Source organism: Myripristis murdjan, chromosome 23, assembly GCF_902150065.1.
Source record: "Myripristis murdjan chromosome 23, fMyrMur1.1, whole genome shotgun sequence".
Taxonomy (NCBI): domain Eukaryota; kingdom Metazoa; phylum Chordata; class Actinopteri; order Holocentriformes; family Holocentridae; genus Myripristis; species Myripristis murdjan.
In genome coordinates, this window is record NC_044002.1 from 482,647 (window position 1) to 626,825 (window position 144,179).

Consider the following 144,179-nt stretch of genomic DNA (forward strand, 5'->3'; position numbering starts at 1 on the left):
TCTTGTGAATTATGAAGCTGTTGGTGATGGCGACATCATCAACAGCTCGAGGAGGTGTTGTAACACAGTCACGGTCCACTGCCAGGTTTTGCATTGCACTAAGTTTGTCCCCAGCATGTTGTCGGACGTGTCCACCCCTCCCCCTTCACTTATTGTGCCCTGCGATGGTGGGTGGTCGGGGAATGGCGACCCTCTCGCATCGTCCGTCAGCCAAATAGATGGAGAGAGAGAGAGACTGCACAAGGGTACGTGTTTCCTAGGCAACAGTTCCACTATTTTTTTCTTCTTGGCAAGTATTAGAATGTGGGCTGAAGCGCAACTTCTTAGCTTTCAGGAACAGTTGGAATTTTTTTGATAGCTCAAACTTTACGGCAATTATGGTACTTACAGTATGACGTGCGCAGCTGTGTCTGCGACGAGACATTCAGATTTAAAGAGTTAAAGATCTTCAACAGGAGTCCTCCCAGGAGCATTCCCTAGAGAACTAACTCGAATCCACCCTGACAACATTTTTATACTGTTTAGAAGGTCCTCCCAGCTTTGACAACGGAGCTGAGGGACAACCCTCTATCTACCCTTTTTGGGATATTTTCCGGACCTAAAACAATGTCATCGGAACTTTCCCCTGGATACCACCACGTCTTTCCAGACCTGTTCTAACTTGTTCTAAACTGGTCTGAACAAGTTCAGAGAAAGTTCAGACTGGCCTTGACACGGTTATATTCAAGCCCGATCTTAACTTTATCTTTTAAGTTTATGTCATCCATACAAACCTTATTTTTGGTTAAATCACATAACAGTCTTGATTATTTAGCTTGGCTGCCTTTTGACTAAAATAGCTTCCACACTGCTTATGGCAGAGAGAAGACTATACTAATGTTTGGTGTTTCCAGTCTGTGGATAACTGCACCACGTGTTGACTGAATATCAGTATTACCTTGGTGATGCTTGTGGCTAGGTGGAAAGCCCCCAGGATAGTATCCTCTGAGATTAAATCCACCTTGAGGAGTTCAGGGGTGCAGCCAATTCACGTATTTTGCATCCAGGACTCCTTCATTGATATCCTGTGATTTTAAACCTTCATCTGAAATTCACATGAAATGCAACAGGTGACAAAAATGAGAAGTGAGGGTGCACTCATGTTTTCTCGCTCAAGACTCCTCCAGAACCTTTTAATTGAAGTCTTTAAAGATGGCAGGCAGAAAACTCTTTCACAAACTGGAGGAAGAGCAAGGAGACTAAAAATAAGGCACTGAAAGCCACCTAAGATTCTCAAGCACATACGAGAAATAATTTCCTTTTTGTGTTGTGCTTTGTTGTGTTTGATGTGGCAAACATATATTAAACACGAACAAGGCATTAAAAAAACACACGTATGGAGCTCTTTTACTCAATGAAAAAAAAAAGACTTAACAAGAGAAAACCAATTTTTAACACACATATTGACAGTGTGTATGACTGAACAATGAACAGTATCTTCCAGATCCTTTGGCAACAATATACAACAAATAAAAACAGAGCTGCTTCATATCTCTTTGATTATATAAATGAAAAATCTTACAGATGTCAGAAGTAAACTTACAATAAGGAAATAATTGTTCATGCTTATTTTGTAATAAATGAGCATGTCTTATTTTGCAAATAAAAACAGTCCAAGCCAGAGGAACCTTCCAGTACTACCAGAAATCTAAAAGAGAAAATGTTTTGAGGTAACATTAACAAAAAGCATATTTACCTTCAGTGGGAATTTTAAATTTCAGTACAATAAAGGTTAGGTAACACTTTTACTATTCTACTGAACTTTTGTTGATATGTAAGTTATATAACAATTGACATTTTGCTGAATATCTCTGGACTATCCACAAGAAAGTGCAACCAGCATTTGCAATAGCAGAGGACTTTGACCCAGTGTACTTGTTCCGGAACTGCAGCCCATTATAATTTAAGAGAACATTACTCTCCTCGTGGATTTCTCATCCTACCTGGATCTTTAATGCATTTACAAACACAAAGACAGCCAAAATTAAACTATGAAACAGCCTAAACTACAAGATAGTTACTTAGAGGGTAGAGTCTCTACCATAAATAATTAAGAAATTATACAGTTGTCAATCACTGTTCAATAACTGTATGATCCAAATTCTTTTAAACCAAGTTCAAAAGTAAATTGTAGATCTGTGTGAAATTGTTCAATGATTTTTTAATTCAGGAGCATCTGTCTATGAAAGGTAGATACATTTTACCAACTAAAAGTAATACTATGAAGGCCAGCCATTTCTCCTTCTGCTTTGTCAACTCTTGCTTCAGATGCTGCACATTCCTGTAAAACACACACAGCACAGCTGTGTGTGTTTCTTTCATGTAAATTGACTGACTCCATCTTCTTATCATCCTGAAGAGTCTTCACTTTTTCTAAATCTCTGATGTTTAACCCTCACTGCTGTAAGACAATGACACTGGTGCCTGAAAGTCTGAATGACTCTGGATCACACCAACTAGAGGGGTCTAGGTTTTGTCCTGAATGATGGACTATCATGAAGTATCTCTAGTTAATTGTCCTGTTACTGCTGAACAGTTAATTTCAACTAGCAGCTCTGCAGCTTCACCTGCTGCTGTTGCTGTCTCCAGCACACTTATGTCTTCTGAGTTGTTCCAGTTGAGGAAAACCTCTCCTACAAACACAACAGCTGTAGGGTTTCTCTCCTGTGTGAAGTCTCTCATGTCTCCTCATATTGGATACATAACGAAATCTTTTGTCGCAAAAACTACAACCAAATGGTTTCTCTCCAGTGTGAAGTCTCATGTGTGTCTTCAAATTAGACAGCTGGCCAAACCTTTTACCACAGGCACTGCAACTATGTGGTTTCTCTCCAGTGTGTGTTCTCATGTGTGTGACCAGTGACTCCTGTCTGTTAAAACTTTTGCTGCATACTGAACAACTGAAAGGTCTCTCCCATGTGTGAACTCTCATGTGCATCTTCATGTTACGTTTCTTATGAAAAGCTTTACCACAAACTGAGCAACTCAAGGGTTTCCCTTCAATACCAGCTCTCTTATAACTTACAAGGAGTTCATTCAGTGGCTTGAAGCCTGACTGGGGTTCTCTGGTCTCTTCCCAGTCATCGCTGTCTTCAGTCTCAGATTCAGAGGAGTGTGAAGAGAAGAGCTGGGCATCACTTGCTGGTTGTAAAGCACCAGCTGGATCTAAGCTCCTGGCTGGTGATCCTCCACAGTCCTCTCCATCAGCCTCACTTTCCATCTGTTCAGTTGAGCAGCTGGATAGAGGCTCTGTCTCTCTGTTCTCAGTTTGACTTGGATGAAGCTGTGAGGACTCAGCTTTCTCTTGATCTTCATGCTTCACAGGGAAAGGAGTGAAAGGGAACTCCTCCTGTTCCTCTTTAATGTGTGGCTGTCTGCTCTCTTTTTTCTTGACAAACAACTGCTGGGTGTCTGGAGGTGAGACTGAAATACAGACACAAAAAAACAATAACTCTGTAAAGAAGTCCACACACTTGGGCTGTATTAGAGTGGCAAGTAAACTGGCAAGTTAAGTGTGTTTTTAATGCAAACGAATGTGTACAACAAGTCACAAATGGATTATCTATGCGTAACTAACAAGTTTATGTGACTGGGACACAGCAGTTTTTTGTGTCTTTTCAGCACAGTTAGGACTGAACTGAAAAACAAGCTAGTGGAGACCTAATGTAACCTAACATTATACAGTAGCTGACAGCAAAATTATGAAAAATGGCAGCCGTCAGGTCGAGCACCGGCACCGGTAGATCAGGGGCATTAGCAGCACTTTTTATGTTCAGTGTTATCTCACATTTTATGAATACTCGCCCGACTTTCTCTTTTGATAAGAAGCGTGACCAAGTTTTATGCGACCCGATTGAACCTAATTTGATCAACAACGACAGCGAATGTGGCAAACATTTCGGCCACGCTAAACAAACATTGTATGACACCTTCGTCTACCAGTGGCAGGACCGATCCAAACTTGTTTCCACTGTCAAACGCAGCCGTAATCCACTAAACCCGGCAATTTAAAATGATAATAAGTGGACATTTTTTCAGTCTGTTAATAATGTTAGAATTTTATGGGACCCTCGCGCCAAGCCCAAGGGTCTTTTTGGGGGGTCACTTAAACATCCGTAGTGTTACCCCTAAAAGTGACCAGATTAAACACCTACTCCTTGAATCCAACGTTGACTACCTTTTCCTTTCTGAAACGTGGGTACACAGCAATTCTCCTACTGCTGCTCTGACTGTACCAGGGTACAATATATTTAGGAAAGACAGATCTGAAGGAAAGGGGGGCGGTGTGATGTTCTATGTTAAAGACCACTTACACTGCACCCAGATTAACTGGTCACTAGAAAACAAACTAGAATGCATCAGTCTGAAAATCACTCTTTCTCCCCAAATGTCCTTCACCATCATAGGGATATATCGACCACCTACCTCAAAAAACACATTCTTCTACCAACTTAAAACTAGGGATGGTCCGATCCAGGCCAAAATGACTGGATCGGGTATCGGATTTTTTTTATTAGAACCCGTCCGATCCGATCCATAAGCCCAAGCTATCGCATATATCCTCAACTTCAATTTGCGCGACATGCCGTAACACAGACGAGCTGTCGCCATGGTTGCCATGTGCCTGTGTTTTCGTCACGTAAGCAGAAGCCTGCAGAGCTGTACGTTAACGGAGGACAAAAGCGCAACGTTTGCAATATGAGTGTCTCAAGGGTTGGTAGCGTTTTAACACAACGAACTTAATAAAGCATCTGAAGAAGCATCATGGAAAGGAGTACGGAGACTTTTTACAGGCGAGTGCAAAGAAAAACGAAACGTTTTTGTTTTGGTACAGCAAATCTTGGGTCTGTTTCCCAAGCATGTTTAGTGAAAACTCTGAGTCTGTTAACCCTGAAATGAGGGAAACTCTGAGTTTTCCGTTTCACAAAGGGAGGTAACTCAAAGCAGAGACAGAGGGGTAACTCTAGCCTGTTTCACAGAGGGAGGTAACTTAAGCTCTCGGTCAGTTACGGCAGTAACAGACTCCATGAAACTAACCTGGTCGGGACCAGGTTTTTCTCATGAAACCTTGAGTTTCTCTCTTACTGTGTCTCTCTGTGTCTGCCGTCTTTCAGCCACACACGGTAGTTAACTTCCTCGTTCATTCAGTCAGCAGGCGAGTTTTGGCGTGGTGTATTAGTTCTAATTAGTATTAGAAGTCCATTAGTAGTTAGATGGTGTCTTTTTTTCACGAACATGGCATGTCCTTTCAACAACGATCCCGTGGATGAAGGTGCAGTGTTACTGTGCAGAGAATTAAATATTCGTCGGGAGATGGGTATAAGACCGCGCATAGATGTTTTAGCATTTCCAGACAATTATCTTTTTGAGCGTTGCCGTCCCACGTCACCTAACTGAAATTAATTAATAGGCCAGCAGTAATTCAAGCAGTTTTCCCCTGTAATATTATTGATTGCAACGGACTACATTTAAACCTACGCACTGACCTGAGCAGCAATGTTCTCCCACGCCGTCTCCCTCTCCTTTGTTGCTGCAGCAGTCTTGCAATTTAAAAAAACAAAAAAAAACAAAAACATTTTCTAACTCGCTGTATGAATGCATTAAGATTTCTGGGGTGAAAAACGTTTAGATGTCAGGACCAAGCAAATTACATCCACGTATTATTAACAACTTTTAGAGTGACAAAAAGAATCGGATCGGTATCGGTATCGGCCGATCCTCAAGGCTGCAGTATCGGTATTGGTATCGGATGTGAAAAAGTGGTATCGAGCCATCCCTACTTAAAACTATGCTCAATGAGTGTGACCTTGATAAGGAAGCTATCTTAATGGGCGACCTCAATATAAACTGGGAAGCCAAACGTGCCATAAAGACCCTAAAGCAAACAATGGCAAAACTTGATTTTGTGCAGCTAGTTAGAGGGCCAACAAAAATAACACCCACAACTAAGACCCAAATCGATCTAGTGTTCAGTAAAAGACCAGAGAGGATCACAAAGTCCTTCAACTTTGTTACTGGTCTATCAGATCACAATCTCACACTCAGTTCCAGAAAACTGTCAAGGAAACGATTTAATCTGTCATTAACAAAAAAAAAAAAACACAGCTACTTCAGAATCCCTAGGGTTGACCAAGACAACTTTGATACTACAATAAGTTAAATCAAGTGGAGTGACTTATTATCAGGGATGGATGTGGAAACTGATAGCCACCAGTTCCTCTTCAAAATCAAGTCCACAATAAACAGCTTCCTCAAAGAAACAAAGTCCAAACGTAGTCAAAAGAGCACTCTCCCTTGGTTGAACGAAGACATACGGAAACTGATGAAAGAAAGAGATTGTGCCCTAAAAACAGCTCTAAAATCAAAAACGGAACATGACAAGCGTAGGTTTACAACCCTGAGAAATAAGGTAACCAAGGAACTAAGACAGGCCAAGGCATCCTTTTTCATTAACATTATAAATGAGGCAAAGGGCAATTGCAAACTGATCTGGGAGAACATAAAGAAACTGACAGGAAAATACAGTGGAAACTCAGGGAAAAGATTAGAACTTAATGTAAATGGTGATTTAATACAAGACCCACTGCAAGTCGCAACAGCCTTCAACAAGTATTTTGTAGACTCTGTTAAGGCCCTAACCGCCAGTCAGTTAACTAATGTTTCACATGCAGTACCGGTTAATGAGACATGCCCTGTTTTTACCATTAAAGAAGTTCCAGAATCCAAAGTGATGGAGATACTAAGCTCACTCAAAAACTCTAAAGCAAAGGATGCCTACGGTATGGATTCCTCCTTTGTGAAGAAGCATAGGGAGGCATTTTTAGAGCCCATAACCAGTATCGTAAATGCCTCTATTAGAGAGGCTGTGTTCCCAGAGGGTTGGAAGACAGCAATTGTCACTCCAATTTTTAAGTCAGGGAGTTTAAATGAGGTCAGTAACTACAGACCCATCAGCAATGTCCCCATAGTTTCAAAGATCCCCAAGAAGAACGTCACGGAACAACTAGTCGACCATCTGAACAACAGCCCCTACTCACTTCACCCCATGCAGTTTGGCTTTAGAGCCAATCACTCCAGTGAAACCGCCTGCTGCTTCTTCCTGGAGTCTGTCAAAGCAAAGATGGACAAGGGGGAAGTGATTGGTGCTGTGTTCTTAGATCTGAAGAAGGCTTTTGATATCATCAGCCACGAGGTGCTTATCATTAAACTGTCCAAATTCAATTTTTCTCCTCATGCCATAAAATGGATGAGATCCTATCTTGAGGGTAGGACACAATGTGTTAGAATAGACGGTAAACTATCTCCTCCCCTGGTCTACAATGTGGGTGTGCCACAGGGTTCCAATCTGGCCCCGCTCCTGTTCAGTATGTACATAAATGACCTGCCTTCTGCCTGCTCTGGCGCCCTAGTCCAGATGTACGTTCTTTGAAAAAAGGCCATCCAATACACCCGACCCAGATGTCTATGCTGATGGTGAGAGGCTACAGGTAGTCACCAAATGCAAATACCTTGGAATTACCCTGGATTGCAACTTGACATTCAAAAAACATGTCAAAAAGGTCACACAAAAGGTCAAATACAATCTCTCAAACTTCCGATATATCAGAAACAGCTTGAACGTTGAAGCTTCAACACTGTATTTCCATACCATTATCATGTCACATCTCACCTATTGTCTCACAAGCTGGTCTCAAGCCTGCAAAACAACCCTAGCACCAATGCATTCAGTGTACAAACAGGCTCTGAAGGACCTGGACCAGAAACCTGTCCATCACCATCGCTGTAGCATTCTAACTAAGCACAAACTACTAAGCTTTGACAACATAATAAAGCTAATGGTTGCCAGTCTGGTCTACAAAATACAAAATGGCCTTGCCCCACCACCACTCTGATTTTTTCACCCAGAGCAGCAGACTCACTAGATCTGCCATAGCGGGTGATTTTGCCATTCCCTTAAGGAAAAGCACATTTAGCCAGTCAGACTTCTCGGTGAGAGCCAAAAAAACATGGAATTCCATACCACCACTCACAATATCAGAACTCTCAGGTCATTCAAACACACTCTCAAAACATGGATAAGAAACAACTACACATGCGACCATAACAGCCCTACTTAGTCCAACCGTACCCGTCTGTTTGCCTGCATGTCTGTATATGCTTATGCTGTACATATCCGCAATTGTCTGTGCCCATGCCTCTGTCAATGTTTGCGCTGTCATGCTACTCCAGTGTTTGTTGTCTGCATACATGTTGTACATATGTTGTGTCCGCAAATGTCTGTGCCCCTACATCAGTCTGTGCATGCTGCCACCCTTACCTGATATTTGTCTGTCTGCACACGTTGCTCATGTTCATATGGTCAATGTGCTTGTCGTGTTAATGTGCTGCTATGTTTTATGTACCTTTTCTTTCATTTTTTTAAACCTTGTTTTTAACTAATTAACTTATCTGCATGCTTTTGTGCTTTTTAACTTGGCTTCTCTTCTTCTGGCTCTTGCCTATTTAACATCACAGCCCAGGGACTACAGTTGAAAATTAGCTTTGGCTAACACTGACACATTTACAGCTGTTGCAGATGTTAATTAATGTGTACTGTCCCTGTTCAAATAAAGTCTAAAATAAAATAAAATAAAATAAATATCTGTTTGTGCCCTTATTACGATGAGGCTCAGACTACAATGTCTGTGTGTTCAGTTTGGTTACTGGTTGGTTACTGGTGTGTTTAGTTTGGTTAAGGATCAATGCAGCATTCATTTACGACCATGGAGGGAACCAGAGACCAAATCAGCGAACAACGCATTTTGTTGTACAGACCAAGATGAACTGAAACTTCCAAATCAACCACCAAAGCGAAAGTAGCCAAACAGATTGGAATTCTGACTCAGGGACAACCCTTGACTATTTTGTCCTGATAGTAGGATATCATTTTGTGAATGAGGTTCTCAGATTTGGGATTTTATTTGTTTAATTTTTAGATACATATTCAGCACATAAATGACTATAATGATAACTATAACCATATAACATCAAACATGAGTTAAATGCAAAAAAAAATATTGGGGAAACATAATTTTCCTACATTAGTTTCATGATGATAATAAATTATTTTTATATCAGTACATGAAAGAACTGACCTTGGGTAAACGATGGATGAAAGGTGCATAGAGGACTGACCACAAAAACACAGAAAAAACAGCTGCACACTGTCTGTACTTGCACATCAAGTAATGTATTTGTAAAGCTGCAATGTTTTGGTTGGGGTGCTTCATCATCCATCAATGCCTGATGGTGTATCAATAACAACAAAATGTATCAACATCTGCTAACATTTGCAAAAATCACGTCACCAATCATAGAAACAGTCATAGAAATGTGTTATAATTAGGGCTGTCAAGAAGATATTTATTTTTTCAAAATTGTGTTATTTGCAAGGTGGTCATTAATTAATCATGCTTAATCACATCATTAACATGAAAAAAAAAATACTTGCTTGTTCACATTTTCACTGTTTTGTAGTGTAGTTTGGAAACAACTGCTCTTCAAAGGAGTTTATATGATAAATACCCTGTGGCAATCAGCTGTGGGTATTGAGCTAGCACAGTTCTGGTCATTCACTCCCCTCTGGTGCCCCTCTGGCGGGGTGCCTTGTAATTAATTTTGTCTATCATCAGTTTTCAATAACTCTGTGCTGGCACCATGTGCTGCATCGAGTGACACTGAATTGTGGAACATTGCATTGTTTAGTAATGCATTAAGGTCCTCAAATTAACATTCATTCAACATGCATTAATACATGAACTTTGACAGCCCTGGTTACAGTCTAACATATGCCGTCTGTTTGAGAACCACACCAACATTAACTGACATGTTAACAAATAATTAAACTGACATGGGAATGTAAACCAGAATTTGAGCCAATGGCAAGAGTACAAAAGGCAGGGAAAGAAGTAAAGGCGGTCCACACAGCCAGTCAGTCTTTTCAGGAGTACCACTCCATTTGAAAAGAGCAAGCTTTCTTCTGTCCTGTGGTTTGAAGCAAACCTTTCAGCTCCAGTGTTGGTCTTCCATTATTTAAATGGTAAATGGACTGCATTTCTATAGTGCTTTTCTAGTCTACTGACCACTCAACTCGCTTTGTAATGTTTGCTTCACATTCACCCATACACTCACACATTCAGACACTGATGGCAGAGGCTTCCATGCAAGGTGCCTAGCTGTTCATCAGGAACCATGAGGGGTTCAGTATCTTGCTCAAGGACACTTTGACACACTCTGGAGGAGCTGGGGATCGAGCCGGGAACTGTTCAATTACCAGACAACCGCTCTACCTCCTGAGCCATGCCGCCCCAACAGGAACAGCAGCAGCAGGACTGCAACCAGATGATGGACTCTCATCGTGTCTCTAGTATTTTGTCCTGTTGCTGCTGAACAGTTGAGCTTAAGCAGCAGCTCTGCAGATTCACCTGCTGCCTCTCTCTCACAACAAACTCATGTCTCCTAATACACAAATGCCTGCTGAAAGAGGCTGCTCCCACCTGGTTATAACAACCATCTGGAGAAATCCGAATACAAGCTGAGATCCGAACAAAAGTGGGCAGGTGAGATGCATTTTGAGACTCATGTTAATTCCAGTTGTGTACAGACGGACAGCTGTCATCTTGTTTTTGGATTTCTCAGGGCAGTTGTTAATGGGAATAGCCTCAAACTTCTCCCAAACACACTCCAACTTAAGAGTTCCTCACCTGTGTAAACTTTCATGTTTTTGTTGGTTTTGTTATTTCAAATTCTTGCATCAGTAAAACACTTATCACACTGAGCAATGAAATGGTTTCTCTCTTGTGTGGATTCTCATGTGTTTAACCACTGTTCGGCTGTACTTGAATGCTTCACCACAAACTTTGCAGCTAAATGGTTTTTCATTGGTATGAAGTCGCATATGGATCTGTAAATTTCCACGGAGGCTAAATTTTTTGTTGCAGACGGAGCAACTAAATGGTTTCTCACCTCTGTGGATTCTGGTGTGTCTGTTAAAGTCACCTTTCTGTGTGAAACCTTTACCACAGATTGAGCAACTAAATGGTTTCTCTCCTGTATGGGTTCTCATGTGTTTTTTCAAAGATCCTTTTTCACTGAAACTTTTGCCACACATCGAACAACTATATGGCCTCTCTCCTGTGTGGATTCTTGTGTGTTTGCTCAGGGATCCTTTTTCAGTGAAACTTTTGCCACAAAATGAGCAGCTAAATGGTCTAGCTCCTGTGTGGGTTGCCATGTGTGCCTGCATGTTTCCTTTGCAAACAAATGATTTAGTACACACTGAGCAACTAAATGGTTTCTCCCCTGTGTGAAGTCTCATGTGTGTAACCACTGTGTATCTGTGTTTGAATCTTTGGCCACAAACTTTGCAGCTAAATGGTTTTTCATTTGTATGACTTCGCATGTGGATCTGTACTTTTCCATTCTGGCTAAACCTTTTGTTGCAGACTGAGCAGCTAAATGGTTTCTCTCCTGTGTGTATCATCATGTGTCTGCTGAAGTCACCCTTTTGTTTAAAGATTTTACCACAAACTGAACAACTCCAAAGTTTCTTTCCTGTGTGGTTTGTCACAGAGCAGGTAGATGAATTCTCCCCAGTATTAGAGTTGTTCTGACTGAAAAAGAGTTTGTTTGGTGGCTCTAAACCTGGCTGAGGTTTTCTTGTTTCTTCCCAACCATCGTCAAGGTCTTCCGTCTCAGGTTCAGAAGAGTGTGAAGAGAGGAGCTGGCCACCTCTAGCTGGTTGTAAACCACCAGTTGGATCCAAGTTTCTGACTGGTTCTGATCCCACACAGTCCTCTCCATCAGGTTTTGTTTCCATCTGTTCAGCTGAGCTGCTGGCTAGAGGCTCTGCCTGTTTGTTCTCCTCAGTTTGGCTTGGATGAAGCTGTGAGGACTGAGCTTTTGCTTCATCATCTTCACTCTTCACAGGGACAGGAGTGATATTAGTCTCCTGCAGCCCTCGATGCTGCTCTCCCTCCTGACTGGTTGGGAGTTCCTCCTGTTCCTCTTTAATGTGAGGAGGCTCTGGCTCCTCCTGGTCCAGAATGTTCTCTTCTTTCTTGACAAACTGCTGCTGGACACCTGGAGGTAAGACTGAAATACAGACATAAAAAATATCAGAAATCTATGAGGAAGGAAAAGTCGAAGACTGCTTCCCAAGGCCTAAGCTGCAGCTGTGTTAGCTTGCAGAGTTTCTGCTGCTACAGGGACGTGCAGTCAAGGGAGGCAGGTGAGGCAGAGTAAAAGTAAGTGCTATAAATTTATTTTCTGTATGATTCCAATAATTTCAATTATTTTTATAGTCAAAATTGCTGAATTTGTGCATTTCCTGTTAAAATGCAGGGAAGAGACACAAGGTGCAGCTGTGACGAGCCTCACCTCACCTCACCTCAGATTGTGCAATCCCTCACAAACTGGGCTGTGGCATGCAACTGGCACGTGCCTGTTGCTGTCTCTCTGTATGTCGCTAATAATGTAATAATGTTTGCAGACACTTTTATTATACGCCCTGACTTTCCATAGTCTGGCTAAAGTACTTAATGTATGGGTGTAACGTATTTAGTCTATCTGATCAGACATAAAACTGCAGTGCAAAAAGCACAAAGTGAGGCAGACAGTGCTCTGCCACACTGAAGGGGGTGTACATGAGCCCACAGGTTCTTGTTGCTGCTGTTCTTCTACGCAGAGACTGTAGGCGCCAAAAAGCTAGCTAAAATCAGAAAATCAAGTGCACTACAGCTGTGAATTTTTTTTAATTCTTGCTCCGACTGACTGCCAAAATGGAAGATTATATACCTAAGCTTAAAAATTTCTGAAAACTGGACTTTCAGTCACAACAGGATGTGATAAATGAGGGGCGGCGTGACTCAGGAGGTAGAGCAGTCGCCTGATAACTGGAGGTTTCCTGGCTCGATGCCCAGCTCCTCCATAGTGTGTCGAAGTGTCCTTGAGCAAGATACTGAACCCCTCACCACTCTGGATGGACAGGTAGGCGCCCTGCATGGCAGCCTCTGCCATCAGTGTGTGAATGTGTGTGTGAATGGGTGAATGTGAGGAAAACATTGTAAAGTGTTTGAGTGGTCAGTAGACTAGAAAAGCGTGATAGAAATGCAGTCCATTTACCATGTGGGAAGTATGATTGATTGATTGATTGATTTAAATAACGGAAGACCAACACTGGAGCTGAAAGGTTTGCTTCAAACCACAGGACAGAAGAAAGCTTGCTCTTTTCAAATGGAGTGGTACTCCTGAAAAGATTGACTGGCTGTGTGGACCGCCTTTACTGCTTTCCTTGCCTTTTGTACTCAACATGCGTCTGGACTAAAATGGGATATTGTGGCATGAAAAATTTACCAAGAAAGGAAAACCAAGAGATTTTAAAAGAGCTCATAAATGCAACCTGCTTCCTAGCCAAACAGGAGCTGGCATTTTGTGTAAACAAGAGGACAAGCTCTTCTAATCGTGGCAACTATGGAGAACTACAGGGTGTCCTCAAAGTCTCTTTACAATTTCAAAAATCTATTACAAAAGCAATTGATGAGATATGTTAATCAGATTTGTTTTATTAGTGGGGTGGCATAGCTAAACTATCGTTCATATTGTGATAAAAGCACCAAATTTGGTACACTCATAGCTGAATATATGTTGAATGAATCTGGATATTGGGCCACTGCAAATTTTTATTCTGATGACTGTGGCAGCCATTTTTAAAAATGGCCGCCAGTGGTTACTGGCATGGAATGCTTTGCCTACCCTACAGCTGCTGTTTCATGTTTTCAGCACCACAAATATAATTTAGAAATTTTATTATTTTAAAGTGGGAAAAAGCTTTATTACAATGTAACAGAACAGAACATAGCTACATACAACATAGCTACAGCTTTGCTACATACTTGCTACATTCCAAGCTAGCTACATGTTCCAAGCTAACTACCTAGCTTAATTACCTAGTTTTGCTAGCTTGAAAAGTTACCTCTCCACTGTTCCCCCACAATAATTCTTTCTTTTTAGCCTTTATCTATGATGTTCAAAATGTATATATCCAAAAACTAGCATATTTTATTCATAATTATTACAGTTGAAATAAAATGTTTAGGCCTACCTTGATGGACTGTCCACTGCAATGCTTGTCGCAGGAAGCATATTAGTCAGGACCGAAAATTGAAAAAGCCCCTTAGAAAACAACATGGTAGGCATTTTTGAGGAAAAGCACTTTATCTGTTGTTTCTGTATGATTATTTAATGCTCATAATTATTGATTAATTAGCATAATTATTGATTAGTCGCCCAAAGTTAGAAATGGCTGTCAGTTTCCTATTTGTCAATATTCTATATATGATTGTTTGGTATCATTGTAAAGGGGACCTTCTCAGCTTTCATTTAAGCCCATGGGTGTCTCTTTCTGACAAACACAGAGGTCACATGACCTCCTTAAACCATAAATTACACACATTTTCCCACATTTTTCGCCTAAACTATATAGTTTCTTTTATCCCTGTGGGATCAAGGGATATCAAGGACCTAAAAGACAACAACCACAATACCTAATGGACTTTGAGGATTCAGGAAATGTATGATATACCCATACTATTTCTTTGTGAGAGGTTATTGTGAGCCTTAAAATAGCAGTAATCGACTCAGGCCCATTCACCTCCATTCATTCTCCAGCATTACGTAAAAACGACCTCACCAATTGTTTACTGTAGATATAATGATATTATTACTAATACAAATGTAATAATAATCAAAGGCAAGGTAGGCATTTTTCATCAGTTTAATTAATTAGTAAAAATTAACTGAACGTGGCCACTAATTATTACAAATATGGATGATAATGATTGGATCAAAACAGCAGTGCATTACAATTTTTTTGTGATCACATTTTTTCTTTTTCAGTGCATTACATATTCATGCAAAGGCCACTTGACTTTCGGCACTGACAAGATGCAGTGCATGGGTTTGGCATCCAGTTGTGCAGCCACAGGTCACTAGCTCCTCACAGGCATCTGGAACTGCAGGCAGTGACATGAGTTCAGGAACAAGTGCATTGTCCTCCATCTTCCATCCCATATTTTCAGGGGGTGGGAGCACCGGGTACTGCAAGTGGGCCTGCCGCCAGACCAAAGTCTGGAAGTGAACATGCTGGATGTGAAAGTTCAGAGCATCTCTGGTGGGTGGCAGTCTCTCTATGGTCATGCTCTTGACAAACATGCCCAAACGGACTTCAGTGATGTTGTTTGTGTTGACTGCACCATATAATTTGCAGAAGAACACTTCTGCATCCATAATGGTGGAGTCATTAACCTCCGGACCTTCACCAAGCCCATTGAGTAGATCGCTGTGCTGCCTAAACACATTCCAGTAGATCTTGTCAGTGCCGAAAGTCAAGTGACCTTTGCATGAAAATATAATGCACTGAAGAAGAAAAAATGTGATCACAAAAAAATTGTAATGCACTGCTGTTTTGATCCAATCATTATCATCCATATTTGTAATAATTAGTGGCCACGTTCAGTTAATTTTTACTAATTAATTAAATTGATGAAAAATGTCTACCTTGCCTTTGATTATTACATTTGTATTAGTAATAATATCATTATATCTACAGTAAACAATTGGTGAGGTCGTTTTTACGTAATGCTGGAGAATGAATGGAGGTGAATGGGCCTGAGCCAGTTACTGCGATGTTAAGGTTCACAATAACCTCTCACAAAGAAATAGTATGGGTATATCATACTCCTCAAAGTCCATTAGATATTGTGGTTGTTGTCTTTTAGGTCCTTGATATCCCTTGATCCCACAGGGATAAAAGAAACTATATAGTTTAGGCGAAAAATGTGGGATAATGTGTGTAATTTATGGTTTAAGGAGGTCATGTGACCTCTGTGTTTGTCAGAAAGAGACATCCATGGGCTTAAATGAAAGCTGAGAAGGTCCCCTTTACAATGATACCAAACATCATATATAGAATATTGACAAATAGGAAACTGATAGCCATTTCTAACTTTGGGCGACTAATCAATAGCTATGCTAATTAATCAATAATTATGACTAAACGGTAACTTTTACAGCTTCGCATATGGCAGAAATGCATTCTGCATTAAATAATCATACAGAAACAACAGATAAAGTGCTTTTCCTCAAAAATGCCTACCATGTTGTTTCCTAAGGGGCTTTTTCAATTTTCGGTCCTGACTATATGCTAGCTAGCTTGTTGGCTAGCTGGCTTGCAGTGGTGGTTGTGGTGGTGGGGCAGAAAGTGTTTGAGATACTGAGTGTGTATAACTGTATTTTTTCTTAATTTAATGTGTATTTACATTTTTTAAATATTTTAATGAATCATTTTAATATTTTTATTCATTTTAACAAATCAAATGCCTGCTATGGCCACTCAGGGGCGATTTTGTGATGGCCCAATATCCAGATTTGTTTGAAATATATCCACCAACACATCCACCAAATTTTATGCTTTTATCACAAAATTAACGATTGTTGTGATATATTGAGCTAAGCCGCCCCACTATATGTACTCAGTGGTTATCAAAGTTTTTAATCATATTGCATTTGTGTATTTCAGGTACCCTGTTGATGAAATAGGTTCTGTTAAATAAACCCCTAAAAAATGGCTACTCCTCAAGAAAAGGCACAACGTGTATCATGGTTTATTGAAACAAAATCAGATGTACGCAGACTCAGCGAAACTACAGGGTTATGTTAAAGATATTGTGTATCGAACAAAGATACGGGACATCAATGACCTGAAGCAAAAGATCACTGATGCCATTGCCACCATTGATGAGGCTATGCTACAGCGAACATGGCAAGAAATCGATTACTGTCTTGATGTGCTTCGTGCAACTAATGGTGCCCATATAGAGGTGTATTAAATGAGGCAAAAAAAACTTCATTATCTACTCCTCATTTTGTAATAATTTCCACAGATTTGTCAATTAATTTTTACATGCTTTTGCTGAGAAAGATGAAAAGATAATGACTCTCTAATGATGGCTGCTGGATATGATCAGTGGCTGTCAAAAGCATAAACATGCTTTTAAATTATGACCTATGAGGGCATTTTCAATGGAACCGGTGCACTTTTTAGAGTGCTGCAAAACAATGTAATGGACATTGGATATTGTTGTGCGTGAATCCACGACACAACTGGAGTTGTCAAGTACATGAGAGAGGAGTTTGATGCTTTCTATGAGCAATTTGTGGAAGTAAACAAACAGTCAGAGATGAGAGGAAACAAATGTTCTATAACAATCTGGACAATATCAGTGTTCAAATGAAAGCTAGATTTGATCTAATCATTTTGGTGAGCTAGATTTCCTTGGTTTGTTCGATTTGTACAAAATTTAATGAAATGTCACAATATTTTGACGACACCAAACTGCAGAGCCTGTCAAAATATGCTAGGTTCTTTGACTCTGTTAGACTAAAGGATGATCTCATCGGACTGTATAGCTCACAAACGGTGAAAGAATGTAAATCTCCTGAACAGCCTCTTCGCTTTTTGGCCCAGAAGGATCTGATGCAGACTCAGGCGACAAAGTTACTCCAGCTGGTGCTCACTGTACCAGCTACAACAGTGTCCATGGGAAGGTCATTCTCAGCATTGAAAAGACACGAAACATACAGTTGGAATAGGACGACTTTCTTCCCTGGCGAAAAACTCCACTGAGACGGAGATACTTTTAAAAGTAAAAGAAGATACAGAGGACTTACAACAGAGATTTTCGTCCAAGGATAGGCACATGGACTTCATTTACAAGTAAACGTTAGACCATAAAAAACGTTTTTCAATTTTATCAAAAGTGGGAAATTGTTTTTTTTTTTTTTGGACATCAGTCTATACTTTCATTTGTATTGAATGAGTATGAATTGTGGAATTGCCAACAAAATTTAGAACACAGGGAGGGTGCAGAGCAAATACGCTCTCTCTGTGCCACTATAGATGTAACATTCTTTCTTGGCCAAGAATGTTACCTGTGTGTGTGTAAAGAATGCTAATATGAAACATAACCAGTAGTCAATGAGCATGCTGCCGACTGGATGGTGAATAAGCTACTCTGTTGGGTTCATATATTTGTAAATCTGACTCTGAAAGAGTCAGTGCCTCACCAGCCATGAACCTCGCTGCACATCACTGCTTCAAACATGATTAACAGAGCACAGGTCTCTCACACCATTTCTTTTGGTATTCCACAACAAAAGCCCTGAGCCATGAAATATAATTTTAATGCAAAACATTTGCTCTTTCACATGACAATTTGCATAAAATGGACACTCCAACACGGGAAAACTACATGCTTTGTGCCCTGCGCAGTTACATGCACAAAACATTCTAACAATTAGCAAGGTACATCTAATGTTAAAAATACAGACTTACAATTATGTTCACAAGTATTTGGACAGTGACACAATGTTCATAATTTTGCCCTTGTACACCACCACAGTGGACTTGAAATGCAGTAATGAAGAGTAAAGAGGTGACTGAAGTGCAGAATTTCAGCTTTAACTTAAGAGGATGAACAAAAATATGGCAATAAACTTTTAGGAATTACAGCCAGTTAAACATTGTCACCCCGTTTTCAGCGTCTCAAAAGTAATTGGACACTTGACTAAAAGCAGTTTCATGGTGTGGTGGTGTGGCCTTTTCCCTTGTTATTCCATGACAAATTAAGAAAATAAAAGGTCTGGAGTTCCTTCCAAGTGTTTGCATTTGCATTTGGTAGCCGTTTATCTGAACCTTCAACATGCCATCCAAAGAGGTGTCTATGCAGATGATTTTCATTACCTATGTTGTCATTGAATTTTAAATATATTTTCAAGTCAAATTTTTTATTCACAAATTTCAAAGCCTCAATTTTCCTTTGAATTCTAGTTTGAATTTTTTTTCTTTTGTTTTTGGCTTTTGTATTACATTTTTAGGGTTTTCAATTTTGAAATCAAACATTAGAATGCCCTGATATTTCTTGAGTGACACTGTGGTCTATAAGTGTCACAGTATGAAGTGAAATTGGTCTGTGGAAACTGAATGTTTCCTTTAAATTCCAGTCTAAAACAAGTTTTGAATATTTTGAATATTTTATAAAAATTAAATATTTTATTTATGATATTTATTGACATTTTCAAAAAATGCCCTGATATTGCCTGAGTAACAGTGTGGGGTGGTCTGCTGTCTGAAGTGAAATTGTTCTCTGGAAACAGGAAATTTCTCAATGACATTTGACAGACTCAATTTTCTCTGAAATACACAGTAGTTAGTTTTTACAAGTTACATTTCAAATTTACTTTTGGTAAATGCTTTTATCCAAAGCAACATATATGCGACATTTTTATACAATAACAAGCAAAGATCTATTCAGAGAGGACAACGACATCAAGTGCCATAAAGCTCTGGTTCTGGTCCAAAGGACAAAGGATTCACAAGGTAGTGCAAAGAGCAAATGCAAAGATTGCATGAACAGCATAGATAGAGGCAGATTTTTTTTTTCTTTTTCTTGGGACTACACCATCCGTTTAAACAATGGTTGCTGTTTGACTAACATGAATCCAGTATCCATGATTGGGACAGAAACATCTAACCACAACCTTACTGCTAGCTATGGAAGGAGAGATTAACTCATCTCCTGGCTGTAGCCCTTTGTCACAGTCTATTATTAAAGTTTTTGAAAACTCAAATCACAGTCAAATATGTCTACAGATTGTCCAATTGAAAAAAATTGCTGCAAGATGTGTTTTCTATGTTTCATTTTTAGCATTTACTAAATGCATATTCCTTTATTACTTCCACTGATGCAAGTGGGTCCCTAATAAAATTTGTATTGTGTAGTAATTTGTGTAGTGTTGAACATAAATAATCTGATTCCGCAGTGCGGGAATGAACTGTTCTGGGATCCTGTAGCTCTTCTGCCAGACTGTGGCATCTTTTGCCAGGTGAATCTTGTGTTGGACCAGAGATGTGAAACATGGTGCCTCTCTGAAGAGCTCTGGATCAAGTAGGGGTTTGATCTCTGCCTGCTGGGCAGCAGACAGATGTGACAGGTCCACTGTTGATGGGCTCTGATGTAGTGGTGGTCAGAAAGAACTTCTCATTTGTGTCCTCATCCTGGACAGCACGCACCTATCAGCTACTAGCACACTCTCTGGACGAACCTGGAACTCTTTGAGCAAACTGACATGAAAAGTCTGGTACCTTTCAGTTTGTCTGGCATATATAGTTCATATGTAACCGTACACACTCATTTAGTGACTTCGTAAGGTTCCTGCCATTTTGCAAGCAACTTACTGTTACTGGTTGGTTGCAGTAAGAGTACTTTTCGGCCTGGATTGAAGACTCTCTCTCTGGCCTTCCAATCATACCAGGCTTTCTGGTTTTGTTGAGCAGACCTCATGTTTTCATGTGCAAGCGCTGTCATCTCCTCCAGTCTTTCCCTCATTTTGACCAAATAGATCACTACATTTTCTCCTCCTAGTTTTGGACTTTCCTGGTAGTCTTTCAAAGATCCAATGGCCCTCTCACCTGGCAACCACACAACAGTTCAAAGGGCAAAAACCCAGTTGATGCAGGTATGACAGTCACTGGTCCCAGTCAGCACCTGTATGGGAGACAAACTTACGCAGCATGTTTTTCAGTGTCTGGTTGTAGCACTCCACCAGCCAGTCCGCCTGGGGGTGGTAAGGGGTGGTCTTAATGACCTTCACTCCTAACACTTGGTATACCTGCACTTTTTTCCAGTGGCCCTACAATGTCCATGCCTATTCTCTCAAAAGATGTATCTATGATTGACAAAGACAGCAGTTGTGCACATGCTACTCCCTTTGCGGAGGTAAGTTGACATGTTTCACAAGACTTGGGTATACATTCCTGGCCGAACAAACCGACTTGGAATCCAGCTTATTCTGGATCCATCCTCACACCACTTTTTCCTTTGTGACCAAACTAGACAAAATTACCACCTGAAAGCATTCTCATGGTGACCATTGAGATAAGGATTGGTACTGTTCGGCCTGCCTCACTCGCTGTGTCTACCCTGGTTGGTCTTGGAACTGAATACAGAAGAGAAGACTTGGTGTGGTTAAGGGCTGGGCAAAACTGTTTGGTGTGGCCTAAACCTTTGCAATGGCAGCACCAGACTTCCTGCTTGGAGGATCTAGGTTGAGGCTTTTTAGCATGGCTTGGAGCTTGGGGAGTCAACTGCCTATTGGTGGAAAAACCTCTATCCTGTGGCTGACCAGTTCACCCCCGTGGACTTACTTGAGTGGGCTTGGTGCTTTCCCCCATCCAAAGTTGATGTTTCGGCTCCCGGTCCTTGCTGATGTGAAGACCTCTGCCAGGCGAGCTGCTTCCTCTGCTGTCTTGGGGTCATGCTTTCTGATCCAGATTTCCAGCTCTGGATGGACCATCCTCAGGAACTGCTAAAGGATAATAGTCTCTGATATTTCTGCCACAGTTGTGCCTTTTCTTGAAAGCCGAGCTTTCCAGAAACCAAATGAATAGCCCATCCATTTTGGGGGCCAGCGACATACATGGGACATTCTCTCAAATGGTCAGGAAATGTTTGATGTCACCCTCAAGCCTTGACTCATCTGGCTGGTCATCTTATCTCATTATCATCATTATCGTTGTCATCATGGTCACCATCATCACCATCCCTTTCCTGGGGCTGGCCTTCCTCCTGTGTCTCAAATGCTTGTCTGTATTAATCTCTCATTGTGTTTACTTGCTGTTGTATTTGTAAAAACTGATGCTGCATACTTTTTCATTGCTGCTCTTGACAAGAGGACTCTTTCTCCATCTGTGGATCTCTCACTGCTTAAGATCAAATGAGGGATTTTACACGATCTGCCAGCTCCTCCAGCGTCTCCTCTGCTTTATGCTCTGCAGTGGCGCTTTGGTCAGCTGATGAGCAAGCTCCCTCATCTGGCTCCTCTTGTACATTTTTCTTTCCACCTAACATTAACCAGTACAGTTGATACATTATTTCATGCTAAGTTATCATAGATAAGTAAGATAGAATATAATTTCACAGCTACTATTTACAATTATTTATATACACTATTATCCTCCAAAAAATAAACAAATGAAACAAATGAACTTGTACCACACAAGATTCTTTGGCAAAACAACTTGGAACCGACACAGGACAGGTAAGTGTTCAAACAGACAGCTCACAATGTTTTTACTCAGTAATGCACTTACAAATTTCTTCTATGATACTGCTGAACTTAAGAGTCTGCACATAGTGTAGAATTTAGCAACTTACTTGTAACACTGTTCGACAATTATGAACAAACATCCCCACAAGTGCGGTGTTGGAGACTAATTCAATTTCACTTCTTTCAAGCGGAGCCAAGCACTGACTGGTTTTACACTGTTAAATACACACGCTATAAATTATTCAATAAATAGAAACAATAAATTGTCTGTATAAAATGTGCAAATATTCTGTGCAAACAACAAAGTGCAAATATCACCACTCAAGTGCAAAGTACCATTATTAAAGTGCATAGTTGTTTGTTTAAAGTGCAATTTATACAAAACCAAGTTGTGTAAGTAATGGACAACTGGTAAGTATTGTATAGAACACAAGTGTATTCAGGTTGCTCCCTTTCAGCCTAGTTCTAGTTTGTGTTATTCATGTATGCAAGAAATAAAACAGATGACGACGCAGATGACCATGCACCCAGAGCCGAGTTCTGCTCAAGGTTTCTATTTTTCTTGCCACTGCCGCTTGGTGCTTGTACTTGAGGGAGATTTTAATCCATGGATTTGGCCAATATCTGTTAGGTTTCTGAAAAAGACCTTGACATAACTTTTGTTATTATTTGACATACAAATAAAATTGAATTGAACTGAGCTGAATAATTACATGAGAGAAGCACAAACTAGAGTTACTTTCACACTAAGTTAAGAGCCAATTTAGAAAACGAAGATAGACAGATAATCTGAAGCAAAAGTGTAATTATATTATGCAGCATTTGTATTAATAATTAAAGCACTAATAAGAAAAGAAATAAGGAGCTGTAAGACAACTGGCTGCATAAACCCTGTTTATTTTTTTAATATTCATCATTTGTATCATTTGTTTACCTAGGCTGAGCATAGACGTAGGGCAGAGGATGACACCCATTCCAGCTCAAGCTTGAATTATATTCAGTGCCAAGTCAGTGCCAAATACATTCTCACCATCCTCAGAAGACAAAATATTTAACAGTACAAATTTTTTTTGAACACACAGATGGCACAGATAGAAAAAGGCTCACATACTGTGAAGAACCATGTACTATATTGGGCAGTATGTTTAGCATTTGAAAGGATAGCACATGAAAGGAGAAACATGCATAGAGTTTATGCTGAGGCATACTTTCTGAGGGCTTTTAAACCAAATATAGCCAGTGGTGTTGTGTGCTCTCAGGTTACTGTTTTCCACTGTCCAGGCAGCAAGACATCTGTGGTGTGTCCTCCATCTCTGTGAGTATTGCAGCTAAACTAGACTCCTATGCTGTCCAGGGCTGTTTTTCAGTCCCAGTCCGCAATGGTGGTTCTACCTATGTTGGCGCCCTAGGTGAAATTACTCCCTTGCGCCCTTCCATGATACTACTCCTACCCTGTATTTGAATTTTAAAGTATTTGCAGCAAATTCTTCACTGACAGAATGTTGGATCAGGCTGGTAATTTGTTGAAAATTTCTATAGGTCATACATATGTAAATTTTGCACTGCACAAAGATCAAATTTTCAGACTAAAGTTATAAGTGGAGTCTTTACTATGAGAACCAAAAACATTCACACAGATCATCGAAGAATCCTTGAAAACAAATTTCCCATTAATTAAGGTATGACATCAAAGTATACTTTGTATTTTGCCTCTCATATTTTGAAGTTACCACTACCATTCCTCCAGATATTGCACACAATCTTTTTGAAGGAACTGTTCCTTTTGACCTTGCTCGAGCAGTGTATTAATCAAAGAAGTATTTCAAATTATTTACACTGAATAAAGTATTGTCATCTTTCAAGTTTAAGTAGGCTGACAAAACTAATTAACTTCATCCTGTGGCTCTGTTTTGGATTAAAAAAAACTTCCTGCCAGAAACACCCATGAGAACTGGAGTCTAATCAGTCATTTTGCCTTTGTTGATTGGACAGAGAGTCCAGCTTGGCCAACCTGAAGGACATTATTGATCTTGTTGTCAGCCCCATTCACATGGAGGACTCCATTGCATATGTTGATTTTAAGATCTCTGAGCAAAGAATTAGATTTTAGGATTTTTTCCAGACTGTGACTTTAAACCAAAAAACACTTCTTGGAACACACTTGATCCATCATTTTGGTCCATTAGTTGTCCTATTAGGTGGCTGCATTTATGAAAAAAAGCACCTAACCCTAAAAAAATTACAACAAAGGGTTTTTCAACTGATTTTTGTAGTATTAGGTGACCTTAATGACATACTAAAAGTCTACCAAAATCTGACCACTAGAAAGGCCTAATTTTCGAGATGGCGTCCAAAATGGTCAAAAATTCCGTAAAATACCACAACTCCTTCATTATTTATCCTAGATAAGAATTTTTTGTGTCTAACCCTATGTTTTGGGGGTCAAGAAATCCATTTAACTTGTCCAAATTGCAATAATATAATGACATTATTGTGAAATGTAATATTTCTCATGAGATGCTATTAAAACCCTCTGAAATGGTCACCCATTTCAAGTCAAACAAGTTAATTGATAAATATAAATACCATCTAGTTATTTTTTTGGTGGAACAAGGCTTCATGATATCCTCAAAAACAGCTAAACACAAAAAAATTGTCAACATTTTTAGCAGCTCAGAAGGTGGCAACTCAAATTTGGCTCAAACAAGTCACCCCAGTACCTCATGGTACTGATGAATTTAATGCTTACTGGTATCAAAAGAAATCTCCTGAAAGCTTCCACAGGATGTGAATTGTAAGTAAAATCACCAATACTGGACATTAAAGCACATGGAAAGAAGAAAAATGCCCAGTTACGTTGTAAGTTTTTCTTCACTTTTAACATAAATATCCTTATAAACAATTGTTTTAATTTATAATTGCACGAGTAATCATTTCACTATGCCCATTGGATACCTAGATCATCAAAAGAATAGAATAGAATAGAATAAGACTTTATTAATCCCCCAGAGGGTAAATTCAAGTTGTCACAGCGGCAAAAGTAACAGATACATACAAGACACACCATATACAGACCGGACACACAATCACAGTAGCGCTGTGCATGATAATAAATCATGGGGTTAGGCACCAAAATTACTTGTGTACGATGAATAATGAAAGAGTAATGGTAATTTTAATGAACTGGCGGCGGCCATCTTGAAATTAGGCCTTTCTCATGGTCAGATTTTGGTAGACTTTTAGTATGTCATTAAGGTCACCTAATACCACAATAATCAGCTGAAAAACCTTTTGTTGTAATTTTTTTAGGGTCAAACCATATTTGCAGCCGTCTATACGGACGATGCCATGTTGAGGCAAAGCATGGATTTTTTTAAAGAGTTGTAAGGAATATCATATGCTCCTTTCCTTTTCAGAGAGACAGTGTCAGACTGCACATCATTTGCATGCATGTAGCTTTACCAGACCTCCAATGAAAGTGACAAATGTTTCCACTGTTCATAACAGTTTTCATAACAAAAAATCTCAAAGATCTGAGACAGAAGGGTCATTACATGTCATTTCACCAAATTTTCAGGACATCCCACACACTTGGGTCTCAAAAAATACTGAAAAATTCACCAGTTGTTCCTTATTTATCCAATAGAGACACTGTAAATTTTTAGTTTGCTCGGATGGATACTTTTTGAGATATGGCCAATTTAGTGAGGGGCGTGTGTGTCGATTTTGGTGAGATTTTTGCGTGTCCTTATTTTTCCTCCATTTTCAGGTGTCAATATCTCAGGAACTACACCACATAGGAAACTGAAATTTGGTACAATATGACACCTCAACCTACTCTCTCAGAATATACAAAATATATACAGAATATAGACCATTTTGGTGTGATTATCTTCAAAATTGAAAAAATAAAGAATGGGCACTTTACTGCACGGTAAAGTGCCCATTCTGTGTGACATTTTACAATTTTTCAATTTTGAAGATAATCACACCAAAATGGTTTCAATTTGTAAAGTAGTCAGTTTTATGCATATTTTATGTATGGTGAAATTCAGAGTGGGTACTTTACTGTGGAAATTTGGAAGCGAAAACCCAAACTGTATGAATGTGCAGCTTAAGAGATTTGGTAAAAAGTTCATGAAAATGTTGATGTTTTGACAAATAAATGCATTTCTGGTGCAATGGTCATTGTATTTTAGGTTAATAATGACCAAATAACAAACTCTAAATGAATATAAGACACAAACGCAAGCTACAATGGTCTGATATTGAGGAATTTCAATATTTGCGAGAGGTGAAATAGCCCCATGTTTGAGATAACAAAAAAAAAAAAACAACTTACATAAAGGAAAAAATGTTTTATATCCCAAGAAAGAGCAAGCTTTGAACTTTAAATTAAAACAGAGATCAGATTTTTTAAGATATTCCCACATGCAGTTATGGGCCAATGAAAATCTGACATGAAAATTTTTTGGGGATTTGGAGAAGCTGCCATCCAGAAACCGATGCATATATCTGACTAACCATTAATACTTTGAACAGGCCATGTATGTATCTCAAAGCTCTGAAAAAAAAGAAAAAAAAAGAAAATCAAGAAGCTGGGGCATATACAAAGTTGTTTTCTGAAGGCCCAAACATGGTCAATCACAAAACCCATGTAATTTTTTTTTCCATTTTTGAGGTGCTGGCATGCCTAAAAGTTATGATGTATGACAGATGTTGTTGTATATTCTGAGAGAGTTGGTAGAGATGTATTATCGTACCAAATTTCAGTTTCCTATGTGGTGTAGTTTCTGAGATATTGACACCTGAAAATGGAGGAAAAAATAAGGACGCGCGAAAATCGCACCAAAATCGACACATATGCCCCTCAATAAATTGGCCGTAGCTCAAAAAGTATCCATCCGAGCAAACTAAAATTTTACAGTGTGCATATTGGATAAATAAGGAACAACTGTCATTTTTCAGAATTTTTTGAGACCCAAGTGTGTGGGCCATTCGGTGAAATGACGTGGAATGACCCAGAAGTCTTAACATATGGACTCAGTGTGCTTAGCCAAAAGTGTGGCATATAATGGACTAAACTACAAATGTGGGAAGTTCACTGGGGGACTGCCAGAGTTTAGTGAAATCATCCAAATAGTGATATTACAGGGCAAGTTAATCTGCATTGTAAAGAAGCTCAATGGTTGGTATATCGAACACTGTAGTGCTTATGATCTTAATATATCGAGAGGGGTCTAGCTGCAGACCTCCAGCGTGAGGCATCTTCCGGTGCAGGCTCTCGTCTCAGGCCAACCTCCAGCGTGAGAGCAGGAAATAACACACTTTTTTCACACCTCCTGAGGGAGTCCAGCATTGTGGCCAACCACCGAGAAGAAGGAGACTCCGATATTGTCGTGCACGACCGACAGTTGTGACAGTAAGTGAAAGTCCAAAACATGACGATAGACAAGTTATGTTTGCAGCTGAACTAGCGGCCATCTGCACTCAAACTACCCAATACATTACATACATTTTATTGCATGTTTACAGTTAAACATGTTAACTGTGTTAACTTAGGGTCGGAAGTTGGGCGGTAGCGACAATTTGTTTGAAATAATTTATTTGAGACATAGCCTAACGTTGGGCGGCACGGTGGTGCAGTGGTTAGCACTGTCACCTCACAGTGAGAAGGTCCTGGGTTCGATTCCCACCCAAGGTCCTTTCTGTGTGGAGTTTGCATGTTCTCCCTGTATCTGCGTGGGTTTCCTCCCACCATCCAAAGACATGCAGGTCAGGTGAATTGGAGAAGCTAAATTGCCCCTAGGTATGACTGTGTGTGTGAATGTCAGTGTTTGTCTGTCTGCCCTGCGATGGACTGGCGACCTGTCCAGGGTGTTTCCTTGCCTTCGCCCTATGAGCGCTGGGATAGGCTCCAGCACCCCCCGCAACCCTAGTGAGGATAAGCAGTTTAGAAGATGAATGAATGAATAGCCTAATGTTGATCAAAACACGACTTTCATTGATTTGAAGGCTAAATTACATCTAGCATCAACAAGTCCCGGGTCAGTTCTCCGCTGTTTTGCGTACATTATAGCTAACCATTGATAAATCAAATAGTGGGTCGATGGATTATCCTATGACTGTTACGATGTTTGTATTTGTGTAGTGTTATCTGTCCTAAACGAGGTAATGGCCTACGTTTTACGAGGCGTGTTTGTGCCGCGGTGATACTGAGACGTCACTTTTCACTCTCCAAAGTTAACGTCACATGCAGTATCTAACATCACAATTAGTCCACAGCTGTTTATATTAACCCTCCTGTCGTGTTCACCTCTTGCCCCTTACTTTAGTGTCTCCGTTCAAATTTGACCGGTCTGTTAAACTTCTCTTAAAATTAACACAAAAACCATTAATCACCCCCAAGTTTTTATTTAACACTTTTTTTCTCTGTCTTTTTCATAGGACAAAGTGGGGGCCAGGGTACTTCATCACTGCAAAAAGGCCGCAGAGTCGGACAAAACAAACCAACACTTGTTGGCACCCTCTTATCTGTCTGAGCTCCTCCATCTCCACACCCCCTCCAGAGCCCTGCGGTCAGCTGACCAACTGCTCTTGGTGGTACCTAGGTCCCGACAAAAGACCCGAGGAGATAGCGCGTTCTCGGTTGCAGTCCCCAGGCTCTGGAACTGCCTCCCCATCCACATCAGAGCAGCCCAGAGCCTGGAAATGTTTAAATCCCTGCTCAAAACCCACCTCTTCTCACTTGCATTTCCTTCCGCATAGATCTGCCCCAAGTTTATTCCCTTAACTTTCTCTGTATTTTATTCTGGTTCTTTCAATGCACTTTTTTTTTCTTTGTTGTTGTTTTACCTATGCCTGCACTTTTGTTTTTACTGTGAAGCACTTATCCGTGCCTGTACACCTGTTTTTTAATGTGCACTTATTTTTACTGTGAAGCACTTTGGTTCAGCTTAGCTGTTGTAAATGTGCTATAGAAATAAACATGACTTGACTTGACTTGACTTGACTTGTTTTTGGCCAAGGTTTCCCTGTGTCATCACTGTGGGAGAGGAAGAACTGGAAGAGGTTGTGAGGCAGTACAGAGGGCTTTGGGATGAAAAAGAACGTTGCTACCTCGATGACCAGGAGACAGAAGCAATCCTTGACCATTTCAAATTTAAATTAGAAAAAAACTGAAGATATAGGTCGTTTGTGAGGAGATTGCTGGCAACATGACCTACACTGAATGTGAAATGAAGGAGTAGGCTAATAAGGATGGGTTGTGATAATGGATTTAAGGCTAACAATGTTTAATAAAAGGCTGAATAGAACCAAGTGATTTGGTGTCCCTGTATCCTGTTTTCCTTATTGCTTTAATTGTATTATATTTCCATTTTGTATATAAAGTATGTAGTTATTACATATTAATTTATTTACTTTAATTATACCATGAAGATCACAGGTGACTTAGTGCATTTCAAGAAAATGACTGCAGTTTTATCTTTTCCTCTCTCTAAATGCTGACAATTTTATATTTAAGCATAGTTGAAAATCTGATTGGTGCCAATATTCTTAAGATCTTCAGGTGTACAGTGTATCATTGAAGACATTTAATACAATAGAAATTTGAAAAAATAAGGCACTCACCTTAAATAAATGTTATACATGAGCAGTTAAGTTGCTGAACAAATGTGCATAGATTTCTGTTTTCATGTAACTAGTCTTCAGAGGGACTCCAGGTTGACTGTATGTGGTATCTGTTATGCCTTTATGCTATGGCATCTGAATACATGTTGTTTCTTCGATTAAAGGTTAGGTTTTTCTTAGGATAAAAGTTTACAAATAGATGCAGCAGGTTAAAGGTTTATTTGAAATTTCTTGTACGTGCACCTGCAGTTTACCCCATTGGAGGACTAATATTTGATGTTACTGGTATAATTGTGGTAAATGCCACAAATAGAAGGTAGACAACATCAAAAGTGCTTTATATTTAAGAAACTGATGTCTTTCACGTCTCAAAGTTTACTAATATAAATCAGTGACGAAGTTTTCTCTTACAAAATCGATAACTTGGTTTTATTTTGGAGTTTATTGAGCTCACTTCCGGTCCCAACCGGCCTCACGCTGGAGGTTGGCTTGAGACGGGAGCCTGCACCGGAAGACGCCTCACACTGGAGGTCTGCAGCTAGATCGTCTTGGAGAGGAATATATCACTAGACAAGGAAGTGAAACTTATTGACTAAACTTACTGAGTCACAAGAACTAGCCTACATGATACATACCCACTAGCAGACTACAAAATTGTAGGGATGCGTCTTGTCACACTGAAAAGATATATCCATGTTTAAAGGGTCAAGCCTCTGAATGTGATAAGTTATTTTATTAACAGTTTTTTTTTTTTACCTTTGTTTTTATTTATATGTACATACATGTATGTGTAGGTTCTATACATGTGTATATATGAAGAGTTCATTTGCAAAAACAGATATCTCCATTTCAATTTATTAAACCTTTTTAAACTTTTTTGATTTTTTTTTTAAATTTACTTTATATTTATTTCTATTTTTTATATGTTTATTTAGTCTCGCATAATGTTTATTATCTTAAATCATGCTTTGTGTGTGTGTATGTGTGTGTGTGTGTGTGTGTACTCCAAGCAGTATCAGTGAAAAAGGTGTATTCATTTTAAGAATGGCTTTTATCTGTTTTTGCAAATGAACTCTTCATATATTTTATATTGTAAATTGTACTAATGTACTGTCTCTTCTATTTTCTGCTCTTTGTACACATGGCGTCCATGTGAAAAAGATTAACATTGTATAAATGTTAAACAATGTTATACCTGTATAAATTAAGATTAAATAGAAAGAAAAATGGAAATAAATAAATAATAATAATAACAACTTGCCCGTGGTATTTTGTAAGCCTCTACGGTGCAAAAAAAAAAAAAACCTCATAGGGGAGTATGATACAAAAGCCCATTTTAATAACCACCTCAGAGGACATTGCGGACTGACTAACCTGCCCTGTGCAGCTTGACTTCGGGGTTCAGAACGATGTTGAGCAGGTTCCTCTGGCGGCACATCTCTTTCTCTGACTGGTGAACTTTGTCCTCATATTCCGCTACGGTTTTCTCAAACAGCCCTAAAATCTCCTCCGCAGCCGCAGTTAGCCGCTGGTTGAGCAGCGTTCTGAGGTCCGGGATTTCAGCTATTTCTTTTCTGGTTTCCAGAAACAGCAGAAAGTCTTCAGCAGCAGCGGTGATCCGCTCATGTACCGACACCCTGAGCAGCTGCACGGCACACATTTTCCTGCTTTCTGCGCACTTTCGACTGCCCTCGGACTAAAACAAAAAGCGACCGGGAAAGTAAACACTTCAACGCCACACACAGCATGAAACACAGCCACCGACTTCCGGGTCGACGTGGCTCATGTTTGAGTGAAGCGGAAAATGCAGAGTGCGCCTCCTACCGTATTGGAGCGGGGAAGACAAGAGAAACAGACAAACCACAGACTGTGTCAAAAGCTTGGTATAAAAGAGTTCGTCTTCAAGTTCAAGTTCATTTTTTTGTCATTCAACCATACATGGATACACACATAAAGGTGAACCATATCGCTCCCCAGAGTCAGAGGCAGAAAATCATTTAATGAATAAATAAATGAATGTAGTCATTCCAGTGCCTATTAAGATGATGGTTAAAGAGTTATTGCACCCAAAAACAATAGGCCACCATACAGGAGATGTCTTTCGCGGGATGAAATTCAGTTGTTTGATGAATGTTGTAATAGTAATTTTATGTAAAATCTTTTAGATAGATAAATAGCTAGATAACTAGATAGATGGATAGATAGATAAATAGAAAGAAAAATGCCCTCCCTATGTCCCAACACATACACTACTCACAAAAAGTTAGGGATATTCGGCTTTCGGGTGAAATTTCAGGATGAACCTAAAATGCATTATAACCTTTACAGGTGAACTTAATGTGACCTTCTGTAAACTTTTGAATGCACATGTCCAACTGTTCAATGTTTCAGTACTTTTTGCACAAGCTGCTGTTCTCTAACAAGGAGTTTAACGGCAAAATTCACAACAGGTGTTTGATCCATGAATCGACCAATAAATTTCCTGGTTCAATTAGAATTGGTATTTAAACAGTCCTCCTCATTATGCTGTTCACATTTTGACATCATGAGACCACGACGACGCCTAACAATTGATCAGCAGCACCTCGCCATTGTGAGGCTTCAAACAGGATGTTCTCAGACGGAAGTGGCCACTGAGCTTAGAGTGTCACAGAGTGTCATCAGCAGGTTGCAACAGAGATACAGAGAGACTGGAAGAGTCACAGAAAGGCATAGAAATGGACGTCCTTTGGCCACATCCCACACTGATGACCGCTTCATTGTGAACAGTGCCCTGCGGAACCGGATGATGAATGCCACTCAACTCCAGGTACGTTTAAGGAAGGTGAGAGACACCCAAGTGTCACATCAGACCATTCGAAACCGTTTACATCAGCATGGTCTGCGTGCTAGATGACCTGCAAGGGTACCTGACCACACCACCAGGCACAGGTGTCATCGTCTTGCATGGGCCAGGGAGCATTTACGCTGGACGAGGGACCAGTGGGCCTCAGTGCTGTTCTCTGATGAAAGCCGATTCATGTTGAGTAGAAATGATGGCCGCCAACGATGTTGGAGACGTCAAGGAGAGCACTATGCATCAGCCACTGTTGTCAACAGATGAGCCTTTGGTGGTGGTGGTGTTACTGTGTGGGCAGGTGTGTCTAGTCAATACAGAACTGCCCTAATGGTACAGTGACAAGCCCATACTACCTGAATAACATCATTAATCCAGTCATTGTGCCCCTGCATGAACAACACAGGCCTAATTTCATCCTCATGGACGACAATGCTCCAGCTCATCGAGGTCGTATCATTAGGGAACGGTTGCTGGAGACTGGGTTACCTCAGATGGAGTGGCCTGCACTTTCTCCAGACCTGAATCCCATAGAAAACCTATGGGATCAGCTGAGTCGCCGTGTAGAGGCTCGGAGCTCTGTACCCCAGAACCTCAATGTCCTGAGGGCCGCCCTTCAAGAAGAGTGGGATGCCATGCCTCAGCAGACAATAACTCGACTTGTGAACAGCATGAGACGTCGTTGTCAAGCTGTAATTGATGCTCAAGGGCACATGACAAGTTATTGAGACATTGACATTTTTTGTTGTGGTATATCCACCACTGTTGTTGGCTTTTGTTTCAAGAAATTGTTTGAGATGAGGAAATCACCAGTGCATGCTTCTACTTAAATGCCCTACTTTCATGATATAATATCACTGTAGCGTGAACTTTTTACATTTTCCGTAAATTTCACCCGAAAGCCCAATATCCCTAACTTTTTGTGAGTAGTGTATATATAGCCTATGTTTGCGCACATACACTACTCACAAAAAGTTAGGGATATTGGGCTTTCGGGTGAAATTTCAGGATGAACCTACAATGCATTATAACCTTTACAGGTGAACTTAATGTGACCTTCTGTAAACTTTTGAATGCACATCAGGTGTTTGATTCTCCAGCTCATCGAGGTCGTATCATTAGGGAACGGCTGCTGGAGACTGGGGTACCTCAAATGGAGTGGCCTGCACTTTCTCCAGACCTGAATCCCATAGAAAACCTATGGGATCAGCTGAGTCGCCGTGTAGAGGCTCAGAGCTCTGTACCCCAGAACCTCAATGTCCTGAGGGCCGCCCTTCAAGAAGAGTGGGATGCCATGCCTCAGTAGACAATAAGTCGAACTTGTGAACAGCATGAGACGTCGTTGTCAAGCTGTAATTGATGCTCAAGGGCACATGACAAATTATTGAGACATTGACATTTTTTGTTGTGGTATACCCACCACTGTTGTTGGCTTTTTTTTCCCAAGAAATTGTTTGAGATGAGGAAATCACCAGTGTATGCTTCTACTTAAATGCCCTACTTTCATGATATATCACTGTAGCGTGAACTTTTTACATTTTCCATAAATTTCACCCAAAAGCCAAATATCCCTAACTTTTTGTGAGTAATGTATACTTAAAATAATCAGAGTGTGAAATAATTTAAATATCATGAAATGTTACACTACACTGTAATTAACTTTATTTTGAAAAATGAACACCAGAGTCATCACCCGCCTGTTTGATTCTACTGCTGTGCGCTCGCAGAGGGAGAGAAAAGGGCAAGAGAAAGGTACCTAGAAAGGAAAGATTAAATTTAATCCATTTTTTTGTTCAAGCCTGTGAAAACGACCATAATATTATCATTAATGTTAACATTGTAGGGCCCTATCATTTCAGCGATCACAGAATCGCTGAATTAGCTCAATAAAATGGAATCTATTTTTAACAGCATATGGCGGAATTTGACATAATTTGAATGAAATGCTGTTTTTGTGTGGAATATGAACGTGTCTGGGGAAATTACATGGAGGGAAGCAAATCTGGGTGGCACAACCCCTCCAGTCGTTTCACCTGCACCTGCTGGCGCTGAAGCCCTCCCCCACAGTTTCAAAAAATCCTGGAGGAAACCCTGATGGGTCAATTAAATTCCCAAAGTTAAGTAAGATGATTTTATTAGAACTGTTATGTTATTACTTAAAATTAAAGCCTAACTATAGGTAAAAGTACAATCTGTTCTCAACAGTGGTTGTATGTAATGTACTGACCTAATTCAGAGTGAGACACAATTTCGTAAAACAGAAATACATAGTTTTGGGTTTGTGTACTTTATTAAGTCAATATTAAAAAAAAAAAAAAAAGAAAGAAACAAGACACATTGGGTGCAAACACAGCTTGGTGGCTTCAGGATGCTGCTGCTATGGTGATGACCTCTGATCTTCCACTACTCTGATGTACACAGGAAACATGGAGAGAGCCATCCCTGCAATACAATGAAAGGAACTGTAAAATAAAAGACCAAATTTTTTGAAAATTTCCTAACTGATTCAGAAAGCATGAAAAAACACCTTTTCATGGTCACTACAGTGTCAATGTCGTGGTTGTTTTCTCTGGGCTCCAGATCTCTGAGGATAATCTGTAGATCACACACACACACACAACAGGTCTGGTTAATTTTAACCAATCTCTTTCACATTCCACTTCTTAGCATTTATACCCTACATTTCGGAATCATCAGCCACTCACGTTTCAATATGTCTTTCCTTTACAACAAAGCAAATATGATGTTGGTGTTAGATGTCTAGAAACTATCTATGATGGTGTTGGGAACTATTCATATTCAGGGGCATCTATTTTTGTAACTTCTCTTGCCCAGCCATCATGATACAATTTGTATAGCAAAATTAATTTTTAATTTAGATTTGACAGACAATATATAAATACAGCTTAAACTAAAAACAATTTCTTAACACCCGGGTGGACTAATAAAATGTGACATTTGATAAATCCAGGGACAAACTGACTCAAAATAAAGTATTCAAAATTTACTTAAAGTGCTTTAAAGTGCAGATGACATACAGTGGGAAGAATAATTATTTGATCCCCGCCTCATTTCCTAGGTTTGCCCGCTTACTAAGAAACAAGCGGTCTACAATTTTTATGGTACTTATATTTTAACAAATAGAGACAGACTATCAACAAAAAAGTCCAGAAAGAAACACATTATATGAAGGTCATAAATTTATTTGTATTTGATCGAGTGAAATAAGTATTTGATCCCCAAGCAAAACAGGACTTGGTATTTGGTGGAGAAACCCTTGTTGGTAGCACAGAGGTCAGGCGTTTCTTGTTGGTGACCAGGTTTACACACATCTCAGGCGGGATTTTGGTCCAGTCCTCTTTACAGATCCTCTCCAAATCCTGAAGGTTAAAAGCTATCACTTGGCAACTCAAAGCTTCAAATCCCTTCACAAATTTTCTATAGGATTAAGGTCTGGAGACTGGCTAGGCCATTCTATGACCTATGCTACTCCTTTGTTGCCTTGACCGTATGTTTTGGGTTGTTGTCATGCTGCAAGACCCATCCACGACCCATCTTCAGTGCCCTGACTGAGGGAAGGAGGTTCTTGTCCAAGATCTTACGGTACATGACCCTGTCCACAGGCCCCTAAATGTGGTGAAGTCATCCTGTACCTTAAGCAGAGAAACAGCCACAAAGCATAATGTTTCCACCTCCGTGCCTGACGGTGTCTAGCATAGGGATATGTACTAGGTATGTTAACGGGCGCCAAACAGGAGAAAGTTAATCCTATCAATTTCTTTTCTAAATTATAAAATATTTAAAGATACATAATTAGTACAAAACAAAACCCGATTAGCCCTCCTGCTATCCTAGCTACAAAAGAATATAAACAAAGGAACAAAACACCATTCACAGCGAACAAATCTGCATACATGAGATGTTAATGAAATTAAATCAAAGGCAAACAATCAAATCAAATATAGGGATGCGGTATATACAAACCAGCTCTCTTGTTCACCTTCCCAACCCAAAGCATAGCAAAGCAAATGTTGCTCAGTTAAATTTCAACAAATACACAATAAACCAAAAACACTCAAAAACAATCAAATTAAATTCAGTAGTCCCATAAACAGTTTCAGACTAAGTGAAAGGTGTGAGTAAGCATGGTCAGGAGGGTGGACGGGTGAAAAGAGAGAGAGGGAGAGAAGCCCGGAGAGCGACAGGCAGGGAGACTTAGCACTTAGCTTCAGCTTCTATGGATCCACCCAGGCAGAGAACAGCTTCAGAGCATGCTGTATATGAAGCACTCCAAACATCACTCCTCCCAAGCACACTCCAGGGTACAGCTCCTCTCCTCAGCCCAGCGCTTTTTCATCCAGCAAACTACAATTCCTCCTTACTCTTCGGTTGGTTTTGTAGTCTTACTGTTTTCTTAGAGATTTTAGTTCCATTTTCTAGAAACTGGTTTAGCTTTTAGTGATCTCCTCCTTTGTGCTCTCACTCCTCTGTGCTCTCCTCCATACACAAGCCAGATTACCCTACAGGTGTGTCCAATTTATCTCCTCTGCTCCCCCCTCCCTTTCCCCTGAATCAATTAAAGGGCTATTCCACTGTTTGTTTTTTTTCTCTCTGCCACAGGTGGGGATGGTGTTCTTGTGATTGTTCAGTCACCATTTCTCTCCCTCCAAACATGACGAGTCGAGTTAATGCCAAAGAATTCAATTTTAGTCTCATCTGACCACATCACCTTCTCCCAAGCCTTCTCTGAATCATTTAGGTGTTCACTGGCAAACTTCAGACGGGCCTGTACATGTGCCTTCTTGAGCAGGGGGACCTTATAGGTACTGCGGGATTTCTATCCGTTACGGTGTAGTGTGTTACCAATGGTTGTCTTGGTAACTGTAGTCCCAGCTGCCTTGAAATCTTTAACAAGCTCCTCCTGTTTAATTCTGGGCTGAGCTCTCACCCTTCTCATGATCATCCTTACTCCCGAGGTGAGATCTTGCATGGAGCTCCATGCTGAGAAGTATTTTCTTAAAGTGACAGGACTAATCTGTGTGCCTCATGGGCACATAACCAGTCTGTGGGAACCAGAATTCATGCTGGTAGGGGATCAAATACTTATTTTGTTTGATCACATACAAATGAATTTATAACCTTTTGTATGTGTTTTTTCTCCACTTTTTTTTGTTGATATTCTTTGTCTATTTGTTAAAATAAAATTACCATAAAAATCAACCAGGGATCAAATAATTATTCTCCCCACTGTACCAGCATATGAAAATGATATATGATGCATATCGATACAAGGTGCCTGAGAATCAAGACATTATTGTGAAAATGTATTCAAATCTGTATAGATGTTTTCTTCACAGGTATAGTGCAGATGAACACTAACTGCAGAATACAGCTTTGAGAACATATCAGTATGCTGGCAAGTTTCTGAAGGACATTCCTATATGATGCCAAGCTTCTTAAAGTATTAGTTCTGCCATTATGAAAAATTTATTATTTCACTTTCCTCCTATCTGTTATGTAGGACAGTAATCGTGCTATCTTTCTCTCATCAGTGCTGGATACTGGATGCTCCAAATGCTAACTGTTAGCTTCCTGCCATTAAGGCGGACTTCCCCCCAGCTAACATTATTGAAAGTAACTGCCTTAATCCACTCAAACTGTTAAATAAACAAAGTTTGAGTTTGATAATATGTAGTAGAATTTTTACTGCCCCAAATGGCTACAAAAAATGACAATTCATCAATGATGGAGGAATTTCTGGTCAAAAACAAACAAACACAAAAAAACCTAACTAAGGCCAGACAAAAAAAAATTCTGGGTTCCGGTTCCCGACCGAGTGTCCCATTTAACCCCCGAGTCAGGTTATTTTATTGGCCTCTGTGTAAAAATAAATAAAAAAAATAAAATAAAGGCACTATGCGACCGAGTGTGACCTTGTTGGCATTGGTCAATAGTTAAGCAGGGCTTTTATTTTGATCTATATTGCACTCGCCTTATTTGTAAAATCCCTGCCTACCCATCCTTGCCATGAATAAATACAATAAATCCCCCCTACCCATCCTTAAAATGCTAAATAAAATAAAAAGTAAAATAAAATAAATTCCCTACCTATTCATGCCCTTAAATGACAAGGAACCGGAACACAAAGTAATTTTTTGTTTGGCCTAATTAACTAACTAACTAACTAAATAGATAAATAAATAAATACATTTTCTACTTTCTCAGTAATGTTCCAGTACCATGGCTTGTTACTTAAAAATGATTCTGTACCTTAGCTAGTTTCTCTGGCTGTTCAGTGGTTGATCTCTGGTAAATCTCCAGGGAGAGAGAAGACAGCTGGCCCCAGCCACTCAGGATGTGATGTTGACGGGCAGGGAGGGGTGTACCTGATGGAAGGAGCACGTTAAACACCTCAGCTCCTGATTCGTCCACCTCCTGTGACACACATATGCAAGCAAGCCAATCACCAAAAGAAAAACTACAGTCAAGCTTATGCATGTCATTTTCTAAATGGGGTCCTGAATATACCTAGGACTGACACATTCACATCCAAATACATATTTTTTTTTTATTAATGAGTGATTATTCCTTTGGATTGTCCCTTATAGGCCTAGATCAGGGGTGTCAAACTCGTGCCATGGAGGCCAAGAGGCTGCAGGTTTTCATTCCAACCAACAACTCCACCAGGTGATTTCACTGATTAGTCCCGCCTCTCTGTTTCGAGGTAGGGTGATCAGTGAAATCACCTGGTGGAGTTTTTGGTTGGAATGAAAACCTGCAGCCTCTTGGCCCTCCATGGCACCAGTTTGACACCCCTGGCCTAGATGTTATAATAGAACATCAACTGATATACAACAAGAGGTCAGCAGAATATCAATAAGCCATAAATTATATTCAATGGCACAATGACATTCTGTTGTATTTTTGCAGAGCTTTAACAAACATGGAGGACTAGTTGACATTATTGCTAAACTCAAGCTGTGTTGTAATTAAACCCACCAGAGTTCTGGCTTAAACACATCTGCGGGGTTAAGGTTTGGGTTCTAGTTGTGTGAGGAATTATGTCAAGCCTGTTTCGCAAATGGGCAACAGGCCAACAAATCTGATGACCAATCACAGCGCTACTGAATGTATATTGCCCAGAATTATGGTGGGATCCATAATAATGCTTTACAGACATATTGTTGAAATATAATTGATGGCTTTTTGATATTGATGACATTTTGTTTAACATCTAGAGGGGATTATCTGAAGAAAGTGTTGCCAAATTTTTTCTCAGTAATATTCATACCCCTGAACAGCATTTAATATTTACTAAGAATGTTTAAAAATGGAATAAAGACTGCTAATGTTTAAAAAAGTTTACTCTGGGGCAATTTTGGGTATGTGCATGAAAGAAATAAACATTAAGTGAGTACAATGGCAAAGACCAACTGCTAAAAATCACAACATGCCCCACTGCCTTTCCTCATTCATGGCAGTGCAATTTCTTATTAAATATTTTTAGATCAAATCACCTCTGTGAGCTGCAGGTGAAGCTCACTTACTCATTTACTGGATTATGGTTAGCTATAATTGTGCTCCATTTGAATGGCTCAGCTTGCTGCTACCTACACTGTAGCAAGGGTGGGGCAAACTTAAAAGAAATGCAGGTGGAGCTGTGGTAGCTATTTGCTGTTATGTCAATTGTCTAACTGTAGCATGACAATGCTGCTGGGCCAGGTCAGCAAATTGCATCAAGTTCTGCTGGAGCTTCATGCCTGTCATTTTGCCTCACAGTGAATGCATCTCAGCTGATGCCAGCATTACTTTTCAGTGCTCCATGCAAGTGTGCCTTTATTTGCCGTAATGAAAAGAAAGGCTACATTTTAATTTGCTTTTCAGAGGGTGGGTGCAAGCAAAGAGTGGCACTTTGCATGTATAGATCCTTCATATGTCTTTGTTTGCGCACTGATTAACTTTTTTCTCGTTTTTTCTGAATGCTTATGGTTCCAATTTTTTGTTCACCCTTCCTCATGCACTCAGTCACACCGTTATTACTTCCTGGGTGTTTAATCAGCATACCTTCACCAGTATGTCAGAGGCAGAAGCATCCACTGTGACCGACTCATCCTCTAGAGTGGGGCTATCCCTGCTGACCAATAAGCCAGCTTCCAGGGCGGCCCCCACAGCTATGACCTCATCAGGTGGAGCTGAACTGAGCAGCTCCACATCAGGGAACATCTCCCGCATCATCTGCTGGAGACGCGGAATCCTGGCTGAGCCTCCACAAAGAACGACCTGAAACACAAAAGTCAATCACAAACTGCTGGCTGTTACGTACATTGTAGCCTTTTTATTCTTGTTCCAATTTCATGATGTCTGAAGTTATTTTACTTGCTTTATTTTGTTATGTTATCTGTGATGCACTTTGCAATTATCTTGAAAGCACTACGCAAATAATGTATTTTTTTTTTTTAATCTAAGATTGGAATCCATCTCAGTCACATACATAATGTTTACATATCACAATTTCTATCTATAGCATTTATTACCAATAGATTGGACTATTGTAATGGAAACTGTTAGGGTCTTTCCAAAAAGACAAAGTAACTACAACTTATACAGAATTTTTTTTTCTTCTCCGATATCACACACACTGAATTGCATTTGCATGTATGAAATGTCCTACATATAAACAGCTTGATTTGTGCTACCTTGTTGATGTCACTGGTGGACAGTCCTGCCTCCTCCAGCAGATTTTTGATTGGCTGCATGCTCTTGTTGAAGAGAGAGGAACAGAGCAGCTCAAACCGAGCCCTGTAGAAAACACCAAACTCAGATTCACAAGTTCGCACAATTTACACAGTCACTTTTTGCACATTTTTTAAAGATTTTTTTTTTTTTTTTTTTTTTTTTTTTTTTGTATTTCTGCTTTATTTGACTGTCACAGTAGAGAGAGACAGGAAAAGCTGGTCTGGGAAGACATGCAGCAAATGGCTTGAGGGTGGATTCAAACCCAAGATACTGCGATCAGGACTTAGCTATAGCACATCGTATGCGCTCTTATCTGGTGAGCTATCGGGGAACCTTTTTTGAACAATTTATAGCACTTTACTTTTTTATCTGGATTAGTAGCTAGCATGGTCTGGATCTGACCCAAAGGTGTCTACAACTGGTCACCAGTGAAGTTACTATCACTATACCTGACATCCTGGATTTGGACGCTTCTCAGTGTCCCTAACATTTGTAGTAGCTGTTTAACATTAAAAATGACATCATTACTTTGTCTTTCAAATAGGAAAGAGTTTTGGATGTAGAATACATTCAGGATGACTGGGACGGGGTCATAGACTTGATTAAATCATCATTTTCCTGTAACAGATTAAGAGTATTGATAGCCCTGTGATTCTGAACAAAACGACCACATCATTTCTCTTTTGTGTGCCAAATATTGCACTAATGGGCACTCATTTTCACTACTTTTGGGAATTATTTTAAGGTTCTGGACCTTTATTTTCTTTGAAAGACCCTGGGCTCCTTCTCCTAGGTTTGCTATCTACGGTAAAATGCATATACACTCCTGATCAAAATTTTAAGACCAGTTGAAAAATTACAAGAATTTACATTTTGCATTGTTGGATCTTAAGAAGGTTCTAAGTAGAGCTTCAGAATGCAAAAAGAAGAAATGGGAGTGAGACAAAAAAAAAAAAAAAAGTTTAAAACCACAGCCTTTAAGGATACAAGGATACAAGGAAGTTTATTTGTCATTATACAACAGGTTGTATAGTGAAATTAAAATGTGGTTCCCTCTTGATTGATTAATTGATTGATTGTGTAGAAAATAGAATTATTAAGCCTGGAGGAGTTCAGATGGTGCATTAAGTAGTCTCACAGCCCGAGGGAAGAAGCTGCTCTGTAGTCTGGTGGTACGGCAGCGAATACTTCTGTATCTTTTGCCTGACGGCAGCAGGGTGAACAGGCTGTGGCTGGGGTGGGTGTTGTCTTTTAGGATCCTTTTGGCTCTGTGCAGGCACCTCACCTCCCCGATATCACTGGTGCTTGGTAGGTGGGTACCAATGATGTTTTGGGCAGTTTTAATCACCCGTTGCAGAGTCTTCCAGTCCTGGGCCGTGCACAACCCATGCCAGTTTGTGGTGTTTCCAGTCAGGATGCTTTCAATCGCTCCTTTGTAGAAGCTGACAAGAACTTGGCGTGGGAATTTTGCTTTCTTAAGTTTCCTTAAGAAATACAGCTGTTTCTGAGCTTTTTTAACCAGGGCAGAGATATGTGAAGTCCATGACAGGTTCTCTGTTATATTGATTCCCAGGAACTTAAAACTGCTCACTTGCTCCACCTCAGCTCCATTGATGTAGACAGGGTTGTGTGTCTTTGCCTCCTTTTTTCTAAAATCAACTATCAGCTCTTTGGTTTTGCTGACGTTGAGCAGTAGGTTGTTTTCTGTGCACCATTCTGCAAGATGGTTGATTTCCTCCCGATATGAAAACTCATCATTGTTGGAAATCCGGCTGATGATGGTGGTGTCATCCGCGAACTTCACAATAGAGTTCTCTCTATGTCGGGGGTTGCGGGCCGGTGAAAAAAATTTCACCAGCCCTGAGCCGGAGGATCCAATTGGCTGTCCCTCAAGACACGGGACGATCCTCGGCCCAAATTAAGCTTGTCACTGGTGCCAACTGCAGTCCCATAACCATGAGACGGCATCTGCGAGAGAAGGGTTTTAAGAACAAAAAAGGTCTTCAAAGGCCTCGTCTCCTTCAATGGCACAAAACTGCCCGTTTGGAGTTTGCATGAGAGCACCAAACATGGGACATTGAAAGGTGGAAGAAAGTTTTATTCTCTGATGAGAAAAAATTGAACCTTGAAAACCATCAAAAGTTTAAGACCACAGGCTTTAAAAGCCCAAAGCTTCGCAAAAATGTGGATTCAGTGTCATTTTCTGTCAGGTATCCACACTGTCATGACCTCCTGATGGCAAAGGCAAAAAAGCTTTCTTGTTAATCACCTCAAAAATTCGTTTCAGCATGCTTGATGCTAGTGTTTCCAGGAGGCTAGTGGGAATGTTGCTCCAAGTGGTGAAGATGGCTTCACGGAGGGCATCCACTGTCTGGAACTGGTGTCCATTTTTGTAAACTTCCCTTGCCATCTAACCCCAAATGTTCTCAATTGGATTTAGATCAGGGGAACATGCAGGATGGTTCAAAAGAGTGATGTTATTTCTCTGGAAGAAGTCCTTTGTCAGGCGGGCATTGTGAACTGCAACGTTGTTCTGTTGAAAAACCCAGTCATTACCACACAGACGATGGCCTTCAGTCATGAGGGATGCCCCCTGCAACATCTCCACATAGCCAGCTGCCGTTTGACGCCTCTGCACAACCTGAAGCTTCATTGTTCCATTGAAGGAAAAAGCCCCCCAGATCATGACGGCGCCCTCTCCACTGTGCCATGTAGAAAACATCTCAGGTGGGATCTCCTTGTCATGCCAGTAACGTTGGAAGCCATCAGGACCGTCAAGGTTAAATTTTTTCTCATCAGAGAATAAAACTTTCTTCCACCTTTCAATGTCACATGTTTGGTGCTCAGGATCTGTCTTATTGCATCCAACCTCAGCAGCAATGGCATTCTGCGAGAGGCCTTGCTTATGCAGCTCAACAATCCGACCGCTTTCAAGGAGAGAAAGCTTTTTTGCCATCAGGAGGTCATGACAGTGTGGATACCTGACAGAAAATGACACTGAATCCACATTTTTTCGAAAATTTGGGCTTTTAAAGCCTGTGGTCTTAAACTTTTGATCAGCTGATGAACAGCCTAATTCAGTTTAATGGTTGTTTGCAATAAATTGCTTACTCAAAATTTTTTTTTGTCTCACTCCCATTTCTTCTTTCTGCATTCTGAAGCTCTACTTAGAACCTTCTTAAGATCCAACAGTGCAAAATGTAATTCTTGCAATTTCTCAACCGGTCTTAAAATTTTGATCAGGAGTGTATATTTCAGGGCATTCTGATGTACAACTTTAAAAATGGAATGGAAATTCATTTACATGACCCACAAAGGCTCATGGTTGGTGGTAGGGGTGGGTACGATTACTCGAGTACTCAGGGCCGGCCCGTGGCATAGGCAGTATAGGCAAATGCTAAGGGCGCCATCTGCTGGAGGGGCGCCGCTAGCGGCCAGAGGGACGCTGGCACCGGTTGTTCTACCGCATAGGCGGCGCCATTTTGAGCCAGGCCCACCCAATCAGAACAATATGTTTTCGGGATTAAAATGTTCATCCAGCCAGCCATGCCAGCCTTAGCAGAGCTCATGTGAAACTAGCTTCTGAGTCAATCAGCAGCTTTCTATCATACGTGAGTGCCCGCCCCCAGGCTGCGTCATCAGCATGTGACCCAATCAAATGAATGAGTTAGTTTGCACGCAAACGGTCCCTCCCCGACTCAGGAAGAAAGAAATATGTACAGGTAAGAGAAAAAAGAGAGACGGAGTTTATTATGGCGAAACAGAGCAGTTTACTTGGCTTTTTCCCCAAACGACTCCGTGTTAAGCAGGAGGAAACTCCTGCGGCCATTCCACCACTTGATTTAAATGTTACGAGTGCGAGTTCTAGTTTACCAGTGAGCTCAGCCGTCCGGCCCCGCTCCCAAAGCAACGCCAGTCCTCCTCCTCCTCCTTCATCCCTTCAGTCATGTCAGCAAGCCAAGCCACAGTAACAAAAATAACTGGGACCATTTCTGCTGCACTTAATAGCCTATGATAGATTTATTATTCTGAATAAGCTGTAACCAAAATAACTTGGACCTTTTTATGCTGTGTGTGCGTTTTATCCGTTGTTTATAAGACGGGTGCTTCCCATCCTTAAATGTGATTGGCTGAGCCGCGTTCCATGCCGTTGTAAAATCAGTGTAACCCGCTGGCAGACCGCAGCACAAAATATCCCTGTGCCAGTGTAAACGGAAATGCGTTGCCTAGCAACCAACTACTCTGCACTCAGCTTACTCGTTAGGTCACATTTGTTTCAAGACTTTTGTAAACAAAATGTCAGACTTTGTGGTGAATTTTGATTTGCTGGGCGGCCTGAGCCTGGATGAGTGGTTGGAGGAGCTGCTTGGTGTCTGTTAAAAGACGCTGAATTCACCACCAGCAACAATGTTTTCGCCGGTGTGGTAAAGAAACTCCGCCGAGAAGGACGTAAAGCTCAGACACACCTTGGGGGCTTGACTGTAAAGTCTGGTTTGACGTGCAGCTTCATATGGGATGCAGGGCGAACGAGGGCAACCGTAAAGCCCGACTCTTTCAGCATATGCCAAGACGAAAATGGCCCAAAATATGTCACGCTGAATGCACAAAAAATCACAAAGATGCTGCCGAAAAAAACATAGAAAGCCTGAGGGGATTCATATATGAGCAGCCGGGTAACCCACTGTGTCCGGTGGCCTCCCTGGAGAAATAGCCTACCTCTCCCTGCTGCCTCCTGATCCACCTGCCTTTTATCTCCACCCAAAGCGGACACAGTGTGACAGATGTAGCCTACCGATGACCGATGTATGGTAAATAAACAGTATACTTTTATTATTATTGTTATTGTTACAACCGATGTTAGGCATACGTCTGCGCAAAAACGCACCTGTTGCGAAACGCACGCCACCGTCCCTGCAAAGAGGAGTCCAAACATAATTGAACACTATTTTAACAATTGCACCATTAATGGAAATATCCAATTCAACATTAACGAGCCCAAATAGCCTGATGTGACATGATGATGGCGCTAGATGAAAAAGTGATCTTAGCGGTGGAGGGGTGCAAGAGAGTAATTTCGCCTAGGGCGCCAACATAGGAAGGGCCGGCCCTGCGAGTACTTGTTGTTGACGTCAGTATTCAAGTGACGTTTTACTATTCGAGCACCTGCGCAGTGTGTTGGTTTTGGCTACAATTCATTGTGCGTTACATGCACCGTGTCGGTCGTAACCAGGAAGAATGATGTCTAGAAATACTCTGACAAAAAGGATGACAATAACATGCAGTGCAAGATATGTGGCATTAAACTTGTCACCAGCTCAATGCTTAACCACATGTGCTTAAACAGCAGGGACAGCTAACAGGCAGCCTCACATCAAATCTTTTGTTAGCCCTGTTAGCACACGCCGATGTGACGATACCAGAGCAGAGAAGATTAGATTTATTTGAACTGTGTGTTTATGATTTCGGCTGTTGATTCAGTTACGTGTGAAGCAGTACAGAACAGAAGTCCCTACAGTTGTGATGTTTGGCAGCTGAATGTTAAAACAACGTGATTGACAGACCTGTTGCGGTGGTTCAATAAATGCATTTGGAATTGCACTTGGTTTACAGTGTTGGCTGTTTACTCATATAAATGGTTAAGTATGATGTAATAATGTTCTCTGACAGCCATAAGCCTGCTTTTTAGAAAACAATAGGCCATGTCAGGGAGGTTTGAGTTTGAGTTTATTAAGATCCCCATTAGCTTTTGCAAAGTATCAGCTATTCTTCCTGGGGTCTTTTCTTTTTCATAAGTGACAATACAAACCAACTGTAAACCACACATACTTAACACATAGAAACCAAGAACACATATACAAGACACATACTTAGTACATATACACACACAAAACATCCTAGACGAATACCAAACATAAAAGTTACCCGCTCTTACATTGAATCAGTACAAAATAAAACAAAACATTTACTGTGTATCTAGGCACACAAAGATGCCAGGACCCAATTTACAAATCTACACTACTGATCAAAATTATGATCTAAATAATAATCTTAGTTTCACTTTAAAACTAACCATGTTTCTTTGTAGTGTGACATAACTAGGAAGGGCATTCCACTCCTTCATCGCTCTGTATCGTACGTTGAGAGGGTGTCCTGGGTAAAATAAAATAACCTCCAGCAGCATGTCCAGTTGAGTAATTATATATCTCTGAACTAAAAGATAATTTCCTGTAAAAGATATGTGGCATTTTTGTTGTTATAATGTTTCGAAGAAATACCATCAACAAATATGACATTCTATTCTTAACATCCAGCCAGAGGTCCGTGTCCGAGTGGAAACACTAGCAAACTGATGTTAAGCACAGACCTCCAGTTTTCATTTATTTATTTATTTTTTTAATGGTAAAATATATAATTTGCGAGTAATCGATTACTCGTTCATGTAATTTGCCACAACGTGGATATCGCAAGCAATGTCATTAATTCACAACATAAAATATGGGTATTTTGCCTATAAATAAATGGATGAATATAAACTTCCTAAAGCTGGATAAAAATAAAACTGACATTCTTTTAGTTGGCTCTGAACGTAAAAGGGATTTTATCCAAAGCAAATTGGGTGTCCTGGCTACAAAGACACAAACATAAGTAAGGAATCTAGGTGATAGTTTAGATTCAGATCTTAGTTTTCAAGCTCATTTTAATGCCTCAACTACAACTGCCTTCTTGCACCTGTGGAACATAGCCAAGGTCAGACCTTTTTTAACAGTGTGATGCAAAAAAGCTTGCACTTAGCTTTAATTCCAGCAGAACTGATTACTGTGATGCTCTATATACTGGTCTCCAAGAGGCAGCCATTACCATTGCAAACTACACAATATGTTGCAGCAAGAGTTTTAACAACGACCAAAAACAATAATCACATTACTCTTGTAATGCATAACTTAGATTGGCTTCCTGATTACAAAATACTTTTAGTTTTGCTGTTAGGCTTTTAATTTTTACGGGATTTTATTGGCTTAGCACCTCCATATATCGAAGAATGTTTATTGTTTTATGCCCCCTGGGGAAGAACCTAGTTCATCTCACCTACACTCCTAGTATGGGCCAGAAATATAGAAAAATAACATTTTTCATTTTGGTTCTTCGATTATTATTGTTAACGTACACTTAATCTTGTATGCTGGCTACTTGTTGCTAAGGTCTCTATTTTATACTGCCATTGCTAGGACCTGTTTGTCTCTCCATCCTTCAATATATCTTGTTTTTAAACAAAATGAAAAACATCAAATCAAACATAATTAGGTTCTCTTTATTAGAAAGGTTTTGTTCGTATGAGAACAACAGAAATGACTCAAGGAGAATTATATTATAAGGTCTTTCAACTTGTTCCAGAGAGGTTATTCATTTTTTTTATTATTCATTTCATTCCTGATTTTGCTTTCAGAACTCTGATATTAAAAGCGGTTTAGTATTAACTATAAATTCAAAGTTGTGAGGTTAAAATAACTCATAATTTTATATATTTTTGTATCATAATGATGTCTAAAAAACTGAAACCTGCACAAATTCACTGAATTTCTTTCATAAACAGAAAATGACCAGAAAATTAACAAAAAAGAAAAATTAACAGAAAAAAAAGACAGATTTTTTCAATAACAAGAAAATAATATTTATAATGGCAAAAATGATAAAGATCAGTTCAGTGATCAGTGCTGGATCTAACTTGCTAAGTCAGCTGTCAGCTGAATATGTTGCCATCAGCCTTGTAAAGGGCCACTAGACTGTCCTACAAAGGCAAAATGCAGTAACTTCCCAGAGATTCAAGCTGAGAAAAATAATTAAAATGATAGAGCATACAGGTGAATGTTGGGATAAGGTCTACTGAATCATTTTCAAATTTTTTCACTATAAATTCCTCATTTATTTATGACCATCATACTTAGATTGATGTACATTCCTCATTACAGCTTCTTTTATTTTGTTTTTGAGTTTTTGTTTTTCTATTTAATATCAACAGAAAAGCTTGCTTGTGTATCCAGTCCAAACTAAGGTAAGGAGTTCATGTCAGTATACAGTTGCCCCTCGCTATAACGCGGTTCACCTTTCATGGCCTCGCAGTTTCGCAGATTTTTTTTTTGTGCAATTATGCATTTTTTTTTTTTTTTTTTTTTTTTTTTTTTTTTTTTTCAGCGCATTGTGTTCTGCGTCCTGATTGGCTAAGGGACTGTAGACCATTGTCAATCAATCTCCTCCATGCCGTGTCTCCTGTACAGTACAGAATGCGTTCATTCTATAATACTGGACTTATTTTTCTACGAAGGTTTGAACTTTGAGAGTGTTTAAACAAGAGAGAAAAGTGAGAAAATGTTAATGCCTGTTTGAGAAAAGTGTATAAAGTGTGTAGTGAGGGGTTTTACAGCCTTAAAACATCTAGAATAATTGTAAAAAATAAAGCTGACTACTTCGCGGATTTCGCCTATTGCAGGTTATTTTTAGAACGTAACTCCCGCGATAAACAAGGGACCACTGTATGTAGTCATATTTTTTGTCAACAAAGGTTAATTTTTGTTTTGTCTTCTGTCTTGGAAAAAGTGTCACTGACAAACGCTTTAAGTTACAGTTTTATTTAGCAAAATAAACACTTAATAACACAAATTACGTTAAACACATTATTGGTTCCTATTCATTTGGAAAACTTAAAGACCCCCTAAACCCAAAAAAATTTTTTTGAAATTATTAACATGTCAATGTAGTGTTTGGGTTCTGCTACAAGGCATTTCAGCAGCGAAGTCGCTAATGCACGCCATAACTGAGCATTTTAGATTTGAAAATACAGTTTGAAACCCAGAGTCTGAAAAAGTTGGATTCAGTTTATCAGCGTCCAGGCAGGTTTCCTACGTCACAAACCCAAGCAACCAATCCCGTTGAGTTTTCTCCATCTCATTAACATAATATATGCACAGGTAGAATGCGGTAGTAAACGTTAGATATGGCGGAGACTTGCTCTTTCAGTGACAGACAGACAACCAGCTGTGCAAGCGCTGCGCAAACAAGTGAGAGAGAGTTGCAGCAGTATCCCGCTGTGCTGGCAGACTCGGCAGCAGGGACGGTTTTTGCTATGGGCAGTGTGGGCAACTGCCCAGGGCGCAATCTACTTAGGGGCGCAGGAGGAAAAAAAAAAAAAAAAAAAAAAAAAAAAAACGCCAGTTTTCTAGACTACCGTATTGACCCGCACATGCCGCGGCACCATCAGGCGGCATCAGGCGGGCCGGCCGCGGCACCGTCCGATACCGCGCCCACCCGGTCAGGTCTGCCGGATCTGACAGGTGAGCTGCCTGATGCCGACTGATGGTGCCGCGGCCGGCTCGCCTGATGCCGACTGATGGTGCCGCCTGATGCCGACTGATGGTGCCCCGGTGCCGCGGGGGTGGGGGGGTTGGAGTAGTAACATGAAAGGGAGCAAGCCAGTAATTTCGCCTAGGGCGGCAACATAGGCAGAACCAACACTGCTCGGCAGAGTCATAAATCAAAGACACTTTACCACAGAGAAGTAGAGAACGGAGAAATTAATAGCCTACTACTAACGTACTGTCGTGTATTAGCAAGACAAATGGTCATGGATTTGTGTGTTTTTTCGTGCTTCGCCGTCCGGAATTGGATACAGTGATGTCAGATCCACAACCAGTCACTAGTGTAACAAGCTAACAAACTAACCTTAGCTTACAGTACACTTACCATTCTGACATGTCTACTAGCCTGCGACTTGCAGATGTAGGGTCCTCCTCAGAGTCTGAGCCAGCCTATGGCTCCAACATGTAAGGTTGAATATTGCTAATATTTCCGCGAGAGGTAGCCATTTCGACGCGGACTGTTACCGAGCAACCCAGACAAGGCAGCGGCGGTGGGCGGGCGCAAGTTACGTCATATTTGCATAATCATTTGCATACTCATATATATTCATAGAACCAGGTTTTTTTATGAGGGAGAAATAGTTGTCGTGTTTTTAGCCTCTCTGACAGTTTTTTAAAACAACTTTTTCATGGGAAAGCAGTTTTAATCAAAATATAGTCATAGCAGAGCATTTTTACAATTTTTAAAATGCCTCTTTAGGGGGTCTTTAACATTCTGCCTCGGCCAGGGCAGTGCTGTCACCTGATGTCACCTGCTGTCAATACAGTAGACCTCTGTCCCTGTTCAAAAATTTAAATGGCCATTGTCATTTTGTTGTGTTTAGTCCATTTACAACAATTTAACCACATTTAACAAAAAACCTTTTTGCAAATGATGCAGGGGTACTCAAGATTTAACATCATCTAACCAAAATAATGTTCTGCTTCTGCAACTAATGTCTCACTAGTACTACATCACTGTAATAAGATTGTCCACATTAGTTTTCGTAAAAGCAGCAGCACTGTTGTGCTTAGATGATTTGAAATTGGGCAGAGTGACACGGTCTCTCTGCCAGAAAATAGTCCCTGGGGAAATGTTTACTTTACTTTCCACAGTGAATTATCAGTTCTGTGGTTTATGAATGGACTTTGTTAGTCACATGAGTAGAACATTATAAGGTTGGCGTTTCAATCACAAAGTCATATTTAAAAAACAAATTATGAACAAGTTATGAAATCTTAAAATCACTGCATGATTTGCATAACAGTTTGTAAAATGTGAGTAAATTGTAGTGAAGGGGTCAGTCATTCAAAAATAACTGGTTTGGTTCTTTAAGTGGTTTGCCAGTTTCAACACCAAAACAGAGCTCCTAGCTCTGGTGTCTCTGATTGTCTGACCTAAGACCTTTCCATTTCCATATACAGAAGGATATGATATCACCAACAGGTAAAATATATTTTAAAAATCCAAGGACTAAGGGCCCTATCTTGTGCCAGACTCCCTAAACCCGCTATTTGCAGATTTAGGATTTAGGAAGAGGCGTTCCCCCGTAAAAGTTGCTATCTTGCACACCTGTCTTTATCTCTAAAACACCTGCGCTACCCGCTATATTATGCATAGGCGTGTTTTGGGCGTTACGCCAGTTAAACCAATCAGTGTGCCAGGTGCCATTGCCTTTAAGGGCAGGATGCGCTATCCTAAATCCTAAATCCTAAACCCGCGATGAAGAGAGGAAGGTAGATTTTCTCAGGGCTTCTACTGAGGCTAAAGCAAGTTGGCTTTATATACATATTATATATTATATTATAGGCGAGTTAATTCGGGAGGTGGAGCCACATGTGTCCAAGTGGACGTGTCACAAGGTTGTACTGATTGAGTAAAATCCCCGGGTCACACCACACACACACAAGAGGCAGAGGTGGAACTATGTGTAAACTAATTTATTGACAAGGTAGATTTGGCAAATAAAATATTAAAAATAAAAATATAGCACAGCTGCTGGCTTATGATAAAACAATAAAACGTGCTGGCCTAAGTGTCCAATTAAAACAGTCTTTCCTCTAAACAGTCTATATGAGTAATATACTCAGTCCATTCCGGCGGCGTCTCGGTATCAGTCCGACCGTGTGTGTGGCGAGGCTCCGTCGGGGCGTGCACTGAAGCCGCCTGGACGCGCTCTCGTAACAGCCCAAACTTTAGGGAAAGCGGGTAGCGGGTGGTCAGGACCACCCGCTACCCGCTAAAGTGTGTGCGCAAGATAGCAACTTTAGGGATAGCGCATGAAACATGCCCACGACGCACCTCCAGGCGCAAACGATGCAGTCGGCATAATGGATAGCGGGTAGCGGGTGGCGCAAGATACCGTTTAGGGATAGTGGAAGCTCCTAAATCCGCAATTTGCGGGTAGCGGGTCGTGGCAGCGGATAGCGGGTGGCACAAGATAGGGCCCTAAGAGTCAACAGCTGGTTGAGTTAGAGCCAATCATGGTTGAACTCTGATCACACAACCTACTGCGGCCTAAATTAGAACATTCACAGTACCAGACTGTCTGACATGTACCTTCCATTTTTTTATACTCTGCTTACCATTCACACCAGTTACCCAGTTACCTGGAGACATTGCAGTCAAAGTCCATGCCATCATGCAAAGAGTCAACAAAGCAGTTGGCTGATCCTAACGAAGACAGCGAATGTTTGGCCATGTCTGCTCCATTCATCAGCTTCAGCATTGCCCGTGCATTACCACTCACATCCTGCTTAAAGGACCTGCACAAAAACACACAGATGACACGACTGGTGAAAAGTAACCTGCATTATCCTTAAGCTATTTATTTCACAGTAAAGTGAACAGACATGTTACCTTTTGAACTCAGCAGCGAGATGCTGGGCCAAAGCCTGGGTGAAGCTCTCTCCTCCGATACTATGGTCTGTGTGGGTGCTAAGAACTCGGAACATTCCTCCATTCACCTGCAGCACTGTCACACTCAGAGATGTCCCACCCATCTTATACACCAGGACATGGCTGTCAACACAGTTCCAATCACTTTGTAGGCTGGTATACAACAGTAGTAACAGTATTATCTTTAATTATAAGGGTTCCACTGATAAGGGGTTTTGGAAGTGGATATTTTTGTATATTTTGCTATTATTTTGATACATTAGGATTGCCATGATTTACAATTTCAGCGTGAATGCTAATTTCTGCAACATAATTTTCATTTTCCATCCATCCCTTCTCTATACTTGTTTATTCTAATCTTGTTAATTTAAAAAAATTAACTGGCACTAAACTGACCAATCTTGAGAGCATTTACAAGCCCAGAACTCTGGAGAGGGCCTGCAAAACGTCTGTCAGGCACTAGCCACCCAATGAAGCACTTATTCACCCTGCTGCCCTCAGGATGCAGATGAGGGCAGTGCTGCCATGTGTCTACCATAATTTAAAAGTTTATTCACAAAGCACTATTGTAAAACTGACTAATGACGGAGCATCATTGCTTTATCATTTAACAGAGAATCGAGTAACCACTCCTGAAAAAGTGTACGAGAATTGTTTGTTCCTCTTGCTTTTCTGCACAGGGCTGATGTGTTTCTGCCTGAGGATGGCTGATGTACCTCTTGCCAGAAGGACAATCCTGTCCAATGTTGTAGGCCACCAGAGCTGCAGCAGGCTCATGGATCAGTCTCAATACATTGAAGCCTGCAGCTTCAGCAGCATCCCTGCACAACACAAAGATGGTACAACACACTGATAAAGTACATTGCCATTAATGGTACAACTCAGTTGTACCATTAATACCCCATAACCCAAAAATATCCTCATAAATCTGTGCCAGGTTGTTAAGGCTGTTGATATATTGGCATTTCCATGACAAAACTTCCAATAATATGTGGAATTTGTGCATCTTTAAAAGGACTGCATGGGAGCTGCATGCTGTAATACTGCCACCCTCAAAGTGACCATTCCCTCTCTGCTTATTCAGTGTGAAATTGCCCCTGTGTAGTTGATGTAAGTAGAGTTTGAATACCACTAACCAATCACTAATTGGTTAGTGGAAGTCACACACAAGATACACTTTTATGTAGTTTTCAGTCCACACAGTAGTTGCTTTAGCCAGTTTACAGCACTACTGCAAACCAGTCTAACTTAGCATCTTTAACCAACAATGTCAATCAATGTTCACACTTTGTATCATTTATGCCAAGTCAGTATGTTTGGTGAAAGGGATCATAACAAATGCAAGAGCTCTATATTGCCAAAAAGCCAATTAAAAACATTTGGACAAAACATTCAAGTTGGGTTCATTCTAACAAACACACTGTGTGTCTTTTCCAAATGAAACTTCTGTCATAAAAATTGCCCCTAAAAGGTATTCTAGATCATCAACAGGTGACTCTTCTTAATGTGTATGAACATCAAGATAGCAACAGGGTGTTCTACAAAAAAATATGTTATCTACTAGCATTCCAGTCTGCTGGAGTTCTTAGAAGTGCTGGTGATTTAAATATAACTCTCAATACAAATCTTGACACACCTTATCTTATGTTAGCTAAAATGCTAATCTCGCTGGCTCTAGCACAGCTTCAAAGCTACAGTTTTTTTCTTGCTCACTATGAGGATTACATCAGGGAGTGTCGATCTGTTTTGTTTGCTGTAAACATGTGGGTCTGTAAAGCCTTTTTAGGTCCAATAAACAGTGATTTGGGGCTCTAAATAACTTGAACTTTAACTGTGCCAGAGGCCTGACAATGTTGGCGTAATTGCCTCATCACCGATAAAGAATAACAGACATAAGTTAAAAGCTAAACGCCTGTTAAAATCCTGATTTTATGTAAATGTGATGTAAGCTATGGTACTTAAACTGTATCCTACCTTAGAGCACCCTTCTGAGCCTGTGCAAACTCAAAAGGAACAGTGATGACAGCATCAGTGACATCAGAACCCAGCGCCGACTGAGCCGTTTCTATGGAAGCAAAAACAATTACTCAACTCATTGTGTGTGTGTGTGTGTGTGTGTGAGTGTGTGTGTGAGAGAGAGAGAGAGAGAGAGTGTGTGTGTATTTTCTGCAGTGTACCTTTCATTTTCTGGAAAATGAGCTTTGCGACGTCTTCTGGAGCAACATACTTAGTTTGTTCCCCGGCTGTGATTTCATAATGAGGCTTCTCTCCTCTGTCCACCACCTGAGCACAGCATCTACTTGTTACACTGACTGTTTTAGCACAGCAAATGATGTGGTGTCAACACTTTTACAGCATGCCAAATTCAAGTCTTTAAATGCTACAATGAATTAAACTAAGGACTAATTTAAAGAAAACTGACCATTAAAAAAAAAAAAACTATATCTGACTGAACACAGCTCATTAACGTTGAGTGTAGCAAGTTCAAAATGAGTAAATCCAGATTTTAAATGAAGCCTAGCTCTATTGCATGATTAAAAACGAATTCTAGTTCAGTAATTCAAAATTTTGCGGATTAAAATTAAGTAATTAGTGTTAGATGCCGGTTAAAGCATTTCAGCATTAGAAATTTGACATCAATCAAGCATCAATGATGTGACATATCATTTTGATCTTTCTAAATACAGGTTTTTTTTTTGTTTGTTTGTTTGTTTTTTTTGTCAATTTGTTCTGCAGATTTTCTGGTAATATTTTTGCTAGTGTTTTCCAGCAACATTTTACTAGGCTACTTCTCTAATAATTTTATAACAACAACAAACTAATAATTTTAATAATCTAATAACTTCAATATTTTTAACAATAAAATAAATTTATGACAACAACAGGGGAAAAAAAACAATCAAACAGTGAGTTTTTTTTTTTTTTTTGGGGTGGGGGTGTGTGTGTGTGTGTGTGTGTGGGGGGGGGGGGGGGGGGGGGGGGTTACTAACTGTTCTCATTTTTGATCTGAATCTGACTCTTAATAAAACAATGTATGTAATGCAACCTACTGTTAGGTAGGCTGGCCTGAGGAGCTCTCTATCAGATATGAAGTGAAAATTAGCATGAAAAAGTAAAAAAAATTCAAGGAAATGACTATAAAATTACAAGACAATTACTCTAAAAAAAGTGAACAAGTTAATTAAAATTAGTTTTAAATAAAGAAAAACTTAAGTTACATTTTATATATATATAAAAAAAAAATCAGGAAATTATTAGTAAAATTATCAGAAAAGTAAAATGCTACTGGGAATTTAGAAAAAATTGCCAGAGAATTAGAAACTAACTAAGTAAATAAAAACTGAATGAGAAGAAATGTATATTTAGAATAGTTGAGCTGATGTGAGATTAGTAAAGGCCGTTTTATGGCTCTGCGGACACTGGACGCCGCGTGCACGCAGTTGCTACGCAGATGAACAAATGGTGCAAAGTAGTGAGGTGAAAACTACTGGAATGTGGTACTACAGCAGGTAGAGAAGCCGGAGGGGCGAAATGCCAGAAATGATGTAGTATGGCAGACCAATCATAGCTCTTGTGGTCTGCGTAGGGTCTGAGTAGTTCCAACGCGTAGTTACAATTTTTGGGAGGTGCGTGGCAAGTCTCTGCAGCGGTTGCAGAGGGCCTGCAAGGGACGCATTTGCTACGCAAACCCTCCGTAAGCTGCATGTACGCAGAAACATAAATCAGCCTTAATGCTGGACTATTGTTATGTAGACTGGCCTGCAAGCTGTCTACCAGATACTCACAGGACATTTACTCTCTGCTTTGTGACTCAGTGTCTCTGGATCTTGAAAGCTGGCATTTGACAGAGAGAGAAAGAGAAAGACTATCAAATTTCACGTTGACTGACACAAGGAACAAATACAAAAGGCAAATAGTAATATCAGGAATTAATGCCTGGCTCATGTAATAGTGTACCAGTACACACAATACACACAGTCCAAGGTGCAGCTGTATGCCAGAAAGTTCACAGACAGACAGTATAAGATACATCACCTTCTCCCCAGCACTTGTTTCACTTTGACTACAGTGTTGGCAGCATTGCGGACCCGTCCTTGCTTTGCTGCAATGCCTACAATCTGAAGAAGATGAAGACCAATGAGCAAGTTTATATATATATATATATACACTACTCACAAAAAGTTAGGGATACTCCACTCTCGGGTGAAATTTCAGGATGAACCTAAAATGCATTATAACCTTTACAGGTGAACTTAATGTGACCTTCTGTAAACTTTTGAATGCACATGTCCAACTGTTCAGTGTTTCAGTACGTTTTGCACAAGTTGCTGTTCTCTAACAAGGAGTTTAACGGCAAAATTCACATCAGGTGTTTGATGCTCCAGCTCATCGAGGTCGTATCATTAGGGAACGGCTGCTGGAGACTGGGGTACCTCAAATGGAGTGGCCTGCACTTTCTCCAGACCTGAATCCCATAGAAAACCTATGGGATCAGCTGAGTCGCCGTGTAGAGGCTCGGAGCTCTGTACCCCAGAACCTCAATGTCCTGAGGGCCGCCCTTCAAGAAGAGTGGGATGCCATGCCTCAGCAGACAATAGGTCGACTTGTGAACAGCATGAGACGTCGTTGTCAAGCTGTAATTGATGCTCAAGGGCACACGACAAGTTATTGATACTGACATTTTTTGTTGTGGTATATCCACCACTGTTGTTGGCTTTTGTTTCAAGAAATTGTTTGAGATGAGGAAATCACCAGTGCATGCTTCTACTTAAATGCCCTACTTTCATGATATCATATCACTGTAGCGTGAAAATTTAACATTTTCCATAAATTTCACCCGAAAGCCGAATATCCCTAACTTTTTGTGAGTAGTGTGTATATATATATATATATATATACACACTACTCACAAAAAGTTCGGCTTTCGGGTGAAATTTCAGGATGAACCTAAAATGCATTATAACCTTTACAAGTGAACTTAATGTGACCTTCTGTAAACTTTTGAATGAACATGTCCAACTGTTCAGTGTTTCAGTACTTTTTGCACAAGTTGCTGTTCTCTAACAAGGAGTTTAAAGGCAAAATTCACAACAGGTGTTTGATCCATGAATCGACCAATAAATTTCCTGGTTCAATTAGAATTGGTATTTAAACAGTCCTCCTCATCATGCTGTTCACATTTTGACATCATGAGACAAAGACGACACCTAACAATTGATCGGCAGCACCTCGCCATTGCGAGGCTTCAAACAGGATGTTCTCAGACGGAAGTGGCCACTGAGCTTAGAGTGTCACAGAGTGTCATCAGCAGGTTGCAACAGAGATACAGAGAGACTGGAAGAGTCACAGAAAGGCATAGAAGTGGACGTCCTTTGGCCACATCCCACACTGATGACCGCTTCATTGTGAACAGTGCCCTGTGGAACCGGATGATGAATGCCACTCAACTCCAGGCACATTTAAGGGAGGTGAGAGGCACCCAAGTGTCACATCAGACCATTCGAAACCGTTTACATCATCATGGTCTGCGTGCTAGACAACCTGCAAGGGTACCTGACCACTCCACCAGGCACAGGTGTCATTGTCTTGCATGAGCCAGGGAACATTTACGCTGGACGAGGGACCAGTGGGCCTCAGTGCTGTTCTCTGATGAAAGCCGATTCATGTTGAGCAGAAATGATGGCCGCCAATGATGTTGGAGACGTCAAGGAGAGCGCTATGGATCAGCCACTGTTGTCACGAGACGAGCCTTTGGTGGTGGTGGTGTTACTGTGTGGGCAGGTGTGTCTGGTCAGTACAGAACTGCTCTACACTTTGTGACAAGCCCATACTACCTGAATAACATCATTAATCCAGTCATTGTACCCCTGCATGAACAACACAGGCCTAATTTCATCTTCATGGACGACAATGCTCCAGCTCATCGAGGTCGCATCATTAGGGAACGGCTGCTGGAGACTGGGGTACCTCAGATGGAGTGGCCTGCACTTTCTCCAGACCTGAATCCCATAGAAAACCTATGGGATCAGCTGAGTCCCCGTGTAGAGGCTCGGAGCTCTGTACCCCAGAACCTCAATGTCCTGAGGGCCACCCTTCAAGAAGAGTGGGATGCCATGCCTCAGCAGACAATAACTCGACTTGTGAACAGCATGAGACGTCGTTGTCAAGCTGTAACTGATGCTCAAGGGCACATGACAAGTTATTGAGACATTGACATTTTTTGTTGTGGTATATCCACCACTGTTGTTGGCTTTTGTTTCAAGAAACTGTTTGAGATGAGGAAATCACCAGTGTATGCTTCTACTTATATATATATATATATATATATATATATATATATATATATATATATATATATACATACATATATATACATATATATACATATACATACACACACATACATACACACACACACACATATATAAATATATATATATATATATTTTTTTTTTTATATATATATATATACAGTACAGGCCAAATGTTTGGACACACCTTCTCATTCAATGCGTTTTCTTTATTTTCATGACTATTTACATTGTAGATTCTCACTGAAGGCATCAAAACTATGAATGAACACATGTGAAGTTATGTACTTAACAAAAAAAGGTGAAATAACTGAAAACATGTTTTATATTCTAGTTTCTTCAAAATAGCCACCCTTTGCTCTGATTACTGCTTTGCACATTCTTGGCATTCTCTCGATGAGCTTCAAGAGATAGTCACCTGAAATGGTTTTCACTTCACAGGTGTGCCTTATCAGGATTAATTAGTGGAATTTCTTGCTTTATCAATGGGGTTGGGACCATCAGTTGTGTTGTGCAGAAGTCAGGTTACTACACAGCCGACAGCCCTATTGGACAACTGTTAAAATTCATATTATGGCAAGAACCAATCAGCTAACTCAAGAAAAACGAGTGGCCATCATTACATTAAGAAATGAAGGTCAGTCAGTCCGGAAAATTGCAAAAACTTTAAATGTGTCCCCAAGTGGAGTCGCAAAAAACCATCAAGCGCTACAACGAAACTGGCACACATGAGGACCGACCCAGGAAAGGAAGACCAAGAGTCACCTCTGCTTCTGAGGACAAGTTCATCCGAGTCACCAGCCTCAGAAATGGCAAGTTAACAGCAGCTCAGATCAGAGAGCAGATAAATGCCACACAGAGTTCTAGCAGCAGACCCATCTCTAGAACAACTGTTAAGAGGAGACTGCGCCAATCAGGCCTTCATGGTCAAATAGCTGCTAGGAAACCACTGCTAAGGAGAGGCAACAAGCAGAAGAGATTTGTTTGGGCCAAGAAACACAAGGAATGGACATTAGACCAGTGGAAATCTGTGCTTTGGTCTGATGAGTCCAAATTTGAGATCTTTGGTTCCAACCGCCGTGTCTTTGTGAGACGCAGAAAAGGTGAACGGATGGATTCCACATGCTTGGTTCCCACTGTGAAGCATGGAGGAGGAGGTGTGATGGTGTGGGGATGTTTTGCTGGTGACACTGTTGGGGATTTATTCAAAATTGAAGGCACACTGAACCAGCATGGCTACCAGAGCATCCTGCAGCGACATGCCATCCCATCCAGTTTGCGTTTAGTTGGACCATCATTTATTTTTCAACAGGACAATGACCCCAAACACACCTCCAGGCTGTGTAAGGGCTATTTGACCAAGAAGGAGAGTGATGGAGTGCTGCAGCAGATGACCTGGCCTCCACAGTCACCGGCCCTGAACCCAGTCCAGATGGTTGGGGTGAGCTGGACCGCAGAGTGAAGGTAAAGGGGCCAACAAGTGCTAAACACCTCTGGTAACTCCTTCAAGACTGTTGGAAAACCATTTCAGGTGACTACCTCTTGAAGCTCATGGAGAGAATGCCAAGAGTGTGCAAAGCAGTAATCAGAGCAAAGGGTGGCTATTTTGAAGAAACTAGAATATAAAACATGTTTTCAGTTATTTCACCTTTTTTTGTTAAGTACATAACTCCACATGTGTTCATTCATAGTTTTGATTCCTTCAGTTAGAATCTACAATGTAAATAGTCATGAAAATAACGAAAACGCATTGAATGAGAAGGTGTGTCCAAACTTTCGGCCTGTACTGTATCTATATATAGATATATACAGTGCAGGAAATAATTATTTGATTCCTTGCCGATTTTGTAAGTTTGCCTATTGACAATGAAATGAACACTATTATAACTCTCTCTGAGACAGTTTGTGACTCTGAGCTCTGAAATAATGACCTGAGTCACTAGATCAAATAAAGTAAAATTGTGGTTTTAAGGGTCTGGGGGGTATAGGTTTGGGGGTATCCTTAAATGATGAGTGTATCCTCTATATTAACTTTTTATATTACTTTTGTAAGTAACTATAATCGATAGTCTACTAGTTCACACTATTTTAATGACTGTATATTTATTTGTCCAGGGACTATGGGTGGAAATTAGCTTTATAGCTATAACCTTGTACAGTGCATCTCTCCCTTTTGGGTTAATGTCTATTGTACCTTGTCCCTGTTTCAAAAATAAAAATCACTATCACTATCACTAAGGCTCAAAATCACCGTTTGCAGTCTCACAGTGCTTTACATGCCTGCATTTTTTTCCCATTAACTTCCATTAATTACCAAGTTTTTTTGGTAATTTTTTTGCTAATAAGAATTTTAGTTCAACATTGGTTCGAAGCAAGGACTACACTGAAGTTTCTAATACTGTCAGTTTTGACAATGTAATAATATAATAAAATATAATAAAATCAAGATGTCCACAGATAAGAACAATTACTCCCTGGCATTCTTCAATCCCATCAGCCAAAACTCATGGTCAACAGTAGTGATGCTATGTCTGACGACAAGGCTCAGAAGTGTTTTCTTGAGGCAGTTTGACAAGGCTTGCCTCATTCCAGAAAAAAAATTATGACATCTGAACCACTTTACTTCTTCAGATAGAGTCACCTGAGTCAACAGCTGGAGCTTTAACTTTGCCATGATAAAAAGTGTATTTAGGACTAAAAACAATGTGTTCCTCATGTCTGCCTTGCTGCACCCTCTGCCCTGTTTATGATCTCCATTCATATTCCACGTATGTTGGGGCATTCTATTTATCACATGAGAAACTACGCTACCAATCCATCATTTAACATTTTAATTTTTTTTAAAATTTTTTATTGAGGAACATATGTATTTCATATGAGCAAAACAAACAAAAAACAAATATGCTACAGAGTCAGTCTGCCAACTGCTATATAATCTTCAAATTACAGACAAGTAAATGTTTAGAAAAATCTAACATCTTGGAAAATTAAAATACCTATGCACGATGCACTACATTTAAAAATCCTGTAAAGGTGCAGCTTTATTTGTGTGCACTATCTGTGTTTTACCAGCAAGTGTCACCAACATGCACTATAAACAAAGCTCCGGGTAATGAACCGTTTCCAATACATTACATTTCCAATACAGTTTTTCAAAAAGTTTCAAAGCTTGATGCCTTGTTTTGCCATCACCAGTCAAAGGCAGAGTTAACATTGTTAAATTAGCTTTTATTCTTATTTTGTTTTTTTTATTTTTGTTTTCAGTTCAGTTAAGTGTCCTGAGAGGGTGTGCTGGTTTCAGTTTAGTTTTTATCGCTTAAAATGTTTAGTTTGAGTTGAGTTTTTCTTAGTGTCAGTTTCAATTTGAGTATGATTTTTTTTTTTTTATTATTTTTCTGATATGGGGGGTGTTTGTCAGAATAGGTATTCCAATCCAAAGCCAACACTTTGTGAAGGCAGTTGATTCCCAGTCACGTTGACATCCCAGTTTCACTAAACATCAGCACCAACACCTCCTCATGCTTGTTGTGCTGACACATTTGACCAAACTGACAAACAGGGAAAACTTAACACATTTTCTGTAGATTTTTATTTTACTTTAGTTTATTTGTAAGTACACAATATTGTTTCATTTAGTTTTTGTTATTTATCTAGTCTAGTTTTTATTTCAGTTAACTAAAATATTTTTTTTCACACCTAGTTTTATTGAACGACAATTACATTGATCAACAGCATTAAGTCTAGTTATCTTGCTGTCTTGAAGTCTTGTTCGGCTGAACAGGGTAACGTTTGATGTTTTACTTTTTAATAACTACATGCGCATGTTTTGCAGAGAATTAATGTGAATAGAGTCTGTGCTGTAATTTTCATTTTAGGCTGCAAACCAAATTGCCTCAGTAAGGACATTAAAGATTTGATCTATCTAGTCTGACACTGTAGCTTTGGGGAGCTGGAGAAAGTAGATGTTGGAAATGGAATCCACTAATCACTGTGGGAAGCAAGAAGGTAGTTTCTTGCTCTGGATCAGGGTTGGGAACCCATGTGTCATCATGACCTTAAAGTCTGCAGGTTTCTTCTCAAGTCAAAAACTAAAGCCGTTAATTTCACTGATTAACACACCTTCAGCCAAAGAGAAGAACATAAACAGTCCAATGAACTTCTAAAGTGGTTTATTAGGGCCAATCCCAATTCACCCCTTAACCCTACCACTTGCCCCTACCCCTCCGTTTTGCGTGTTCACGCATAGGGGTAGGGATGTCCCAATTCTTGTTGAGGCGAAGGGGGAGGGTGGAGTGCTAGGGCTATATGGCCCTCCAAACGGAGTTTTTTCAGAGGCACACTCCAAAGCGAGTGCTACAAGAAATCTCCCACACTTCTCACACAATTAACACAAAAATCAATAAAGTCAGCGATTGTTTGTTTGACATTACACCACTACACCAGCTGGCTAGCATGGTGTGTGGCTAACGTTGGGCTAACTACAACAAAACTTGTTTACGGTCTATCATTCATACCTCAAGCTGATTCACCGGCGCTCCCAGGCGTCGAATTAAACAATAAGCCCCGAGAAGCCGTGGGTTACAGTGATTTTACAACGGCTGAGGGGCGTTCTTATCGGCGGCACGACGCGCAGCGGAGACATCTCCTTACATTCTTCTGATTCACTATTGACAACCGCAAAAAGATGCCAATAGCCCACGCAAGACAGATTACCACAGCTGAAGACGTTATTTTGAGATTGAGATTTACCGGCAAAAAATAATCGTCGCTGATGACTAATGATGACGTTTCCGGGGATGAAGGGTTGTCCCATTTCATAGGGGAGTATTTCAACCCCTACCCCTTGTAACTTTGTTGCAAGGGGCAAGTGGCACTCAAAAAAGAGGGGTAGGGGTAGGGGTGAAAATAAGAAATGGGATTGGCCCTTATAGAATGAAAACCTGTAAATGCTTAGGCTCATGTTTAATCATCCCTGTCTCTGTTGGTGCAGGAACAAAAAATAACATGTGCTACCTCTTCATGCCTCATACTTAAGTTACATAGTTACATATGGTTACATACCTGCTCAGTGTCTGTGTAGGCCACCACAGCTGGAGTCACTCTGTCTCCTGCATCATTAGCCACCACATCAGCCCGACCATCCTGGACAAAGTACATTCACATGGTCAGTTTCACCCACACTACAGACACACAGGCTACAAATCAAAGCAAAAGCCAACATAAAGTGTCTTTGTGAGGTATCAAGCCGCCAAGAGCTGCCAGAACAGATTTAATGCAGCAGGACATAGATTCTACAAGTCTACTTCAAGGAGCATACCAGAGATTTTGTATATTAAGCGCAACATCGACAAAATGTATAGCCTATATTTCATGTTTCTGCTAATCTTTTCCAAAAGCAAGCAGATATATTTTAGAACTCCTATATCATTTTTCTTCCCTTTTATCCAGCCATTGGTTTCCATTCACCAATTCCACTGGTGGCCCAGCACCTCACAAAGACATTTGATTTTGTTTTTTCTTTAATTTTCAACCATCTGTAGTTTTATGAAAGGAACTGCAACCTCTGAAATTAGCTTCTCAGCTTATAACAGAACTTACATACTAAAGTAAAAAAATTTTTAACCCTCCTATTATGTTTGGGGTCAATTTGACCCCACTCAATGTTTAACGTCTCTAAATAAATGATTAACATCCTGTTTTTTGCTTCATATTTAATGAGTTTTCCTAATGTAATGGGTACTACCGGGTAAACATGAAATTCACATGATGATATGTTTTCAATGTCCTGTACACACTTTGTAACTTATCGGTTGTAAATAAGAAAAATCTTCCAATTTAAGGTCAATCAGTGAGATTTTATGGTGATTTGCATATTTTTCCACAGTTGAGTAATAGAAATACTGGATGCATAAGTGGGGTTGGGGGAGTTATGTTTTATTTAAAGGGCTATTTAGGTCGTCAACAAAGAAAAATGAACTACCTGACACAAACTTTGGTAACAATTTTAATTATAAGAATTTTGCGGAGGTTTAAATTGCTGGGGTCAAATTGACCCCAAACATAAAAGATGTTTGTAAATTTGAACGTAACAGGGGGGTTAAAAAGTGAGAGCAGATCCATTAAAAATGTTTGAGGTTGGAAAGAAACTGCTGCTGTTAGTGACGTTAATGTAGCGTCTGTCTGAAATCATGTCAGCAGCAAAACAATTCTGAGACATTTGCAGTGGTATTCAATCAAGTGCATTCTGAAGATTTGCATTTACAGTATGGAGATTTTCCAACAATTTCCCATAACGCTATAGCAGCACTCAGGTCTTCACCTGTTCCTCCTCTTTGCTTAAAGGTATGCTAATCATTGACACCTTTGCTTCATATTTGGAATGAAAACTAAAATGAAGATTTGGAATAGAATGGAGACTTTTTACTACAATCTTTTTACTACTATATTCACGTACTACCTGTTTACGTTTAAACACTGTCTGTTCAGTGTCTGTGCCCTTATTGTAAAGCTTCACGTCTTTAAGAGCAGAAAACTACAGAGAGCCGTTCAGATGGAGATTGCTAACCTGAATGGGCTTGATTCACATGGCATGTTACCGTGTAGGCTACCTGCTATCGCTACCAGATTGCACTGTTACACGAAGTTTAAGGCTTGAGAACTGCTGAACATATGTTGTATCGACCCAGAAAACCTCACGTATATTATTCACGCCTCCACTCACCTTACATATCGCCACACAGGCACATGTGTATCCGAAATGAACTCCAATTGCCGCCATGCTGAAAATAACACACCCTGCTGTGCCCTGGAGGCGACCAGAGAGGAAGTGAAATGGCCTACTTCCGTCAGCATTTCCGGAAGTAGTAAGTACGCGTCACTGCTGACACTTTAATGGGTTGGACCTGTTTTTTTCTCCTACCGATGATACTACATTAGGTTTATTTGTTTGAGCAAAACACATGATATATATGTAATCTCCGCAACTTTGCGGTGTAATTAACATAGGCTCTCATTCGATACATTTTTTAAAAATGACTTTTAACGTCTTCATGGCGCAATGTGATGACGTATAGCCAAAGTATTTGAACTGCCGAAGATAGTAAACATTTGGGTGCAAAACTGTTGTTTGCGTCTTGGATTAAAGTGTTGTTTTTTCTTGTCACAGTAAAAAACATTTCGGCTAATTGTTTTTACTGAATGTAACATAGTTATGAGTGCGAGGTGCAATATGAGCAGCTGCTAATTGAGCACAGTCTCTCATTCATTTTCTCATGCGCTTTATGCTCTTTGGAGGCGACACACATCAGAGCCACATGAAACACACGAATGAACACTGTAGTATACAGTGATTTTACTTTAAGTAGAGATAAATAAAAAATAACTAAGGAAAGAAAAGATAATATTTTTAGAGTCTCTTCCAGTTTTTTGTTGTTTAGTTCGATAAGAGTTTTCAAGTATACTCCATTGCCGTTTTTAAATGTATTCTTAGGGATGTGCCACACCGTTTGCGTGTACACACACACACACACACACACACACACACACACACACACACACACACACACAATACATAGGTAAAAAAAATCCCCCTTCTCAGATGTTCCTGGAATCTGCTGGAGCCACTCTCCAAATTTGGGGGTCAAAGCCATAGATATCTATAATAAAGAATTTATTATAGATATCTATGGTCAAAGCCATAGATATAGAGAGGAAGCTAGATACGTCACCGCGCTGTTTTAGCACGGTGAGCGACGTGCTGACGCGGCGGCCATTGCAGAGGGGGCATCCCTCCCACTGGGGACAATACCCGTACAATTAATATAAATCATAACTTGCTTATTTCTCAACCAATTTTCACGCGTTTTTTTTTTTTTTTTTTTTTTTTGTTACCAACGTCATGACATGTTATTATAATACAGAAGTTTTGATTAAATAAAAAATCAAAAATTCTATATAAAATAAGCTACTTTTTACCCAGATAAGAGTAAAATATACTTGACACTTAATTAGGTATTAACAATAAAATCTTTCAAACTAATATCTTATTACCCAGATACATATATATTTAAAAATAAAATTAGTTTTCAGCATTTAAATATATAATTTACTTACATTCTGTATAGGCTATATAAATGCACACACAGTAGTGGAAGCAATCCGCTGTTTTATTTCAATGTACAAAAAACATTTTCACTATTAGCCGACTAATAATCATTTAATTCACAGTGTCAGTCACTTGGAGGAATAGAGAAGCTTGTCATAAAATCAGTTTGGATAAAAACGTAGATGGAAATCTGGATTTATATGATTTAGGCTTTACTACTACTACTACTACTACTGCCACTGATAATACTACTAGTACTGATACTACTACTACCATTGATACTATACTACAGATCTGATCTTTGGTAGCCTATCAGCTGGCTAGCATTGCTGTTTAGCTAGCAGCCAGCTAGTAACAGCAGCTCTCAACATGATTAAATTATGATAAGACTTAATATAAAACTAAAAACTATTATTATCTATGAAAGGTGATTCCCAGTCAGGGCCGGAGTGGGATTTTCAGCCCTGGAGTTTCATGTCTCAGACCGGCCCACTTTAGATCACGACCTATTATTATTAAAATCAAAAAATATAACGGGTCACTGCTATCGTTTGAGCATAGAAAGTGGTTGTATTGGAACTAATGCTTGCTTGTTCACACACTCTGTTACAACAGCTCACCTGTTCCTTCCATACTGACAGGAGCAATCCCCTCATCACTACTGGCTCCTGGCTCTGCTTCTGACACCAAACCACATTTTAAAAATTGTCATAATTCTCACCACAAATCTCCCCTTTTTCCAAAGCCTTCTGATCAATTCAGGTCAGTTTCATTAATGTAGTGCTGAATCATCTAGCATCTCAGGACACTTTTCATATAGAGCAGGTCTACACCATACTCTTCATTATATTAATTCTAATAATATTCACTCAATGAGCAATCCTACCTGCCCACTCTGGACTTGTGGGCTCATGCTTGGTGCTGGATCTTGCTTCTGACTCTGAGGGGCTTCAAGACAAAGTTTCCCAGTTATGTGGCGTCACATTATACTATTATTTAAATTATATAACGTCAGGGACGGTTTTTGCTATGGGCAATGTGGGCAACCGCCCAGGGCGCAATCTACTTGGGGGCGCACGAGCGCCCTCCAAAAAAAAAAAAAAAGAAAGAAAGAAAGAAAGAAAGAAAGAAAAGAAAAGTGCGTCCTAAAAAAAAAAAAAACAGAAAAACAAACAAACAAACAAACAAAACAAAAAAAAATCGCTAGTTTTCTAGACTACCATATTGATCTGCATAAAAAACGACCCTGATTTTAAGACAACCCCTCTTTTGCAAGACCCTTTTCGGAAAAATAGGCTAGGCCTACCCTAGGTAACAGGCTACCTAGGGCGGCAACATAGGCAGAACCGCCACTGGTTATATGTCACAACGCCACACAATTCATTGACTTGATAATTAATTAACTTGAACGGTGGTTTGCAGGCAAAGTTAGGTGTTATGTCAGGGTGCGTCTGCAAAAAAAAAAAAAAAAAAAAGTCGGAGGCGGCCCAGGGACAGCGGTAAGTCGCATAGGTGATCAACCCACTGCCGTGACTGAACACCGGCCCCAAAAAAATAAAAAATAAAAAAGTGAACACCGGCCCTCGCGGCCCAAACATCAGACCGGCCCACCGGGAATTGTCCCGGTCCTCCCGATTAGCCACTCCAGGCTTGGGCTAGAGTTACCCCTCTTTCTCTGCTTTGAGTTACCTCCCTTTGTGAAACGGAAAACTCAGAGTTTCCCTCATTTCAGGATTAGCAGACTTAGAGTTTTCACTAAACCTGCTTTGTGAAACGGACCCCTGGACCATGGACAGTGCAGCTTCCTTGCATTGACAGTTCTTTGTGCTTTATTTCTGCTGAGTTTTCTTTGCCTTGTTTTTAATTTTGTGACCTGTGTAGTTTAAATGGGTGTGTTGCTGCTTTGATGAGGCCTAATTTGATGAAGTTTCAAATTAATTTTTGAAATATTTTGTTAATAAATATTTCATGAGTAATATAGTTGTCTCTGTCACATTTTATTTGGCATTAGTAAATAATTATGCACATTTACAGATATTTTACATGATATGAGTGATAGCACGTGTTATAAAGGCTATTTGGCACAATAGGTGTGCCTTGAGATTTTTACTTGTCCTTTGGTGTGCCTTGGGCACAAAAAGTTTGGGAACCACTGCCTTAAACTCCTCCGGTGGCCAGTTTAATCAGCTCATTGAGAGCAAAGGCGGATAACGCTCCTCAGGCACCGTTTGCTCCGCCCTCGGCGCTATCCAATGAGCGGCATACCAGCACATCCAAGTGGAGCGCACCCCCACTGCTGTGAGGGAACGGCACAGCTCGGGCGTTGTTAGTTTGCAGTTTGAGAATAGATGCGGCGACATCGACAGACGATGTTGTAGCAATGATGATTCTGCCCTCTTCCCTCGCCATTCTTCTGTTTGCTAAAGCTTTTTCTGTGTCTGCGACAGGCGACTGTGAAGGTTAGACGACTCTAGCATGGTGTGACTGGTTATTTATATCCCGGCTGTGGTGCTATCACTCACAACCCACAAACAAGTGCACACAAGAGTGAGCGCCTTCACACTTAACAGCTTTTAATATGAATATACAAAAGAATCATAGAGCGCATGAAGTCTAATGCTGAGGTTGTGAATTTTGTGTCTGGACTTTTCAATGTGTTAATGAATTCTGGGAAAACATAGCAGATACACTCTTCCTAATTCTTGACATGAAACTGAAATAGGACCCCATATGCCCCCCTGCCCCCTTATTTCTTTGATGTCTGACATGGGCTCCCCCTTTTCATACTGTTTGTTGGTTTATTTTTGCACTCCTTTGTACTGATTTGTGTATTTGTGTGTAAGCGTTTCTGATGCTGCTGTATGTATTTACATAACTATGGCTCTGTCTTGCATGGGGATATAATCAACATCTCTGTGTTTTTGTTGTGTGACAGAGGGGAGAGACTAAATTGACATACTGGACGTGCAAACCCGCCTCTGAATGGCTATTATTGGTTTCCTTCATTGGTTAGGCTGGTTTAGGTAAGGGTTAGCCAATCAGAGGCAGAGTAGGGGTGGTATTTCTGTGACATGCACATCCAACATGTCAATTTTGTCTCTCCCAAAACATGGCCTTCCCCATTGTTACTGTTTGGTTTGTTGGCTTGTTGTGTACTTGTTTATATATCAGAAACTTCAGTAAAAATATTGAGAAAAAAATTATTCAGGCTTCTGGCTGGCTAGCATTGCAGGCCTCTGCGACACGTTTCCCACTGTTTAATGTCAAGCATGTGTGCTAACCATACAAGGTTACAAGGATCCTTGTATCCTTGTATCCTTGTAACAATACCCTGTGTCTTCAGTGTGTGTGGGTTTCCTTCAGAGATTATATGACAGTCTGACGTCAGCCCACAGAGAGCTCAGCCCTGCCCTGGTGGAGGAAGAGCTGGCCAGGGCCTGCTCTGTGACCCAGGGGAAAGAGGGGAGGCTGGTGAGACACACAACCACTGATACACAGCTAATGATAAACAGGACCTCTGTAAAACTGACTTATTCTTGTGACAGTATGTATGTTAGTATATTTTACAGACTTAAAAGGCCAGCAGTGATTTTGCATGTTTAGTGTAGTAGTTACAAAATGTATATATTTTATGAACTGCTAATATTTTTCCAAAGCAAGAAAGCATATTTAACATCTCCCATATAATTTTTTCTACCTTCTATCCAGGCATTGGTTTACATTTATTCCACTACAATATGAAAATGAACTTTTGGAGACTTCAGACTTTCCTCACACTAGTATTCCATCACCATAATAAAGTCATCAGCATTGTTGTGTTTTGATAACTTGAAATTGGTCAGAGTGACATGGTCTCTCTGCCAGAAAATAGTCCCTGGGGAAGTGTTTGCTTTCAACAGTGAATTTTCAGTTTTGTGATTTATGAATGTCGATGACTTTTTTAGCTGTAGAAGCTAAATTATAATGGGTGCTGCAGCCAAAAATTCAAATTTAAAAATGGATGGATTTTGATTATATGTTGTAAAATCTTTACTACTCATCCAAAATGGTTAGTTGCAATGTAAAATTGCTAAATAGTAGTAAATGCATTCAAACATATGTTCAAAATCACTGGCATGGTCCTTTCAGAAGAATTCCTGAATCACTTCCTCTCATTTTGTATTTGTATTTATTCTAGGCCTTACCCTGAAACGGGATCTCAAACATGTTCACTTGAGGCCAACTCTAGTGAAAAAAAAAAATATATATATATATATATATATATATATTAAATATTAGTATGCTACAGCACACAATGTAGTATCAACCAGACTATTAAGTCGTGTACTTAAAGTGTGATAAAATGGAACAACTTGTTTTATACTAATTATGCTCAATTTTATAAAAGACAAAAGCTAACTGGATTAAGTGCACTTTACCATTCTAAAATTGAACTATTTTAATTGTACTTGGATATAAATGAACCACAATTACAGCAACAACAAGTACATGAAGGACACTGCTGAAAAACTTCAGTTGGACATTTGTCTCTTTTGCTATCATTCAGATGAGAGCATGGGTGGCGTCTTTTTGAAATTTCTGATTTGGGCTTTCATCTAGCACTATATTTATACATACTGCTTGGGCATTTCCAGTACACTTAAAGTGTAACTGACTGCTCCTAAAATGGAGTATGAGAAGGGATGTTCTAGCATGTACAATTATGTACTCAAACATTAATGCATTGTCTAAAAGTGTAATCACCGCTTGCTGTGAAAAAAAAAAAAGTTTGAGTAATAAAATGTGTTATATGTATTGTAATGCTTTAAGAAGTGGGGATAATCAACAAGTAGGTGTGCGTTAATTGTTTTTATGGCATGATGTGGAGGAAAAGAACCACCCAAAACATAGCAGAGGTTGGTTGGCCTCTGCAAAATACCTTAAAACAGTTTAACACACACCTACTCATTTATTATCTCACTTACACCATGGTTATTTATCAATAACGTAAAGGAAAGAAGAGAAAATGTAAAAAATCCTTTGGTGTGTTTTTCTTCCTGGTTATTAGTTTATCAAGTGGATGTCTCATCTGTGCTACTGCAGTTGATAACCAGTAAGCCGGTTAACACATGAATTTAGAATGATGATTCAAATTGAACCGAACTACATCTGCACTGCACAGTTTTACATGTTTATAATTCTGTAGTGTTTAATGTACAATCTGGAAATATTATTTAAATATATTTTTAACACTACATTAGTAAATTATACTATAAAAAACATTTGAGTATATTTTTTTGTTAATAATAAAAATGAAGTTTGTGTAAGTGTGCTCAATCTCTGTTTCATGCTAGCAGTGAGTATTTATATGAGTATTTGACAGCAATCACCTGAAAAGTGTACTTTAAATATACACGGTGGAACTAAAAATATCTTTTTTTATAGTAATGTATTTATTAAAAAATCACTATATTTCTATATTTATTTTAAGTTTAGTCAAAATACAGTTTATAGTGTTTGATGACAGCATCAAATCAATATACTTAAAACGTGTTTAAAGTACGCATTTGTATAAATATACCTAAAACATAAATATTTCAATGCATTTATTAATATACTTAAAATGTTATTTATTCACTATGACAAGAGGCTGCAAGTTTTGATTCCAGCCAATCACTACAGCAACAGGATGATTATTTCCTCCTGTCTGGTTGAAAGAATGATACTTAGTAAAATCAGCTGCTATAGTGTTTTATCCTGAATGACCACATGCAGACTCAAACATGGTCCTTGCTCTTATGAGGTTTTCTGGCTCTGTGTGGAGATTTTTTCCACTACAGCACTCATCAGCTTTATGTGTGTTGCTGTGCTTTGCCAGTGTTACTACCTAGGAGCTAGCAGGGATGCAGCGACCCGTGTCATAGCATCAGTGTCTCGACCTCTTGCTTCCCATGTTCCTGTAGAGAAGATCTGCCAGCGCCTCAGCAACACAGACACACAGATCTGCCAGCTCAAATATGGTAAAGTCTGTGTGTGCATGTGTCTTTAAAGGGACATTTAAGACATAATGCATGATTTTTGTATTCTAAGCAAAAAAAAAAAAAAAAAAAAAAAAAAAAAAAAACACAGTGGCATGCATATATCCACCAACACTATGAAATTATCAAGATATGCCAGTTCCACATGTTTGATATTCACCAAAAGTAAATCATGCCCACCGCCACACCCTCCTTTGACCAGTCAGTATGAAAAGCTCTTCTGCACCTGACCAACCTGGCTACAAAATTTCATGCTGTTGTATGAATCTATTTCAAAGTTTTACGTATTTTCATGTGAAGCCATATTCCTGCTTTTCAACGTTTCCATGAAGTTTCATGCAAATCTGTTGATAATTTTTTGAGATGTGCTGCTTACAAACAAGACAGATGGAAAGGGGCGAAAACATAACACCTGTCCAACACCGCTGGTGGAGATAAAAACACTAGCCATCTCTGATCGAATGAAAAAAAGTAAGTTTTATGATTTTACAACAGTAAAATGCTGTCAAAAATTCAGTTTAAAAAGCTCACACTCAACATGCTGTGTAATCCAAGTTTCTAGTATCCAGTCTTTTGAACAGGACTTCCCAAACACACCAATTTTTGCTCAGATCTAGCTGCAAAGACTGCTTCCGTAAAATCCTCTCATTAGCAGTCATGAAGCATACGTGCATGTGTGTTTCACTGGACGAGCCGCTTGGGAGACACACTTGTGGACACAAAAACTATGGACCCCATTTTTTACACTGATAAGAAATTTATTATGGTAAGTTTTTGATACAAAAATGATGCATTATGGGTGAAGCATCCTTTTAAACATGATAAAATCTATGAGACTAATTGGTGAAAAGACTGTTGGTGTTTGTGGTGTTTATCTGGTGTGCAGAGCAGCGGCTGTGGGATCTAAGCAGTGCTGGGCTCAACAAGTTGAGAGTTGCTGAGCTGAGGAAGGTTTTAGCCTCCTGGGGAGAAGAGTGCCACGGCTGCCTGGAGAAACACGAGTTTGTCAGCCTCATCCAGGAGAAAGCTCCACTGCACATCCACACTGCTGATCTGTGAAGACAAAACAGCAGCCAAGCCATCCTGAGAATCCTGCATGGAGCCAAACTCTCGTGGACAGTACATTGCGCATCAGTGTCTGACATGGAGACTTACATAGCTTTGGAACAGTATACACAATAATAAGGAACACTGAAGTTTCTTCTCAACACTACATGGAACAAGATGACCAAAACTCTGAGGACTCAGTCCCAGTCATGCTAATGATAAGATTCATTTATCATTTATTTATTTTCCATTTGTATTGATAGTTGCTCTCTTTACCCTGATACATACAACACAACATGGCATCACGGTTGTCCAGTGTGCATCTTCTACTGCAGTTTCTGACCCAATTTACTTCTGTCTCTCCCATAGATCTATCTATATTGCATATTCCTGTTGAAACACAAATCCTGTTCAAACCTGGTGGTTTTATCCAGATATATTCAAATTTTATCTAGTTTCAGTTGAGATGGATTTCAAGTGATCACTTATGTTTGGATACTGTGTCACTGCTTTATATGCAAAATACTCATATGACTTGTGTTCATTTCTGTTCCTGTGCCTGCACTCAAAATCAGAACAATACAGACCGCTTCCACCACAGGCCATGTTTTCACTCTTCTCATTCTTCTCACTTATTATATAGATATTGTGGACAATGTACATGTACATAGATCTGTTTACAGTGATGCAGGTGGTCAGGTCTTTTCAAACCTTTTCATGCTTTGGACACCTAAGTTGACCTTAGATAAGCAGTGGACCACCACTTGAAAGGATGTTACCCTATAGGAACCCTAATATCAAGAGGTATTGTAGTTTATGTTCAGTAGTTTCTAATCGTGAAAGGCAATTCTAGCTAATTTTCTGTTAATCACTTCCCCTCCATGTTCCTGAAAGAAATCAAGTGGATTTGTGCAGTTAAATTGTTCAGATGTCATACTAGCATTGACAATCCATGGTAAGATTAAACCAAAGAGAAGAAAATTGTTATAATGATTGCTCATACATTTTTTTTGGAGTCTGACAATTTGCAGTGACTTAAATTTCAGTGAAATTAAACTTTTCCTTATTTTGCTGAGGGCCCTTCTGGACCCCACTTTGAAAACCAGTGGACAAGGCCGTCCTCCACATGTGGGCCACCTTCAAAGGTGGCTTTAGTGAACAGATCTTAATGCATCTTCAAAACATTTGAATGTGTTCAGACCTGTATTTTTAAAATTTATTTAGTAGTGCATGTTAGTGGGATAGTGCATGTTAATAAACATTTCTGTAAATGTGACAATGTAATGTTAGCCAAATGGCTATTTTTCAACTGTAGTCCCTGGGCAAGATGCAGAATACCATTTAATACAGTGGTCATTTTTGACCAGGAACACAAAGGTGTTTAACATGAAATGAACACAACATGAGGGTTAAAAGAAAGAAAGAAAGGGATGCAAAATAGTGGATTTTCTTTCTGATATCCAGTATGTTGATATGTTAAGTTTAAGTTTATTTAAAGGAAAAGTCACAGTGCAACATTACAGTTCCACATAGACTGGCCTGACTCAGTTCAAGAACTGTTTTTCAGCAGGTTCCCATGGCAAAACATCTCCAATACTTCAAATAGTGGACATGTCTGTCAACAAACATGTCTGGACACACACGCACACGCACACACACACACACACACACACACACACACACACACAGACAAACGGGCGGACACGTGAACATTGCATTCATCCATCCAATGAATATAAATACATACATACACACACACACATACATGCATACATACATAACCCATTCATATATTGTCTAGGCACACAGTCTACATATACAAAAATACCTGTACATATTACACACACACATACATACATACATACTTACATACATACATGGATATATATCAATCAATCAATCAATCATACTTTATTTTTCCCCAGGGGGAAATTTGGTTTAAGTTACATCCCGTCCAAGAAACACAAAACGACATAACAAATACAGGGTTACAGGATCAGGAGAACTTTGGGTCAGCCAGCGCCAGCGTGTGCAGCGCTCCTTAGAACAGTATACTGTTCTAGAAATCCACCACACTTAAAGTCCAAGAAGGCAACGGGTAAATATCAATTACTGATTGCTAATGTGTGCAAGTTTGGTTTGTCGTTAGAAAATGTCTATAGACCCACTAAGCAAAAAGTGGTCCAGAAAACGTTAAAAAGACGTCTTTTCTGTACCTCCAGAAGACGTCTTGAGAGGGGCCAGAATAAAAGTTTTTTAGACGTCTTTCCTGGACGTTGTAGTGACATCATCTCCGTACCTATAATGGACGTCTTCAGAGGGGCCAGAGTGAAAGTTGTCTGTACATCTTTCCTGGACGTTGATAGGACGTCATCTCCGTACCTCTAAAAGATGTGTTCAGAGGGGCCAGAATGAAAGCTTTCCATTTGTCTTTCCTGGACGTTGTTAAGTATGGAGGACTAAAAGGGACAGAATGAAATAAATAAATACATCTTTAAATAAATACTTAAAAGTGTCATTAATTAATTAAAATGGGAATTAAATAAATAAATGTGTCATTAAATAAATAAATATGTCATTAAATAAATAAATGTGTCATTAAATAAATAAATGTGTCATTAAATGTGTCATTAATTCATTAAAATACCAGTTCATTTAATGTAAAAACATATATATAATTATTTCATTATTTATTTAATTATTTCATGGACCGGTGTTGCAGTGCTTCATGAATTAATTTTATCTGTCAAACTCACCCATCAAAGTCAGTGGGCGGATCCTAACACCTGATTGGTTACCCAGCACAGCAAGCCAAGACAGATCGACTTCAGATAATCGATTGATGCAGAGCAAGTAAACATATTCTAGAGTGAAAGTTTTTAACTGTTTTGCTTAACCCAGACGCTCAGGTTGCATAACCTACAGCCCAGAGACTTTACTAAACATCAGGTAAAGCACGCTGCAAGAACTGAGGCTCTCTGCTTTGATGTGGACACACTACGCCAGCACGGGATTTTACCTGCGTCTACACCGGCTGTCACCAGGGAGAGGAGGGAGCGCAAGCGGTGCAAACGTAAACAAATGAGGGGGAAGAGAGCCGGGATCCACGCTAGACTACAGGCTACAGGCTAAAGGCTAAAGGCTACAGGCTAAAGGCTACAGGCTACAGGCTACAGGCTACAGGCTACAGGCTAAAGGCTATAGGCTACAGGCTAAAGGCTACAGGCTAAAGGCTACAGGCTACAGGCTAAAGGCTACAGGCTACAGGCTAAAGGCTACAGGCTACAGGCTAAAGGCTACAGGCTACAGGCTAAAGGCTATAGGCTAACCCCTCCAGACCAGCAGGACCGTGGCTCTTGCTCTCTAATGTTCGCTCCCTCGACAACAAGCTGGACGAGCTCCGCTTGCTAAGAGACACCCGCAGGAGAGAGACTGCTGTGTGCTTGCTTTTGCGGAGACATGGCTCCATGGAAACATCCCATCCCTGCAGGAGTAGAGCACTGAACACTGTCAGAGACCCCTCTCCCCCGCTCCACAAATACTTTGAGCTGCTTCCATCAGGCAAACGGTGAAAAGCAAAACCGCTAGAATGAGCAACAGCTTCCTCCAGAAAGCTGTTAGACTTTTAAACTGCTGACTTTACCATCAGTCGGGGATCCTAAGTGAAAAACTCTATCTCATTTTGTGTGCACTACTGCTGTATGTGTAGCTTAATGACAATAAAGCTTGATTTGATTTGATTTGATTTGATATTTTGACACACTTGGTGGCGCAACCTTTACTCGGTTCAAGCAAATGGGGGATTTGCAGGAGCAAATGTTACTGCGGTGCGCGATGCGTGCTAGATAGGTGCAGCCACAAAATGTCGAGAAGTTGCCCAGAACTACTCAGAGAAGCAGTAACTTTAACTGGAGAGGCTCTCAGCAAAACTCCCCCGGCTCCGGCAGACTTCCAGGCTTCAGACCTAAGCAATCGATTGGGCTAGATTCACGTTAGTCCCGCCCACTGACTTTGATGGGTGACTTTGACAGATAAAATTAATTCATGAAGCACTGCAACACCGGTCCATGAAATAATTAAATAAATAATGAAATAATTATATATATGTTTTTACATTAAATGAACTGGTATTTTAATGAATTAATGACACATTTATTTATTTAATGACACATTTATTTATTTAATTCCCATTTTAATTAATTAATGACACTTTTAAGTATTTATTTAAAGATGTATTTATTTATTTCATTCTGTCCCTTTTAGTCCTCCATAGTTAAGACGTCTTTTTTGGACATCATATAGATGTCATGATTACACATTTTAAATACACTATCAGACGTCCAGAAGATGTCCTAAATGAGGTAAACAATGCCACTTTCTGTACACTGAACATTAAAATTTAGTAAGAACAACTTGAAAAGTATTTCTCTTTACTGACACATCTAAAGCATTGACCAACTTGTAATATAAGCAACAATAAACCACCACTGTCCTGCACTAATTAGATAAGTGAATGACCCGGAGTTGCTAAAATTAAAGATCAATTGAAATGCTAAAGATACTGTGTAAAAAGAGTCACTGTCCTCAAACTGAAACAGATGTACAAAAATGAAGAATGCATGTTTGAAGAAGTGTAGGGAGAAATGAGTACAAATGTTGTAGAGAACTTGGATCTATGTGTATGTGTGTGTGTGAGCAGGCTGTCCAAACTTACAGTTACACAAGACCCCTGAGAGGAAGGATGGGCCATACTTTTAAATAAATAAATATCCTAAAAGACAACACCCACTCCAGCCACAGCCTGCCGTACCACCAGACTACAGAGCAGCTTCTTCCCTCAGGCTGTGAGACTAAATGCACCATCTGCACTCCTCCAGGCTTAATAATTCTATTTTCTACACAATCAGTCAATTAATCAATCAAGAGGGAACCACACTTTAATTTCATTATTCAACCTGTTGTATAATGACAAATAAACTTCCTTGTATCCTTGTATCCTTAAATAAATAAAAAGAATAATAGAAAAAAGACAACAGCACTTTATGCACTAATGGCATTGTTGCTTTAACCTATTTCATTAGTCTGAGACACACAACTGTTCTGTTTCTATTGCATGTGGTGTAACTGTAGAAGAGAGCGTATTTATTTCACTAGCCTTGATTTATGTTTTCTTCATCAACAAAGGACACATCAGTGATGAGTTGTGCCTTTATTCTCTCTTTTTTTTAAACAACAAACAACATTCTCAAACAACAACTTTCTGACGTTAAGAAGCCTCTTGACTGAGAGGCCAAACATTTTCAAAATAAACATACAAACAATAAACAACTAACAACTACTCATTTGTATGCATCTCCTCCGACTCTCCACGGGGCGTGTTTGAGATGATCAGCAGCAGCACTCCTTATTTGGGCCTCAGTTGCTGACCTGTCCCACTGCATGACAGCATCTGAAACAACAAAAACAGAAATTAACGAGCGCAAATTTGCAATAGCTGCAACCATGTGTGCAGAAACCTTTATATATGTGCACACATGCACAGATACACAGACAAGCTTGGCCTGATGGTGGCACTATAGGAAAGGTAATGGGGTCATCAAAATAAATAGGGTTCATCCTCTAGGGGTCATGAATGTGTCCAGCAAGTTTGAAGCAATTTCCATGAAAGCTGTTCTGCGCTTACATGAAAACTCTTTGGCGGCAACCCGGATAAAAAGATTAGGCAAACTGAGTAGTCTCAAATGGCCCAAGACAGCCTGTGATTGTTTCCCTGCAGTTTTAAGGCAGAAATACTCAGAGATCTTGTTTACTGCTAACTTTTCACCCGATATGTCTTGTAACATGAGGGAAATGCAATATGAACATGTGAACAAGGTGAAAACCATGATTTTTCGTTGGAGGTGGACTTTTAAATGTTTCATTCTGAACCGTGTTTACCAGAAAAAGGATATTTAAGCTTACCTTTTATAGCAGGAAAACACTTTTGTGTCCTCTAATCCATTTTTTTCTTTTTTATCCTTTCCTCTCATGTTAAACTGTGTCATGAGCTGGTTGGTGAAGAGCCTAATCCAAGAGAAATTTAAGTCAGTTAAAGATATCAAAGGCAGAGAAAGCCTCCCTTAGTCAACTGTTCTGCTCCACTTTCTAAAGAAATGTGTATGATATGCAAAAGAAAAACTAAGTGCAAGTAAATGCATAAATACCTGTCCAGCACTTTGTGTGTGCAGTCCTTGACATCTTTGCCACCCACTCTTTAATTTTTTTCGGTTTCGGCCACAAATTTTAATTTCGGTGCATCCCTACAGTTGACTAATATGAACAGGTCCAACACATATTGAATGTGTATCAGTAGAGAAGCAACTGACTGAAAGCATCTTACCAAATTACTCAAGTTGTCTGCTGCAGTGAGGCCTCCATCCTTCTGAAATCCTCCATTGACTGCATTTTTTCAATGTTGCCGGCTGAGTGAATTTCGCTTCTCTGCAGTTTTTTTTATTTCATTCTCTAGAGTCATGAGCTTGGTGATGACAATTTTCTGAAACTCTAACAATGGAGAGAAAAGACTGAATTACTCACTGTAATGTGGTCACAACTGTGTAGCTCCTTTATTCCCAGAGGAACTTACACTTTAGTCCAGTAAATTTAACTGAAAAAGGGGCCTAACCCAGGAGAAATTGCAATAGTAATGTTTCATAGTTTTTATTGGTCCTAATACCGGCCAGTGTGGTGGCTGACCTCCAGTACAGTAAGTAGTTAAAACAAACGACATGTTGGACATTTCGGTACCACTTTACAATAGAACTACCCTTATGAAGGGTTATAATTGGTTTATACATTAGGTTATTAGGTTGTAAATACATCACAAATCATTAATAAACAATTAGAAACAAGTCATAACGGTTTTCATACATCAGTGCAGGCTCACTATTTTGCAAGATCAAATTACTGCTGCACTGTAAATGGTTATATTTTACAATGAGGCTCCTTTGACAGTTTTAAATGTTAGTAACTCATTATACTAACATTTATAACTGTCAAGCCTTATTGTAAAGTATATAGACAAATTTCTTATGCAGAGAAAATTTAATGATAAATGGTTTACAACTTAATTTGACTGACTTTCTTTGGATTAAAAAAAAGGTTATTGGGGGTTAACGGTAACCCCAATTGATAATCATGATATCATGACAGTAATTAATTTTTATATCCAATTTTAATGACAACCCAATTCTCAATGGTGATTCAATGGTGATGTGGCTGACTGCTCAGGTTCAAAGTATATGGCATGGAAATATTGTTAGACATATGTACTAACTTGCTTGAGTGATGGGGAATCTGGATGAAGTGCTGGAGTGCAGAGGAGTAAATGAAGGAGACGGTGCACCTAAAAGGGCAAAAAATAAAAGTACTGTGGAGTCATCAGATAAATGTGTGTGCAACATGCCTTGCTAAGAGAGAGAGAAAGAGATAGAGAAAAGGCAATCCTGACCACCAGTGGACCAGCTTTCTGTGAGCTGCTGAGAACTGGGTGAACCTGCACAACCCAAAACAGAAACAAGACATAACAAGTGCTCAAAATATTCATGCCATTGTCACTTGATAAGACAGGAAATATATTACACTTGACAGTTTAGGATCACTTGGAATGTAACAGTTTTGAATTAAAAGAACATTTTTATTCAATAAATAGATCATTTAATTGATACAAAGTTGAGATTAGTAAATTGCTAAAACAAATTTGTGTACAAACAACCATTTTTTTTTTTTTTTTAGCAACAATCACTTCTGTTGTCCAATGGCACATTGTGTTAGCTAATCCAAATTTGTACAGTCCCAATGCACAACTGAGCAAGAAGACAAGTACAGAGTCTCAGGAAACAAATGCTTCACAGGTCCTCAATTGGCAGCTTCTTTAAATGGTACCTGCAAAATCAACATGAAAGCTGCCTAAATGTGAGTGAGAGTCAGTAGCTACCACACCGTTGTGACGAAAAGAGAGCTGAGCCGAAAGGCAAAGCTCTCGATCTACCAGTTGATCTTTGTTCCTACCCTTACCTACGGTCATGAGGGCTGGATCATGACCGAAAGAACAGGGCTACGAATACATTCCCCAGCTGCAGTTGGTCAGTGTTGCCAGGGAAAGGGAAGACTGGATTTCCCTGCTGAAGTTGCTACCCCTGCGACCCAAACCTGGATAAGCGGATGAAGTGAAATGATGAGTGAATGGCTATACTCACGTCTTGTAGACCTTTCTCTGCTGTGGGACCTTGATGAGCCTGAGCCGTGGACATGAGAACAGTCTGTCAGTCACGATCAATATTAATGATCTGTATGGTGCTTATACAGTATATTCTACGAATGGCTATACTCACGTGTAGAACGCCTTTCTCTGCTGTGGGACCTTGATGAGCCTGAGCCGTGAACACCAGAACCGTCAGTCAGTCATGATCAACAATGCTAGTTATCTACATGTAGATTTTATATACTTGATAAATGTTTCAAAGGAATTGAATCAGGTCAAGTGGACTTTGTTAAATGTCTTAGAAGACGTTTTGCTCCTTATCCAACTGCCTTTATCAGTTTGTGCTGTTCACTAGACCAGACTGGCTAGTCGAAACGTCTTCTAAGACATAACTAAGTCCACCTGACCTGATTCAATTGCTTTGAAATACCTATGACTTGGACGAATGAGAACATGCACAGACATATGATAAATGGCTATACTCACGTTTAGTATGTCTTTCTCTGCTCTGGGACCTTGATGAGCCTGAGCCGTGAACGCCAGAACCGTCAGGCAGTCATTTACAATACTAGTGATTTTATTGGTGCTTATACAGTACAGGCCAAAAGTTTGGACACACCTTCTCATTCAATGCGTTTTCTTTATTTTCATGACTATTTACATTGTAGATTCTCACTGAAGGAATCAAAACTATGAATGAACACATGTGGAGTTATGTACTTAACAAAAAAAAGGTGAAATAACTGAAAACATGTTTTATATTCTAGTTTCTTCAAAATAGCCACCCTTTGCTCTGATTACTGCTTTGCACACTCTTGGCATTCTCTCCATGAGCTTCAAGAGGTAGTCACCTGAAATGGTTTTCACTTCACAGGTGTGCCTTATCAGGGTTAATTAGTGGAATTTCTTGATTTATCAATGGGGTTGGGACCATCAGTTGTGTTGTGCAGAAGTCAGGTTACTACACAGCCGACAGCCCTATTGGACAACTGTTAAAATTCATATTATGGCAAGAACCAATCAGCTAACTAAAGAAAAACGAGTGGCCATCATTACTTTAAGAAATGAAGGTCAGTCAGTCCAGAAAATTGCAAAAACTTTAAATGTGTCCCCAAGTGGAGTCGCAAAAACCATCAAGCGCTACAACGAAACTGGCACACATGAGGACCGACCCAGGAAAGGAAGACCAAGAGTCACCTCTGCTTCTGAGGACAAGTTCATCCGAGTCACCAGCCTCAGAAATGGCAAGTTAACAGCAGCTCAGATCAGAGACCAGATAAATGCCACACAGAGTTCTAGCAGCAGACCCATCTCTAGAACAACTGTTAAGAGGAGACTGCGCCAATCAGGCCTTCATGGTCAAATAGCTGCTAGGAAACCACTGCTAAGGAGAGGCAACAAGCAGAAGAGATTTGCACAAAAGAGGGGGTGGGGGTGAATGCTGCAGAGGCTCAGTCTGTGAAATATTAGGAACAAGTGAACTCAGGTGCTCTTCAAGGGAAAAATAGCAAACAAGGTTAGAAGAGAACTGACTGTCGTGCTAGATTGTATGCTGCAGTCATGGAGGGAGATCCCGAGGCACTCTAGAGTGTGAAAATATAAAATCCTTTATTCAGATGGGAGACCCAACGCGTTTCGATGAGTTACATCTTCATCAGGGGTGTAAGAGCATAAGGTGCACAGGTGTGTATTTAAAAGGTAGTCACATGGTCACATGGGTGGACATGGAGTGGTCACATGACCACGTATAGGGACTGCAACCAGTGGTGTATACACATAAAATAAAAACAAAATAAAAACAAGTATTATGACATACCTGAGCAAAATGCTAGAAAACCCATATCACAAGCCACAATTTTAAAACAACAAAGCACATGAAATGATGGACAAGGCTAAGAAAGGTTGGCCAAGGGCTCATGTTAAAAAATGTCCTAAGAGCGCTCATGCGGGTCACTGGAATAGTCTGGGTGGGGCCTGTTGACTTCTGAGCAAATGGAAATGTCCAGGATGTGTGAATGTGAGTGTGAGTATGTGCGTGTGTGTGAGTGTGTGTGTGTGTGTGTGTGTGTGTGTAACTCATCGAAACGCGTTGGGAGTGCCTCGGGATCTCCCTCCATGACTGCAGCATACAATCTAGCACGACAGTCAGTTCTCTTCTAAGCAGAAGAGATTTGTTTGGGCCAAGAAACACAAGGAATGGACATTAGACCAGTGGAAATCTGTGCTTTGGTCTGATGAGTCCAAATTTGAGATCTTTGGTTCCAACCGCCATGTCTTTGTGAGACGCAGAAAAGGTGAACGGATGGATTCCACATGCCTGGTTCCCACTGTGAAGCATGGAGGAGGAGGTGTGATGGTGTGGGGGTGTTTTGCTGGTGACACTGTTGGGGATTTATTGAAAATTGAAGGCACACTGAACCAGCATGGCTACCACAGCATCCTGCAGCGACATGCCATCCCATCCGGTTTGCGTTTAGTTGGACCATCATTTATTTTTCAACAGGACAATGAGCCCAAACACACCTCCAGGCTGTGTAAGGGCTATTTGACCAAGAAGGAGAGTGATGGAGTGCTGCGGCAGATGACCTGGCCTCCACAGTCACCGGACCTGAACCCAATCCAGATGGTTTGGGGTGAGCTGGACCGCAGAGTGAAGGCAAAGGGGCCAACAAGTGCTAAACACCTCTGGGAACTCCTTCAAGACTGTTGGAAAACCATTTCAGGTGACTACCTCTTGAAGCTCATGGAGAGAATGCCAAGAGTGTGCAAAGCAGTAATCAGAGCAAAGGGTGGCTATTTTGAAGAAACTAGAATATAAAACATGTTTTCAGTTATTTCACCTTTTTTTGTTAAGTACATAACTCCACATGTGTTCATTCATAGTTTTGATTCCTTCAGTTAGAATCTACAATGTAAATAGTCATGAAAATAAAGAAAACGCATTGAATGAGAAGGTGTGTCCAAACTTTTGGCCTGTACTGTATGTGGTAAGTATGATGATAAATCAGACATAGTTTATTGTTTTTCTCAATAATATGGCAACTTTTATTCAACTTAAAACTCACTTGTGTAGGCCTATGGTGGAAATATTGGAAACAATGTTTAACAATAACTGTTTTTTTCATAGTGGACATTGAATGTATTGCAGTACCCCTATAATTAATGATCCATGTAAAGTAATGTCCTGCTCAGACAGTTCTTTGGCTACAATCACGAGGACAATGGCCCTCTCGGCTTCCATAATTGCAATGCTTGCGTAATGCAACAGGTTGTTCAGAACTTTATCGTTCCTGTTAGCTTGACGTTATGTACTGGTGCGTCTGCACTGAATACACCCCCTGATTCCACACAAATCGAAAATGTAAAATGCATCAGTTCCTTGTCAGACTCTGGACGTTTGAACAGCAAATGTAAAAGCTTTCATGAACCGGATTTTGTTTTAATCTCTAGTGTGTTGTTGCATCAGTAAGTGATGGAGTTGAAAGTTGCATAACAAACATGTATTTATATGAAGATGGCGAGGATTATCCTTTGAGGTAAAAACATTCATTAAAAATGGGGGCTTCACAGTTAAATTTATATTTGCTCGTAAAAATCAACAATTTTAACAGACGGTGACAGAGCTGGAAAAAGAGAGATGTGAGGCAGTTAGGTAATGGAAAGACATGAATGAGGAAGACGAATGTAAGGATAGATCATTGGATGGATGGATGGGTGGACAGATGGAGGGCAGGTAGCTCCAGCAATATTCCAGCAGCCAAGACTGGCCTCACTGTCCTGAGTGTGTTGCTGCTGCTCTCTTCCTCCATGTCAGTTGTGTAAACTTTCATTACGCCTTCACGCAGAGCATTTTAAAGGCGAGGACAGGGGCTCATTTGATTGGTTAAATGTGAATCGGCTGTGTCAAACCCACTCCACGCCTTCTCTCCTCCCTTCCGCTGGTAAGAGGAACGGCGGAGTACTTGCGCCACCGAGCACGGTGTGCCAAAATTGCAAAATGCGCCTGGCCACACCCAGTTGGCGCAGCGCTGTTATGAATTGTGTTTTGTGTTGTGTTGGATGTACTGTTCTCTCTCTCCCTCCCTCCTCCTCTTCTCCCTCAGTATACCTGCAAATCAGTGTGTTCCAGGGCCAAAACCACCATTTCAACATTGGGGGGGACAGATATTGAATTTGCTATTGAATTGCTAATATATTCCAGCAATATTGGGGGGGGACATTTTTGGAGTGCCTGAACATTGGGGGGGACTTGTCTATGGACGTTTGGTCCCTGGTGTGTTCAGTTGCAGGTGTATGGGGTAATTGGTCAGCTGACTGAAGGCTGGTAGCTGATTGGATGGGCCCAACTATATCTTCCTGCTGGTGTTGGTCTCCCGCCCCCTTCTTCCTCTTTCCATCCCCAACCATGGAGGCCATGCAGAGACTGATTAGAGAGATGTTGTGATTTAACTGTGTTTGATAGCCACTTAGAGTGACTCTTTTGTTAGTTTTGGTGTAAGCCTAGTTACTAGGACATTTTGTGTTGTTTAGTTTTGGTAAATACCTATGGTAAAAAGAAAAACACTGAGCAGCAGGTAGGAAGGAGAAGCCTCTTTATTTTGTAACTTTTCTCATGTTTTGATGTTAGGAGGTAGGTAAGATAATGTCTTTAGTTTGCTGTTGTTTTCTCTACCAGGTAAGGGCAGGGCTCATTTAGTTGTTTTGTTTGTTGTTTTGGCATTGTTCTCCTGTCCGAGTCTTTAATAAATACGCTGCTCGGTAAACTTCACCCTGGTATTTCCTACATTCTTGGGGATGAGAAGAGTGGGGGGGCTCTTTTCATGTTATGGATCCAGGTTCCCCTAGGCCAGGGACATAACAAGCGCATTTGTGCTACGCCCCCGCCTCGAAAAACTAGAGCCCTGAGAGTCTACTGTGTATTTTGTATGCTCTATTGTATAGTCTTGCTAGGGGGTCCAAAATTTCCTTTGAGGTGAGAGACCAGATGGGGAGACAGTATGATAGCTTAGAGAGAATGATAGAATGTAAATAGATATTTGAGACATTATGGGTGAGATAAGGTCCGACCTGTAGACATACATTTTCTGTTTAAGCTTGCTAATGAGAATATTGACATGCTTTTTGTAGGTAAGGTGGGAGTCCAAGTGAACTCCAAGATATTTATATGTATCTGTGACTACTAGAGTTTGATTGGATAGGGTAACAGGAACAGTTATGGAACAGTTGGAACAGTTATGTTCCAACTCTTTTGGCTAAGAGCTGATTCGAATGTATGCACATTTTTCCATCAAATTGGAGAAAACATTAAGTTTCTCCTGTAGTGGAATTAACATATGATTATGCCCACTCTTTGTGTGAAGTCCCACTGGCAGATGCAGACATAACAGACAATGCTTTTCAAAATGCACACATTTGCTAAGATAAGATAAGATATTCCTTTATTAGTCCCACGGTGGGGAAATTTCACATTTATTTTATTTAGCTAGGTTAAATAAGAAAACTACTTCAGCTTACTGATTTTTCAAAGGATTTGAACCCTGAGCAACGTAAGTAAAAAATGCACAAAAAACTAACAAGAAAACTATATTTACAATTATTAAAATGATCTTTTTTAAAAATCAGATCAGTGATGCTGGATCAATGTCATATGTCTTGTTGAGGCTGCATTAAAACGGCTTTCAAAAGCATTTAAGTAAATAAATAAAAACAATCTAGTCTCTACAATTGTACATGTTTAAGGCTTAGGTAGGCGCTGCTGGTTGGTTGTAGCTCTCACATGCAGCATAACCAGCCACACAAGTACAGCACCTACAATTTATTCTAACACAGTCACATGAGGGCACACATGAGGCACACACAGGCACAGCTCTCCTCTCCCTACAGCATGCACCTCCAACAAATTACACACTCGAGTAATGTTTGGATCCTGTGTTGTGTGTACTGTATATTGCATATTGTTATCATCATGTGTATGCTGTATTTTACTACTGGCATGCCCAAGTTTCCCCAAGGGACATTTACGTTTTACCTTACCTTACCTTACTAGTCAGATACCACACAAAAACATCATAGCATTCTTATGCCAATAAAATAATATATTGTGTGAACCAAAATCCATGACTTTTCAGACATTTCAGGTCACAGGAATAGAGAACATGAGTATGTCTTAAGAGGAACTGCCTCTGCTGGAGTCCAGCCCCAGCCCCATGTGTACCACAAAACAGTATGCCATGCACAGCAAGCACATAGGAACTATTGTGCATTGAAATAAAGTACTTGCTTCTTTTGAAAGGACATAACAAAAGGTCTATAAAACAAAGAAGAACAAAACTAATTAGGATTTCAGAGAACTGCACTCAAAAATAAAATAATATTTTGTCTCAGCTACACTCACTTGTATATCTTAGATCATTTAGAAATCTCAACTCTGTGGAATTGTGAACCAAATTAACCCGCTTCATTAATAGATCAAGCTCATTTGAAAAATGGCAATTCTACAGAGAATTAGCATTCCAAACATCTATACACAGACCACTATCATTTCAATTTGTCTCACAGTGACAAGCCCACAGTGTCGACTCATAATATATGCAGTGATGTCAGTAACAGGAAGTTGGGTTTGCAGATCCTTCCTCACTGTTGCTATCCTGTCATAGAGAGGAGCTCCTCTGTCTGGAGCAGGCCTTTGTTGTACTGCCTGAGCTTGTTCCTCAGTCTCTGCTTTGCAGGGTTTTCCACCACCATAATGTCAGCTGAAACACACAAAACACAACCACTGATTACCTGCTGTAGGACAACACATTTTTTACTTATGAATATCTGTTTCCTCAGTATTAAATTATTGATGGTAAACACGTGTCAAAAGAAAAGCATTTTTACCACTGCATCTTGTACAAGAAGCAGACCTTAGACAGAAACAGGGAAATATGAGATCAAAATGAAAATAACCTCCAGGTACAAGATGACTATAAGGGAGCATGCCCCCCTCACTTCTGAAAGCTATCCCCTCTGTCCCTCGCACTTTATTTCACCAACCAACTGACAGAGTTCGTCCAATTACTAAATAGTTCATTTGTTTTGTGAATACAATACACATGAATGGGGAGGCGAAAAACAGATCTGCACTCTACAGCAAAGCTCCCAGTGAACTTGAGTAGCAGGAGATAGTCTTATATTGAGTACAAAACATGTACAGGCAAAAGTTTGACTTTACTTTACTTTACTCCCATATCACTTTAAAATAGTTGTTATTGAAGCTAGTTAATAAACCTGAAGAAAACTCACTAGGAGGTATGTCTGAGAGGTTGGAAGAGAAGCCATTGGCCCTACAATCCTCACAGGCAACTCCGTCTGCCTCAGCTGGGCAGCTACACTGTACAGGCCAGCTGCTGTACAAGTCAACTTCAGCTCCCTCGCCACGCAGATCTGCAGAGCTACTGAGGAAGGTCACCTCCGACTGGCTGCATTCACAGGGCCTTGTCTGGCCTGGAGTGGCTGTGGGGCTACAGACAGAGTTGTGCTGTTCATCATTCTCTACAGCTATGGAGGGCAAGGGTCTTAGCTGGGCATCGGGGAGGGGTCTATCATCCAGACTGAGGTGCTGGACATTGGACAGGGCGTCATCATGCAGACTTTGGGGTTGGTTATTGGATAGGCCTTCATCATGCAGACTTTGGGGTTGGTTATTGGATAGGGCTCCACCATCCAGAATGTCAGGTTGGTCACCACGAGGGCAGCTAGGCGCAGGAAGCAGCTGACTTAACACCTGCAGCAGCTGGAGACAATTCACATTCAGATTTATGGCCAAGTTGCTCTTATTCAGGGCTCTAATTTCATGGGTGTACAAAGACTGTTGCAAGCAGTGCTATGACCAATTAGTATTTTGGTGATGTTCACTTTGTATTTTCATGCTTTCAATGAACATGAGGCAGAGCAAGGTGACATGTGCTGTTTTGGGGAAATTAAGTCATTGTGATAAGAGCCCCGAGCACCACATCTAATCTCAGCACTCTGAAACCTATTAGATTCAACACTGCTGTGTCAAAGGGAAGGCCTGTACAGTGGAGAAAACATTTGGCAAGTTGAAAATGTGTTTTAGATGCTTGGACAAGTCAGGTGGCACATTACAATACAGAGCTCAGAAAGTCAGCAATGACAAATCTGATTTATCATAAAAACCCAACATGAAAGTACTAAAAATAGAGTATGTCTGGGCTACTACTGGATGAGTTCACTGGTTTACTCACTGTCTCCGTATTGGGTCTGGTGCGCTGGCGGCTGGCAGTACTGTCCAGGGCCAAGCCCAACAGGGTGAGGGCCATGCCAGCTGGCCACTGCCCAGCTGCATCCACAAACTGTAGACATGAATCCACACTTCCACTGTTCTCCACCTCAGCGGCCAGGACATCCCTCTGTTAGACAAAAACACACACATTTATACATATATAAAACATGAGAAGGAGAGAGTACGTGGTTAAGAGGACAAAGTCATTGTTTATAAGTTGAGACGGACAAGTGCCAGTCAAGTCTCAAGTCCTTAACAAATCATAATGCACTTTACCAATATTTATTTATTTAATCATTTATTTTACCTCGGCCTTCCCTTACATGCCAGTTATTACACAATAGCTGTGTCCCAATTCAGGGTCTGCATCCTTCGAAGGCCGCATTTGAAGGCCAGTTACGTCACAACACTGCGCGAAGGCCTGTCCCAATTCATCCAAAGCCGAAAGATCCTTCAAATGCGCACTTCAAATGCAGCCTCCTTTTCAGCCGTTGGTAGCCGATTCGGAGGCTGCACCGCGACTAGCCTTCTCGGCCTCCCGTATCCCAAAATGCTTTGCGTGCTGCTGCTCAGTCAGAGAAAAGTTCAGATTTCACATTATAAATATTCGTTTTTTACTCATTTGAACATCCAACGCCATATATGCTAAACCAAAACCCCTGTTCTGTCTTGTCTGACAGAAAGAAACGTTATATTTCGGTCTCCGGAGTTTGTTGTCACGGAAACAGCGGTAACGGCGGTTACGCAACCAGGAAATACTCCGAAGGCTAGACCGTCCCATTTCGTTGCCGTTAGTTGACGGGGGAGGATGCTTCGGTTGAAGTCCGGGTCCTCCGAAGGACCCAGACTTCGGAGGACCCGGACTTCGAAGGATGCAGACCCTGAATTGGGACACAGCTAATGAGTACGTTTACATGCACACCATATTCCGGTATTATTCGGAATATTTGCAATATTCCGGTTGCGCATGTGTCATGTAAACACGCACCGAACCTGATTAAGGTCATAATCCGATTGGAGAGAATTCCGAATAAGACCCCTGGCATATGCCTGTTCCAACCGGCAAGTAAACACCTTAGTCGGAAAATGCCCCGAACCGAAATATGCGCATGCTTGATTCACAAGGAATTCTGGGGCATCTTTGTTGCTATGGTTACTGCAAGCGGGGAAAACCATAGATGTAATATATGTATATTACGTCGATGGGGAAAACGACATGGCGCACACTACAGCTTGGAGAAAAGCAGCAAGAGCCAGGAGACTGCAGTCTGCCTTCAGCTGATCAAAGACTTAAATATCATGGAGGATATCGATGGGAGAAAACACAGAAATAGCGACAGAGGAAGAAGAAGACTTCTTCTGTATGCCCCCCGCGGCTGAGTGTCGCATTATGTCAGAGAGTGGAATACGCCGAAACACGGGAACATGCCAAGTAACATGTAAACGGAATATTCCAGTTGCTGCAGTGCAGTTACCTTAACCGGAATATTGACCTGAATATGGTGTGCATGTAAACGCAGTCATAGTCCATACACACACATTCCATTTCAACTTATTAGTTTATCTTAACTGTTCCAGGTCCTGAAATGTCAAGGCACCTCTGCATTTAGTTTACTCCAAAGAATGGTAGAGCTTACTTCATGACTGAGTTTTTTCTCTCCTTCACATATGCATGCATGCACACACACACACACACACACACACACATTCCTCTGTCCTCTTCTCCCTAACACATACCTACACATTAGCTCATGCCCACACAAGCACCTTTGCCCCTTCTGCTTTCCTGACCTGTAGTTAAAGTTAGTTATGTCTATAATGTACTATTTACTGGTCATTCATCAATAACACATACTTAATTTAACGTGAAACAGCAGATTGTTGATTGATTTGATAATATTTAGGCTACCAACTGACTAGCACGGAAGCAAGCACGGTATAACTGCATACTTTTTAATATTTGGCTTTGGAGAGGATACACTATCAAGTTCAAGTGAAGTCACAAGTCATCTGTGTTTAAGTCAAGTTCCAAGTCTTTGTTGATTTTGTCGAGGGTAGAGTCATCTAATTTGTGACTTATGTCCAAGTCAAGTCCAAGTCATGTGACTCCACACCATGGTAAGTCCTATCTTAAATTATGTGAGGTTATCGTTTCAAGTACAGTACTATCATATGTAACAGTTATGACTTACCAGCAGTGTGTGTTTGGGTGTTTCCTCTATAACTTTGCGTCCTGTTACTGTTTCCATTATAAGCTGAGAGCAAACAAAATCTAATTAATGGGAATGAAAAAAGTGTACACAACTTCACTTTGAGTAGCTGTCACATAATTATGGCATTATGTTGATAACATGATTACATATTAAACATATTTAAATACTATACAGCACATTTCTTATATAGTACTCCATATGTAAGCATGCAGTCGACAGTGTTACATGTATGATTTCTGTAACCAAGTTTTTTAAGTTGATGTACAAGTTATCCAAAGTCTTTCCAATACTTGCTATTCACACTTAAAATTGAATGTGCTGGAATCATAGCTGGATAGATCTGACAGACTCCCACAAGGATCAACAAAAATTTCCTCTGAGTCTATACTAATAATCCAGTTACCATTCCAAAGCTGTATACATCCACACTGAAGAACAGCTTGCCATCTCGGATGTATTCTTCGGGCAGGTATCCCAGGTTGCTGTGGAAATTCAGATCCAGAGTGATGGTACAGCTCTGATTGGTTGACTGAGGCCGGAGACAAGCCAACCCAACATCAGACAGCTTTGGTTGCAGGCCTTCATCCAGGAAGATGTTTGCACTGTATGAATAAGCCATGTGGAGATTCTGTGAATACTTATTTCTTTGGCATGCTGGGATATTTGTGATTCTTGGCAGCAGAAAGAACCAACAATGATAACAAACAGATGACATATGATAAAAGTCATAGGATGGATTTGAAGCCAGGACAGCTAAGGACTACTGAGTCTCCAGGATGTCCAGTGAAAATTTATTTTCACTGGACACAGGAGTTCATTTCCATTAATCTCTCTCTATTACCAAGACAGTAGGAAAGCTGAGCAGGACACAAAGCAGAGGAAACCATGGGTAAAGGTTATGGCTGGAGTAAATCCCAGGCCAGCAGGGTTGTACAAGAGGTGGACAAAATAGGCCAGTTACACAAGACAGGAGCAGTAAGTTGAAGCCCGCCTTGCAGCATGTGCTTCAGCTAGCCCTGAACAACGACTGAAATAGTATCGAAATCGCTTTTTGGCCAAGTGCAATATCCAGCAGCAAATTTTTGATAAAAGGTCAAATGTTTAACCCATCATTGTTGTAAATAAGTAATGTGGTGCTACAGAGATGCCCTGGACTACAAACTGTATTCTCCATACTTGACAAAACTCAAAAATTATTGTCATTTTAATGTGTTTTTCTGTGAAAACTGTTATGACTGGGGGTCATTTGTTTGTTGTGTTTACATTTTGTATGCTGACAGCTCTCTCTCCCCTCCCTCTGTGCAGTAGCAATCAGCTGTGTGTGTATATGTGAGATGAGCTGCAGGTGTGTGAACCTCTCCCGGCTGACCAGGGGACCGGGCTGCTGCCTGCTGATTGGCTGATCCTCCAGTTCAAATGCCAGCTGATCCCAGCCGTCTCTCTCTCTGTCTCTCCTACTCCCAGCTGACAGCAGCCGGCATGTTTAGAGTGTGATCTTGTGGTTTGGTGCTAGATAGACACTTGTTGTGTGTAGAATAGGGATAATTATTAGCCTTTAGCATTGGGTGTTGCTGTGACCCTGTCACAGTAGTTTGTAAATATTTGTTAAAAATACTTGTTAAAGTTCAGTAGCAGACCTCAGTAGGAGGGAGAAGCCATTTTTGTTGTAAATCTTTTCTCCTGTTTATTTATGTTAGGAGGTAGGTAAGCTTGATTGTCTTTTGTTTATTTTGTTTTCTGACGGGTAAGATAGAGTTTTGATTAGTGGTTTCGTTTATTATTTTGGCTGTGCTCCACTCCAAAGCATAATAAACTGCTACTTTGACTTCAGATTTTGTGTATGTGGGCTGTTGTACTTGGGAGTGGGAAGAGCGGGGGCAAATCATCGTGTGTGACCCTGGTGCCCCTAGGCCGGGGTCATAACAAAATTGAAAATAAGATACACAACTTCTAAGTCCCACTATCATTCTGTGAATCATACTGCAATGGCAATACCTGTAAAATTATTTGCAATATGATTTTTTTTTAACCATATCATTTCATGTTTCAGCAAAGCAGTTGGACAATCACCACTTTTATGCAAATTCCAGCAGAGTTTTACAAACCTGTCAGCTGATCTTGTGCATAAGGCAGTACATTGATCCTCTTTAAACATACGAGAAAACCATGAAAACATATGCTAAATACAGGCAAACTGCATCAGCAAAGAGTAACAGTGGTGAACAGCTCAGCAAAAGGAAAAAATCAGTGATGTGGCAAACCAGGGGAAACACACACAAGTGGGGGCAACTCCCCAGGCTCAAGGTGGGTAAGGCTAAAGGGAGGTACTTTCAATCTGCTCCATTAGAGCGTGCATGTACACTGGTTTCAGCCTGGGTGGGTGTGACTTCAACTACATTTTAAAAATGACACACACCAGGGGACAAGTAGGTTGTAACTGTCTGAATGCTCAGAAAGAATGCCAAGGACATGTAGTAACCAAACAAAAATGTGGCGAGAGTAGGCAAGAAATGGATGTGTAAAACAGTTCATTAATAAATGCCGTTCACACGTGAAATACGGAAACTTTTAATGGCACTTAAAATGTATTGTTTCAGCTGCAGCAGTCTTAATGAGTTTACAGTACAATAAAACTGAGGGTGTTTAAAATAACCACAAGCTGCCCCTTCTCCACTCAATAGCCAAGGAGAGCAGCTCAGTGCATTTGGGGTGGGTCCAATTATGGAAGTCAAAACCAAAGATATACATGCAAACATGTATGCATTTAAATTTCAAGCCCAAAATCACAGTTTCAAACAGTAACTTGTCTACCAAATCTACCAAACACAAATTTCCTTACTTTTTTGTGCAATGTTTAGAATACAAGTTAAGGAAGTGTTGGATATAAAACATGTTACAGTTGGGTTTAGGGGGGAGTTTTTTCTTGCGATATGAGAATTAAGATTAACGTGTCATTCTGTTGTTAACATGTGGACATGTAAAGCCCTTTGAGACTGTAAACAGTCATATCCAACTGCTTGTCCACAGGGGTACCAAAAGGGTCTGTGCTTGGTCCCTTTCTCTTTTCACCTCATCTTTTTGTGCAGTCATCCACTCACATGGCTTTTCACCCAGCTCTTCCTATTGTTCCAGCCAGATGACTGCACAGTTTTGGCACAAACATCGGCATGCCTAACTGATATCTCGGCATGGATGGAGGATTGCCACCTTCAGCTCAACCTGTCAAAGACTGAGCTCCTTGTCTTCCCAGCAAGTCTCTGTACGTCTGTACAACAACAGAACACAAACAAACACAAAACTGCTGCTGCTCACATCAAAATCAAGCCCTTGACACTCACTCACTCAGTGTCAAGTGGAAGGATAGGTACGCAACATCACTCCGGTAAGAGGAGAGGTGGCGGACTCTGTATGTACATCAACAACAGATGGTGCACTGACACCAAGATTATTGAGACACATTGTTCACTGGGGATAGAATATCTGATGCTGAGTTGTAGACCATTTTATTTGCCACAGGAGTTTATATCTGTCATGATAACAGCTGTCTATATACCACCCCAAGCTAATGGTAAGCTAGCCTTGGCTAGCGTGGTCATAGCAGCAGGAGACTTTAACCATGCCAACTTAAAAACTGTCAAGCCCAAGTTCTTCAAAAATGTAAACTTCCCCACAAGAGAGAAAAACACACTTGATCAGGTCTAAACCAGCATCCCAGAAGCCTACAAAGCCATTCCACTCCCACATCTTGGACTATCTGACCATCTGTCCCTGTCCTTGACTCCAGCTTACAAATCTCTGACCTGCAGACAGAAACCATCCATTTAAACAGTTCAAGTGTGGAATGAGGAAGCCACCTCAGTTCTACAGGACTGTTTTGAGAACACAGCCTGGGGTGTTTTTGCTGAGGGGGCAGACCTGGAGGGACATACAACAGCTGTTCTCTCCTACATAAACTTTTGTGCTGAGGGTGTGGCTGGGACAAAAACCATAAGAATGCTTCCTAATCAGAAACTGTAGTTCAACGGCGAGGTGAGGACCCTACTCAAAGCACAAGACTCTGCCTTCATCTGGAACCCCGCAGGAATACAGGGAGGCGCAGAAGAGACTGAGGAGAGGGATCAGGGAGGCCAAACGCAGATACAAGCAGCGTATAGAGGAGCACCTCAACAACAAAGACTCCAAGTGCATGTTGCAAGGGATAAAAACCATCACTGGCTACAAAGACCGCTGCACAGCCCTGAACCCCACAGACAACACTCTCCCTGACACTCTGAATCAGTTTGTTGCTTGTTTTGACCAACAAAACAAAGAGACCAACATTCAGCCTGTAATACCAGTGAAGGACCATCCGATCCAGCTCCAACTTCATCAGCTCGGATCAGTCCTGTGCAGAGTCAACATCATGAAAGCAGCAGGTCCAGATGGGGTCTCAAGGACTGCGCAGACCAACTAGCAGGGCTCCTCACTACCATCCTCAGCCTCTCGCTGGAACAGTCTGTTGTTCCCACATCCCTCAAGGCAACCACCATCGTCCCGGTGCTCAAGAAAATCACAGTGAGCTGCATGAATGACTACTGCCCAGTTGTTCTAACAACAAAATGTTTCGAAAGATTACTCCTTCCTTACATCAAAGCTGCCATCTCTGCCAATCTCGATCAACACCAGTTCACATATTGGACAAACAGATCGACAGATCATGCAATTATTACAGCCCTACTCGCAGCCCTTGCACATCTAGATCACAACAACACATATGTAAGGATGTTGTTTGTTGATTTCAGTTCTGCGATTAACACAATAATCCCACACAAACATACATAAACTGAGCAACTTGGGCGTGTGTGCATGGGTGCTGGACTTCCTGAGAAACAGACCCAAGAGTATCAGGACCATTCTGACCCTGAGCACTGGGACACCACAGGGGTGTGTCCTCAGTCCTTTCCTCTACTCCCTCTTCACATATGACTGCTCGCCTATCCACTCCACTAACACCATTGTAAAATTTGCCGATGATCACTATAGTAGGTTATGTTAGAACAACAACAAGGCAGCCTACCGGGAGGAGGTCCAACATCTGGCACAGTGGTGTTCCCATAACAACTTGGACTTAAACACAACAAAAACAAAATAACTTATCATAGACTTCAGAAGAACAAGGCAGGTGGAGCATTCTAACCTTTGCATATGTGGAGAGGAAGTGGAGAGGGTGGACTGCTTCAAATATCTCGGTGTCTACATCTCGGCTGACCTCACCTGGACTAAAAACATCTTGCATTAGGTGGGGAAAGCCCAGCAGAGACTCTACTTCCTTAGGAAGCTGAAGCAGGCTCACCTTCCTCTGAACCTGCTGATAAGCATATCAAGCAAAATTGAGAGCCTCCTCATATATATATCTATCTATCTATATCTATATCTATCTATCGATCTATCTATATATATAAATGTGTGTGTGTGTGTGTGTGTGTGTGTGTGTGTGTGAGAGAGAGAGAAATGGGAGAAAACAGATTTTTGATGGAAAGCTACGGCTATAAAGACAGAAGAACAATAAGTGACCTGTAGTTTCTTCTGTAGTCCATAACAGAAAATACAAAGTTGAACCTTTGTCTTCTTGGACTTCTCCTCAGGAATGTGTATATATATATATATATGTGTGTGTGTGTGTGTGTGTGTGTGTGTGTGTATACAATTCAACAGGAAGGTATTTAGGGTAGTATAAGAGGAAGTGTTCCACATTTTCAATTTCATTTCCTCTGATATCTTTAAATGGTAGCCATGGCCTGAAGGTTAAGTTCGCTAGTTCAATCCCCGGAACAGCAAAAGAACATATAGGTGGTGGGAATGAATGAATACTGCTCTCCCCTTCCTCTATACCCATGGCTGATGTGCAAGGTACTGAACGCCCAGCTGCTCTTGGGGAGCTACTCAATGGCCAGAAATGAAGATTGTGGTTGTAGTGGGCAGCTCCCAGGTGTGAATGTGTGGAACAGAGTGACTGTATCGCAGGGCACTGCTGGAAGAGCATATATGCTCCGCCAAAACTACCCTGGATAAAAAAAAGGTCAAAAAAGTGAAAAAAGGCCATATTAAAAAAACAACAACAAAAAAAACCATAGTTTTGTGTGTGTTTTGTGACATTAAAAAGTACTAAAACCAGTATCAATAGTATCAGTAAAACCAGTATCTCTTCACAATAAACGTTTCTTAAAGAAACTGTTTTCCTAGTCAGCTGTCTCCATGCTTCCTAATTTAGGTGTGAATCTTGCCTCTCAAGTCTCCTGCATTGCCACAACGTAAACTTAAAAGAATGGTGGCTAAACACATCTACAGTCCAAAAATTGAATTGAACAAGTAGGTTTACAAAGCTGGTATTTATGGCAAGGCTACCCTACAGAAACCACTGTATCAAAGATGCATAAGCCGATATAAGCAGCACAAAACCTGGATCCCCAAGCAATGGCAACATTTACCTAGTCTGAGTAATCTTTGACCCATTTTGGTTAGCTAAACAACAGCACTAGTTCCTCCATCAACAGATAAAATTAAAACTGAAACTTTGTGAGGCAGTCTTCCACTTCCTTCATCACTCAAAGAAGTGGAGGCTTTTCTGTAAGATCCACAATGTGAAAATGAATATGTTAATTTATATATTCTGCAGATTTCATGATTCATAATTTCTAGTCATTATGTAAGATATAGGTTATGTATAAAACGTACAAAAACAAATGCATGTATATTCAATGCTGATTACTGATGTTCCTGTAAGTGAGTGACATGATGTGCAGTGGTTTTGGTAAGAGAGCTGCATTATGCACAGGAGCATATACTTTTTCTATCGTGTGACAATGTAATTTTCATCTTTTTTCAGTAAGATTACAGCTCCTGTCATTCACGTCACACTGAAGTTACCGTGCCTACAGCTCATTTGTGGCATATTTGGAAATCTAGAAGGAATGCCACTACACTTTCATTCTTGAAGAGAGCAACAAGGAGGACTGGCAAGGTTTTGGGTGAAGATGGCGCCAGTGCGTGAGGCTTGCCGTCTGCCGCTGCCAACTTTGTATGTGTTTTTGCTGCTTCTGTCACTTGTCCTATTGAATGTCAACTCTCTACTCTCTGGCAAAGTCTGATTACAATCGGCACAAAACATTACCTCCTTTCCAGTCGGAGATTCCGGCATACCTACGCCATGCTTCAGTGCCACTTCCACGACCTAAACGTCACCGCCGCTGGGGTAAACGCAGCGGCTGGCTGGTGCAGCTAAAGGCCGGGCTGGTCCATTTTTCTGTGCCTCTGAAGACAGGATATGGAGTCGTGCCTTGCCTGTTTGTTTCTTGGCGCTTGCTGGAACCTGTCGGCGCCTGCCTGGTACCTGTTGTTGACAGGGCTCCAGTGTGCGACCTATTAGGTCGCATATGCGACCTAATTTTTTTAAGGTGCGAGTTAAAATTTAATTCGGTCGCGCCGGTGCTACTTGCAGGAGGACGAGTGAAAAAAAAAACTTTTTTTTTTTCTCTCATCACTCCCATGGCTATGTTAGTGCGGCAATGGTTAAAAATATTAGGCTACTTTCTGGCTCATTCCTGCGACTCCTATCTCTCCCCTCTCTCGCTCCCTGTCTCTGCCTGCCTGTCTGTCTTAATGCGTGACGTGCACAGACGTACACGCGCGCGTACACGCAGCGCGCTCACTGAATGATCACCGACGATCCCGCTAAAAAAAACTAAACAAAGAAGATGAAGCGGTCTATCGTTGATTATTTTAAGAAAAAGAATGTGTGATGGTTTTTGGAAGCACTTCTGTGACCCCTCATGTAGATCTGGGTTCTCTGGCCCAGTACGTTAAGCCTACCATCAAAAACTTAGGAGTTACAGTTGATACAGACCTTAAGCTTGACAGTCAGATTAAGGCAGTAGTAAAATCACATTTTTATCAGTTGAGGCAGCTGGTCAAAATAAAGCCTATTCTTGAAAGAAAGCATTTTGAAAGAGTAATACATGCCTTTATCACTACCCGGCTGGATTACTGCAGTGCTCTTTATATTGGGGTTAGTGGGTCCTCTGTGGCTCGTCTACAGCTAGTCCAAAACGCTGCTGCGCGTCTTTTAACTGGCTCACATAAGCACGAGCACATTTCACCGGTTTTAGCCTCACTCCACTGGCTGCTTGTACATTTTAGGATTCATTTTAAAATTCTCTTATTTGATTTTAAAACTCTAAATGGTCTTGCCCCACTTTACCTCTCTGAGCTGCTTCACCCTTATACCCCAACCCATTCGCTCAGGTCAGCTGATCAGCTGCTCCTGGTGGTGCCTAAAACCAGGCTCAAGCCCAGAGGGGATCGGGCTTTTGCTGTCGCAGCTCCAAATCTCTGGAACGATTTGCCATTGCACATTAGACAGGCTTCCTCAATGTCTACTTTTAAGTCTCTTCTTAAAACTCACCTCTTTTCTTTGGCTTTTAACACTATGTAAGTTGTCGATTTTATATGCTCTTATATATACTGTCTTCTGTGATTTCTGTACTGTACTGTATTTTATGTTTTATGTGTTTTATGGTTTTATGTATTTTATGTTTTTATTTTACTGTACAGCACTTTGGGCCTCTGTGGTTATTTTATAGCGCTTTATACATAAAGTTGGATTGGACTGGATTGGATTGGACTGACGTGTGAGCCTACTCCTTATTACTAGGCATTTTCCACATTTCATCCACTCCTTAGGCCCCATGTATCAAGCAACATATCAATGATTTTGTTTTTCATATTTCCTTCTTATTTGTTTACACATGAAAACTGGAATTTCTCAAAGTCTTCAGGACCCTGACTTATTCAACCAGAAAGCATATGGAAACCTGTATAAGTGATTTATCTAAGCACATTAATGGAAAGTTGAATGGAAGGAAAAAATGTGGTAGAAAAAGGTGCACATGCAACAGGGATAACAGCAGCCTTGAGAGCATTGTGAAACGAAGCCCATTCAAGAATTTGGGGGAGATTCACAAGGAGTGGACTGCAGCTGGAGTCAGTGCTTCAAGAGCCACCACACACAGACATATCCAGGACATGGGCTACAACTGTCACATTCCTTGTGTCAAGCCACTCTTGAACCAGAGACAACGTCAGAGGTGTCTTACCTGGGCTTAGGACAAAAAGGACTGGACGGTTGCTCAGCGTTCTAAGTCCTCTTTTCAGATGAAAGTAAATTTTGCATTTCATTTGGAAATCAAAGTCCCAGAGTCTGGAGGAAGAGAGGAGAGGCACAGAATCCAAGTTGCTTGAGGTCCAGTGTAAAGTTTCCACAGTCAGTGGTGGTTTGGGGAGCCATGTCAGCTGCTGGTGTTGGTCCACTGTGTATTATTAGGTCCAAGGTGAGCGCAGCCATCTACCAGCAAGTTATAGAGCATTTCATGCTTCCCTCTGCTGACCAGCTTTATGGAGATGCTGATTTCATTTTCCAGCAGGACCTGGCACCTGCCCACACTGCCAAAAGTGCCAATACCTGATTTAAGGACCCCATAGAGACTCTATGGCGTATTGTGAAAAGGAACATGCAAGACACTAGACCCAGCAACACAGAAGAGCTTCAGGCCACTATCAGAGCAACCTGGGCTTCTATAACACCTCAGCAGTGCCACAGACTGATAGTCTCCATGCCACACCGCATTGCTGCAGTAATTCATGGAAAAAGAAATAAACAGTTGAAATATATCAGCCATATATTTCATATATAACCATATATTTCATATCCATATATTTTGTCGGATTTGTCTTTAATATATATATATATATATATATACATACACACATATATATATACATATACATATACATATATATATATATATATATATATATATATATATATATATATGTATATATATATATATATATATATATATATATACATATATATATATATATATACACACACACACACACACACACACACACACATATATATATATATATATATATATTTATATATATATATATATACACTATATTACATATTATAAGTATTTGCTCACCCATTCAAATGATCAGAATCAGGTGTCCTAATCACTTGGCCTGGCCACAGGTGTATAAAATCAAGCACTCAGGCATGCAGACTGTGAAACAAGACATTTGTGAAAGAATGGGCCGCTCTCAGGAGCTCAGTGAATTCCAGCGTGGAACTGTCATAGGATGCCACCTGTGCAACAAATCCAGCCGTGAAATTTCCTCGCTCCTAAATATTCCACAGTCAACTGTCAGCTCTATTATAACAAAATGGAAGCGTTTGGGAACAACAGCAACTCAGCCACGAAGTGGTAGGCCACGTAAAGTGACGGAGAGGGGTCAGCGGATGCTGAAGCGCATAGTGCAAAGAGGTCGCCGACTTTCTGCACAGTCAATTGCTACAGAGCTACAAACTTCATGTGACCTTCAGATTAGCCCAAGTACAGTACGCAGAGAGCTTCATGGAATGGGTTTCCATGGCCGAGCAGCTGCAGCCAAGCCACACATCACCAAGTGCAATGCAAAGCGTCGGATGCAATGGTGTAAAGCACGCCGCCACTGGCCTCTAGAGCAGTGGAGACGCGTTCTCTGGAGTGATGAATCACGCTTTTCCATCTGGCAATCTGATGGACGAGTCTGGGTTTGGAGGTTGCCAGGAGAACGGTACATTTCAGACTGCATTGTGCCGACTGTGAAATTTGGTGGAGGAGGAATTATGGTGTGGGCTTGTTTTTCAGGAGCTGGGCTTGGCCCCTTAGTTCCAGTGAAAGGAACTTTGAATGCTTCAGGATACCAAAACATTTTGGACAATTCCATGCTCCCAACCTTGTGGGAACAGTTTGGAGCGGGCCCCTTCCTCTTCCAACATGACTGTGCACCAGTGCACAAAGCAAGGTCCATAAAGACATGGATGACAGAGTCTGGTGTGGATGAACTTGACTGGCCTGCACAGAGTCCTGACCTGAACCCGATAGAACACCTTTGGGATGAATTAGAGCGGAGACTGAGAGCCAGGCCTTCTCGACCAACATCAGTGTGTGACCTCACCAATGCGCTTTTGGAAGAATGGTCAAAAATTCCTATAAACACTCTCCTCAACCTTGTGGACAGTCTTCCCAGAAGAGTTGAAGCTGTAATAGCTGCAAAAGGTGGACCGACATCATATTGAACTCTATGGGTTAGGAATGGGATGGCACTTCAGTTCATAGTATGAGTAAAGGCAGGTGAGCGAATACTTTTGGTAATATAGTGTATACATATATATATATATATATATATATATATATATATATATATATATATATATATATATACACACACACACATACAAAAATTTCTAGTGTAGATTAATGAGAGAAAAATGAATTCAATTGCCCCTCAGAAAGGGGGGAGGGGACATGTTTAGCCATGTTGGTCATACCAATCGATTGACAATCCTTACAACTTATTTTTCATTGAAAAGGGGACTAATCAGGCTTCCTAACAGTATGAAAGACAACACCAATCGGTATTGTTAAATGGGAGAAATGATCAACTGAAAAAATATTGCAGGGGATTTTCTCCAAAAAAAATTTGGTAGTTTCCCACACAATTACCGGTGTCACTCATTCCAGAAATGCAGGATCCTTACAAGTTGTATCTCATTGGAAAGAGGACGAATCAGGCTTTACAACGGTATAAGATACAACACTATTGGGTATAAATAAAGGGGAGAAATTATAGACCGAATTAAAGCTGAAAGCAGCGTTGGACGGGCCCTCGCACCCGTGCCTCGCGTCCCCCTCGTGCCCGTCGGGGATAGTCCGTATATTCACCCATTTTGATTGGCACGATACAGATGAAAGAACAAACTAATGTTAACGTTCCCATACTAGCCAGCCAGCTAATGACGTTAATGGTAGCTAGCTGTCAAGTGAATGACTTGCAGTTGCCGCTGAACATTTCAAGCGAGCTGCTACGTAGCTACTCGTGTTGCGCATGCGTCTTCTGAAAAGCTGATTGGCAGACAGCTTATTTTCCATTCAAAACGCCCACATACAGAAACACTGGCTACATGGGCACGTCAAGCTGTCAACTTTCCAGCATTTCACTAGCAAATTAAGATAGATACGTGTATATAGGCAGCGGTTTGCAACCAAAATGATAGAAATAAGGTATATTATAAAAGGACACACTAGGAGACAAACATTTTAAAGATTTTAATTGAAGGGCTTGGGCATGCGCTGCATTTATAGCTTATTATGACCGCTCGCCCCTGGTATATGTATATACACACACACAGTGTGTGTGTATGTGTGTGTGTGTGTATATGTGTGTGTACATACACATACATACACATACATACATATATATACACATAGATAGATAGATAGATAGATAGATTTTTAACCTAAGACACCTAATTTTACAATATTTTGTCATAAAACATAACTATTCGTTTGGGTAACACGACAATCCAGATAACCTCACCAATCAACTGAGGTGCTCATTCGTTTTGGAAATAGTGTCAGATGTTCCAACATTTACCAACATTACCAACATGTTGATGGCCTTTTTTGTTTTGTTTTATTTTATGTTTATGTCTTCCTTTTTTCAAGGTTCATATCAACTGCTTTTCATGTGACCTCTTAAGAGAGTTGTCTAGATCAAACACTGTTGACTTCTCCAGTTATTTGCTGCCAGATTGTTTAATTTTGAGGTGCAAAAACCATAGCATATCTGCTACTAAAAAGTAGATCTTTGTTCTGCTGAACATAATAGTAATCATCACTTCTACCTCTGCCTCAGAGAAATTCTTTTCCTCTAATACAAATTCTAGTGAATGAGAGTCAGCGTTTGTCCTGCTATGCTTTATGTGGTGTTTCTGAGGTGAAGAAACTGATAATGCATGACAATTGAGGTTGCCCCAAAGCACAAACCTGCACAAACATTTATGACAATACTGATAAATAAGGCTCCTTGTATGTAGTTTGAACTACATCACAAAGTCTATGCATGGCTACTTCAGGACTGTAAAGACAGCAGTGTTTTTCTGATTGTGATCAAGTGGCACAGTTCTATCACTGAGCTGATGGTCTGTGTGTATTAGTCAACTGAAAAAGTGTTTTGCTCGTTGATACCTGGAAATGTTGCCACAGATGACTGGCTGGGGCAGGGCTGCATGAAGGTGATGCAAGGCCTTTGCAGTGCCCTTGATGATGACGAGACGCTCAGACCAGGACAAAGGAGGATCGACATCCTGTAGAATAACAATACGACATGCTAGATGTACATCTATTTGCCCAGTGTATGTTTTGCTGACCACATACAGTATTTTTCAGCAATACCCGGCTGCAGGCTCACATACATGTTCACATTCATGTCTGTGAGCTGCCCAGTGCAGCAAGAGTCTGACTAGGTCCAATCCCAAGTCCCCCCCTTGGCACTACCACTTCACGCTACCCCTCCATTTTACACGGAGGGGCAGGAGGAATGTGGAAGAAGCGTCATGAAAGAAGTCCGTAAATGTTGTACAGAGTTTGAAGTCCAGGCAGGGGAACAAAATGTTTTACAGCTAAATGCAACTCCTAACTCCTCCCAACTCCTTCCTAACTCCTAACAATTTATGAGCACCTAAATATTTTGGTTAAGAGTATTTCACAAAGTGCTTTTGCACTAAAAAAAAAAAAAAAAGCTCCTTAACATGTGAGAAGTTAGAAGAAGAAGAAGTGAGAAGGACTCCTGGGGCTGTAATTCATTAAAACTCCTACAACAAAGAGTTGCTCCTAGTGACAAAATTCCAAGAAAATTCTTGGAATTATGATGTTTTCTAAGAGTTTCCACTTACAGTAAAGACTAGACTCTGGTAAAGATAAAGGTTATTCACAAGCCAGCTTAGCCGTTAAGAGAGATCCTAAGGTGAAAACTGTTAAGAGTAGGATGGAGGACATTTAAGAGAAATAGAAGTAGAAGAGTAGAAGAAGGAGTAGAAGAAGGAGAAATACACTATATGGGTATGAGTACCTACACATTATACCTACAAGACCTTTTATGACACCCCATTCTAAATCCATAGGCATTAATATAGAGTTTGTCCTGCATTTGCAGCTTTAACAACTTCCACTCTTCTGGGAAGGCTTTCTACAAGATTTTAGAGTGTGTCTGTGGGAATTTTTGCCCAGTCATCCAGAGGACCAGTTGTGAGGTCAGACACTGATGCTGGACGAGGGCCTGGTTCGCAATCTCCATTCTAGTTCATCTGAAAGGTATTGGATGGGCTCTGTGCAGGCCAGTCAATGTCTTCCACACCAAACTCACCCAAACATGCCAGAGCCCAGAGCCTGGCCAGAGTCCAGAATGAAATTACAGTAGCCTACAGTACAAGGGTCCTTTTTTCCTACCTTGCAAATGTTTCTGTGGTACATGTTTCTTTCATAATGCAAGGCTGTGGCTCTGACTTAAGGGGCTGAATGCAAAGATATTTTATCTTACTGATATGAGTTCATGTGAGCACCACAAAATGTTCCTAGCAAAGAGTTCTCTCCTAAAACCAATTCACAAAGCAGCTGGGACCGACTTTTACTAAGAAACTGGGAGACCTCTTACTGAGAGGAAGGGTAAGGCTAATCTCAGTGCTTTGGATGATGTCATGTTTAACATGAACAAGTTTACTCACTATACCCACAGTGACTGGGTGTTAGAGAATGGCTCTCTGTTGGTGAGCTGATCACAGAGATACAGAAGGAGGAGATATCATGTTGACATGTGTAAAAGAAGGAGGGTCTCAGGGGATATAAGATAGTGACAGCAGTTTCCAGTGAAAACTAATGCTGAACAGCAAAATGTGACAGTATTTTCACTGAATTAGTTTTAATTTTCTGTGACAGTTGGAAGTGTTAGACAGTTTTACACATCTCAGCAACTTCAAACTGTCCACTTACTGTTCACAAACACTGTTGCCATGGTTTACTAACACCTGCCAGCTTGTAGCAAACTGAAGAATTTTAAGTTTCACTTCTGTTTTAATTGCTGAGAGACAGAACATAATGCCATAAGCACTGGAGAGTGACTGAGAGATCGATTTTATTATCTATATATGGATAGTGCATTGACACAGTGCCAGTGGACAGTGCCAATCAAAATTCTGGACACACCTTCTCATTCAATGTTTTTTCTTTCTTTCTTTTTTTTTTTTTTTTCCACATTGTACTGTAGCTTAATACTGAATACACCAAAACTGTGTAAGAATACATTTGGGATTATGTAGAAAACAAAAAGTGTTTAAAAAGCAGACTGTGTTTTAATAATAAAAATAAATAAAAACCACTGAATAAGCAGGTGTGTCCAAACTTTTGACTGGTACTGTATGTGCAGCAGCAGGGCAGGGAGGCCTGCACAGATCCAGAGGTAAACAGTTTTATGGCCATAAAGACTGGCAACAGATATTAGTAACAATCATTTCAGCAACTTGAAAACATAGCAGCAGAAATCAAAGTGTTGTGAGCTGTTACAGTTTGATACATGAACAGGAAACATTGTTGCATCCCAATCTGGTTGTAATATCAAAGTACAGTCATGATTAGGGCCATACTTTTTTTAAAAGCTCATTATCACTGAAATCTTGAGAATGTTGGCAGATTATCTGCAGAAGCCATTTCAAGATTGTTTGTGATTTGGTCTTAGTGACTTAGGAGTCTTCTTCAGTGCTCCTAACTACTCACAGATTTAGGAGCTGGTTTTAGCACTAAAACACATTGTGAAATACTCTTAGCCCAAAAACTGAAGAGGCCTAAAGTTGAGAGTGACATGCTCATGATTTTACGAGCTGCTCCAAAAATTGGTGAGTTGTGAATGTTTTGCAGGTTTCGCATTTTGAATATGAGAAAGCAACATTTCCCAGTGCGTTTTACTCACTAGGCTTGCAACTGACAGTCAGGACAGATACAGCAGTTTAGCAGTGTGTGATGATTTGAAGTCTATACCTGATAGTGTAGTCTGTGGTAGAGAGAGCCGTTGGGGAGGTAGGGATAGACCAGGCAGTATTGGCCCCTCTCAGAGAAGCAGCCCAACAACTCTAAGATGTTTGGATGCTTGTACCTATAAAACACAACGATACACCCTATATTGGATACTGGCTACAAGATAGCTATACAATAGGTATTATGGGTAAAAAGGATTATACATACAACTGATGGACTTCCACCTCTCTTCTAAACATATCCCATAGCTTCTTCCAAGATGCTGTATTTACCTAGAGAAAGACACATACCTTACAAATAAGGGATATATACAGGGACTCAGTCCTTATGGCAAAAAGAGCAACCAAGTAACAATGTGAATCAAGACCCCAGCATGAAGAAGAGGCTCACCATACATTATCCTTTACAAAAATGCTTACCACACAGCGACATACTGCGTATATACTGCATACTGCGGCATATTTATTTTACACAAAATATTAATTTAAATTATCTTATTACAAGCTACATTAATTTACAGGATTCCACCAAAACAAAGCTAGCAGGCATCCATGCATCCACCTGCTACATGGCTGAACCACAGAAATCTGTGGCTTACATCCATGGCTACAATGTGAGAGAAAGGGATCCCTAGAAATGCAAAGAAATCCAGATAGCTGTTGAGTCTCTAATAAGCAATTAATTGGATGATTAATATATTTTGTGCTCTGAATAAATTCAAAGTCACAAAAATGTTCCATGGGGAAAAAAAACTTTAAGAATTGAGTATTACACAAAGTAATAAGCAAACTAACTCCATTCTAAAAAGCAGCTTCCTTATCTTAAGTTCACCATTTTAGAATGAATAATCAGTCACAAGTATACCTGTTTAAAAAGCTTCACTGCAAAGGTTTTATGGCCGGTTTGTGCTCTGTATACATCTGAAAAGTGGCCCCCAGCAATTTTCATGTCATGATGAAAATTTTTGCTTCCTTTGATGATGTCTTGGAAAGTGATTGTATGTTGCTTGCACCCCTCTGTTGTCAGGCCAGCAATGTTACCTGGAAACACAGGGAGTGTCACACTTGTTCATTCATACGATTTTAAATAATCTCAAAACCCAGAGTGACAACTGAAGTGAACCTTTTAACACTTGGGCAAACAGCAGTGAAAGGTGAAATTCCAAAATACCTCCCTACTGTCAATGTACATACATAATATCTGAAAGGTGTGAGGTGTGGCTTACTCCATTTCAATATTATTCATTTTGGGAGACTTGTGGTGAAGAAGTATGACACCTTACCATCACTTGATGATGGACTTGAAGGACTCTTGTTTGAGTGGAAGGACTCCTTATCAGAGGGAATTCAGATTTAAGTGTCATTTAAAGGGATAGTTTACACAGTTTGAAAATTTGACATTATTTCAATTACACCTAGTTGCTATGTAGGACAGTAGTGGTGCTATCTTCCTCTCATTGTTACTGAGTGCTGGATACTGACTGGATGCTCCAGTAGCCTCCTGCCACTGAGCTGGACTTCCCCCCAGCTAACGTTCTTAAAAATAACCACTTTAATACACTCAAAATGTTAAATTGAAAGAGCAGAAAAATTCTGCTACACATCATCAGGCTCTAGATGATGTGTAGCAGAATTTTACAGCAGAAATGGTGTAAAAAAAATATTGATCATTTAAAAAAAAAAAAAAAAAAAAGGTAGAACTATTTTCTTATGTGGTGTAAGCTCTCTGCTCTGGTCTACAATTACAACATGGCTGGCAGGGGCCTAAAAGTTCATGAAACATGATAGAGAGGAGCAGAGGAAAAGAAGAAGCTAGCCAAAACATTATTTGCTAGCTATCTTTTAGTACTTTACAGGAAGTTGTTTTTTTTTTTTTTTTGTCCTCCAACATGTGTATAAGTGTTTGAGTTTACATTTGTTTTTGTTTTTTCATTGAACAATCTCCTTCTGTCTCTATGGTGGCTACTGCTTTTCTGGCGCAGAGTGATACAGGAAGTGCAGATGTTACTGGATCTTTCGGGATGTTGATAGCATGAAAAGTTTTAAACAGTGTTTTGAACAAAACTAACATCCGTGTTCATTTAGTGCTTTGGTGTTTATATTTTAGTTTCAGAAGGAAACTCCGGTAAAGTGATGTTTCATCTTCTTTGAGTGGACTAAGATAGTTGTTTTAAAAAATCTTAGCCGGGGGGAGGGGAGTCGACGTCAGTGGCAGGACAGCAACAGTTAGCAACTGGATTATCCAGCCAGTATCCAGCACTCAGTAACAATGTGAGGAAGATAGCACCACTAATTTTCTACAAAAAAAGCAAGTGAGGAAGTGATATAATATCACAGTTTACAAAATAGGTGGACTGTCCCTTTAAGTTGCAAGGTTACAGGTCATGCAGCATACCTGCTGTTTGAACATATAACACATTAAAAAAGAGCAACAACCCATTTTTATTTTACCTTGTGCAAATTAAGTGGTGAGTTCTTTCCTGCACAGTCTGGCAGTTCATCAATGGAGGCCGGAGATGACTCTGAAATACAATCACTATCAAAGTCTTCCATGACTTTGCAGGGAGCATATTGGGCTAGGGCTACACATTGCTGCAATCATCTTATCTTATCTCATGTAACAACTATAGTAAACATGTTTATGTTGACATCAGACTTCTGCTTTTTTAAAAGAGGAAGAAAGTAAGGGGTGTCAGTTCAACAAACCACTAAGCCATGACACATTTCTTACATTTTTTCTACCAAAATATACAGTCAGATCCATAAATATTTGGATTTGCAACCAAATATTAAAAGCAACAATATGATTTATAATTATGTTAGTTTGTCCAATTACTTTTGGTACCTTAAAAGGTGGAGGGCACATATACAATGTGCTGTAATTCCTACACCATTCACACTACACCTGATTTAGATGTAAATACCCTCAAATTAAAGCTGAAAGTCTGCACTTAAAGCACATCTTGATTGTTTCATTTCTAATCCATTGTGGTGGTGTACAGAGCCGAAATGCTGAAAAATGTGTGAGTGTCCAAATATTTATGGACCTGACTGTACTAACCTTCTAATAACAACCACATTTCTGACTGATCAGAAGATTATTTAGTTAATGTAATAAATAATTAGACATGTTGACTGACAATATATTATGGGCCGGGGTCATAAATTATTAAACTGACATGATATTACTGGGTCAGTGTAATAAAATATATGACTTAAGTCATCAAATTCATCTCTGCTCTCCATTATGGTGATAACAACTACAGTATAGGTACAGAGACTGCCACACCTGGTCATACCTATCTGACACCCACGAATCCACAGCAAACTGCACCGACTATAATTTGAAGTAAACTGAATTGGAAGTTTGTTGGTTAACTGACCCTGATCCAGGAAGAGCTTCAATGCCCTGCAATGGCCCATGTCCTGCAGCACACTGATCAGGTCCTGCACCCTTTTGTTCTGCTGGGCCCAGGACCACAGAAGTTCACTGGTGGGACTCCGTCCCACTGCCTCCAGACGCTCCATCACGCGCACCTCTGACCAGCTAGGGGCAATGCGGGTGGCTGCAGAGGAGACAGGGCATAATTATAGTAGGACACAGATTTAAAGGTTGATATAGAGAAAATATAGTATATATACTGAAATGTAATGTAGAGTCCTTACTGCAAAGAAAATGATCTCATGAAGAAAATGATCTTAATCTGTAAGGTCACTTCATGAATTCAGCACACTAAGATGTTTCTAAGATGTCCATTTTATGTGTTTTGATTAGGGTATACTATTGTGGTTATTATTCTGAGGAAAGCGTGGCTCAGAAGGCAGAGTGGTCATCTGGTAGTCAAAAGGTTCCTGGTTAGATCCTCGGCTTCTCCAGAGAGCATGCTGAAGTGTTCTTGAGCAAGACACTGAACCCCTACCTGCTCCTGATGGGTAGCTTGCCACCTTGCATGGTAGTCTCTGCAGTCAGTGTGTGAGTGTGTCTGTGAATGGGTGAATGTGAGGCAAACACTATAAAGCACTTTGAGGGGCCAGCAGATTTGATTTCAATGAATTCAAATATCCTTTCTCTTTATCCTTTTAATCTTGTATTTTTAACAGCAGACTTTTGCACATGAAAGCTGAAGACAAATTTCTACCTTTTGCACGGAAAAGTAGACAAGAAAATTGAAATGAATTGATGTAGTAGACAATGTACAAGACAGAGTAGGATATAAACTCACAATAGAGAAAACTGGGGGTGCAGTGGAAGGTAAACGCATGTAAATGCCATTTGCTCACCACTTGAAATGTTATAAAAGGCTATAAAATTATCATTCAAATTTAATTTAACGATGAGGGATGCAATTTCAAAAGAATGTAGTAATGATTGATTTTTTTAAACATCAATTTGATTTCTAGCCTAATCTGAGCTCAGACTGTTGACATACAGTCAGCTGAAATACAAGCTCTCAGCAATTCCTCTACCCAGCTGGCACTCCCTGCTAACTCCCTGTGGGTTGAAGCCCCAAGTGGTGCTAAAAAGATGTAGCTGCACATTTTCAAACTGTTATGTGGGGTTATTTGTCTGAACCTAATGAATATATTATATACACAAATCTCCTTCCTCTTTTTGTCATGTTTTGTCTACTTCCCTCAGAACTTTTCAGTTTGCCCTACACCACTGCTCTACAGCGATGGGACAGTGCGTAAGTGACTGAGGTGGCTTGAGTCACTTATTATTCCGGTATGAGCAAAACCTGTCAGTAAAGAGTACATTATAAACTATATTTAGATTCAAGGTCTTTAATTTGGGGCAAGAGGATGCTATTACTCAACACACAACAATGCACTACATTTTGTCTCATATAGTCTTATGTGTTGTCATTACCATATACAATATTAACTCTCCTATTATCTTTGGGGTCAATTTGACCCCATTCGATGTTTAACACATAATATTTCATGACCTTTCCTAATTTAATGAGTGGATAAACATAAAATTAACATGATAATATGTTTTAAATGTCCTGTACTTATTTTGTACACACCAGTGTTTATTTGGGGTCAATTTGACCCCAGGTTGTTTTAGCTGTATAAAACATATAGGAAATATCAACATTTTACACACATTAGTATTACTTGTTTTGAATGCTACTGAGGAACATGCCTCATGTCACTTATAGTTGTCAAAAAACTTCACTCTGCTTTGGGGCCAATTTAGGGCTGATTTTGATGTATAAGGAGAGGGGTTCATTTAACTGGAGTTTTAGGTTGTTAACAAGACACAGCATGTATCTGACACATACACTTTTTAAAAAAAAAATTTTTTTTAATCATTTTCCTGCGATTTAAACTGTTGGAGTCAATTGACCCCAGTTGCTATATCTATCTATCTATCTATCTATCTATATGTGTGTGTATGTGTATATACACGCGCACATACGCACGCACGCACGCACGCACACACACACACACACACACACAAATATAAAATCTTATTCAGTCTGAAGGTAACAGGAGGGTTAAATAGTGATAATGGGCTCCCTGTTTGTGTCCTGAGTTGTTCTGAACTAACACTTAACAAACTGTGACCCTGTCCATAGTGCAGCGTATATTCTTATCTAGTCAAATCAATGGATGTGGGTGGGATGGACTGATAAAACCATCCAACTAGACCTATCTATATTCAGTGAACGAAGTAATTTTCCTCACCTAGTCCACGCCAGCCGAACCTGTCATCTCCGATGTCCATGATTTTACAAAACCGCTCGATAATGAACGGAGGGACATCGTAGAGGAAAGTAGAGGAGTCCATTAGAATTAACAGCAATTTTCACCAGAGCACCGAGCCTCACTACTAGACTCCTGTACTCCAGTGTTGCACAACTCTGGAAACTCCCCCCACTATTACATGTAGCCTGGTGAAGCTTATATGACGACACTGAAACAGACAGAGCAGGGGAGGAGACCGCAAAGAGCAGCACTCAAAACTTATAAGGGAAACTTGTTGAGTTGACAATGTACTTTGTGTCGGCTACTGTACAAGAGCTATTCACCGACTATCATGCAACAGTTGGGCTAATGAATGCCAAACTCCATGAGTACTGACAAACGCTTTACAGAAAAGCAATGGAACACCAGAGTCCGAGAATTAAAGGCTATTAATTGTATATCAAAGCTTTTACATTCTCAAGCACTCGCTTCCGTCTCGTGCAGACCGCATCACAACCGTGGCATATTCCTATAACACCCAAATATTCTATTGGTTTTCATACAGTAATTATGATTTTAAAACAACGATATATATATATGTGTATATATATATATATATACACACACACACACACACACACACACACACACACACACACACACACACACACACACACACACACACTACTCACAAAAAGTTAGGGATATTTGGCTTTTGGGTGAAATTTATGGAAAATATAAAAAGTTCACGCTACAGTGATATTATATCATGAAAGTAGGGCATTTAAGTAGAAGCATGCACTGGTGATTTCCTCATCTCAAACAATTTCCTGAAACAAAAGCCAACAACAGTGGTGGATATACCACAACAAAAAATGTCAGTGTCAATAACTTGTCATGTGCCCTTGAGCATCAATTACAGCTTGACAACGACGTCTCATGTTGTTCACAAGTCGAGTTATTGTCTGCTGAGGCATGGCATCCCACTCTTCTTGAAGGGCGGCCCTCAGGACATTGAGGTTCTGGGGTACAGAGCTCCGAGCCTCTACACGGCGACTCAGCTGATCCCATAGGTTTTCTATGGGATGCAGGTCTGAGAAAGTGCAGGCCACTCCATTTGAGGTACCCCAGTCTCCAGCAGCCGTTCCCTAATGATACGACCTCGATGAGCTGGAGCATCAAACACCTGATGTGAATTTTGCCGTTAAACTCCTTGTTAGAGAACAGCAACTTGTGCAAAAAGTACTGAAACATTGAACAGTTGGGCATGTGCATTCAAAAGTTTACAGAAGGTCACATTAAGTTCACCTGTAAAGGTTATAATGCATTTTAGCATTTAGTGTGTATGTATATATATATATATATATATATATATATATATATATATATATATATGTACACACACTTTTTTTTTTTAATCTCAACTTAAACACTGAAATAAAGCTACAATCATCGTTGTTAATGCTCTGTCGAGTAGTAGTTGCAGTAGTAAAGTAGTTCCCCAAACTAAAATACGTTTATCACAACCCAGTTTAAAGGCTAGACTACAACACTGCCCAATTGGTACAACAGTTTAAAGCTCATAGGCTGCCACCTGACTTGTTATAGCCACTTAACTTCTTCCTTCCCCAGTTTGTTGAACTCATTTTATGAGACCGTTAGGCTACGTTACGAGAATGCCTACGGATACCTTGTTGTCTTCTTCCGTTTGAAAACCCATATCAAACGTTGTATTTAGAAATACTGTTAACGTCAGGGAGAGTTTTGTTTCAGGTACTTATTGGCAGTTGTTATCTCGCTTAACAGAGGTAGGGTCACCTGTAGCTGACGCACAGTAATACAGGTGAAGCGATGCACTCTCCATTTAGTAAATAACGCAAGACTCTCGACCAATCACATCACGTGAACAGAAACCTCTGTTGTGTAGATCAACAGCTATGCAAGATTAGATCAATGGTTCTTGAATGTGGGTATGCCTACCGTTGAAATTGTTTCACCTCAGGGATAAATAAAGTATTTCTGATTCTGATTCTGTTGGAGTACTGCAGGGGGTGAGTAACATTTTTTAAATGCTCATTTAAAAATATCAGTTATGCATGATTTTTTTTTTTTTTTTTGCACTGGTCCAGGGTAAGTTGGCTGAAAAAATATTTCAAAGGAAATTACTGAAAAAAGTTGGAGAACCACTGGATTAGATTGTACCTTCTTGTCAGAAACATTCAATTTTGTATTGCGGCCCATAGGCACTTATGAGCACTTATGTTATTATGGACCCATATGCACATGGGCCCATAATAACATAAACATAGACAAATTAATTCTAACAACTAATTGACAACAGGTAGAAATTTATAAAGTATAAGCAACAGATAAACAATTATGCATATAGCCTATCTCATGTCAGCATCTGTCACAGACACCACATAATTCTCCTCCCAGCTGTCCATCCATTTTTCAAAAGCTTAATCGACTGTGGAACATGCTGATGAATACTATTGTTGTTGCGGTATTTCAGAGATTGCAACCCTGTGTCATCAGAATACTCAGTTTTGTCATCTGCATGTGTAATGAATAATATTGAGATAATGGAGGTTGACTGTGTTTGATTTAGCCTACCTCAGCCTGTTCTCTCTTGCTGAGGAGAGAGCCACTCAAATCTGACTTACCCACAATTATGCTACAACCCATCTGGTAAATTACTTTCCATTTGTAAGAGATAGCCATGACCAAACACCAGAGGTGGCATAGTATGTTGGGTTCCACATACTTACAAAAAATCATTACTTCACCTCATTACTTTAAAGGACCATACCAGTGATTTTAAATGTTTAGCCCATTTTCTACATTTTCCCCAAATTTTACTTCACAACAAATCATTTCACAAATCATTTGGGGATACTAAAGATTTCACAATATATATTCAAAATACTTTGATTTTTAATTATGAATTTTTGGTTGAAACACGTCATAATGTTCTGCTTCTGTGGCTTCCGTGCTTCAGTGTGTGCTTCTGTTCACGTGATGTGTCGACCTTTGTGCAAAAGGCTTACTTAGTCACTTTTCTAAGCCACATCTTTTTCGGCCTTTCCTTTTGGCACCCTGCTCATTTGCTCTACCAGTTTTTGGAGCTTCTCACCATGACCTCGTTCCAAGATATCAACATGTTGACACAAAATTGTGCCACCACCTTTGAATTCTCACATGAGGACGCACAAAGGATCTTAATCCCCAACAATGACATGGAAAGAGTGGTGTCCACAGAAGATTTAAAAGTTCACCTTGAGAGACTTTGCTTGAAAGTAACCCGCCTCCTCATGCATGGATCCACCTTAAGCGAGTATTGGAGGAATAAAAGTATCCCCAGAGGCTTGCATATTCAGAAAGCTCATACAATTGGCAAAACGGATGAGAGCTTTGTAAAAAAAAAAAAACATGGGAGGAAATCATCAACAAATGCTCTTTTGATATCATGTTGCTCATTATTGAGAGGGTCTCCTCTGAAGCATGTGAGTTCACGACTGTGTTGAGGACTGGGACCTCTGATGCTGATTTCTAGCTCTGACCACTGCAGGGCTCCGGCCAGAGAGCACATGAGACATCAGTTGTGTTCTAACTGTTTACTGTAGAACGGCATGGGAACAGTGATGCATTCCGGTTACAGAGCAGTTTCTGGAAAAATATAACAAAAATAAATGACAGATTTATCATTGTGTCCTACTGTAAATTAAATGCAGTAAATAAACACTTACGGTAAGTAGAAAATACATTCATGTCAATATCAACTGTATAATGTTAATAAGTACTGCTTTAAACTGAAATCACACAACATGCATGTAGACTGTAGTAATCTGAAGTTAACAGTCATGCAAACCAACTCAGTTAGCTTAAATGCTAAATCGCAATCATGCTAACGAGTGAAAACGGACACTTTAAAGAGTGCAAATATACGCCAGGAGCTAAACAACACTAAAAGAAGAGGTAAGTATCATGTACATATTAATTTCACATAACTAAAAGCATAACTTACATCTTCAATGACTGCTACACCACTGTAACCATACTGACAGCCGAAGATGGGGAAAAGGAAGGAACTGCATAGACGTTATAAAAATAAAAGCGTCCACTTCAAAATAAAAGCTTAAATGCACATAGACTACAACTTGAAGAATTCTTAACAGACTGACCCTGCGTTCCAAATCGCATACTTATACTTTTTACTTTTAGTATGTACTGCAGCTGCCCTTACAAAGTATGTAGTTTAGTATGTATTGGGACATACTTCTAATTACTACTAATTCTTTTTTCCCCTACTAAATAGTATAGTAGTATGAGTATTGGAACACAGGGTGAGATTTCAATACAAGAAGAAAATCTGAAACAGAAGTTTGGTGATGACTTCGGATCGATCGATCGGGCCATTAAAGACACGGTCAGCAAATACAAAGACAAGCTACATGCTACTAAACTCAAGAAATACAAGCGCGACACAGAAGATTATCACAGACATGAGATATATGATTGGGAAACAAAGGACAGTATGCCACCCTCCCAGCCTGCTGGTGCACAATTGCACACAAGAACGCGAGGGCCTAGGGGATCATCTCGACCTACAGGTGAATTCAATCAACAGAGACGCCATTCACACAACATTCACACCCACTGACTCATTCAATCAGTAGTGAATTTCCTCCGACATACTGTATCATTTCTCTTTAGGGGCGCTCGTCAAAGCGCCCCAGACCTGCAGCTAAATAGCCAATCTGGTTATGGTTGCTAGGGGAAAATGATGAATAATTGACCAATCAACGTCGCCAAATTTAATGCCGTAGGGGCACTGTAAATGTCGCCCCTACGTCCACGTAAAATGCGTGAAGGTTTCGGATTGCTAAAGCTACTTGAGGAGCCAGCGATCATGCCCTACGAAAAAAAAAATACCGCGAGGAGTGAGTGAGAGAGATAATGGCGGCGACGACGACAGGAGTTCAAGAGCTGCAGCTTCCACCAAATTTGGTGAGATCCTTAAATTACCCTTTTGCAAGAAGGATGATGGCGGAAAAAAATCCGCGTGAGGGAGCTGGGACCCGACAAGCCCGCAATCAACATCCAACAGCAAACCAAGGAGAAAGCTAAATCCTATAACAGGACTTTTTGTCGGAGCTGGTTTCAGCGCAAGCCGTGGCTGACAGGGTGTGGAGCAGCCAGTGCACTTTTTTGCTTCCCCTGCATCCTTTTCAGAAGTGACAGGTATGATTCAGCTAGGACACAGACACACACACACCATGGGCGCAGATGACACTGGGGACGGGGGGACGTGTCCCCTCCAGATTTATAGTGACCCGATCTGTCCCCCTCCCCAAATTGATCAGTATACAATACACGGGGGGGGTGCACACGTGCGCGCGCACACACACAGGCTCCCTTTCTGAAACGTTAACGTTAGCTCCAGCTGTAGTGTCCCCCGAAATATGGTCAAAAAGAGCCCGCTTCGTAACACAGAGAAGGCGACTTTATGAACGAGAAAGTGAACGTTATGTCAAAAAAACATACTGATACGTATCTTTGCGCATTTTTAAGTGGTTATACGGAAATGCGGGACCTTTTCTAGTGGGTATACGCCGTATACCTGCATATCACGTAGACTACACCACTGATTTGGAGGCTAAACTTTCAGTGACAGACAGACAACCAGCTGTGCGAGCGCAGTGCAAACAAGTGAGAGAGAGTTGCAGCAGTATCCCGCTGTGCTGGCAGACTCGGCAGCAGGGACGGTTTCTGCTATGGGCAGTGCAACTGCCCAAGGCGCAATCTACTTGGGGGCGCACGAGAAAAAAAAATCGCCAGTTTTCTAGACTACAGTATTGACCCGCACATGCCGTGGCACCATCAGTCGGCATCAGGCTGGCCGGCCGCGGCACCGTCCGATACCGCGCCCACCCAGTCAGGTCTGCCGGACCTGACAGGTGAGCTGCCTGATGCTGGCCGGTGCCGCGGCCGGCTCGCCTGATGCCGACTGATGGTGCCGCCTGATGTGTCTCGGTGTGATTGCCCCTCTGCACGCGTTTTACATGTTTTTCGTTTTCCTTGCATTAGGTGCAGTAGATTAATACACGTTTTACTTTCTCCCCCTGTCCACACGCTAAGTGACTGCCACAATCAAGTCATTTTCTAAAGAAAATGACTTTGAAATGTGGTAAAATTAATTTGACATTTATTCCACCCCTCCTCAGCAGGGGGTGCTGCAGCACCCTCAGCACCACCCTTCCCGCGCCCTTGTTCAAGAGAGCATCCATACCTTATTACTTAATTTTGTTGTTGACAATAACATGATTCTTATTATTCTGCCTGTCATTGGCTAGATAAAACACACAGTGGCATTTAAGGTTTCTGTAATTTTCATTTCTGTGCTCTTAGCATACCTGTCAAGTATCCCGTTTTGGCTGGGATTTTCCCGTATTTTACCCTCCTTTCCCGGCCCCCTCCCGTATTAGTATTTTCCCGTAAATTTCCCGTATTTAACCTGCATTTATTAAAAATAATAATAATACCCCGGGGCGAGCCGCCCATTCCCAGTCTGACTTCTGCCACCCGCTACAGTAACCTACTGCATGTACTGTAGGTGGCAGTTGTTGCGAGGTTAGTGTGACATTGTCAGAGAAGAGTGACAATTGACCTCCGAAACTGTCAAGGTAAATAAACATCCCATGTCTGATTAAAAGGACCAAAAACGTTTTTTAGTTCAATGGAAGACATGATGACTGTATTTGAACTATTGATTTATAATGATGTCGGGCCATGCCTGTGTATTTCAACGTGATGATGTGAAAAAAATTGGTTGCTTCCCACACAATTACCGGTGTCACTCATTCCAGAAATGCAGGATCCTTACAGTTGCATCTCATCGGAAAGAGGACGAATCAGGCTTTACAACAGTATAAGATACAACACTATTGGGTATAAATAAAGGGGAGAAATTATAGACTGAAAAAGCGGTGCAGAACTTTTTGCCTAGTTTACATAAATCATTGTTTTAACATGGGTGTCAATGGAAAATTGGGACATCACCTATTTCAGCATTTTTCAATACTTTCCACCACTGGGATTTCTTAGGACTTTTGATATGTTATAAGCAACATACTTATGAGACTAAAAAAGTTGAAAGAGTTTCTGTTGCAATTTTTCCTAGGTTCCCCCCCTTTTTGTCACAAAATGCCTATACAATTGTTGATATATCACTTTATACTCACCGTGACGAGCCCTAACCTTTAGGAGCCACTTACCTCTGTGTTCCGTCGTGAGTGTGCCTGACGTCGTCACGTAAAACTGAACTGAAAAGCGAACTGGTGAGTGTTTGTTAACTCGCTAACCCGCTAGCCTAGCCGTCTCCATATGTTTCAAAGGGACTGTTAGCTTAGCGGCTAGCGCTACTTACTGAGTATGTATTTTGACTTAAAAGTCTGGTGTTGGGTGCTTATAATGATTTGAAATGAACCAGAATGAATCAAATCAGAGATTATTGTATTGCATTGTATTATATTGACAAATGATATGATATATTGATGCATGTTGCTTCTGATGACAGATCTCTTGTAATGCACTTTGTCTGCACTAGTTGAGAGTGTCCCTTCTTGTTATTTATGCACTTGTTATTTCTTCACACTGGATTCCAGTTGGAAATCCAGTGTGTCACATACTGTTGTTTTGTTGTGTTTGTGACATGCAGTGACAAATGTTGCTGCTTCTATGGCACTGATGCTGTTTTCTTCAAGCAAATGTTGCATTTTTTCTTGATCAGATAGGGTAAATCATCTGATTATGTTTTAATTTTTGAAAAGAACTTTGCTGTAAACTTACTCTCTCACTCACTCTCTCACTCACTCACTCACTCACTCACTCACTCACACTGTTGTATATATTTGTATAGATTCAGCTGAAATCCCTTTCTGTAAATTTATCTCATTATTGTATTGTATTGTATAGTATTTGATAGCATATAGCTGTAAATTGTTATTTTATCTTTGAAACTGTTGATTTTGAGAAGGAAATTAAATATTATTGTGGAACTGTTAGTAATTTTCCAACTGTTCATTTGAATGCTTATACTAGACTAGGCAGGGAAATGAGTTGGCACACCAGCCCCACCAAGAATTTTTTTCACCAGCCGCCACTGCAATCAACCTTTTCATGTAACGAAGAATCTGACTGATAATGAAAGAACTGCTCTGAATGAACTCATAGGTGATAAGGACATCGTGATAAAACCTGCTGACAAAGGTGATGCTATTTGTGTCCAGGACACAGACAAATACCAATCTGAAATTCTCTTTCAGTTGTCTGACGTCAAATTCTATCGGAAATTGCACTCTGATCCCACTATTACGTTTCAACAAGAAGTATGTACTTATTTGCAAGATGCTGGACAAAAAGATTGAATTACTACAGCTGAGCATGATTTCTTGTATTGTCAGCATCCTATTTGTCCTGTTTTGTACACTTTACCTAAAATACACAAATCATTGTCTGATCCCCCAGGCAGCCCCATTGTAGCTCAGACTAATTCTTTATTGGCTCCTTCGTCAGAATTTGTTGACTTTTTTTTTTTATTAAGCCTTATGTCTATACTCTACCAGCATATATAAGAGATTCAACAGATTTCATCAATAAGATATCTGATGTTACTCAACTCAACTCAACTCAAACTTTATTTATAGAGCACATTTAAAACAACCGGGGTTGACCAAAGTGCTGTACAGATTAAAAGCAGCACAGATGATAGCAATAATTACAATAAATAAAATAAATACTAAAAATACAAAAAAAATAAAATAAAATAAAATACTAAAAATACATAAACACAGTACTATAAAACAGAATAAAACAAATTAAAATTAAATAAAAAATGACTAAGCCGATTATGTTTTTCTAGTTACGTTTGATATTGCCAGCTTCTACACCAATATACCACATGATGGTGGTTTGGACGCCTTAAACTTCTATCTTCAGAGCCGGGACGGGGCTTCCGTCCCACCTAGTCAGTTTATCGTTGATCTCGCTAATTTTGTCATGAAAAAGAATTACTTTTTTTGAGAGAAACTTTGTCTTAAATCCTAAAATAAATATACATCTGTCTGAAATTTTGAAATGGTATAGATATATTGATGATGTATTTTGTCTGTTTAAAGGTGACGTGGAGGAGTTACATGACTTTCTCATCTCATTGAATAGTTTCAGTAGCAACCTAAAATTCACGATGGATTACAGCAAGGATACGGTTCACTTTCTGGATATGTGGGTCATTAAAAACAATGGTACCTTATCCACCACTTTATACCGCAAGGAAACTGATAAAAACACTCTTTTATTGTTGAGTAGCTTCCATCCCACTCCACTCAAAAGGGGCCTCCCCAAGTCAATTTTTCAGACTTCGAAGAGTTTGCAAAACGATTGAGGACTTTATGCAAAAGGCTCACGATATGAAAGTGAGATTTGTCCAGCAAAATGTATCAGACAGTAGAATATATTGACAAGTTACACTAACCAGGTCTACAACCAATTATATGTAGAAATATGTAAATATCCAAAATACAGAGAAGCACAATGATAATTATAGTACAAGCTTGAAAGAAGTATTTACAACTTGTCTTCTAGAGCCTGTCCTTAAATAAAAAAGGGCATAGAATTAGATATATATGCAGATCAAGGCTAAAAATGACTCAAAAAGACCAAATGTAATGTGATTTTCACATTACATTTGGTCTTTTTCTATGTAGCATCAATAGATCTGATGCTACATAGAAAAATAATTATTTTACAAGCAAACGAACATGTTTTTAGATATATATTTTTAACATGGAAAATCATCGAGAATATCTCATTTGGATTACAACATCACATTAAGGGGTAATTCATCATTTAGTCCTCTAGGAGATAATGTGAAGATCCAATAAGCCTCATGTCTTTTTAACAAGTCCAAGTCTCCACCTCTCGGTGGTAGACTGACTATTTCGATACCACAGAACCGTAGGGTGGAGATGTCATGTTTCTCATCACTGAAGTGTACAGCAACAGGATAGTCATGATGCTTTCAAGTTATGATGATGTCACATTATGGTGGAACCTGATTTGTGGGTGTGGGTTAACCAACCTATTTAGGACTCTCTCTCATTGTTTGGTAAGATAACCTGATGAAGGTCTGTGTACCGAAACGTTGTTAATGAAGTTCTCCCTTCGCAAGTGAGGCAAGCAGTGTGCGGGAGTCTTTGTTCTGAATCTGCTTCTGTGGCTAACATCATCACCATTCATACACCACAGAACTGATAATTGGCTGTGTAAAGCAAGAGTTTCTCTGGAAACTATTTTCCAGTGGAGGGACCGTTTCACTCTACCTGACCTTTCAAGACATCAAAACACAATTGTGCTGCTGCTTTTAGGGAAAACTAATTCCGACAACTTTATTACGGTGATGGGATACTGGTGTTAAGAAAGGCTGAAGTCTCTGAAAGTTCATTTTCATATCACAGTGGAATGAATAGAAACCAAAGGCTGGATATAAGGGAGGAAAATTATATTGGAGTTCTAAAATACAACTACTTGCTTGGGAAAAGAATAGCAAAAACATGAAGTGTATACATTTTGTAGATATTACCATAACGTGCAAAATCACTGGTTTGACCCTTTAACTCATTGCATAACCATTACAGAGGCTTGTGGTTTAATGGGTTGGGGAGACTTCAATAATGAGAAGTCTTACCATTTAACTTCCCCACAGGCCTCTGTCCACAGTCTGCTGGTTTTTATGGCAACAAGGAAAACAGGAGTTGAATGGACACTTTGATAATGAGGTTAATGCACAGATGAGACCTGAGTTATTGGGTTTAGGTTAGAGACCCACATGGAAGAGAAAAAACTGAACATTCATGAATAACTCCTACATTTGGTATGTCAAAGAAATGTGCCAAACCTTATTTCTGTAAGGGGTAGAGAAACAAACTTTACTGCAAGAACTAATAACACTTGGGCGCCCTCATAGCTCACCAGGTAAGACCCAGATAGCAAAATACAGTGATTCAACATTGAATTTTGGTCAAATTGGTTATTTTTGGTTGAGGTTGATAAATCTATGTTGATTCAATGTTTAATTACAGCTACCGTTTCAACATTTGAAAAAAATGTTGTTGAATCAGCATTGTATAGATGCTGGTTTTTCAGTGTTGAAATGTCAACATTAAATAGACATGGTTTCAATGTATGGTATGCTGTGCATCTGTGTGTGTGAATGTCAGTGTTTGTCTGTCTGCCCTGCGATGGACTGGTGACCTGTCCAGGGTGTTTCCTTGCCTTCGCCCTGAGTGCTGGGATTGGCTCTACATTATTTCAATGTTGAACATAATGTAGTTGAATAAATATTGAATCAATGTTGAGACTGATTGAAAATTCAACATTATTTCAATGTTGATCATAACGAGCGCTTTCAATGTTATTTTCAACGTCTGACATCAACGTTGATTCAATCTTAAGCCATGACCATATCTCAATGTTGATTCAATGCATTTTTGCTTTCTGGGGAGTGTGCAGAACACGTGTGGCTATGGAAGTCTACATTTATTTTATTACAGTAGTGGTATTTCTTTTTTCTTGTTATTTCCATACGAGGGGTGATTAATAAGTTCATGACCTAGGTTAGACTTAGATTTAGTTTTACCGTAAAACCACCAATATATTAGTTACCCCTTGTATTCTTCATAATGGTGGAAAAATCGGATATAAAAAACTCATAAATCACAAAAAGTTATTCAACATACTAAAAATTAGATTTACATAAGATCAGATAACATATGCTTCAAATTCTTGCAAAATCACTGGTATGAACATTTAAGGACATTTAAGGAGGAGAGAAGTAAAGCAGTAGTGCTTGTTGTCTAATACTGCAGAGTAATCTGTATTGTGAAAATATTGTAGATGCCCATTATTTGGTGTTTTGCTGTGACTCTGCCAGCGTTCAGTGTCTTCCTATCTTCGTCTGGTGAAAAATCATTCTTTGGAAATCTTTGTGTAACCCTTGATGACTGTAAATAATTTATGACTGTTGGTTATGCATTACTTTTTATTATTAGATAAAGTTACTACTGCACACCGGAAAACTGTGGGCACAAGTTGGTAGACACACAAGTTGAAAAAAGCACCTCAATAAAGAGCTAAATGTTAACATCAAAATATGTAATTAGATGAACATATTACTGTGCAGCATTTCCATCCTGAGAGCACTTCAAGAATGTGAAAACATTTATTTTCAAACACAGATGACCTCAATGGTTGTGAAACATTTTTATTACTTTAGGCGTGTATAAAATTTGAGAGATGTCACTGATATTTTTTAGGTTTGTCCAATATACAACACAGAGTTGTAATAAACATCAGCTCAATAGTTTCAGCAAGAAAATAAACTGAAGAAAGAGAAACAGATGCAGCATATCAATCAGAAAGATTAACCCCCAAATGCATCAGTCAAACTGAGCCTGTCTACTAGCGCCATCTTAAGGATCAACACTGGCACTGCATGTCTAGAGGAACCAAATAATTTCTTACAAATCCCCACCCAGCAACCACAAGGCTAAACAATTTCTAGATGATAATTCAAACAAAGTGCACAAAATACTTCAAGGACAAGAATATAGAAGTGGCTGTAATTTAACATTTCACACAAAAAAATATACCACATTCTACTTTCCTTAGTATAGGTCAATGGTCTATTTAGTCTTTAAAGACAAGCGAAACACAAAGAATGCACACAATTCCAATAATCAATATAAGAGGGGAAAAAAGAAATTGCCTAACCTCAATATAAGAATTGCATGAAAAGAACAAGCATCTCCAGCCCACAGAACCTGAATGGAGCAGAACAGTCGCTGAACTGTTTGCCGTGATCATTTGGTTATTGCAGCATAAAATGGTGATTGTGGTTAGTTGCTGTGGTGACAATGCATGTCAGTAGGGCCGTAAAGTGTGTCACACTAACTTTAGAACTGAGACTATATGTCTGCTTGTTAAAAGTAGTAATCAGCATTAATATTTACTACCAAGTGGATTACAGAAGTTGGCCCAGTGCAATGACCTCAGCTCTTCGCAAATGGAAACAGTAGGGGAAAAAATTGGCCATCACTCCAACTATCATGTTGTGTTGATTTAAACAGGAATGACCTGCTCCAGTTCACATTCTGTGCTTCAACCTTTCCTGTCACATTATGGCATTTTAAGCATTCCCAAGAGAACCAATATTATGGATAGCAGGTTCACATAAGATCTTCCAGGGGCTTGACCAGACCTGTGGTTATCAAATCAAGGATGAAAACTTATTATTAATTGTACAATCACTTAATAATTAATGTAGAAAAATATCTGTTTATCAAACAGATAAATGGCACTAAAATGATACATACCTGCAGCAAGGCACACCAAAGATTTACATATCTGGCTCTGGAGGAAGAAGAAGAATTCATTTTGAGACCAATGTCTTTTCCAGCGTAACAGGAGGTACTGTAGCAAATGTATATGGCATAGGGGTATTTAGATGTAGACTGAGATGTGACAATAAACTGATGCCACTATCCACATTAATGCGATAGTTCATCCATTTTGAAAAATGTGATATTATTTCTCTGTCCCCACCAGCTGTTCTGTAGGACAGTAGTGGTGCTATCTTGCTCTCATTATTCCTGAGTGCTGGATAATGGCTGGATGCTCCACATGCTAACTGTTACCTTCCTGCCATTGAGGTGGACTTCCCCTTGACTATCTGATGATTAAAAAAGTTTTCATATATTGGCTATGTGTAAGACCTACAACAAAAAGTCCAGTATATTAAAATATTTGAGTGTTTTCAAAAGACAGTTACTTAATCAGCATTTCTGTTTCAAAAAGGCAGCAACTGTGAATTTTGTGAATTTCCCTGTATTAAAATGTATTTAAAACAGAGTACATTTTTAAGGACACAAAATAGTAACATCAACAACAATAACAACAAAAATAATAATTTAAATAAATTCATTCTATCCGTTTTAGAATGCACTATTTTTTTCTTTGTTGATCTCGCTTCATCGGTGGGTGCTGCCAAAAAGATTTTTTTTTTTTTTTTTTACTTTTCTACAGAAGCTGGCTTTTAATACTTTTTGGTGAGTATCTTAATTTTTAGCAGAATTTACTTGCACTTTTTAATACTTGAGCACACTTTATACCGGATTCTTTAGGATTTTTACTTTAGTAGCATTGTAATGGGGGACTTTCACTTTTACTTGAGCAGTAATTAAGAACTGTGATTATGTTTTAAACCTCTGCATGTTGTAACATTAACAACAACCCAACAAGACAAAAATGACACTATGATGCTTTGAATGCTCATTTCCAAACATCTGTGAGAGCAATATTCAATCGTATGGGCATGAGTGAATGGGAGAGAGGAGAAAGAGAGAGAAAGTGAGAGATAAAACCCTTACCCCATGAGTAAAACTTGGGACTTCCCAGGTGAGTGACCTTGCACCTATATTCCTCACCACGCTTTGGAGTGAAGGGTGCACTCTTGGTCAGGAAGAAGTGCCAGTTGTCCTCGAAGGCCAGGTCAGTCTGATTGGCATTGTCCATTAGTACGCCGTTCTTCAGGAGCTCGATGGTAATGTCAGGAGGGTGGAAGCCGCTTACATGGCAGATCAGGGTGTTGTCCTTATCAAAGTCTCCTGGGTTACGGCTGTACACCTGAACCTTGGGTGGAGCTACATTGGGTGACAAACAGAACAACAAGGCTGTTGCAGCTCACCTTTGATCCTTAACATCATGTACTGGCTCCAGGGTTTTATTGTGAAATAATGACAGGCTGTTCTATTTTCCTATTACTGGACGTCTCTACATATCATATGCTTCAGTATATCAACTAGACTGGTCATAGTGCCTTACAGTAAATTGAAATGAATAAGTATTCATCAATGGTTGCCAAAGTGGAGTGGAGTCAAAGGACAATAAGAGGTGCTTGAGGTTGTGTTTCATAGTAACAAGCAAAATCTTTATTACTGTAATAATACATACCAAAAACAGATAATTAAAAAGCTCTTTAGAAATTAACACCCAAAATGTGTTACATTTAATGCTCTCCCCACTGTTGCTGTCTCCTTAACTAAAAAAAAACAAAAAACAGGCCTAACCTTGCTTTTCTATGGCAAGAAAACTATGGTGACAAAATATAAGCATCATTTCTGAACCATGGTTTAACCACTGTTTCAGTATCCAACACTGCGAAATGAGGCGAGGAAGACAGTACCACCTCTGTCCTACATAACGTGACTTAAAATGGGTTAACTACCCATTCTAACAATTAGATTACTTCTTGTAAGCTCAATCTGATGATTCACACTGTTACCGTCTCCTTACCTACCAAATATAAGGCCTAACCTTACTTTACTATGACAAGAAAACTATGTTGACAAAGTAGAACCATGGTTTCAGAACCATGGTTCATCCACTGTTTTCCAGTATTACTAGCAATTGATCATTGGTCACCATAAAATACACTTGAAAACATGGTAGCGCTACCGTTAACACAATAAAGGACCACAGTAAAACCACGGTAGCACCACGGTCAAGAGTTGCCTATAGTAATCATTGTTTCCACAAAACACCACGGTATAACTCTGGTAATACCATAGTTAAGAGTAGCCTATAATAATCATGGATACCATGAAGTACCCTTGTAAAACTGTGGTTACTACATAAAGACTACCGCGAATTTTCATATGGGTAGTTAAGTAGCCTACTATGTTCAAAAAGTAAAGAGGATAAAAACAAACGAACAAATTAACACAGAAAAGAGGACAAAAACAAACGAACAAATTAACACATAAACGCGCTGCCGATGACAAACACTTCCTCAAATCGAAGTCGACTGTCGTACAGAACTATCGCCTGGGCCTACTACCGTATTTCAAAAGGACAAATACAATACTTACAATCTTTGGCAATTAAAGTCCCAAGGACGCAGAAGAGAACCGCACAGATGAGCGTCTTCATGGTTTCGTCTTAGTCGATTCTTACAAAAACCTTTTGATTCAAAAAACTTGTCACAAGAACGAGAGGAACGACAGACCAAGCGCGAAGAAAACGAAAGTAAAATCCCTACTCTTCCGGACAGTATTATACGTTTCCGCTTTAGTTTGACCAATAGCAAAATAATTTCACAGTCATAATTGACTGTTGCTAGGTAAAAATGAGCACAGCACGTTGCTCTCTGTTGCGCAGTTTGTTTTTCGGGTGATATTCACAGGTTTATGTTGTGTCATCATCCATGGTGTATCTTCTGGTGATCGTAATCTGCCTGTGCTCAAAAACCCTGCACGACATTAGGCTATATTATATTACACGACATTATGTATATTTAGGATAAAAAGAAATTGTCCTAAAATAAAGTATTCAACGTTCCTATCCTCTATTAGGCCTGTAATTCCAAATGTAATATAATTTAAGGTAAAATGGGAGAAGAAAACATCTACTGCTCAACGTCAGCAAAACCAAAGAGCTGATTGTTGATTTTAGAAAAAAGGAGGCAAAGACACACAACCCTGTCTACATCAATGGAGCTGAGGTGGAGCAAGTGAGCAGTTTCAAGTTCTTGGGAATCAACATAACAGAGAACCTGACATGGACTTCACATATCTCTGCCCTGGTTAAAAAAAAAAAAAAAGCTCAGAAACGGCTGTATTTCTTAAGGAAACTTAACTTCACTATCTTCATAATCTTTTACCATGGGCGCTTTTGTGAAAAAAATGACATTTTATTTTCGAAATATAAGTTGAGCTTGAGGTTTTTTTTTTTTTTGTTTGTTTGTTTTGTTTTGTTTTGTTTGTTTGTTTTTTGTTACATATGGAAAGAGAATAAGCTGGATAAATGCACCTTGAAAGATTTCTCATCTTTGATATATGAATGCAACCAAAAGAGAAAGATCTCTACCTAACCATCTAATCTTAATTTGCCTTCATCCATTTTATCACATATATTCAAAGTTTAAATTTAGTCTCCTTTGTAATATGCATGTCTAAAGACCTGCCACAAGATGGCAGTCATGTACAGTTAATCATTCACACTTTCAAGTTCGGTTAGTAGATGCTTTGGGTGAGATTGTGTTCTTTTTTCCCTTTATTTGAGTAAAGGGATGTAGACGAGCTATAGGCTACACATTACATACATTTTTTCAGTAGAAAAGTCGCTGAAAATATACTTAAGTGTAGGCTACAAGTAATAGAAAAAATAATTTACAATGAACAACAAATAAAATGTAGGGGGAAGGAAAGAAACGGAAAAAAACGTCAGGGTCTGCTAACTACTTGGGGTAAATTTGAAATGTCCAAGTAATCTCATAGCTTTTTCCAATTTGTCATTTCTGAATTTTAAGTTTTCAATTGTAGTCAAATAGCTTTAAAAATCGGAAGCTTAAAAACATGTATAAAGAGAAGCTATTTTAGGCCAAATGAAAGAACGATTGCTTTCACAGCTCGCCTTTCATCTCGTCGCCATGTTTGGTTAACTGGGAAAAGACGCGGAAGTCCAATATTAAAATTACGCCACCAAAATATTATTTCAAGAGGGGGATTAATGACAGTCAGAGCTGGAGATATTCTTAGTAGCTCCAGTAAAACATTTCCCATGACTGAGCTGCGTTTTCTTACCGTTGTTTTACTGTTTTACAGCGAATTAAAGTCCTTTAGCAGACCAGCTTTATATCATTTAAACCGCGACAGATAAATTCATTTCATTTCTTTTTTTTTTTTTCTTTTTTTTTTATAAGATTCAGGATTCAAGAAAAACTTTATTGTCTATCACACTGTGATAGAAAATTGCTTTTTGGTCAAAGGCTCTATCAGTCTAAAAACAACATAAAAACATCAACATCCGCGGCCATCATCACACACAACACAACACAAACAATACAAACAACAATACAAAAGTAGTGACTATGCCGTTTTGATTAGGACGCTGATTGCAGTGGGGATTGTGTGAGCGTTTCCTCGCCGGAGGTGCTCTGGAACGGCTACCGGAGGCGAGCGACTGAAAGGAGTGGTGGAGTGGATGCGTACAGTCCTGAGTGATGGATACTGCCTTCCTGTCTGCTGAGTTCTGAAAGTTGCATCCGGGTAGTACCAGTAATTTTAACAGCTTGTTTAGTGATTTTTGTGAGTTTTTTCTTGTCCCTTGCCGTCATGAGGCTGTACCAGGTGACAATGTTGAATGTGAGAATTGATTCGATGAGGGACCGGTATGCTACTGTTAAAATCTCCTGCCTGACCTGAAAGCTCTTCTCTAAAGGGCTTTGATATTATAATAACGTGACTTCTATGTCATTTTATTCAATACTACCATTGGAAATAGCAGTATTTGAAAAGCGGAGTTTTTAACATTGGCGTACATTGCACTTCCTCGTCTTACAGTCCCGTCATGACGTCATTTATGTAGACATGGCGGCTCGCTACCCTCCCCTTTTCGCTGTCACTCTGTTTAGTTACTATCGATATCTATTCTGACCATTGATACACTTATCACAGACCCAAAGTGGAACACAGTAGCACTTATGAGCAACTTTATTACCTTTCAGTAAGTTTTACGCTGCCAGAGCATTTTCAGACATTCTTAACACTTCGATGGCATCACATGAATCTTTTTTTCCTGTCTATACAGTAGGCCTACTGAGCTTTTCATAATACAGTTTTTTTCAATCGCTTTACCTCCTCTGTCAACTCAGAAACCCTGGTATCAAAACAGCTAATACATAGGCCTAATGAGAGGTGCTCTGCCCAAAATAACACATTTTGTTTGCAAAAGGCTCTTACCATGACAAAACATTTCAAACATACAGCAAAAGCACATTTTGTCACCGCCCAATACAACTCGCAGTCAAGCGAGCGAATCCAGCCACTCACTCACTTCATACTCAACACCAAAATGCAACACACCCTTTTCAGTCTGAGTAGGTTCCACTTTACTTTTTCCTGTGTGTATTGCAGTCATATTTTTCTGACAATTTACAGTTACATTTTGTAAAGCAAGTAGAATAAGCCAATATTTCCCTCAAACAACTCAACTTCTGCCCAAATGAGTAGATTCCTTCAATCAGCTCTACTGTACTGTAACACAGCTGACAGCAGAATACAAAATACAGCTGTCAGTTTGAACAAGGTTCTCCTGTGTGCTACACATTCAAATGTGAACTTACAGTAAAGAATTGCATCCAAACTCAGAAAGACTTTGAAGTGAAATTTTACTGTATTGATGGCAAAAACTGAAATACTGTAATTCACATACAGTATTACACAGAAAAACTAAATAAAAAAAAAAAATACAGAATGCAATTTATAGGCCCCTTTTTTGTAGGTGCATCCTGATTGATTGGTGAATGGTGATTTGTGGAAAGGGTAGTGATGCAGGTGCACTAGTGATTTCACAGTGATGCAGGTAATTTCTATCAGCTGTGAGCAGATGTTTTGCTTTTGACTACCACAGTGAAGTCAGTGGAGTCAGGGCCATGTAAATGACACATGTGAGAAGTGTTGTGCAAAAGAGCCTGAAAAATGTGTGAATCCAATGAAAAGGTATGAACACATTTGCAAAAGAAAACTTCTGCTGTGGTTTGGAGGTGAAGATGACAACAAAGTGGACCCCAGTTCCAGTATACTGGAAAAAACGATTGAAAAAAACTGTAAACCAGCAGCTAGCTGAGGCTGACAGTTGTGGTAATCCCTCCTAACTGATTTGCCTTTCACTTGCAAACATACAAAGGATGAGAGTTTGTATTTTATTTAACTGCATAGAACATAAAATTCCTGTAAATATTAAAGCTCTGGTAGAAAGAACATGAAATAACAGATTACAGCCTACAGTTTGTCCAGACTTTGGCTCACTACATGGCACTTAAAAAGTCCTGATCAATGATCAATAACCATCTCATGACTGTATTGTGTAGGAATTATGCATAAAAGAATGAAAACCATCAGCATCAGTATTGGAAGTGACATTTTATTCAGTGAAAACACAACATAATTAAGATGATTATTCAAAACAAGACACTTTCATGTGGTCCCCAAACAGCCAAGAAAATTCTCTGCTCATATTTTATTATTTTGATTAAAGCCATAATCAGGGATCCTGCGAAATTAAACTGTTGTTTTATTTTATTCCCCAAGGCTGTGGCATCAGGTTGTCTACACAATACACAATCACAATTATAATTATACCAATTACTGTGTGTTTTTACTTTTCATTCCATCTTAAACAATTGAACATAGTTTCAGCAGAACACCACAAATACAAAAGAACAGTCTGTAAAGCCGTACAGGTTTAAATATCCATGGAACTATCACTGCATCCCGAACAGACAGTAGCATTTAATTAAAATGTTTGTACAAACATTTAAAGGCATTTTTTGTCCAAAAAGAAATAATACCAACAGAACATTTTCTACTTAGATATGACAAAAAACTGGGTGTCAGCAGTCCAGGAAATTGGTAATCTAAATGATTATGGCAAATGAGAAAAGACCCTCCTCAAGTGACTTTGTCAAGAAAAAGAGTGCAGAGGAAATCAGGATACTGTAAGTTGATTTAAGACGGCTAAAGGTATCTGTTGGTATACAAGCCAAATGAAGCAATGACACCCTGCAAAGAGAAAATGGCATCTTAGCATCACTGAAGAGACAAACACAATATAAAGAATTCTGACAGCCTTAGCCTGCATATTTTTACTGACAACAATTAAATGAGGTCAAGTGGTGAACTCACCAGGCGCTCTCTCCCCTGGCACACTACATGTTTGGCTCTGTAAAAAAACAAACAAACAAACAAAAAAATGGTAAATTAATATTTTTTAATACACTGGCTGCAATGATATCTGGAAAATCCGGTTTGTGTTTACCACAGACCTTGAATGGAGCAGAACGGACATTTTGGTTTGTTTGTTATTTGGCCGGTATAGAATAAAATGGCGCTTCTACTTGTTTGCTATGTGTCAGTGTGTCACACTTGCTTGAGCACAGTGCAGATATGTTGTGCTGTGGCTGTAGCCTGAAGGAAAAAAATACTCAGAAAAGCAAGAGTGGGTTTCTCGTATTAGTCAACATCTGCAGAAATGTTAGAAAAATATGTATGCAAGTAAAATATGTAAGTGTATGATGTATATGTAGTGTATAAAACCCACATTTCAAAATAGCTTCCAACATCTGACTCTCTCTGCTTTTAACTGCCTCATTTTTTTGTTATTGTTGTGAAATTCTCCACTTGCTTTAATTTTCTACATTATTTTGTTATATTGTTATTTCATGTGATTATTTTTTTAAAATTTCTTTTTAGAGTAAATTGTCTTTGAGTACTAAGAAATGCACTACACAAATAAAATGTAATATTATTATTGTTCTCTTCACTGGAAAACGAGTCATTTTTTGTATTTCTTGAAAGTAATAGAAGGAAGGGGATTTTGAGGGGGTTAGAGATGATGCAAAGCGGTCAATACTCACCCCAGGCATAGTCTTTGGTGTCTGAGCCATGAGTCACCCTGCATGTGTACTTGTCCGTGGACTTGGGGTTGAAAGGTGCGCTCTTGGTCAGATGGAAATGCCAGTTCTGGTGGAAGGCCAGGTCAGTCTGACTGGTGTTGGACATTTCCTGATTGTTCTTCAGCAGCCCGATGGTGATGTCTGGAGGGTGGAAGCCACTCACATGGCAGATCAGAGTGTTGTTCTGCCCAAACTGTCCTGGCTTGCTGGTGTACACCTGAACCTTGGGTGGAGCTGCAGAAGGCATGAAGGAGGAGATGAAATCATTTTCATCACGCACTGAAAAATAGTTTAGTGGCCTGTGGGGGCGCTCTCACAGCAGAGCAGCATTTAAGAGAAATCGAAACAAGGTTTTCTAAGGGGATTTCCATTAAATTAAAAACGAAAGGACATGGGTTTTATACAGTATTTTACATTTTGGGCGCAGTAAAAAAAAGAAGAAAGGAGGACAAAAAAATCTAAATGTCTTAGGGCAAAATAGTTTCAGGATATGCTGCGGCTAAACTTAAAAAAGCCTCTATTTAAAATCCTGTATTTACGCACAGCTTAGTTTTGACAGGAAACAAACTATTATTATTCAAACAATAACAATACTAAAGCATAAAGAATACATATATAATAATACTGTTGGGTTTACTTCTAACTAACCTGATAATTGTTTTCACAACAATCAGCTTAACAAAGCACCTTATTGCAATTTTAACCTTGAAAGGTGCCTCGTTTTCTAGTCTTGCTTTCTCAAGAAAATGGAATCTGTATTCGGTAGACTAGCTTATTTAACTATTTAACTACGTATATTGTATCCAGAGACACAGAAAGTAGACTAACGACACTATGAAAGGTTGGGTGAGGGGGGGGGGTAATTTTCAAAAATCAGTCATAGCAGATAATATCAAACAATAGTGAATATTACTTACATTTTTTGGCGTCGACCGCAAAATAGACGGCAGCGAGGGCCACGAGACACAAAACAAGCTTCATTTTCGCAGACGAGTTGCTGGAGACTGCTGTAGCTGCTTTCTCTCCTCTGGATAGCTGTCCGAACTAAAGTGAAAGCATCCTAGATCAGCTTAATAAAGTAACTTAACGCCGCCCTTATCGCTGGGCTCCAAAAAAGCAGCCAATCACGGATGTATTTTGCTGTTGCCAGGTAAAATATGCCTGGACAGGTTTGGTGTATAGTGAAGTTGTACAGAAAGTCCCTGAAGAGCCACACAGGGCAGGCCTTTGTTTCACAGAGTCAAAATGTCGGCTATTGGAAACTCTTCCATTTGCCACTGTAGCCTAAGTTTCAAGCCATTGAAATAAATAAATAAATAATTAACCATATATATGTATAGTATGGTGACTGAGATATTATGCGATGGATGGATATTATTTTTGGATATTATTTTTGTTGTTGTTTTATTAGACATACTTCTTTGAGAGAACACTGAGAGAACTTTTTACAGCTGATAAACATTGTGAACAAATGACATAGGCAGACAGTATCACATATCCCCTACTCGTTTAGAGCAAAAGAAGCAATCAGTCACAATCATTCACAGGCAACCTTTCATTAAAGTGGGAATTAAGATGTTCCCCTGATTTGACTATTTTTATATGTATATATTTATATGTTTCTGTCTTTGTTTTCTCCTCTCTTCAAAAGAGGAAAAAATGGAGGGATGGCTCATAACACTGGTTTACACTTTCCAGTGATCAGGGCTCCAGGTTGACCATTACAGGTCTGCAAGCATCTTGGGTACATGTGGATTGGGTACTGTTGGCTCATCTGGTGGACAGATGATGATAAAACTCACTTTCACTTTCACTGTCAATTTTAAATTTGATCCCATGATCAAGTTTAGACATCTATGAAAATATGCATTTTGGCACAGTTATCATACAGTCAAGAATATAACTTTTTCTTAAAGTGACAACACTGAAGTGGCTGAGCAAATTTCATACACAAGGTAAAGGTAAGGTAAGGTAACTTTATTCGTACCTGAGGGTAGATTTGGTTGCAGTTAAGAGTTGGCTGCTTACACACACACACACACAGACAACATTTACGACATTGACAGAGACAGTGACATAACAGTGACAACAGTGCTCCAGACATGGAAACATGGATAAAAAGTATACAAAAAGGTATAAGTATCAAAAGACAAAAGATACAATACAGAATAAAATCCATCATGGCAGATACAAAAAACTGAGAGGAGAGAAAAAACTAGGTCAGAATAAATAAATGAATGGATTAAGAAGGCTGTACAGTCTTTAAGTTAATAAGTTAGTGTGTAGTCCAACAATAGCCTAAATCCTATTTAATGTTTTGATGGCTGAGGGAACAAAACTGCCTCTGTATTTCTTTGTTTTGCAGACAGGCATTTTGTACCTGTGGCCTGATGGTAGAGGCTGAAATTCATCATATAGAGCCATCTTCTAAGATAGACCCAGTATGTAGGAATTCTGGGTTCAGCTGTGGCTCTCCAATCAGCCTACTAGCCCACCTCACAATTTGGGTCAGGGAGTTCTTATTTTTTAGGGATAGGTTGCTGAAGCAAGACACCGGGCTAAAGGATATGACAGATTCAATGAAGCAGCGGTAGAACATGATTAGCATTTTTACTGTCAATGTGAAAGGAGGACAGTTTCCTCAGACAATATAAACACTGGTTCCCCTTCTTGTATACAGCTTCACAGTTTGCCTCGAAGTTTAGCTTATTATCAGTGATGGTCCCAAGGTATTTATAATTTTCTACACACTCCACTGTCTGACCCTTTATGATGGTGGGTTCCTTAGCCCTGGGGAGTTTCCTAAAATCAATATGCATATCTTTTGTTTTAGAAATGTTCATCTGTAGAAAGGACCTATGACACCAGTCTACAAAATCTTGGGCAACTGGACCATGACCTGTTTCCTTGTAGCAGGCTTACAGAATCATGCTTAAAAATAAATCTGTCTTCCCTGCTGCTGTGGCACATGTTCGTATAAAGGATGAACAGGAGAGGGGACAAAACACAGCCCCAAGGGGAGCCAGTGGAGGAAGAGATCTGGTCAGACAGTACTCCATTGACTCGCACTCTTTGTGTCCTATTAGTTAAAAAATCTATAACCCAGCCTACACAGCAAATTTGAAATCGCTAATTCAACTCCCCCAGAGTTAAAATGAACACTGACCAAGTGTTTATATGGGAACCACTGGTCCAGAGTTAAATTAACACATTCAATAGTGTTGAGATTATTAACACTGTCACAGTGTTACTTAACAAACTCTGATGGTGTAAAACACTAACACCCAAATGGATCCATTTAAATGAAGTACAACAACAACAGTGTTACTTTAAACACTCTAACAGTTTACAATATTGACACCAATATAGATAAGTGTACATTAATTCATACTACAATAGTGTTACTCCAAACTCTTATAGTGTAACATGTTGACGCCAATATGGGTAACTTTACATGAATTCACACTACAGTAGTGTTCCTGCAAAATCTTATAGTGTAACATTTGGACTCCAATGTTGATAAATTTACATTAACTAACACTCCAATGGTGTTACTTCACACTCTGATACTGTAAAACTGTGACCAATGTAGATACATTTTAATTAATTGTCACTGCAGCAGTGTTGCTTCAAACCAAGTGTAAAATATTAACACCAGTTCATTTTAATCAACACTATGTTATTGACCAGTTATGTTATGACCAGCAACACTGATGTAAAATGTATACTTAACTAGTATTTACTGTGCTGCTGATACAGCATATGGACCACTGGTATTAACAGTTAAAATGTACATGAAATAATCACTCCAAAAATGACTATCAAAAATATTTATTTTCCATTAACAAGGAAAATTACAGATGAAAAATAATTACATAACTTAAATAATGCAATTGTGTGGCACAACAATAGTTAGAATTTGAACCGTAAGACATTTGAATATCGAAGGGTTTATAGTATCTCAGGTCATCAGGTCTAACAACTGACCATGTCAGCAACATGAAAGGCATGGAAATGTTCATCAAATTCAACACAGATTCATCCACCTCGGTTCCCGAATCATCTTCCACATAAATCTTGTCCACAAGGATGGAGAACTTCCCTCTCACTAAATGAGTTAAAATACCACATGGTTGTTTGTTTAAATCAGAAAAAAGTCCAGTCAGTTGAAATTACTGGTTAGTCATATACAAGTCGGGACAATTACCTTTAGAAATGAATTCTTCATAATCAGCAGCTTGTAATTTGATCTTCAATCTTGCAATCTTCAGCGTGATCCTGCAGAAAAATTACAATTTTTTTTAACCAATCCTTCAGCCGTCATTTAAAAAAAAAAAAAAAAAAAAATTTTACGTACATACACACATACAAACATTGCAGAATAGTTTTGATTGATTACATTCATGTTCTTATTTGAACAATTAATCAGACATCATTGTAGAAACTTTTAACCTTAAATTTTCACTCCAACTTCACTTACCTGAAGGCTGAGAACATATGTTGGGGCTTTTAAGGTCCTGCTGATTGCTAGCGCTACAAATTAAAATAGACAACATTAATTGCATAAGCAAAAGAGTGACATGTGTGTCAGTGTTATCTTAAGATTTGAATTAAAAGACATGAGTAATCATAGAAATTGTAGAAAATTGAATCAGACCGTGCTAACATTCTGATCCTCAACAGAGCAGGGGTGGGCAACCATGTTCCATGGAGAGCTGAGAGGCTGCAGCTGATTTCATTGATTACCTCAGCTTCAAGCAGAGAGCAGGGACTAATCAGTGAAATCACCTGGTGGAGTTTTTGGTTTGAAAGAAAACCTGCAGCCAAACCCGCAGGTGTTGGATACTGTTAACTCTGTACTGTTATGTCCACATTGATGTGTTTTCTCACTAGCACGGAGTTCATTGTATCAGAATCAACACCACAACCTCAACACTTCACTCTAAAATGGTCTAACACCAGGATTTTAACTCCAGTGATTTTGCTGTGTACAAGATTTTTACTTAAATCAAATTGCTCTAAGTCTTTCCGTTAAGATGTGGGGTTGAATTGTGTTAAAAGCGGAAGACAAATCTATAAATAAAAGCTGAGTATGTTTTCCTTTTCCTTCCAGATGTTTAAGCAGCATGTTCATCAGAGTCACTGTGGCATCCTCGACACCTCTGTGTGGCCTGTAGGCAAACTGCAATGGGTCAATATCAGACTCTGTCTTCTTTAAGATTTCATTTCTCACTAGTTTTTCAAAAGTTTTCATGACAATAGGTGTCCGTGCAATAGGCCTAAAATCATTCAGTATTTTGGGGCAGTTTGTCTTGGGAACTGGAACTTCTACCGCATCCTTCTAAAATTTTGGGACGTGCTGATTTTGTAAGGACGTATTTAAAATGTAATGAAAAATTGGACAAAGTTCTCTAGAACACAACTTAAGCAGTCTACCACAAATATTGTCAGGTCCATAGCTTTTATTTGAATTTATGGAAGAGATTACCTTTTCAATATTTTCACCTTCAATTGTGAAGTGGTTCTGGTCAGCTAATTTATGACTGAGTTCCTGTATTTCTCTACTGAAATCATAAGTGTCAAATTGGGAGTAGAGATGGTTAAGAGCATTTGCAAGGTCAGAATCTGCATCAAAACCTTCTAAAGTGACAGTGCTTATATTTTTTTGAGTTACTGGTGCCTGCAATGGCTTCCATACTTGACCAGGCTGAGCCCAGATTGTTTGCAGCCATTTTATTTTCCAGAATTATTTTATAGTCCTGTTTTGCCCTTTAAATTTCAATTTTCATATCTTTCGTGGCTGTATACAGTTCAGAGGGAGTCCCATGTTTGAAGGCAAGTTTCTTAGCCTGCATGCTGGATTTGACAGATTTGGTAACCCATGGCTTGTTATTAGAGTACATTTTTACCCTTACATGGTATGATCATGTCTCTACAGAATGCGGCATAAGAACATAAGAATGTTACATCGGCTAACTCATCTAAATCTCCCCCACATGCCTCTATAGACATATCCCAGTTAGTACAGTCGAAACAGGCCTGTAGACACTGCAGAGTCTTCTGTCCAGTTTTTAATGTCCTTTTCCCTCTTCAGAACAGTTCGGTATGTGGGCATGAGGCACACACAGTTGTGGTCTCCGTGGCCCAGAGGAGGTAGCAGAAGTGATTCATATGCCTCCTTTACTGACCCATAGCAAGGATCAAGAGTCTTATCCTGTCTAGTGGGACAGGTTACATACTGGTGAAAGTTGGGGACTGACTTCTTGAGGGAAACATGGTTGAAGTCCCCCAGCACAAAAGCTGGGGCGCCAAGGGAGATAGACTGCAGTTTTTGTACTACGTCATACACAGTTTTACAAGCAGAGATGGGGAAACTCACGGGTTAGGTAAAAGGGGCGCAACGACACTGATAAAAGTTCCACATCTGGGGTACAGATGCATTCTCTCACTGTCACAGAAGTACAGTCTTTGGTTATATATAAAGACATACCCCCCCTCCCTGAGTTTTCTTCGCCACCTCACTGTTCCGATCTAGGTGGTGTGGTTCTCCAAAGCCACTGATCATGAGGTCTGAGTCCTGGTCGCGTTCGGTTAACCATGTCTCCGTAAGCGCCATCACACAGCAGTCTTTGAAATCCTTAAAGGTGTGTTCACACCGGACGTGATAACGCGAATTCACGCGTCAAGTTTACATTAAAAGTCAATGCAAAGACGCGATGACGCGCGATTTCGGGTCGGGCGGCGCGTTTCGCGCGATACACGCGACGCGATGACGCTTCATCGCGTCGCGTTGACGCTTCATCGCGTCGCGTTGGACACTTTATCGCGTCAAACGCCTCATCGCGCAAGTTGAAAAATTTCAACTTTTGACGCGACATCGCGTGATGCTTTGACGCGATAGCCAATCAGTGTTGATATTCTCCCTACGTCACCTATGTCAAGAACTGCCAAAGGAAATCGAAAAATGGAGGACAATATTATTGTTGCCGTGTGCGGGCTACCGGGCTGCC

General features: G+C 39.9%; 6 protein-coding genes and 1 long non-coding RNA gene across 11 annotated transcripts; 1 reads left to right on the forward strand and 6 right to left on the reverse strand.

Moving 5' to 3' along the window:
* Positions 1-809: 809 nt before the first annotated feature.
* LOC115354948 (zinc finger protein OZF-like) lies at positions 810-31,605 on the reverse strand. 5 transcript variants are annotated; one of them, XM_030045504.1, is made up of 3 exons: positions 31,249-31,605; positions 3,065-3,462; positions 810-1,084 (listed from the first exon to the last, which is right to left on the reverse strand). In XM_030045504.1, exons 1-3 carry the CDS (start codon positions 31,532-31,534, stop codon positions 1,073-1,075), a joined length of 696 nt encoding a protein of 231 aa, XP_029901364.1. In that variant the 5' UTR covers positions 31,535-31,605; the 3' UTR covers positions 810-1,072. The 5 variants fall into 5 exon arrangements, with proteins under 5 accessions (XP_029901364.1, XP_029901363.1, XP_029901362.1 ...); XM_030045502.1 differs by lacking the exons at positions 810-1,084; positions 3,065-3,462 and adding exons at positions 10,218-12,171; positions 21,341-21,501 and having other exon boundaries at positions 31,249-31,304; XM_030045503.1 differs by lacking the exon at positions 810-1,084 and having other exon boundaries at positions 1,908-3,462.
* Positions 31,606-34,981: 3,376 nt separating this feature from the next.
* Positions 34,982-66,894, reverse strand: hspa14 (heat shock protein 14). Its single transcript, XM_030045986.1, has 14 exons — positions 66,767-66,894; positions 65,107-65,187; positions 57,770-57,852; positions 57,520-57,568; positions 55,912-56,017; positions 55,709-55,799; positions 54,451-54,555; positions 53,696-53,857; positions 53,446-53,601; positions 41,407-41,509; positions 40,775-40,990; positions 38,981-39,145; positions 35,238-35,305; positions 34,982-35,152 (listed from the first exon to the last, which is right to left on the reverse strand). The coding sequence occupies exons 1-14, from the start codon at positions 66,821-66,823 to the stop codon at positions 35,074-35,076; spliced, it is 1,521 nt and encodes a 506-aa protein (XP_029901846.1). The 5' UTR covers positions 66,824-66,894; the 3' UTR covers positions 34,982-35,073.
* Positions 66,895-70,483: 3,589 nt separating this feature from the next.
* Positions 70,484-75,785, forward strand: cdnf (cerebral dopamine neurotrophic factor). The gene is made up of 4 exons (XM_030046124.1): positions 70,484-70,608; positions 71,493-71,620; positions 74,007-74,148; positions 75,053-75,785. The coding sequence occupies exons 1-4, from the start codon at positions 70,530-70,532 to the stop codon at positions 75,223-75,225; spliced, it is 522 nt and encodes a 173-aa protein (XP_029901984.1). The 5' UTR covers positions 70,484-70,529; the 3' UTR covers positions 75,226-75,785.
* A 4,628-nt stretch (positions 75,786-80,413) lies between these two features.
* LOC115355510 (uncharacterized) lies at positions 80,414-84,000 on the reverse strand. Its single transcript, XR_003927887.1, has 7 exons — positions 83,942-84,000; positions 83,586-83,624; positions 83,451-83,489; positions 82,529-82,597; positions 81,593-81,756; positions 81,175-81,276; positions 80,414-80,662 (listed from the first exon to the last, which is right to left on the reverse strand). It is a non-coding gene; the product is annotated as an uncharacterized LOC115355510 (long non-coding RNA).
* Positions 84,001-89,946: 5,946 nt separating this feature from the next.
* irak3 (interleukin-1 receptor-associated kinase 3) lies at positions 89,947-115,747 on the reverse strand. The gene is made up of 13 exons (XM_030046346.1): positions 115,599-115,747; positions 113,288-113,470; positions 112,356-112,426; positions 111,188-111,236; positions 110,770-110,945; positions 110,113-110,177; positions 109,909-110,023; positions 107,068-107,186; positions 94,356-94,554; positions 93,932-93,994; positions 91,702-91,866; positions 90,740-91,229; positions 89,947-90,207 (listed from the first exon to the last, which is right to left on the reverse strand). Exons 1-13 carry the CDS (start codon positions 115,699-115,701, stop codon positions 90,098-90,100), a joined length of 1,908 nt encoding a protein of 635 aa, XP_029902206.1. The 5' UTR covers positions 115,702-115,747; the 3' UTR covers positions 89,947-90,097.
* Positions 115,748-127,885: 12,138 nt separating this feature from the next.
* LOC115355300 (beta-2-microglobulin-like) lies at positions 127,886-131,758 on the reverse strand. Its single transcript, XM_030046048.1, has 4 exons — positions 131,585-131,758; positions 130,085-130,357; positions 129,032-129,068; positions 127,886-128,916 (listed from the first exon to the last, which is right to left on the reverse strand). Exons 1-3 carry the CDS (start codon positions 131,643-131,645, stop codon positions 129,055-129,057), a joined length of 348 nt encoding a protein of 115 aa, XP_029901908.1. The 5' UTR covers positions 131,646-131,758; the 3' UTR covers positions 127,886-128,916; positions 129,032-129,054.
* Positions 131,759-135,617: 3,859 nt separating this feature from the next.
* LOC115355465 (beta-2-microglobulin-like) lies at positions 135,618-138,211 on the reverse strand. Its single transcript, XM_030046277.1, has 4 exons — positions 138,087-138,211; positions 137,131-137,403; positions 136,400-136,436; positions 135,618-136,276 (listed from the first exon to the last, which is right to left on the reverse strand). Exons 1-3 carry the CDS (start codon positions 138,148-138,150, stop codon positions 136,423-136,425), a joined length of 351 nt encoding a protein of 116 aa, XP_029902137.1. The 5' UTR covers positions 138,151-138,211; the 3' UTR covers positions 135,618-136,276; positions 136,400-136,422.
* Positions 138,212-144,179: the final 5,968 nt, after the last annotated feature.

Coding starts and splice junctions, on each gene's coding strand:
- LOC115354948 (XM_030045501.1), bottom strand. CDS start 31,534: ATGTGTGCCGTGCAGCTGCTCAGGGTGTCGGTACATGAGCGGATCACC. Junction 12,172..31,248: donor AGTCAAGCTGCACAGGGCAG/GTTAGTCAGTCC, acceptor TCTGTATTTCAG/TCTTACCTCCAGGTGTCCAG.
- hspa14 (XM_030045986.1), bottom strand. CDS start 66,823: ATGGCGGCAATTGGAGTTCATTTCGGATACACATGTGCCTGTGTGGCG. Junction 55,800..55,911: donor CATTTTCCAGAAAATGAAAG/GTACACTGCAGA, acceptor TTGCTTCCATAG/AAACGGCTCAGTCGGCGCTG. Junction 41,510..53,445: donor TTTGACTGCAATGTCTCCAG/GTAACTGGGTAA, acceptor TGTTTTCTACAG/GGCTCGGTTTGAGCTGCTCT.
- cdnf (XM_030046124.1), top strand. CDS start 70,530: ATGATGATTCTGCCCTCTTCCCTCGCCATTCTTCTGTTTGCTAAAGCT. Junction 71,621..74,006: donor AGGGGAAAGAGGGGAGGCTG/GTGAGACACACA, acceptor GTGCTTTGCCAG/TGTTACTACCTAGGAGCTAG. Junction 74,149..75,052: donor GATCTGCCAGCTCAAATATG/GTAAAGTCTGTG, acceptor TCTGGTGTGCAG/AGCAGCGGCTGTGGGATCTA.
- irak3 (XM_030046346.1), bottom strand. CDS start 115,701: ATGGACTCCTCTACTTTCCTCTACGATGTCCCTCCGTTCATTATCGAG. Junction 110,946..111,187: donor AAGTCCATCATCAAGTGATG/GTAAGGTGTCAT, acceptor CTGTGTTTCCAG/GTAACATTGCTGGCCTGACA. Junction 94,555..107,067: donor ATCTGTGGCAACATTTCCAG/GTATCAACGAGC, acceptor TTATTCATACAG/TGCAAACATCTTCCTGGATG.
- LOC115355300 (XM_030046048.1), bottom strand. CDS start 131,645: ATGAAGACGCTCATCTGTGCGGTTCTCTTCTGCGTCCTTGGGACTTTA. Junction 130,358..131,584: donor GACTTTAATTGCCAAAGATT/GTAAGTATTGTA, acceptor CACCCAATGTAG/CTCCACCCAAGGTTCAGGTG.
- LOC115355465 (XM_030046277.1), bottom strand. CDS start 138,150: ATGAAGCTTGTTTTGTGTCTCGTGGCCCTCGCTGCCGTCTATTTTGCG. Junction 137,404..138,086: donor TGCGGTCGACGCCAAAAAAT/GTAAGTAATATT, acceptor TGCCTTCTGCAG/CTCCACCCAAGGTTCAGGTG.